We start from the raw sequence: 116,810 nt of genomic DNA on the forward strand, positions 1-116,810 counted from the left end.
CCGCGCTGCCCGCGGCTGGCCCCTTCCCGTCCCTGCCCCCTCGGAGGGTTCGTCGCCTGCCTGTCCCCCGGGGAGCGGGGCTGCCGCGGGCGGGACGGCGGCGCTCGGGGGACGGCAGGCCCGCTCCGTGAGGGGAAGGGCGGCCAGAGCCGGCCCGCCCGCCCGGTGGCTGCGCTGGGAGTACCGGAGGGGCTGGGCAGCTGGAGGCAACTCCTGCTGTGTGCCCTGACCTCGGGGCCGGGCTCCCGGTGCCCTCACGGATGCCTCGGCTGCCACCTCCGTGAGTTGGCTTCAGGCTCGGGGTCAGGGCAGCGGCCCGCCCAGAGGCCAAGGTGTTTCGACAGCGCTGCTGTAGCGCTGCTTCCAGAAATGCTCCCATCAATCGCTCAGTGATCTATCGGCTCCAGCAAGCACGAGCTGTGGTTCTGCAAAACTCCTGAGGTAGCAGAACGTGGCGTTCCCAAAAAGTGGCATTCTCGGAAAGCAGCAGTCCTGCCCTGAGATTCCCCGCGGCCCCCTGGGGCCTGTGGAAGTGCTGGCAGGGCGGACTGGGATGGGGACACGCCAAGGATGAGCTGTCCCTGCCATTGCTGAGCCCCTTTCACACGGGGCTGTTCCCTCTGCAGCCGCCACAGGCGATGGGGGCCATGAGCAGCTGAGGAGGGATGGCGCGAGGGGCGATGAGGGAAGGTAAAAAAGTTGGTACAGCCACGCATCTTGCAGTGCAGGCATTCTTTCGCTGTGCTCTTCCACTGTGCTTTCCCACTTTCTCAGTGGTGACTAAGCCAAGCAAACATCTCCCATCAGGGAGATCTTCATCCCCAGGCAAGGCGCAGGGCCGACAGGAGGGACGTGGGCTGCACAGAGCTGTACCTGAGAGAGTGGTGAGTGGGGCTGCAGGGAGAGTGCAGAGACTGCCTGAGCAAAGTTAATCTATGGCTGAGTACAAGGGGAAAAAAAATAAAATTATTACTTAAAAGCAAACCATTTTAAGTGGCTTAAAGCAGGATAGGCACCTACGTGGCAGGAGGCAACATAACCGTGTCCTGTGCATTACAGCCCTAGCAATCTGGAGTCACAAGCCACAGAGGGTTTTTCCCTCCACCAATGCCCATTTTAACAGTCAAATCATGCTGGCAGTCACCTCCTGTATTTAAGAGCTGTGTGTAATCCACTTACCCTGCCTAGCTCCCCCCATCCCCACCCAGGTATTTTAACCCTTGCTGGCACCTCCACCAACCGCTTTAATTTCCAGAGAAACTTCCAATGGCTTTTTTCTTCACCACACATGTTCCTGAACAATACAGCAAGACGCAGACATACTCCAAGGGCAGAGTTAAGGTTGCACAATTATCACATGTAGGAAGTGTCATTTTCCCATTGCATCTGCTGTTTTCCAAACATTTTTGCTCTTTTAGATTATAGCTGTAACGTTTGCTTTGGGAATGTGTGTGGGAACAGGAGCTCAGCAATGCTTGTGGGGTCTGGTAAGCAGAGACCTGATGTGCAATCGCTACCAGACCTTCGTGGCAATGGAGAGTGTGGGGACAAGAACAGCACCATTCTCGGGGACAAGATCAGTGGAGAACCTGAGAAGCACAGAAAGGCAGAAAGCACTGAAATTTTGAATTGCGAGAGACTTAGGCATGGCCTGACTCCCATTTTCTGCCACAGGTGTTTCCCTTAGCTTCATGTTGTGTTAAGCAGTGACAGCCACCACAGGCATACAGTAATTTTTTGTGGAAACAGCAGGGAGCTGTGGCCCATTTTTAGAAAGCAGTTTATCTCCAAAAAAAAGTTTCAGGGTTGCTGTTTTCACAGCAAAAGTTGTTTTCTCTCCAAAAACCTACTACATCCTTCGTTATCAATTCCCCTGGAAACCTTCCTTCCTCTACAAATAATGCTTTCAATGTCACGTGTTAAAAACTTGGCAAGCCAAGCACAGCATGACTTCATTCCATCCCATACATCCATGAGGAGGTGATCATTCCCAGTTTGTTAAACACCCTTCAGACCACAGTTTGGGGTCTCTTCCTTCATGGAGTGTTCTGGAGGAGTGCCATGGCCACTGGTGGGCTGGTCCAGCCAGAGCTTTTGGGATACTGTGTCCTGCAATTCCCTGTTGACCTCTCCAGACACCAACACACGAACCACTGGCAGAAGTCAGGGCTGAAAATACAGTCAAACTAAAGGGCAGGTGCCTTGGTGTGGGTATTCCTTTCACACCGTGGTATTAGCACAAAGAGTTATCCTGCCAGCCTCAAAATTCACTGAGGTGGCACAGGTAGTGCACACCCCTCTGAGCATTTGAGGATTTTTTTATGGAGTTTGGGCTCTCATGTCTTCACAAGGCAGCCTTGGGCAAGTTATTTAACACTTCTCCTTAACGCCAGTATTCTGGATTTCAAAACTGTAAGGAGTAAATTTTCTAGGCTCCCACATGGCAAAAGTTTTCAAAACAAATTCATTCCAGCTAAATGGTTTGAACTTCACAGTGATGCTCAGCAACTGCTAAATCCACTGGAAGGAATTCCCACCCTTGCCTCCAGAAGATGCCACTTTCTCATTGATGCCAAATGTGTGCTTGTTCGAGTACTCTCCTGTGCGAGAGGGTCCTGCTAACCCACATCTTCCTACCCTTCCTTCACCCCATGGATTTTTAACGACAAAAACCTTGTAAAAAGACACTGGCTGCGGGTATTTCCAGGGCACGAGAGACACGGCAGTGGGGAAGGCAAGTTCACAGCACAGGCCACAAACCTCTTGGGCCAACCTGGCAGCCACAGCCTGTGCTGGGAGGTCCAGAGCAAATTACTTCAGTACATCCTTGTATCAGTACAGAGATACTGGGATGAGACAGAAGGAGCATCATTCCCCCTCTGCAACTCGGCATCCCCCTCACCCCAATGGCATTGCAACCACTCCCGCTTCTCTGCTTCAGCCCTGAAAACAGGCGACAGTCCAAACCCACAGTGTGACAGTCCCCACCCTCCTGGAGCAGCTGTCCAGGGATGCTCCGGGATGCACTCCCAAGATAAACACCCTGTTAGCAGCTTCTTCAACACAGTGAGACCTCCAAAACCTGGGGTGCCAAGATCACAGGGGTAATTCCCTGCACCTGGACCATTGGTATAAAAGGATTTAAAAATAAACGTGGACGTTGCACACAGCCAAAGTCATTATTTGTGCATAGGGTTCAATGCCAAATATAAATATTAACTTGAGCTTCTCAGCCCCCTTGGTCACTGTGGTAAACACACATTTTTGTAATTTTGCATCAGACATGCGTAACTTCTCAGAAGTGACTGCTGCCCTGAACAGCCCAAAGTCTAACCACTAGTAAATGACTTTTCTGTGGATTTAATAAGGAATTTGTTATATAGGAGTTGGAATCAGGCTCAGGACACAGATCTCTCTATTAGTTTAGCCAGACCTAAATGGATCAGAAGTGATGCTGCCGCTCTCCGGGGCAGGGAAGTTGCGTATCACCACACAATTAACACCTTTTAGTGGAAGTGGGTAGAAAGGGAAATTTGTAATTGAGGGTAGAAATAGTGAACCAGCTACACAAGAGCACCTTAACAGCCAGAATTCGTTTAGCTGTGTCATCCTGAAGAGGGTTAAATGTGTTTAGCCTCCACAGGTTTCCAGGCTGAGGAGAAACTGTCCAGGGGTGGAAGAAAGAGGCTGTGTGAAAGCCAGCAGACTTCACACAAAGCAGCATAATGTTTGCTGTACATAAGAGCATCCTTGGCAAGGCAGGCAGGAGCCTGTGCTCAGAATCCTGGAAGTCTTCACCACAAAATAAAATATCAAACCAGAAAACAAGCATTGCCCAGAGGCACTGGTGGCCAACAAACTGCACCCTCTCTTGCTTTCTCAGCGCAGCGTTAACTGCCATCGGCTTGGGGTGCCAATGCCAGAGAGAAGGCAGGAGGAAACTACTCTTGGAAATCTCACTTAACACTTGACCACATCTTTGAATATGTGTCCCAGACTGAGTTCATAAGCTTCTAGGGAAAAGCTAGGGATTGTATAAACACTGAGCTGGCTGATGGATGGCCCTGGTGCAACACAGAGAAGTATGCACACTCCAGCAAAAACTTACTGAATTAACAACCATTTGGATTAATACAGGGACACTCAGACTTTACTGATAATTGGGAGGGGGGGAAATGATAAGCAGAAGTTACCACACAGTGTTCCATTTTCCAGACTTCAGGAATGAGTTGGATGCAAGGTCAGATGGGGTATTTTTAGTTGTGCTGGAGTATGAGCATAGCAAAGTGGGCAAGGGATGAAGCAAGGGGGAGCTGGAGAGGTAATTGGTAGAGGTCCTCATGAAACTGCCTGGGGACGAACATTACTTGATATTTCCTTTAATGACTCCATTAGGAAAAGGAAGGATTGTGCTTATACCCTGAGAATAAGAATCAGAATGTCACACTGGAAGAAGAGAGCAACTTTGAGAGGGCAAAATGGAAATGGGGTGAATTAGGCTGTTACTGACTTTGACAGCTGGCTGCTTGTAATCAGCCTTTCTCACCCAGAGCAGAAGCTCACTGGCATGGCACGCAGGAGGGAGAAGACCTGTCTCAGGTATTTGAGTGCCACTGGTGTGACTTAGCTCCTGGAAAGGCCAATGTGAAGCAGGAGTGTCAGAAATACCAATGAATAGAGACAGGGAAGCATTTAATGCCACTGAACAGTGCACAGGCAAGATCTTTTTGGAATTCTTCAGACAATTCTCCAGCATAAAACAAAAATGCATTGAAGTAGGGAGAAGCATGGAGAAGAGTTTCTAGGATGGTCAGGAGAATGGAAAACCTATTTTATGAAAGGAGTCTCTACAAACTCAACTTGCACAGCCTGGGGAAACAAAGGAGTTACGACCTCTGTGAAATACGCTGGGGAAGGAGGCAGCGCATTGCGGCAATGAAAGAGCTCCTAGACAAGAATGAAGAGCACATCTGATCCATGCTGGACATGTGGGATGGAAACAAGACATCTGTTTCTAACCTTCAGAGGAACACAGAACAGAAACAGCTTTGCAGTAGGAGGAGCAGAGGCAGTCAATGCAAAGATGGACCTTGATCACTTGCAGAAGGAATCACCCGGTGGAGCAGCTCCCAATCCCTCTGCCCCTGTGATCCCACTGAGGTCAGACCCCAATGCTGTCACTGGAGTCCTGTCTCTCCCTTCTCACCCACCCACACCAAAGAATCTCATCCGGCTTGTTCCCAGCCAACAGATTTCAGTAGATATTCTCTCAAGGGAAGGGACGACATACAGGGAGAAGAAAACTTCATCCAGCTTTTGTGCCTAGAAATGGATTTCTCAAATATCCTGGGATCTCTGATTTGCTTCTAAATTTGGTATGTGGGTTTTTTTCCACCCAGAAAACTTAAAACTTCCTGTATTCAGCAAAATAAGGGTATTTTTAAAGTATTCTTTTTCTATTTTTAAATCTATTTTTAGACAGTCTTTCATAGTTTCTTTGGAAAAAAGTTGTAGAACTGAATTAGCAAGTGATCAAATGCCGACTATCAGGAACTTCAAACAGCAAGCCAAAAACTTTCTATCAGAAACAGCCTGCCGAAGAGGAACATAGTAGAAAAAGGATCTGAAAGATGAGGAGCAATATGCAAGCAACAGCCAGTGCCAGGAATCTCCAGGGTCTGTAAACCCTTAAAATGCCAGACAGACTGGAGTGGAAAACAGCCTGAAAGGTAGAGAGACATAAAACACTCTGCATGCAACAGCGTTAAATATAAAACTCAGCTGAGTAGTAAAGAAACCAAACAAAAACTAGAGGCTCTAGCTAAGCATCCTGCATGCTGTACTCTACAGATAGCAAAGGCTGTGCAATTTAAATCTGTAATCCCTTCCCAAGCAAAGAGGCTTTTGCAATAGCGCAATCTGGATGTCACCAGCATATGAATAGGCATCTTGGGACTGATCTGGAGAGCAGAGGTCAAAGTTTAGTGATGTATGTACTTGTCTCTCTAATGGGTCTTATTGATTATTATCCATAGAAACAAGCAACATCTCCAAATCTGCCTCTCCCTTTGGGCTAGATGGTGGAAACCAGGAAAAAGCACCTTGATCTCCTAGGTCCAGGTTGTTTGTAGAACACTGAAGCCTGTGATAAGGAAACAGACAAAGTTGCTGGACAGACTGGTGAAACCCAGCAAGTGGAAAATGGTCAATAGATCTGTGTAACATCTGCATAGCAATGATATGTGGGAGCACAGTGTCAAAAAATAACTCCTAATAAAATATATTAAAAAATATTAGGATAACATAAGTGAGTGAAGAGGAAGTCAGCATTGCAATTCAATTACCTAAGTGAATTATGTGTTGTGGAAGGAGCTGAAAAGCCTCAGTACAGACAAAGTCAAATTCACACTCTTCCAAACACAGGTATTCCAGCCAGGCCTCTTAAATACCACAGTGAAATTGTCTATCTGTGACACAACGTGGTGGCAGTCCATCGCTATCTCCACAACACAAACACCATTTTGTTGAAGCATCTTCAACAGGAGAGCAAAAATGGGAAAAGCACAGGAGGATGGGACCAAGAGTACCAATGCTGTGTGTCCCTCCCACAGTGAGCACTGCAGTGGCAGCCAGCCAGCACGGTGGTGTGAGCAAAGCCAGCTCAGGTAGGGCACTGGGAACGCCCTCGGGTGGAGACTAAGCTGATAAATAAGCAAGGTAAGGGTGATTATCAGACCTCCTCAAACTTCCTGAGTTTGCAAGGTAGAGCCAGAGAAATCAGGCTCACTCTGGAGACTTTGGTACTCCTGCTTCTAGCTGCTGCCAGAAACTGGAAGTGGGGAAAAACCCCAATCAGCTTTGTCTACAGTATTTCAGAATTTCAGAAGCCATCCCATTTGGGTTCAAATTCAGGAACCAGCTCAGGCAGCAGAGAGGTCCTGGCTCTCTGTGGAGATGTTTGTCCACCTTCATTAGCAAATACAAGGTCACTAAGGCTGGTCCTGCTGATGTGCAGCCTGAGATCTGGCTACCTGCTCTAGCCATCCTTATCCTCCCCCATCTCCCAGCTTGCAGGCTGAAAAGGGGCAGAGGAGTTTGGCTGGGCTCCCCAGACAGCAACAGACATTTCCCACCAGTGACCCCTGCTCCTGGCTCTGTGGGATGTGCAATTTGCAAGCAGGAGTTGCATAAACCTGGCTATCTACCTGCACACTTTGGAAACAGTGGGTCTGCACACCTGAAAAAGCAGAGAAGCTTGAGAGTATAAAGCAAAGCATGGACTGTCATCAATATAGATGCCATAGTGCAAACCAGAGCCGCAGTAACTGTGTTACTCCAGTGGAAGTGTAACAACAGGATCCCAGCCCCTGTCAGGAATGTTGTTGTTCAATACACATCTAAGTCACACAACAGCAACAAGCCTGCTGCACGCTCAGTTTTCTCCCAGGTATAGCAGATCTGGCTTGCTCTGGGGCGTGTGAAGGCACCAGCTCCAGGCAGGCAGAGATGCTGTGCTCTGCGCAGCTGGCATTGGGATCACCAGCATCTGGGGGAGTGCAGCTACTCAGGACTCACCAAAACAACAAAAAACCCTCTTTTCTCATAGAGTACAGCTGATTTCCCTTCCTCCCATTCTCTTAACAGATGTCAGAAAAAAGCATGAATGGCTGCAGCTCTGTGCTCAACTCACAGCTTTCACACTTGCTGCAGAGCTGGCCTTCTGCTTCTCAACCCAGTTCTGGTAGGTGTTGCTTTTTCAAAAGAAAAATAGAGAGAAAGGGAAAAAAAAACCCTTAAACACTCAATAGTAAACTCCTTCAAAAGAAAATTTGCTTCAAGCCAAAAAACATTTGCCAAGTTTCAACTACATGTGGATTTTCATGACTCTGTAATAAACACCTCAATATGGGGGTTTCAAAATGAGAATGATGAGACAACTTTGCTCCAAGCAGCTCAAATATATACATATATATATATATATAATACATAACTTGTTTTTTTTTAAAAGAAAAATCCAACTACCCCAAGGAAACATTTTATGGTGTTTCAGTTACATATACGTATAGAAAAAGATCCCAAACCAAACACAGAAAAAAACAAAATGAAAAGCTGTGGATCTGTAAGTTGCCCATCATTCCAGTCAGGCGGGAGCAGGACTCTCCTCAGAACCAGACCACAGATGTGGAAGCTATTGCAGCAGGTTAACCTGAGAGTACTACGGGAAAAGAAGCATTTCCAGGTGAGAGAAGGGGTTCACTGCAGAAATGCTCTTGCAGAACCTACCTGGCCCTTTTACCTCATCCAGACTCCAGCCAGGGTTCCTGTGGTCTCTGTGACTCTGAGCCCAACCAGAGCGATGCTCCAAGTTGTACCCACTGAGCCTGTAGGTGTCAGAGGGGATCCAGCAGTGCTCTCCAGAGACAGGTAGGGATGGAATGAACCATTAAATATTCCTGGGGCTGCAAGAGTCTCAATTCCTGAGCACTCAAAGGTTGAACGGCTTTTCCTGGTGCATAAGGTAGGATCCCAGGGAAGCAGAGCTCTGGGTGTGAGGGGTGAGCACATCCATCTCTTCTCAGGGCCAAGTCTGCCTGCTTTGCAGACAGATGTGGATTTGTTTTGGAATGTACAAAAATGCTCTTAAATCCAATTTAGGCATTAAAGGGAAAAAGGCCCACGAGTGCCGTATGGCAGCTTTGCAGCCACAAAAGCACCTACAGCTCATGAAGGGACAGAGGTGCTGATCCAAAGCAAGCATGGTGGTGCTGCCAACCACAGCATCCCTGCAGAGAGGAGCAGTGGGACTCTGCTGCCAGGGGACCAATGGCCTTAGGCTGGTTTTTATTCTTGCCAGCTTCCCCGTGCTGTCACACAGAGGACAGATTGGGAAAGCTGCAGCGGGAGCACAATCCACATTTCCGCAGGGAAGATACTGTAGTTAGGACTGCAGCCATGAGTTAGCTAAACTTGTCCAAATAAAGGGGGGGAAAATGCTACTTATGTTGTTTCCCCAGCCTCAGAGAAATATACTTCCCTAGGATCAATTCATAACAGGTTGTTGTGTTCAGAGCTAAAATTAATCTTACACCAGGAGAATGAATTAAAACAATAAAAAGCTTCCTGCATTCATTGCTAAAAAAATTAATCTTCTGAGAGCTTCCTTTTCTACTTTCCAACTGGCCACCTTGCTTTCATTCAAGGAAAGCCTGAGTAAAAAATGTAAAACTGCTTCCAGGTGGTTTTGGTTAAAGCAAACAAAGAGCTGTGAATTGTGTCAGAGCCTGGTTTCAAGGCATGGCAGAAGGTGGAGGGTTAGCCAGAAAGAGAGAACCACCACTGCTGAGATACAGCCACTGGCCTAATTAGGTGGAATAGCTATTAGTGATTCCACCTAATTAGATAATTAGATTAATTATCTAATTAACTGAGATTGTTGTTAGACAAAGGCAGGTAGAGCTTCAGAGGTGATAAGGAAGACATCAGGGCAAGGTTACTCTGATTTATATTGATTTCTTTAACAGTTCAAGAACTCCCCTGGTTCCCACATTTATTTACCCAAGTCTTGCTCCTCTAGGGTTGTTTTAAAGTGATTAAAACAAGGAAGGGGGAGGATGTTCTTTTTAAAACAGAGAGAAAGAAAAAAAGGATATTTCACTGCAACTTTCCCCCATACAACTGAAAATCTGGGATTTGGCAGAGCAGGGAAATGAAGTCGGGCACGGGAATGAGAACTGCCTGTGCTCCCCCTACTTCTTGTGCTTGGATCTTGCTGTGCATCCTCCCCACAGACCTTTTTGGCTGCACAGTGTGTTTGTCTTCGGGGAGAGAGACAACATGTGAGATAATGATGCACCAACACCGAGCAGGAGCTGTGGCTGGCAGCTTTTCCTCCATCGCTGGCTCTGTGCTGGCAGTGCTGGTGGGAACCACAAGCCAATTAAGGAGGCCTCGTTGCAGTAGACGTGGCATAAAAGGAGCATTAGAACATCCTGCCCCAGAGACCCGGCAGTCCTGGATACCCAAGGGCGAGCGCAAGGCAGGTTTGCAAGTTTAATAAGCCAAGTCCTCCTCGCTCAGGCGTGAAGATAATATTATGCCAGGCAGGCCCGGGTGGAGGAGGCAGAGCCGGAGCCTCTGGCTTCCACAATTTCAGCCACCTGCTTTGAATTTCATCACCACGGGCTCAGGCCCACGGTGCAGCCCAAATTTTAGGAGGCACAGGAGGGCACGCAACTGAATCCACCCTGTCCTTCCCATCCTACATCTATTGTTAGATGCGTCAAGGAATTTGACCCACTTTGGGAGTTTCTGGTGGTTTTTCACATTCCATTTGTCCTTTCTGACTAACGTTTTGCACGCGTGTGTCACAGCCCTGGCTCTGCTCCCTGTGGTGGATGCTCAGATTGCTGGAAAAAGATCCAGCTGCTGTATCCCACTGTGTTTAGAGCTTCTAAGCTCTGAGTGGATCCAGGACACAACCCACACTGGGTTTTGAGGCATCTTCCCTTCTCACTGAGCTTCTCTGCTCCAGCTGGCTGCTTGAATTGAGACCTTACAGGCTTTGCACCCTTGCTCACACCAAAAACACAAGCTTTGCACGTTATTACATAATCCTTGCAGAGGCCCATAACAAATGCAATCCCGTGTGGGCTTTCCCCTGGGTTTTGGAGCTTGGCTGGTCCCTGCTCATGCTGCAGAGCACAACAGCATTTAGTGACCTGGTAAGTAGGACGTCCTCAGCACAAGGGCTCTTTGGCTCAGCTCCCTGCAGGACTCCTCACAAATCAGCCATATGGCAGAAGAAAATGGTTTACACACCTTGTCAAGAGCTCAGAGGTGACTTATGGTTTATCTTCTCTGGCTCTGGTTGATCCCACAGACACACCAGCCCCTTCACACAACAAATACCTCCTCATCTCTTTCCCTGACTTCTGCTGCATACTTCTGAGGTTTTTGTTTTGTATGCCCTCCTATCACTTAACTTCTTCATTCAGCCTTAATACCTGCGTATAATAATAGCTTAATAACTTTATAATAGCTTCAGCCTGTCTCCTGGGAGGTTCAGAAATAAGCCTGTCTTTCCTAGTTGCACACACCACGTTAACAGATCCATCATTGGTCACACCAGGACCATTGGAAGTCTCAGCACCCATTGTCCCTGCTCCAGTGCACGTGCCTTGGTATCCTTCTTGGCAAGATGCTCTTCCAGGCCACAACAGCATCCCATGGAAAAGCTGCAGGGTGTCACTGCCACAGCAGTGCCTCAGGTATCTCATGGGGCTGCACAGGCTCTGCCCTGCCAGGTGTGGGATTTGGGATTCCCACTCTCTCTTCCTGCACCCCAAAAAAAGCTGCAGAGGCAACAGCCACGATCTCAGGCAGAACTTGCTATTTCCTGACAAAACAGCCACATCTCCACAGGAGCTAAAGGGTTTCAAGCACAGACCAGCCACATCCCTGTGAGCCGGCGGCCATCTGGTAAGAGTATTGGAGCAAGGGACTTTCAAAGCCAACAGACACTTATTTTGCAGAGTTTTTCCACTGTAGAGAAAAATCACAAAAATTTCTATTTTGTTGTGTCATAATCCTGGTAGCTAAGAGAGATTTTTATCAGTTTCAACAAACTCTGAAACCCATTGCAGACTTTGGGGAAGGAACACTCTTCAGCCAGCTGTGGGATGTGCTGCTCAGGGAAAACACAGGTCCCCAGGAATCCCAGAGAGTCATTTCCCCTCTGGAAAAACTTTCCCCAATGGTTTGGGTCCTCTTGGAAATCTGTCACCAGTGTGCCAAGGCTGTCCCCCATTATCCAGCAGGACAGGGGGAGACCACAGACTGAGAGAAATTAATTTAAAGCAGATTTTCAATCCCTATCACAAAATCTGGCTGTTCTGCTACTGTTTTCATCCAGTTCAACAAGATGCAGGAACCAGGCTGCAAGAAGTCAGGCAATAAAGCTGGAGGCTGATCATCCACAGAATCCAGCAGCATTAATGTGCTGATCATATTTGGTGCTGAAAGGCCCAGGTGGGTAGTTATTTCATTTTTTGGGGGCTTGGACATGGACCAGTATATCTCACTGTCATCCCCAGAGCTCACACCCCCAGAGGACAGTAAATCAGGGAACAGTGCACAGGCAGTGCATTGACACTCCTCAGCATAAATATCAATTTTCACACTGTGGCCAGGTTCTGTAAGTGTGGGGAATTGGTGTGGCAACGGGATTTTAACGAGGTCTGGCTGCGATTCATCCCTTTCTAGGCAGTTCCGCTAAAGACTCGATTCCTTGCTCGGGAATTACGAGACTAAAGTGAACTGTAAGGGAACACACAGATGAAACCATCCAAGGATGAAAAACAAAGGTTCTCGCTGGAAATTATTAAAACAGCACAAAAACATGGAACTTACCCAAAATGGAAGGTACATTGGAATGAGTAAGAAATATGATATTGCAATTAATATGGTACAGGACATGAGAGCAAGACAGAGCCTACCTATGAAAGAGCTTTCCAGGACTGGAGCAAAACCTGTGGCCAAGCCTGGCAAGTGTGCTGGGGACACCCATCCTGGGCTGGGACAGATAGGAAGCAGCAGCAACCCCGACAGACTGAGATAAAGCAGTACTCTGCAAATAAACTGAAATCAGTCACTCAGGTTCCGGCTCTTACATCATCCACTCTCCTGCTTTTACCCCTGCGGCACAGAAGATTCCCTGCCCAGAAGGCAGCCTGGCTGCTGCCAGAGTACGCTGGGAAAAGGGAGAGCGAGTTTGCTTTGCAGGAGAAGCAAGCGCCTTCCTCCAGCCGATCTCCATCGCTCTTTATGTGCCCGCAGCTGCTCGCAATCTGTCCCCGCAGATAAGGAAGGCAGCGCTCCCCATCCTTCCCGTTCCTCCAGCCGGTGAGGTCTGGCAGCTCCGCGTTCTCTGGAGCTGGGGACGGCAGCGCCACGCGGCAGGGAGAGCGTGGCCAAGCGCCTCGGCTTTGGCTGGAAGGTGCCGCGGTGTGGCAGCTGTCCATGGGCATGGCACAGCGGGCATGCGGGCTCCACGCACATCTGCTCCGGCACACAGCTCTCCTGTGATTCAGGAGGGTGCTGAGGGCAGGGGCTGCTCTGGATCCCTGCCAGATCCATCCCTCCTCTCCATCCTTTTTGCCATCCCTCTTCCCAGCTGCAGCAGGAACTCTGTACCCTTCTTTCTTCCAGCTCTGTCAAGTGCATCCACTGTAAAAGGGCCAAATTCATCCCAGGTGTCCACACAGAGACTTAACTGGAGGGACACTTGGGATGGATTTAGCCCATTACACAGCGTGTTAATCATATTACTGCAGAAATCTGACGCAGTTCCCAAAGCACAAGCTGATGAATCCTCCTGGAGCCCAACAGGCCTCAGAGCCTCGTTCCAGCATGCCAGAGGTTCTTTTATTCATTAATCATATTTGCTTAATAACCTTGTATCTCTCCAGCGGAGGGAACTGCCAGGCTCACATAAGGTAATTGTGGGATGGCTCTTCTGGAGAGCTGGAAGTACTGGCATTTTCAGTTGTTGTGTGTGGCACAGCCCTGGAGTAATTTCCCTCCTCATCCTCAACCACAAGGGTACGGGGAGGGATGTGAAGCCCTGCAGATGCTTCATACCCTTCTGTCAGTGCTTCTCCCTCAGTACGGCAGCAAAGTTTATGACAGCAAATTTATGATGTTCTGGGTCTGAGCTGCCTCTTGATTGACAAGCCCCCGCCAAGCAGCAGCAGCACGTTTAGTGCAGGTAATTACTGATGATGTCAAGGAAAAAATTGCAGAGAAGATCCTGTTCGCAGCCTGTTAATTGTAACTGTTCCTCTCGCTAAAAGTTTTGATAGGTGTAATCCATCAAATATGCTTTATGCAACTTTGCAGTGCTTGACTAAAGGCCAATTTTATTGCTTTAGCAATCAGTGGGGGCCGCACTGCTGGAAGCAGAAGATCCCATTGGTGTTTCCACATCTCCTGTATCAGCACCCGGTGGAAGAGAGTAAGGTGCTGATTCCAGAGCCTGTTTCTCTCTACTGCTCACTGCTCCATGAGGTGTCTGCTGCTGTCGTCCCAGGAGCATTTTTTAGCTCTTGTAGTCTATTAAAGCCTGAGATTAGTGCTCATGTTGTTCCAGCATGTGGTCTCGCTTTGTAGCTGAGGTTCAGGAACTGCCCTTTTATTAGGCTTGCTGAGAATCAAGCTTTTTAAATATCCTGTGATTATATCACTGGAAATCTTTAACTGGCACATTTGCCAAAGTGTGTGCTGTTTGTATGTGGTTTGTTTATCAACCATCCCAGGGTTCTCCATCCCTCAACACACTTATTTCTATACAACATTTCCTGGGTGTCAGTCCCAGAGCAAGATAAGAGTGACACCCCATTACAATCCCCAGTCCCCAATGCATTTTTTTCCCTACTGTTGTTCAGGGAAAGGATTCCCAGCTGGCAAATTCTGGGGCTGGAGCATGGAAGGAGTGCTATATCCGATTGCTCATTCCAGTTCAGTGTTGTTCACCTCACCCACAACTCAGTTGCACCCCAGCAGCTGATGCACCATCCCTCAAAAGGCCAGGGGCTTGTAGGGGACAGGCAGTGCCCATCTGGCAGCTGCTGCTTCCTCCTCTTCCCAGATGAGGAGCAGTTTCACATCACCAGTCTCACGGATGCTGTTAAGTTACAGCCTGGGCCAGTTTTAAATCAAGCCCAGATGAGCCCTCTCCTTCTTCCAAGGGGTGGTAAATCCCCTTCAAATCCCACTGGCCTCGGAGGTGTTGGGGAAGGCCCTCAGCCTGCAGATGCAGCTTTTACCTGGCGCTCCCTGTGCTGCCAGCTCTGCCAGCTGCTGCTTAACCCCTCCCGCCATGGACTGCCTTCATTCCCAGTTTGCAGCAGGAAAAACACGGGAGGACAGACACCCAGGGACACCCGGGCAGCACACGTGAGGGGTGCTGCTCGGGCCACAGCAAAACATTCCTCTGCTCCTCCTCCTCCTTGGCTCATCCCAGCGGAGCAACACGTCCCGCTCCAACGCAAAGCAGAAGTGACGCTGACGGAGTACGACGGGAATGTCAATGCTCTTCCCATCAACAGCACGGGGAAAACAGGGAAAGCATATGTGTGTGGCACTGTGTCACTCTTCTTCCTGAAATGCACCACCCAAGTCCCCATTCTGGAAATAGAAAATCAGGGACCTGCTGGCACATACGTATGGTGGGAAAGAACTTGGAAAATTCAATTTAAATGCTTTTAAAAAGCAAAGGGAAAGCCAACACCCTCCCAAGACAAGGAGACTAAAAAGCGTTTCAGCTACTGGGAACAGCCACAAATACAGGCTGGCTCTGGCAGTCATTTTATTGTTTAATAACATTGCTGGAAAGCTGATTGCATCATTTAAAGCAACCTTAATAAGAAGTAACTACAAAAATGTTAGTTTTGAAGTTACAGGATTAGGAGAAAGCAGACTATTCTATGCTGTATGTTAATGGCTGAATCAATGTATTAGAGCAGGAATCTGCACTTGGTCTCACAGTATAAACCTGCTCAATATTTCAGCAGCGAGATATTTTTGCCTTGGTTCTCACAGAGAAAAATACACTCATTTATTTCCCCGAAATACCATATTATGATGGATGCAACTGCCAAGTTATAGCTAATGGATGTTACATGATGGAAAACATCATTATTTAGGTGTGGGAAATTGTTCTTTAGGAATCTGGTGTCTGTAGCAAACCTGTACTCCTTGAACCTCAATTCCACAATGCATTTCAGATGTGGATTTTAAGTGACTGTTTCTAATTAGTGTATCACAGAGCCCTGTCAAAATACCTCTTGGTGAATGGCAATAACGTGTGCACAGGATTTTAAATCACATCTAGAGAGCGGCTGGAACTCGATGCTTGGCTGAGCAGCAAGAGCACAGATGTGGTGACCATCTCCAGCACTCGTGGGTGATGCTGCTCCTGTGGCACTCGTCCCCCCACGTCCTCTTACAGGGAAGGTGCCTGGGGACATGACAGCTGGCAGTGCAGATCAGGCTGGTATCGTGACATCTGCAAGATGCTTCTTCCAAGAGCCCTGAAGCTCCCAGGGGCCCTGCAGCTCCTGTCTCCCACAGCACGGGTACCCAAGGGCCACGCTGTGGGGGTGAGATGCCTGGCACTGCTAAGAGACGTTCCCAGCTGCACAGGGAAATTGGGAACTCCCCAGTGGCACATGGCACAGGAGGAAGGCGTTTTCTACAATTTCCCACAGGAAAATGAAAAGGAGCGATAAAGGAATGTGAGTGCAAGCATTCCAGCTGCTGCGGTGAAAATTCTTCCCTGGGTTGGGATTTCCCCTTGCTGCCAGGGGTGATGGAGTCAGCCTGGTGTAACACCTGAGGAGAGCTGCTCTCTGCCCTGTGGGGCTCCAGAACCAGCCTGCACTCAGCTTTCTTTGCCCATTTGTTCAGTCCAGCACTGACTCTCTGTAACATCCCATCACACTGCCCAGCCCAAGAGCCACAGATCACAGATCAGTGAGCCCAGCAGCCCCAGCCCAAACACACTCACTCGCAGTTTTGACACCATTTCCTTGCAGCAGAAGAGAAACCCCTCGTTGCTCCCTGGCAAGGGCACACATAGAAACATTTGCAGCTGGCTCACATCAGCCACACAGAGGCGAATGCTTCAGGTGTTTGATAAATGCTCCTTGCTTCCTATTAATGCTTCTGCTGTGTATCACAAGAGGCATTAAACCTGCCTCTGCAGCCCTAGCAGGGGCACTCCTGATGGTTTCTGCTCTGCTGGAATAACACGCTTTGCTACTTCAGTGCTTGTTTGTGCTCCCGGAGCTGCGCGGGCAACTCCCACTGAATCCAGGCTGTTCAAGGGATGGGTTTCTGAGCACTCTTGTGGGTGCCTTAGCCAGTTTGAGAGGTGCCAGCATCCAAAGGCTAGGCGCTTTGAGATGCTGCCAGGTCATCCCTGTGCTCATACAAGAGGGAGACTCCAGCTGCAGTTAATGTGGGCTGAGCCTTTCTGGTCACTCAGGCTTGGCTGGCACCAGAGGAACCACCAGACCTGGTTCTTACCAGCTCTGCTAGCATCCAAAAGGCACTGGCAACATTGTCTCTTGTCAGCTGATTGAGAAATTAATGCTAATCACCTTGCACCAAACCTCCATCTCCAGCAGTTTTGTCGCTGTCTCTATAGAGTTCTCTTCTGCTTCTCCAAATTGCTCCAAAAAGCCTGGTCCACGTGGACCCTCAATGACCTCGGCACAGAAGAATGAAGCAGCAGTAACTATTTTTTGGGAATCCCATTCTTAGATCATTACTAGCACCCACTCTATAGTTTTAAGCAGTTGTCAAAGTCCTGACTATCAGAGGAAATTCACCGTGCTGGATCCAACAGCCCGAGAGGGGAGGCTGCTGCTGCTCTGTGCCCTCAGCACACACAGAGTGTAGAGCACATATATGGAGAGATGTACTGATGTACATGGCTGGCCACACACATCACAGACAGCGCTGACACTGATGAGGCCAGCCCCGATGGACAGGCTGGAATCCCACTGCTGGCAGGGTGGCCCATGGACCCCTTCAGCTGCACAAACCTTGCCAGGGAAGCTGTCATGCTGGGAGCCAGCAGAACCACAGACTCACAGGATGGTTTGGATTGGAGGGACCTTAAAAGTGCTTCAGTTCCAGCCCCGTGCCATGGGCAGGGACCTTCCAGTAGCCCAGCAATGAGAAGGCTCAGTCTGCTCACGAGCCAGCACACAGCCCCTCGAGTTATCCTCATTAGAGCTGGTACCTGTTGCTCAGCCAGGCTGGAGGGAATTGCATTAGGCTGTTTATGGATGAGAGCAGAGCTGCAGGGAGGAGGAGGAGAAGAAGGAGGAGGAGAAGGAGGGGGAGGAGGGGGAGAGCTGTGCCGCAGCCACCGCTGCTTGTCGAGCAGGGAAAGCCATCCCGGGGGGCAGCTGTGGAGCCACAGCCAGGAGCCACAGCCAGCTCCCAGGGCTGCAGCAGCCACACGGAGCCAGCCCTGCCAGGAGCCCTAATGGACAGAGTCCCTGTCCCGAAGGAATGGGGACACCCTCTGCAGCAGGCCCAGCACATGGGTCAGGGCATTGTTCCGGCCACGCTTTTCTCCAGCCGGCACAGAGGGCTTGCAGCTGCTGAGGGTTTTGTTTGGCTTTTTATTCTTTCTCTTTCATGGCTGCGAGCTTATTGTGCATTTCCAACAGCAACCGAGTGACCCAGGTGATAATTCAGCTGCCACTCGGCCTGGCACCTGCACAGCTTGGACATGTTTCAGACACCTGGCATCACGCAAGGAGAGAGGGAGACAAAGGGATCGATACCCTCTGCCCCCAAGGCAAACAAATGGCATCGATTAACTCCAGCGGCCATGGAGACTTGCAGGAATTATCTGGGATTCAGCAGGTCTCACGGAGACAGACTCCTCCACGTGTTTCTCTCCGTAGGGAAGTGGTTTCATCCCCCTGTGCCTCCCCCGAGCAGTGCTGTGGGGTGCTTCCCCATCTGCTCCCTCTCTCAGACGTCCCAAAACTTCCAGGAGCACAGGGGCAAGAGGCCCCAGAAACCCACCAGCCTCCTTGGGATCACTCCTCAGAGACAAACATGAAGTAGAAAACAGGAGGTTTTTGCTGCAAATAACAAGGCAGTTAGAGGGTTTGGAGACAGATGTGCAGAGAGAGAAGCAATCCATGCCTGTGGCTGCCAACGCCTCGTTTCAGCTCCAAGGCATCTCTGTGTGAAGCAGCTGAGTGGCTCTTGGGATACACACACAGCTCCCAGCAGCATGGTCCAGGACCACAGGCTGGGTTCTCCTTCCCTGGAAAAGGTTCCTGGCCCAGGGTCTTTACACCACATTCTCCTCCTGGGGTTCAGTTCAGCTTCAGGCTCCCCGCTCAGCCCTCCCTTTCCCCATGGTCCCTCCCAGCATTTCCTGCAATTCATGATTACAGGCTTGATGGAGGTCAGGAGTTAACACTTTTCTCTGAACTAGTCCCTCTGAAATCAATTCCCCTCTTAATTTTGGAGGTGCTGATGTTCCCCTGGCAGGGCATGGTGGGACCTCCGAGCCAGGCAATGAGCAAAACTCCCCAAATCCTGTCTCTGTGCCAGTCTGTAAACAGGTCACAGCCCCCTGAGAGGGGGACACTGCTTTGTGGCACAAAACCCCATCCTCACCAGTGCACTGGCAGCCTGCTGCTGCTCCTGGTTTGTCCCAGGGGTTTTCCCCCAGAGCTGCTGTGCTCCTGCTGCCTTTTCCTCTCCTCTCCCTTCACCCTTGCACTGCTCTTCTCACTGCCCAGCTTGATACTCAGCCAGCGAGGACATAAGCCACTGATAAAAGGCTTTTATTTATTATTCAGCCTTCTCCAGGGTTTCAGTGCCACAATGCATTACCCTACTTCCCATATCCATTATTTATTTCCTGGTTCAACACAGGTAAAGCTAAAGTGAATATGAAAGATGTTTGAAGCCTATACACAAAAGATTAATCCAGCCCAGCTTCCCCAAGCTGAAATCCCTTCTCTGCTCAAAACTCGGACTAAAGATGAAATCCTGCTCCTGCTGAAGTCAAAGAGAGTTTTTAATAATGGATTTCAAGGGCTCAAAGCCTTCACAAATATCTGAGGGAGGAGTGGTCCTGGATGCAGGCTTTTCCTCCCAGTCAGCTCAAAGTGGGTCTGCCCCACCACCCCTGTTTTGGGGCAGGGCTGCCCTCACCATCTCCCACATAAATGATTCTGAGCTCCCAGTGCTGTGAGACCAAAACATCTTGGGATCTTGCTACTTCTTTCTTTTTTTTTTTTACTTTTCCTTTTTTTTTTTCTTTTTTGGCATTGAGAATTCAAGGGGAAGCAAATTCAGGAACCGGAGATGTTCCCGAGCCCTTGGGTCACAGCCTTACTGCCATCTGCAAAGGAAGCAATCAAATTTCACCTCAACCCTCGTGAAGCCCAGGCTGGCGCCGGGGCCATCCCTGCAGGATGCTGCCCTGCTCCCACCTCCCTGGGCTGGCCAGGGCTGGCTCCTGCTCTGGGCACCAGTGCTGAGCTCTCCTGGACAGCATTTCTTCAGAGAACAACAGGATTTCTTTGGATAAACTGTGTCTCCAGGAAGGAGGGGGAGGAATTTTATCTTCCACACCTCAGTCCCAAGAGGAGAGTGAAGAAAGATCAGCTGAGATTATTCAGGCATTTATATTCTGAAGAAAGCTAGCATTCCAAGAAAAGAAAAAAAAATCCTAAAAAAGGCAGGGAAAAATCCAGAAAAGGAAATGTTCCTTTTTTATTGTCAACCCTCCTGCAAAGGATTGAGGAAGTCAGAACAGGTAGGCTCACAACACAACCTTCAGAAATGTGCTTTGCCTGCACACTGGGACATGGAAAGGGAGCCCCTCTGCACAGGGAGATGCTGGCTTCCCTCCCTGCCTTCTCCCACCCCTTCCCAGCTGCTGTCCCAGCAGGCCCGTGCAATGTCCCTGCCAGGCTGGGCTCCAGGGACCCCACATCTCCGTGCCTCACCCTGTCCCTGCCACCCTACTCCAGAACTGGCTTTAGAATTCGGACTTCAGCTTTTGAGCCCAGGTTTCAGCTGTGCCCAGAGGCAGGAGGATCTGAGAGATGTCCCACCGCTGCTTGTACTGGGCATGAGCATCCCAGGACCCTCCAGTCCCCTCCTGCTGGCACCAGCTCGGAGGAGCAATGCCCCTCAGAGGGCAGGGACACGGGCTCAGTGTCAGGAATCCCAAACCAGTGTCCCCTTCTGTGCCCCTGCCCTGCTCACCCAGGGCGTGCTGGAGAAGCGTGGTGGAGGATGGAAACCTGCTGGGCACCTCTGTTCCCCACCTCTCCTTGCTCTGCAAGAGCAGGACCAGGAGAGGATGCTCCCCCTGCCACCCCCTTCACTGTGACAAAGCCAGCTCCAGGGGACTGCAACCCTCCTCAGATATGCAAGATCTCCCAGCCAGGAGTGTTGATACAATGATTAGCGTGTTTGTTATGTTAAATACCACTAGTTAAACACGCGGTGCCCTTCAGCCAGCCCGTGTCAATATTGGCTTGGGAGCAGCAGATAAGCAGGAGAGGTGAGGAGTCCTCTCCCATGTGCCATGTGCCACAAACAATGCCTTCGCCATAGCTTTCAAACCTTCTTTGATCACTCCCCACAATTGTCTTGTCACCAGAAGAAGACTGTAGCTCTTTATAAATAACAAGAGCTTTGATGTAATATCGCTACATTTTCTCGTAATAAAATGGCCTCGATTCAGCCCAGCCCTGAGTAAAGCCCATAAATATTGCTCTTCCCTTCTTAAGAGCACACTTAAGTCCCTCGGAGGGCACGGGAAGGTGCACACATCCCCGCTGTGGGGAGGATTCATCACAAGCTGCAATTTAACCGTGCACTTAAGTGATTTGCTGAACTGGAGCATTAAATGGGAAGCAGTGATTTCTTTTAACTGCCAATAAATACCATAAGTTCTTCTCATAGCTGGAGCTACTTTTAACAACTGGTGCTTAGCTGCATCGAAGTTTTAAACCCCATGGAGAAAAAAAACACCAAAGAAAAGAAAGCCCTACTTCAGCACATGGCTAGCACAAAAGCAACATTTCTTGTCCATATGGAGAACATATTGGCTGAACTCAGCTACGAGTTCAGCTCCGACCTTTATCTTCACTTGTGAGATGAGACCAATTAAGCCGGTGGTGGCAGGGCTGCCGGTGAGTTATCACTCTCCTTCCTCAGGCAGATAAAGGTCAGGCGTGAGGCGATGGGATGCTCCTCCACCACACTGCCTCTGCTACCTGTTGCCCTGAGACAGCTGAGGATGCCCACAGGCTGCTGCTCCCTGCTTGGCCTGGTGGCTAATTTCCAGCTAATTGGGAGATATTCGACCCCCAACCCGAGGAGAGGGTCTTTAGATGTATGTGTACACATAAATACATAAAAATGCATATTACAGCGCGTGGCATGGTGCACAGCAGAGCTCTAGCCTGAACCAAACCCTTCCTGCAGTCCCAGGGGTTTCTTCCCCCCCTGCCAGCCCCTTCCCACCCCGGGGCACAGCTGGGGACCGCGGGGCACACGGTGGCCTTCGAGCCATCCATCAGCACAGCCGGGTATCACGGCCAGGGCGCAGGGCAGCCACCTCCCCCCGGGGATGAATTACAGAGCAATAAACCACGCTCGTCTCAGCGGCAGCGTTTTATGCCTGCCATCAATCAGGAGACACAAACAGCTCTGTTCCCAGCAGGACTGGCAGAAAGCGAGGCAGAAGTGGGTGCACAGAGATCCTGGGGATTTATGGGGGGTCCCGGTCAAGGTGGGAGTGCTGGACACCTTTGTACCTGTCTGCCCAAAGCTGCCCAGTTGAAAAATTCAAATCACAAAGTAAAACCCCAAATCTGTCAGGAGGAGCTGGGGAGGTTTGGGAGCTGGGTCCAGGGGAGGCTTTGGCAGAGGTGTTGCAGGTGCAGGTTTGCCATCTGTTCATTCATTTGATCTCAAATCGATGAAAGAGCGTCGTGTTAAATAAAACCCCAACATTTTGGGATTTGAGGTTTTGGAGAAGGGAGTGGAATATGTGTGTTTGGGGCTCACAAACCCTTCAGTGGCCATTAGATACCTCAGTGCCTTGTTGAATATGGCCCTAAACATCTGCTTTCCCTTTACTTACAATTAGGAGAAAGAGCAAAATCCAAGCTGGCACATCCAAATGCCTGTATCCTAAGCACAAACACCTGGGCAGGGAGAATATCTCCACTTGATACCTGCTCTCTGGTGCATTTGCATTTTCCTATTAGGCTTGTTTCTCCAATGGAGTGGAGCTGCTTTCTGAAGCATCCCAAGCATCCCAATTCCAGCGCTCTGGGGCAGCCAGCCTCTTGTGCAGCCTTAACTAAAAGGAAAAGGCAATAAAAATACGGACCCCAGCTCATTCTTCAAGAGGAAAGCTCAGATCCCCGAGCAGCACAAAGTCTGCAAACCAGTTTCAATGGGGTGTAAAGGGTAAAACAAGACACAGCAGCACAGCCACAGCTTAACCTTGAAGCCCCTCGGGTCATGGCCCCTGCACTCCTTGGGCAGAGCAATGCCTGGCTGTCCCAGGGCAGCAGCAGAGCAGGTCCTCCCCTCCCGTTCCAGGCAGATTCTTCCCTGGCACCAGTCTCACACATCTCCAGGGGATCCCAACGTGCACCTTGTTTCCTGCAGGAGACACTTCAAGGACATGGATAACAAGGGATAACGACACAACAAAATGCCATTCAAGTATTTATGAACGGGCTTTTCCCTGGCTCCAGGTAGCTTCTATAAAGCCATCAGTTTTAATGAGTGGTTTGTTGTTACCTAATGTTTCAGGATCTTATTTTTTTCCTTGCTCTGCTAGGAAAGTTTTCCTTGCTGTTGTATAGATGTTTTTCCAAGCTAAAAATAGGACTATCTTTTTACCAATCAAGTCTGTCTGGGATTATGTATTCAAAGAGCGTGACACAGAGATGTGGAATAAAGGTTTTATGAATCACAAAATTGAATTCTTTAGGGGTTGGCAGCATTTTTCTGAATAAAACAACAACTTAATGTCCTACGTGTTGTACTTTATGAACTGGGACCTAAACTTATCTTGTACAAAGGAAATTACAGAGGCAATCATGGGAGGTCTTTTATTAGTATTTCTTCTTTCCCCGGCACAGAGGAGAATATGAATTGATTGTCAAAGATTTTTTAAGTGCCTTTGATTGAAGAGATGATCTCTGATAAGCTGCTGGAGGAAAATAGAAGCCAACAGCTGCTCCATTTACCATCTCTTAGCCTCCAGTTCTGGAGGTTTGCTAAATAACTCTTTTACATTCACAAACACATCTGTGTGTCACGGCCATGCCACACACACCTCCCTGTCCTGGAAGTGTGGTGGGTGCCAGATATTCCATGGGGCTGCAGGAGAAGTTACATTGTGATGCTGGGAACACACCCAGGTCCTTCTCTATCTCCCCAGCCTGCATACTGGCTTTTTCCAACAGTGCTCCATCCCTTCTTAAGCTGGGGGATAGAGAATCATTCCTGGTTTAGAGCCCAGGAGAGAAAATAAGCCACTGGTTGTCCAGGGCATTGTGTCTAGAAGATAATTAAAACATCAAGACTGAATCTTTGCTGTTAATGAATTTTGAAGGGGTTACTGATCCCTGCATAACTCTGCCACATGTTCCCCTGTGTCTTCCCCTTGCAGATTGTTACACCAAGCCATTGTCAGGCCAATTTCATAACTCTGGTAGCTGCTTATTGTCATAAATTACCTTTGCCCATGCCACAGAATTTGTTTTTATTTTCACACCATCACTGCCCATGTACTTCCTGGGCTATACATGGATCACAGCCTGCAAATGCCCAGCAGGAGGGCACTGTCAGCTCCCCTCCCTGCCCAGCCTTTGCCTCCCCAGGCTGCCAAAGCAGGCCAGATGTGGGCATGAGCTGCCCAACCCGTGCCAGGGTGCTGGGCAAGAGGCAGCACCAGACTCTGCTGCTGAGGCTGCTGGTTTTAGGGAGCCACAGTCGAGATCTGCTCCCTCCAGGGAATATCTACCAGGGAGAGCCCTTCCTGCTCCATCTCATTTATAAAATTAATCTAAATGACCTCCAGCTCATCAAACAGTGCCAAATGCAGGGTGCACATCTGCAACACCCACCTCTGCATATGGAGCAGAACTGGGGGAGAAGAAGCTTCTCAGGCTGCTGGTGACTCCTTCGCCTGGTCCATGACCAACAACAGCCCTGGGCACAACACCCCACAGATGTGGGAGCAGGGCTGGAGCTGGGACCAGGGCAGCAGCCCCACACTCCCTCCTTGCCTGCCTGCAAAGCCTGACCCAACAGAAAAATTTACATCCCACACCTCTCCTGCAAAGAGGCGCCTCGAGGCACCAAAAATCAATCCCTCGGTACAGTTTTATTACTCAGTTCAAAGTGCAGTCAGAAGATGTCCAACACATTTCCTCCTCCTCCCTCCCTCCATATAAAGGAGAGGAGGAAAATTAAGTTGCTGGCTGCTGTTGGCCCCATCCCTGCCCCGGGCACTCCCGAGCTGGCTCAGCAGCACTTCCACACGTGTTGCAGCCTGGTTTCTTGGCAGCCTGCATTTGATGTTATCCTGGAAAAAAGGCTGTGAGAAGCTCACAGGCTCTGCATTTAGCACAAGCAGCTCCTTTTCCAAAGGAAACACTTAAAGGGTTATGCAAGAATAAAGCTAAAAGGGCTTGTAATTAGTCAGAGTTGGGCAGGGGCTAAATTAGCCAAGCAAAGTCATTACCCGCCTGAGATCTTCACTGTAAGGCAGCAGAGGATGCACACACATCTCCTCGAGCTACACAGGAGTCTGCCAGGAGGCTTTATCTATCCCAGGAAGCCCCCAGTGCCCCAACTGAAGCACAGCTGCAAACCACTGGCCCTGCAGAGCGGCCACCTCGTCCTGCTGCAGCCCTGCAGGAGCTGATGGGAGCAGACAAACCTTGTTCCAAACCCCACTGACCCGGCCTGGCCACATTCTGCTGAGGGTTTCTTGCCCTCTGACCTCCCTCACAGCCCACTGACAGCTCTGGGGCAGATGGGAATAAAGCAAGGAATACACTTTGGGGGACAGCAGCCCTGGGGGGGCTTTGCCTGCTGCCTCCATCATGCCCCAGTTCTGCAGCTTCAAGAATGAGTGGGAAGAAATGGTGGTGGATTTTGGCCTTCACTCTTGATGGGGAATTTTCCAAGGCAGAACTGACTTTTTCCTTCCGCCACAAGGTTCTTTCTGCTGGAAAACATCCCTTGGACGATGCCTGGGATTGAGGGATTGGAGCAGGATACACAAGAGATACAAGTTTGGGCCAGAGCATCGTGATCAGACTGTGCTGGGAGCGTGGCTTTCAGGGAAACCCCTCCAGCCTGGGGGGGACGGGACTCTGACCCACTGCCGAGATTCCTGAGCAGGAGCAGCCACGGCAGGGGCAGGCAGGGCTCTCCAGGATGTTTGGGGGCTGTGGGAATGGAGGAGCAAGGACAGCACTGTCTGCACAGGTCAGAGTGGCCCTTACCACATTCTCCTGACAGACGGGGGCAGGAGCTGTGTTTGTACTGGGGGTAGCTGTGGGATTACTGGAGAGATGGAGGGAAACTGAGGCAGCCCTCTCTGCAACACAAACAGCTCCCCAGGTGCTGGAGGAGCATCGCTCCAGTGCCCTTACCCAGACAAACATCTCTCCTGCTGGATGAACCTGCCTGTTGCTGGAGGCCAGCCCTGCAGCTCAGGCAGGCACTGTACCTGCACCAGAGCTGCCAACACTGTGACACAGTGGCTGTGGGACACCCCCAGCTGTGCCAGCCAGCAGCCAAGCACTGCAGATCCAATCTCCTCCTGGGGTCTTTGAAGCACAGATACAAATCTGTTAGAATTTGATTTCAGGATGCAATCCCACCATAACTGATAGCACAAACATGGAATGAAACAAGCCCTCCTGCTCCCTCCACACTGGGAGTGCTGCTGGCCAGGCAGGATCCTGAGCACTGTAGTTATAGCAACAGGCACTGTCCTGATGGCAGCAGTTACACAACTCCCAGCTGCTCCTCAGAGTGCGACTCGCTGCACAAACCTCTGAGGAGCAGCCGCCACCAAAACCCCCCAGGGAGGGCTTGGGCATCCCTGGAAGTGGCCAAGGCCAGGCTGGGCAGGGCTGGGAGCAGCCTGGTCCAGTGGAAAGTGTCCCTGCTTGTGGCAGGGGGTTGGAATGAGGTGGTCCCTTCCAACCCAAACCATTCTGTGATTCTGGCTGGCATGAGCTCCCTTCCTGCAGCTCACCTGCCTCAGGAGCCTTCAGAGCTCCCCAGCCACTTTCACACTGTCACCTCTGGGCACAACCCCCCAAAAAAGCAAACACCATGTGCCTGCACAGGCCTCAGAGCGTTCAATCCACATGATAGAGAACAACTCCAATGCCTGCTGCCGCCCCTGGGAGGTGTCTTCGGCACCCAGAGTGTGTGGGGTCAGCAAGGCACACTGGAGTCTCTAAGCGACACTTTGCTGATTTTCTCTTCTTCACCACACGCAGCCAGGCTAAAGAGCAGCTCTCTTGCTTACAGCTCAGACGCCCTGCTAGAAAATCAATAGTCATTTGGTGATACTCTGGCACTTGGCTGGCTGCATTGCAATGCCTTGGGAGGAGCAGCTCCCATTCGCCAGTCTCCCAAGCCAGCAGAAACCAGCAAGGGTCAGAGCGGCCTTGGGAAGATACTCTGGGGCCATTTGAGCAGCACAGCCTGATAAATCCATCCAAATCTCATTTTGTGCCTGTCCAAGGGACTGCCCCAGCCTGCAAAGCAGAGAGCAGCTTGGAAACATCCCCTGGGCTCTCCACATCCTCCCCATCAGGGCAGAGCACATCCCACTGCTCCCAAAACACTCATCCTGAAAGTCCTGGAAAACAGGGAGCACAGCTAGCCTCCCTCACTAGAGCCCAGAGGGGTTTATATGGCAGGTTGAAAAGAAACACATCCCAGCCTAAACCAGCAACAGGTGGCCCTGGTGTGGAGCTTGGGTACCTGGAACCTCTGGGGCAGGAGAGCAGGCAGGGAGCATCCCAGGAGCAGGACCAGCTCATGGATCAGCCACAGGCTGACCCAGAAAGACTACAGGGCACAAAGCACAGGTACCAGCTTATTTACCTCACCTTGGTTTATTTACCTCCAGAAACAGAACAGGAATTACAGAATTCAGTGCTAGAAACAGGATCCCTGTTTCAGGGCTGGGAAGTGTCCCTGGATTCCTGGGGCAGCATGGGAGCAGGCTAAAGCAATGTGATTCTGTTCGCTGGCTTGACCAGGGAGCCAGGAGCAAAGAAAAGTGGGCATCAGCCACGGTTTAAAAAAAATCAGGAACCAAAAATAGCTTTGAGCTGCTTGGAACCAAACCCAAAAGCTGATGGAGCGGATGGCATCTTTGTTTAATGAAGAACAGAAATTGCTCTTTTCTGCAAATCCAGGACAGCACCAGCAGGGCTGGATTTCAGCAGGTTTCAAAGGGCAGAAGACACGGTATTTTTAAAAGATAAATAAAATGTAATGGCCTGACCTCAGGAATACAATTGTCTGTTTTCAATGCTCCCCTGTTCCTTTAATTCTTCTCCATCAGTGCAGATATATGAACTGCCACCAATCCCTGCCGCCTCCCCATCTGTGTGGCACAGCCGGCAGCACAGGAGCTGCTCCGGGTTGCAGGCGGATCGGGAAGCAAAGCTCTCCCCGAGAGCAGCAGGGGAAGGACACGACTCCTTCCCCTGGGCGCTGTCTGTGATAAGAGGAGAATTAAGACCGCCAATCTATTTCTAATGGAGAGGTTACAACAGGGCATTTTGGAAGCAATTGAAAGGTTGGTAAAGGGGCTCAGCCAGGAAATGTATGGAGTCTCATTACCTTTTATCTTCCGAGCACATAAAGTTTGCAGAATCTCTGTTTAGGTTAGCAGGAAAGCTCTGTAAGAATTATATATGCTGCCCACACGCTTATCAAGGAGAGCGAGCCGTGCTCTATCAGCCAGCTGTGGGGCTCGGCAGAGATAAAGATATTCCCCTGCCCAGCAGTGACTCGGGATAAATCATCCTGTCCTCACACTGCCATTAGGCCTAACCCCTGCCTGGCCCCTTCCAGCCCTCACACCGCTGAGCTGCCACAGCCAGGGCCACGGAGCGTGGCTGGGGCTGTTTCCATCACCCTGGGGCTCTCCCTGCAGTGAGGGAAAGCAGGGAGTGCTCAATTTACAGCGCAGCTGGGAATGCCTTGTTCTACAGAGCCCTGGGGACTGCAGCTGAAATATGTGCACCAGGAAAACCAGTGTTTGGATCAGCTGGTTTTCAGGCTGGATCCCCAGGCTGGAGTCTGAGGGGCAGCTGGGGACCAGGGGCTGGCTGGGCAATATCAGTTTTTCTGCAGACAGCCATCACCAGCTCCATGGGTGTCACTGTCCCCTTTTGCCTTCAACCTGGCTGCCCATCAGGCCCCACAGATCCCACATCCATCAGCTCCCCTAGCACCTGCTGCTGCTCCACTGTGCCACTGGACACCGTGGAAACATTCAGCTCCACCACACACATCTCCCCTTAGGACCTCTGACAGCCCCAGACCCACCGTGAGATGCAGAAAACCACGTGGGCCAAATGATTGTATTGGGGAGGTTTAGGTTGGATATTTGGGAAAATTTCTTCAGAGGGGCTGGGCACTAGAACAGACTCCCCAGGGAGGGGGTGGATTCTTCATCTCTGGAAGTGTTCAAAAGATGTGTGCACGAGCACTTGGGGACACTGGTTAGTGGTGAACACGGTGGTGGCTGAGCTGACAGCTGGGCTCAGTGATCTCAGAGAGCTTTTCCAACCAAAACAATTCTGTGATTCTGTGATCCTCCCCTATTGCTGTGGCAAAGAGGGCTTGCTCCAGCCCAAAGCACTGCTGGCAGGGTTGGCACTGTGGTCAGTGTGGAGGGTGGACAGCAGTGACCATCTGGGCTGGGGGACAGCAGTGACCAATTGGGTTAGGGGACAGTGGTGGCCATCTGGGCTGGGGGACAGCAGTGACAATTTGTGCTGGGGGACAGCAGTGCCCATCTGGGCTGTCAGAGCAGCCCAGGCCCCACGTGTACCTGCACTTGGGTCACCGCCAGCACTTGGGGAATGTCAGAGCCGTGAAGGCAGCAGAGAGATGTCCTCAGGTGCCAGAACCTGCTGCAAATCTCAGGATGTGCACACAGAGAGAGACAGCCGCTGCCTGCAGCGCCTGTAACTCCAGAGTGTGGGCACAGACCGTGCTGAGGGCACTCAGGGCTGCCACGGCCAGCCAGGGAAAGAAATCTGTCCCTTCCAATGTGTCCCGCAGTGGTAACGAGGCACGTGCTGTTCAGGAGGCTCCAACAGAGCTGGCTGGCCACAGACACGCTGGGCTGCCGTGTTTGCCATCAGCCAGTGCCACCAAGGCACGGAAAGCAGTGATGCACATAACCCACGTCCCAAAAGACTCGTTGGGTTTGTTTAAGCACCATATTTACACCCAGAGAAGAAAACTGCCCGCGTGAAGGAGAACAAATTAAAATTCAATTTCGTCTATACCAAATAAACGCTCTCATCAGTGGGAGGATGGTAGAGATATATTGGTACTCACATAATTCCTTGGTGGATTTTATGGGCCAATTGATAAAAAATATTCTCATGAGAGCAATGCACATTATTTCTAGAGCTCCAGTATTTTACTAGCGAGGCAATGTAGAGATGTGTGATTTACACACTGTGTGCAGGGGGCTACCCCAGCATGGGCAACACAAGCACAAGAGCTCCGTGGGGAATTCTCCCCTGGAATCAAGGCACAACGCCTCTCTTTGGCCTGTGGAAAAATGACAACCTAAGCCAGGACTTTTGTGGGTGTCTCTTGTGGGCCAAGGTGGCACATGGAGCACACGAGTGGTGTAGTCACACCTCCAGTGCACTTTCTGTGTGCACAAAGCCCTCCCTTACCCGTGGTCTCAAGGGCACAAACAGTTAAATAAAAGCAAACAAACATGATTTTTCTGAGCTCTGAGTTTCTGGTTTCTTTCAGTCCACAAGTCCTTTCTGTGAGGAACAGAGCTCATTTAGTTAATTAGTGTCATCTGCATGGAAATCAGCATTCTGAAGCTCAAACTCTGGTGCACAAACTTGAAACTCACAGGACATCTACCCTGAAACTTGGAAATCAGGTTCTTGACTGATAAGAGCATTTTTGTATTTCACTACAGCCCTGTTGTCTGCCCCTGTCTGCTGCTTCTGGCAGATCAGCAAAGCCCAGGACTCCAAGGAAGCTTTTCCGTGGGATTCTCCTCACCCAGCTCAAACTCTTCACCCCAGGCACAACCTCTCACCTCTGGAACTGGGAAAGAGACACAGCTGTGACAGAGGGCTGTGCCAGGAAATATTTACTGGGGCTCAGCATCTACCTGTTGGGTATTTATTTATCTATGTAACTTTGCATTAGTATATATCATAGGTCAGACAATGCTTTTTGGCATAAATTTATAATAAAATAATCCAAGATGGTTAAAACCAAAACTGGCTTAATTACTTCTGACTGTACCAGTCACTGTAATCAACTTTGCCATGTTTTAGGCCACTCAGCAGTTTTGTCTCTGCTCATCTGTACTGACACATGTAGCTATTTTATTAAAATCTAATCCAACTACAGAATAAATAAAAAGTCCAACAGTAATACTGAGGTCTAATTAAAGATAAAAATCTGTTGCCATCTTTCTAGATTGAACTGTCTTTGTTTTACTTCACAAATTTGTACTCATGTCAATCAGCTCATCAGGCTTTCCTAGACAATTCCAGGGGAGGGATGGGGGCCCTGGGAAGACATCCTGGTGATGGTGACATAACCTGAGCACTGCTCGGGCAGGTTCAGGTAAAAATGCAGAATTTGAATAAAATCTTTTGTGATCTTGTGACAATCTTTTACTTTCCAAAAGGCATTTCTGTGGCTTCAGGGTGTTCACCATGAAACAGTGACTTTTGGTATTTCTTGGGTATTTTCAACAGCAGGAATGGCTGCTGCATCCCTCAGCCAGAGGTACCAAATTTAGAATCTTGTGGGAGGCAGCTGGTCACAGTTTGCAGGGCTGCCTTGGGGGCTGCAGCCTCTGTGTCTGTCACGAGAGAGCTGAGTGTTTGTGAGCTGGGAACATTTGGGTCTGTCAGATCTCAACAAACTGTGCAGGTCCATGTGCAAAGCAGACCCAGCAGATCAGACACTGAGGATTTCCAGGCTGACCACTCGGTTTGAAGTCAGAGTTTGCAGCTGTGTCAGTTTGGGTCCACACCTTGTATTCTCCCTCTGGCCACCCATTTCTTTCTTTAAACTGCAGGAGTAGCTTCTCAGAGCACCCAAACTGACCCAGACTGTGAGAAGACACAAGGATGTGACCAGATATTTGCAAATTGCTGCAGTGAGCAGTGACTGGAGCCTCCAATATCAGCCCCACATGGATTTGCATCAGTTCCCTCCAACACGATGTGCCTGTGCTGCCTGTGGGACTGGGGGGCTTCTCTGGCTCCCCAAACTACAACAAACACACATAAAAACACATCCTAATCAATAATTTATTACACTGAGGTGGCAGCATGATTAAGTAACTGGAGGGCTTTGGGCAAATATCTGGTAGCATAAGGTGCGACGGGCTTTTGGCATGAGTTTTATTTAAACACGTTGGATCAATTTGAATCAATCTGACATGTACACACTTCAGGGCATGGCTAGTTTCAAATCAATTAAACTCCTTATTACTTTATGATTAGAAACCTGAGGTTAAAAACATTAATATAAAATCGCAGTTTATAAAGTGAAAAGTAAAATCCCAGCGTAACGTTTCATGAAGATCACAGGAATCATTATATAAGCTTCATTAAACAAACAAGGTAAGAGTAATTAGGCTGTAAATTGAGCACAGTAGTTAAAAAAAGAGGAAACTATAATTAGGAGGTGATGGCCACTTAGCTAAAGATAAGGAAATATGGAGAACTGTGCAATTTCAAGCAAAAACACAATTGATTTCCTTGTGGAATGGTGCTTCCAAACAAAACCTTCCATGGCAGAAGCTGGTTGGAACAAACAAATGCAGGACATGCAAGCAAAGAAACTAGTCTGAAATTGGCCTGGAAAGAGATAAAAACCCCACATTAGGCAGCAAGATACAGATAGGGCTGGTATAAAATAGTGAATAAAATCCTAATTTGTATCATGGCTTCAAGTTGTGCTCTGAAGCTGTGATTCTGCAGAGCACTGAGCAGCTGCTTGGGTCTTCCCTGTGGGGAGAATGTACATGTCACTTACAAACACACAGGACTAAAGTGTGACCATAATCAAACACTAACTTACGCATACAGGACTAAAATGTGACCATAATCACCTGGACTGATGAGGAATGGGTTCAAGGTGAGTGTTTGGGAGCATTTCTAGAGGAAGGCCTGCCTGTAGGTTTTGCCTTCTTGTGTATTTAGTGTAGGAATTGCCAAATTCAAACATGCCACCCCCTACTAAGGCAATTAACAGAAGTCTCACAAGAGCAAAATCCTTCTAATGAGCATTCAGAGCATGATGCTTTTGCTGTTTCTCTGGCTTGGCACAGATGATCCAAACAGATCCAAGCCATCCCCAGCACAAGTGCATCCTGAAGCAGATTCAGGCCAGCACATCCCTCCATACGCTGTGAGAGAGCCTGTAAGTGATTCTCCTGCAGAAACACAGATAATGATGTTGCACAAGTTTTATCTGCCCTACCCAAAACACATCTTTTAATACAAAAACCCTCTGTGGATGAGAAAATGGAACAGGCTCCCCAGCAGCTCCCTGTCTTGCCCACAGGGCATAAATCCCTTCTGAGTGCACTCAGGCACAAGTGCCAAAGGGCAGGGTCCAAAGTCCTCAAAGTTATCAGGAAAACTCATCAGCCTCAGTGAGCTTTGCACAGGGCCTGGTGCCAGCAGATCTCCTTCACTCTTTGTTTTAATGGGCTTGAACACGGGTGGCCCATGCATGGCTGTGGGAACTTAACCTTTGCTCACACCCAAATGGATGTTTCTGTAGAGACATGGAGGATCTGAAGAACAAAAATGCAAAATGTAGAATCAAAGAATCATTAGAAGGCTTAGAAGGCACCCTAGAGATCATCTAGGACAATTCTAGCTTATTCCAGGCAGAGGAAAGGCTTCCAGTAGACCCAGGCAGCCCAGGTCAGGTATTGTGCTCTGTGGTGGTGTCACAGGAACCCAGTGTGCCCAGTGTGCCCAGTCCCACAGCCAGGTGAATAGCAATCTTCTCACATTGCAGCCCAGGGGTTTTCAGGCAGCCCAGCTCCATGTCCTCCTCTCCCCATCCTTCTCCTTGGAGAGCCCCTGCCACCCACCCAGGCCCACACAGCCCAGTGTGGGATGTCTGTCTGTCTGTCTGTCTGTGTGTCTGTCTGTGGCCAGACGGGTTCACTTCACACATAAAGGCATCTGGTCTCCTCCTCTCTCCTCCAGGCTTGCTGGGGGCTGCAGCATCAGGTCCAGCATCATCCCCTGCCCAGAGGGGTCTGCAGCAAACACGGGACCTGTTTCCCAGCCACACACCCAGCCAGGCCACCAGAGCCTCCCAAACCCCACCACAGCACCCCAACAAGCTCAGAAAATAAGGTATCAAGACTCGAAACAAACCCCAAATCTGCCACTTTGAACTTCTTGGCAACCGGTTCAGAGCCTTTGAAGCTGCATCCCGCTCCCACCTCCCTCCCGGTTCAAAGGCCTCCCTCAGCTGGCCAGCACATAGGGACAACACATGGATGGGCGGCTGCAGCGCCCTGGCAGACCACCAGCACCACAACAGACCCTAAAAACCCCACCAGCACTTCAGGAGACCCAGCAACACCCCAGCAGATGCACCAGCACCCCAAGAGACCCCCGAGCGCTCGGCAGCATGAGCAAGGAGCTGTGCCTCGAGAGAGAAAGTTGTGGGGAAGGCAGCAGCTGGAGGCCATTGCAGGGAATTAATAAACAGAAAGAAGGGATGGGTCACTGTGGTGAGGCATAAGGCCCCTGGGACCGGACCCTAAAGGTTGAGGTATGTGAGCCAGGCCCCACAGCCGTGACCTTGGGTTAGAGCACGGGGAGGTTTGACTCGCTGCCCGAGGCTCGGCTGGTTCCCTGGCGGGTTTTGGCTTGGTTTTCAGGGGCGGAATGAATCACTTCTCTGCTCTCTTCCTCCTGCCCGGGAAAGGTGAGAAACTGCTAAAACCCAGAGAAACCCCTGAAGTCGGTGATATTTCCTGTGGCTTTGCTGCAGGCGCCAGAAACCATCTGACCCCTGGGGAAAGGCTCAGTGTGTGCAAACGGGAGGAGAAAAGTGGGTTCTGTCACACAAGCTGGGGCCATGGTGGCCGGGTGACACTGTCCTGCAGAGGACAGGCCAGTGAGCCTTACCTAGGACTTGGGGGGCTGACAGAGACCCCCCAGCCTGGCTGTGCCACCACAGGGATCTGGTGTGGGGAGTGGGACGGGAAGGGGAGCCAGCAAGGGAGGATTTTACGAGCTGGCACAGGGCAAGTGGCCAGGGACGCCTGAGCGCTGGCCGGGAGCCAGCACGACGCTCCTGCATTTATTAGGGGACCCGCTGGCTTGCCAGGAAATTACACAACAGTTAAATACTTTATATGCTGAACTAGTTTATTAAGGAACTGCTTGAGATTTTTTCATAGAGAGACCGTTCTGGAAATGATGATGCTGCGAGCAGGAGCTGGCCCCACGATGTGGCACAGGCTGTGACACGGTGAGGCTCGGTGACACAGTGCTGCTGTGCTGCTGCTGCTGCCTGGGAACAGGAGCACAGTGTGCAGCAAAAAGATCCACAAAACGGGAGATCTCTCCCAGGAGCCTGCAAACAAATCCAGAAAAGCAAATCCCAGCAGGCAGCTACAGTTACACATCGGCAAAGCCATGGCTGCAGCACAGGCTGGCAAACCCACGTGGGTTTAGAATCTGTGAGTGTGGGCATTGGTGGGCAAAAACCACAGTAGGATAATTCCCACAGGAAATAAATGCTTGTTCTGTGCCTGGAATGGAGACATTCCCACCAGGGCTCCCTGTGCCAGCACCCCTGCCCTGCTGCGCTCTCTGGAGATGGGATCAGACCCCACTGTGCCTTCTCAGAGCTGCACTAATTTTCCATGGATGCAAACCCAGCTGTGACTCAGCCTGGCCTCACGCACCGGGCAGGCTCTAGAGGCTGCCAGGATGGTAAATGCCAGCACAGCAGCTAATGAGGAATCATCCCTGCAGGTGAGGAGTGACTCAGGTGCAGACCCCGGGCTCGCAGGTGCCAAAGCCAACACAGCTAAATGACAAACAGTAAAGCTTGAGACTAGAAACGAAACAATGGACTGAGTGAGAAGGTCACCGTATGGGCTGATCAAAAGTCATCAAGGATGTTGCAGGTAAAGAAAGGAGAAAAAAAATGCCCACATTTTCTTATGGCACTGAAGGAGCGCTGGGCTCCTGTCTGACACGATGTGCTGGTGGCAGAGGGATTTTGCAGAGGGACATGGCCATGGCAGGGGGTTTCACACTCATCCCTATGGCCCCCCAGCCCCAGGGAGCACCCAGGTTTTGGTCAGTGGCTTCAAGCACAGCAGCAATGGTCTGCAGGGACACGGAGGGGAGGGCAACCTTTCCTGATTAGGCAGGAAAAGCAGGGAGCCTGTAACTGCCAGGGAGGCTCCGACAGGGAGCTCCTCAAAGGAAGGCGTGAAAATCAATCTTAGATTGGATATTATACAGGAAATTATCTGAGATTGGCTATTAGGGAAATGTTCTTCACTTGAAGGGTTGTCAAGCCCTGGAAAAGGCTACTCAGGGCAGTGGTGGAGTCGTCATCCCTGGAGGGATTTAAAAGCCGTGGATGTGGCAATTGGAGACATGGGATTTAAGACATGTGGATGTGGCACTTGGAGACTGGCACTGGCAGTGGTGGGTTAACTGTTGGACTTGATGGTCTTAGAGGTCTTTTCCAACCTAAATGATTCTGTGATTCCATGAAAATTGTCTGTGCCAACACAAACCAGAAAACGGCGCATAGCAGGAGGGGACAGCCGCTATCGAGGAAACGGCAGCCATCCTGCACCTCCCAGTGAGGAGCAGCAGAAAATGAGTTTTCCATGGCCACAACAACTGTCAGCACAGTGTTTGCATCCCATCGATCAGCTCTGGAGAAAACAGGGACGGCGAGCGTGCTGACCTTTCCAGGGAAGCACAGCACATCTGCAGGCCGGACGCTGCCGAGCTGGAACGCACGCCTTGGCTGTTACCCTGAGAAAAGGATTTGTCTGGCTCCCCCTGGCCCCGAGGGTACAGGAATCATGTCCCTCCAGTTCTGGAAGAATGCATTTCCCCTTGGCTTTGCCCAGAATTCACTCCCTTGCTGCACAAGCACCCGCTCCCCTGTGCTCCCACTCCTTTCCCTTCTGACTTTGAGGACAAGGTTGTGGGTTGAGGTTGAGCTCAAGAGTGCTCTGTCCCCAGCCCCCTCGGCTCCTGGACAATCCAGGCACACACAGCCCAGCGGGCACTAGATCATGTACAACTGCTAGAGTGTCACCAGCAAGGATGTGGCAAGCAGCAGCTATGGCCACTCACCCATGAAATGTAAATTTAATGTTACTATTTGCAATGTAAAGTGCTTTGCACTTTGAAAAATACGCTATTATTTGTGCCTTTTATTGGAGAAAGGGGGAAAAATATATTCAGAAACAGTCTCTTGTGCGTGTTCAGTTCTTTCTGCCTCCAGAGTTACAGAGTTTATATTGAAATTTAGCAGCTGTGGGATCTGTGGACCAACAGTGCCATCACCACTAAATCATCTCTTATTTAGCTAATGCCCTTCATCGCTCGCACGCGCCTGCAAAAGCTACATCCAGAATAGAAAATTACCTGCCAGGCTCCCAGCACACTGGTCAGGAGAATTCCTCCTTCCTTCAGTTCCTCCAAAATGCATCATCCAAATAATACCAACAATGTATTTATAAATATTTCAGGACTAGTGGGTTTATTTTTAGGCAGTTATAATATTTTTCTAAGAGTCTTTTGTTTTTTTTCTGTTTTTCATTCCCCTTACAAAAAATGTCTACCTCCAAACAGTGAAATCCACTGTGGAGGAATAAATGCATTAAAGACTGTTTAATCCACCACAGTCATGATATTTTATTCTATTTAATATTATGACAAAGACTTAACTTCCTAGTTAATATCATATTAAGGAGCTATTTTTTTAACTGTGCACTCTGTAGTTATTAAAACAAGAAAAAAGTGTTCACAAACAGAAATATTTCAATTAATTCAAAATATCACCGGTTGGTTTTGCCATTTCCTGACTTTCAAATTCATAGAATCATAAAATTAGAGAATGGTTTGGATTAGTGGGTACCTTAAAGGCCATCTAGATCCAGCTCTGGTGGCAGGTGGCTGCAAGGGACATTCATCAGAGCAGAGCCACCCCCAGCCCAGGTGAGCTGCAGGAGTTCCCTGCATCAGCCTGGTGGCACAGAAAATTGAAGATTGATGATGGTGAAGGAGATTCTCATCATTTAGAGAGGTAAGAGGCAGAGATAAGCACTCCTGGGGGTTGCAAGGCCAGGGTGGAGTGGTCTTACACCTTGTTAAGTTTCCAGAAAGCTCCATCTGCTGTCACTGAGGGTTACACAAAGGGACGTGGTGCTTTTCCAAAGACGTGGCTCCAGAAGACAGGAGAACTTAACCCAAGCACTCTCTAAGCCACAGCCTAAGTGAGGACTAATAGGAAAAATAAATTAAAGGATAGAGGAGCAAAATGTGGGTCAGTAAAACTGTACAGGTGGTTCTCCTCAATTTGCTGCACCATAAAGGACAGTGGGAAGGAAGGAGCAGAGAAATCCCAAAAACTTATTGCCAGATCTGCAATGCTTCTGGCATAGGAACAGAGTGCTGCAGGTCAGCAGAGAGTTATTACAAAAGACCATCATTTTCTGGTGAAAATCAGTGAAAATTGGGAATTACCAAGGTAAAGCCTTAGTAATTCCCAACTAAGTAACAGAAATATCCATCCCAGAGAGCCAGATTGTGCAGAACTGACCCCAAACATGAGGATTTTGGTCCAGGTTCCCTCCCTGGGTGCAGAGGTGACACATTTGCACCTGCAGGGGTTTTGGGCAGGGCAGGCTGGCCTTGGGGAGCTGCTCATGGACCCACTTCACATCCCAAACACTGGTCCCAGTGCCTCCCTGCAGAGCTGGTGCTGCAGGGACTGGAGGATTCAGACATCCAGTGCTCATGCAGGACCTTGCAGGTGTCCAGGGCAGCTGTCCCAAAGAATGACCATGGGCACTGAACTGGGTCAGGCTTGGCCTCAGCTCCCCTCACCCCACAGACCCCAGAGACCTGAGGCCATGGGTTCCCAGCACATCCATCATCTCCTTCCCAAGCTTCTGACACTTTTCTGCCCGGCTTTCCTTCTCATTCAGCACTCACAGGGATGGGTTAAAACCTAAAGCCATTTATAGTAATTATGCTGAAGGTTGTCGACAGATAATGCAGCAAATAACACTAGATTTGGAAAAAAAAAAATCTCCACTCTTAGCTTTAATAAAAGCATTTCAAAGCCCTGGAAGGGTATTTATAGGGTGTGTAAATGTAACGGGAGGGGAGGCAGAGTAAAGGGAGTTCAAAGGGTGTCTGTGAAAAGAAAAAAACCCACTGTGTTATTGACACTGCTTCCTGCTTTCTCACACTCAACAACCTTCTTAAAACAAACTAGAGGAAACAACAACAGCAACAAAAAGCTACTGAGAGCTATTTGAGATTAAATAATACTTTTTGACAGCTGGTAGGAAAGGGACTGATTCTGCATTCATGCTTACAATAGCATGCTGCTCCCAAGCCTTGCTGGCATTGTAGAAGCATCTGAAAGCCCAGAGGGAGCTGCGGGTCAGGGCTGGCAGGGACACAGGAATGGCAGGGACACAGGGATGGCAGGGAGATGGGCACAGGGATGACAAGGACACAGGGATGGCAGGGAGATGGGCATAGGGATGGCAGGGACACAGGGATGGCAGAAAGATGGACACAGGGATGGCAGGAGGATGGGCACAGGGATGGCAGGGACACAGGGATGGCAGGAAGATGGGCACAGGGATGGCAGGGACACAGGGATGACAAGGACACAGGGATGGCAGGGACACAGGGATGGCAGGAGGATGGTGGCTGTGGGGAGAGTTGAGCTCTTTCCTGCAGCATCAGTGGGCTGAGGCGCTCCCACAAGGTTCTCCCTCAGACCATCATCCCCCAGCATCACCCACAGCTCCAGGGACATCTTTGTAGGGTAAGTGGCTTTCATTCCTCCAGGCTGAGCTCACTGCTCTCCATCTTGTGAGGACCCCAATTATTTTGGGATGCAGCTCTGGCCTCCCTGCCACACTTGCTGCCACTGGGCTCTGGTGGGAGACGGCACCAGCTGCTGGGGGCTGCCCACGCAGGCTCAGCTCAGGATACGTGGGAGAAATTTTCCTGGCAGAAACTTGGCTTTAGGCAAAAATAAAATCATGTAGTGCCATAATTTCCTCATGGCTTTGGAGCATCTGTAGGCTGAACAGGGTTAAGATGAAGGCTGAGGTCTGCCCTGCAGCTCCCAACTTCTCCAAGCAGCACCTTCCCACTCCTGATCCCTGGCCCTCAGGAAAAGCCCCCCCCTGCACCTACAGAAAACCCTTGGATTTCTCCTTCAGCAGGCTCACCTGCAAATTCATCCACAGCATTTTCAGCGCAGGGTTTCCAAACCCAGTGGCTCACCCCTTTTCTTCAGGTCTGTTTGGGGAATGGCCTGAAGATCTTTGGCTGGCAAGAAGTTTACCTCGAGTTGTAACAAATGTTCTCCATTGTAGCAGGATAGAAAGAAAAAAAAAAAAAAAAAAAGAAAAAAAAGGATGGAGAAGGAAGAGAGTAAAATTCCTTGCAAGAACTAGGGTGGGGAGGGAGGCACACTTGGATAAGGACATGGATTTTATCCCTTCAGTTCATCCAGCCCCAAGAGGAAAATGGAGGCAGGTGCCCTGCTGTGTCCTGGAGTCCCAGCTGGAAACCTGCCCCAGACTCCAGAGCTGACCTTCCCACTTCCACACATTTTTGCAGTGAGTGCTAATGAAACCGAGAGGATTGGAATCACGGGACATGAAAGCTGCACAATAGATCCTGTAAAGTCTCTTCTTCACCTTTTTCTGTTCCCTTAAAATACAAAGCAATCAAGCCACATTTCACAGGGAATTGCTGAATGAGCAGAGAGCCCTGGGGCACGGAGCCCGTATTCCAAATGAGGAGATGGCTGTGGCCAGCCAGGACCAGGCTGTGAACCCCTGAGGAGCACTGCCCACACAGCCAGGCTGCAGGAGCAGCTCAGCTGGGGGGTTCATCCCAGCCCTCCTCCTGCCTGGATCAGGGCAGGGGCATCCTTGAGCAGAGGGCAGGAGGGTTTGGATGTGCTTGGCTGAGCAGAGCAGCTCAGAGAGGAGCGATGCTGGGTGAAAACATCAGCATCTGAGGCACTTTCCTCTTTGCAAAACCAGCGTGGTGCAGGAGGGCCACAGGCTCTGCTGGCAGCTCCCCTCCTGCACCAGAGAGACAGCCAGTGTGTCGGATGTTCATTCATTTTGGGTTAACTATCTTTTCCATTTCTGAACAGCTTCAATTTTCCTGATGTCTCGGGGAATGGTTTATGAGGAAATAGAGCCTTGAGGGTGGACAGATGGAGAAAAATCTCCCTTCTCACCAAATTGATCACTATAATCTTTCATCTGCTCAGCGCAGGCCTGGGCTGCTGGCACGTGGAGGTGCCACAGCTTTCCCTGTGGATCAGCATGTCCAGAGGAGAGGAGCCCCCGGAGTCAGACTGGGAGGAGGATGCACAGCACAAACCCAGACTGTTCCACCTGACAGAAGGAAGAGGAAAGGAAATGGGGGGGGGGGGGGTTCAGATCCAGAGTCCTGAGCAGCCTCAGGGTTTGCCCATGGAGAGCACTGACACAGTTTTAGTTGCTGCCCTTGCCCCCCTCCCTCTGCTATTGCTGTTCTGGGGCATGAAGGAGCTTTCACATCACTGCTGCTGATAGGGAGAGAAGAGAAACCCTCTGTCCTTGTTATGAAGCCCTTGTGTAACAACACATCCACGCCACAGGCTGTAACCAGAACTCTAACTGTGCTGACAGGGAATGCTGTGGGACCTCCAGTGCTGGCAAAACTCAGGAAGGGGTTAACTAACCAGTTTCTGGGAATGATTTTGACACAGACCAACCTGCCTGAGGGCAGGAAAATATACCTTGCAAGGTCTGTTCCCTTCTGGCATTCCCTGATGCAATGACATCACAGATAAGTTTTTCCTACCTGGTCCTGCAAAGTTCTGGGGTTGCTAAAAATGTGACCAGCTCAAGCTAGTGCCAGTGGAATAAATATCTTCCCTCAATGGGAAACACTGGTTAGCTGGCACTGAACAAAATAAATAAAGAAGGAACCATCCTGATACCCCAAATTCATGCAGGTCTATAGGGAAGAAGCTGAGCCTACACCAGCCTACACATGGTGTAATTCAAGTGCCCACACCCAGACCAGCTGACTCATTAGACCATCACCCTTGTGGTCCCCTGACAGTTTCTCAATCCTTCTCCTCCCCCCTCAGGGCTCACTTTTCACTTCCAGGCTGCCCAAGTAGCTCAGGAGAGCAGCCCCAGCCTGCCCAGCTGACCCCAGCCTGCTCGGCGGTGGCAGCCAGGATGGCAGGATGATGGCCCAGCCACGGTCTCCTGCCAGGATCTGCAGCAGCAGAAGTGAATCCAGGGCTGGGATGAACACATTGGTCAAGCCATGGGGTGAGGCAGCCTCTGAGCCTCACCCAGGGAGATCCCCACATCCTTCTCTCCTTTGGTTCCAGCCGCTCCCACGACTCTCAATTAACATTTAAGATTTCACTGAATAGCTGGCTGATTTATTTCATTTCTAGGGCCAGTAATTTATGGAAATATATTCTTAAAAATCAAACAGAATGCACTTTACTAATAGCTGGGCCATTCTCTGACATTTCTCAGAGTAAATGAGCATTTGTGCCCAGTGGCGTGTTGTCCCATGACTGAACCCCTATAAAGGGCTTCAAAAATATCTATTAGCCAAGCTCATTAGCTTAAATATCATTAAAATAAATTATATTTCTCTACACATAGGCCCCAAAGTGAACACTACTCTCAGAGGTTACAGGTCAAATGCTCACTTACTCTGAGGACTCTGAGCTGAAAATAGAAAGGGTGTTAAAATTAGTTTACACATCTGCAGTGGTTCAGAAATTATGTGCCCGTGCCTCACTGATCACTTTAAAAGCGTTAACATTGCATATGCAGAACTTTCCATAAAAATCGACTTAAAGATTTCCTGCTGGTTCTGTGAACACTTTAAAGATCTTTACCTTTATTGTTAATCTTTTTAGATTTATTCATGTATCCATTTCTCCTGTTCGGAGACCCAGCTTAAGGGAATAATTCCAAGTGGGTTTATTTCGGTGTAGGTCAGTTTCTCCCATTTCTGGTTTCAGTTCGGGGGGGAGTGGTTTGTTTATTTTCCCATTAACCAGGCATAAAATAAACAAAAGTAGCACCAGCTCCACTGAGACCACAGCAGCTCAATTAGGCTGATTTAAACCACTCCCCATCAGTGGGGCTGATTTACGGCCCCTGCCCGGCGCCGCTCCTGCGTCCCGCTGGGCTCGACGCTCCTGTGCCTCCAGCAGCTGCCACCAAGGGAATTGTCTTGTCTTGAATTGTGCTTGTCCCAGCCCTTGTGCCCAGCCAGGCTGTGGCAACGGGCTCCTGGTGGCCCACAAAGCTCCATCCTCACACAGCCAGCCAGGTGGGTGTGTGCAGGGATGCCTGGAGATGATGCAGCAGCAGCAATAGACCTTCCATCCATAAAGCAGGTGATTTTGAAGAGCAGAGATGATGATTTCAGTTGTGGCAGCTTTGCTGAGCCCAGGCTGCCAAAAGGGAGCTTGTCCTTGTCTTTCTTGCTATGCCTCAACACCGAGGACTCAAAATAGTCACATTTGTGTGATTGTAGGGGCTTAAAAGGCTGAAGAGGGAGTTTTCACAAGGATTGTAGTGACAACCTGAAGGAAGGAAGGTTTAGATTAAACACTAAGAAGAAATTCTTCCCTGTGAAGGTGGGGAGGCCCTGGCACAGGGTGCCCAGAGAAGCTGTGGCTGCCCCTGGATCCCTGGAAGTGCTCAAGGCCAGGTTGGATGGGGCTTGGAGCAGCCTGGGATAGTGAGAGGTGTCCCTGCCATGGCAGCAGAGATAGAACAGGATGGTCTTTAGGATCCTTTCCAACCCATTCCGTGATTCCACGATTTTTGTTAGAATATGGAAGTTGATAGGATGCAGTGCCATCACCAAGGACGCAACTGGGGGGTGTTATTGCAGACAGGTCACACAACCCTTGCTGTGCTCTACTCGACCCCATGCTATGGGCAAAGAGATCCGGGGTGGCTCCAACGGCCCTGGGCTGAATTTGCAGAAGTTGAAGCTACTGATGAATAATCTCGTCACGGCACAGCGAACATGACAACCCACAGAGTGATTTTCACAGCCAGCTCCTGCCAGGCTGAAGCGACAAGACCTTTTGACCTCGAAAGAAGACCCTCCCAAAACGCTGCTCGGGCAGGTACCTGCACCCCAACCCCGCAGCTGCTCTAACTGCAAACCAGGGCTGCATCTCAGTCATCTCAGGAGAGAAAAGCACATTATTACCGAAGCAAATTTGAGTGTTGCTGCTCTCAAAGCATCCCATGAGTTGTATTTTCCTTGTTAGCAGCACCTCTAGGACACTGCTGGCAGTGTAAGAGAAACCCAGCGCTGAGGTCCGGGCTGTGACAGATTGCTCGGAGAAACAACGCTGTGATTGAGGACCTGGACTAATCACAGCAATTGATATAAATTACCGTGTCAGCTACACCGATGCAGCAGTCTGCAGGTTCACACCTCATTAAGCTTCCAAGTGCCAAATGAATCAACAGGGTTCAGCAGAACCATTCTTAATTAATTGTTGTAGCAATAGGGGAAAAGTAACGGGAAAAGAGAATCAGAACTCCCGGCGCAGGCGGGCGGGCTTGCACAGGCTGCAACTCTGCTCCGACTCAGCATTTGAGATTAAAGACGCCCACGGATTAATCTCAGCCAGCAAAGAATTGCCAGGGGCTGGTTTTGGACTAGGGTGGAGTGAAAATTCAGGCTGGCGACGTTTTTCCTTGATTTGTGCAGTGTGTTTTGCATGGAGCTCCTCTGTGGCCTGTGAAATCTCCGGGTTTCGATTTCCCACCCCACCCGCAGCGGGCAGAGGCCACTGATGGGCACCTCGCTCTTGGAGCTGACAGAAATTGCAATTCAGCAGCTTATTTTTATGCCAGATGTGTCCATTTTTTCCTGCCTATGTTCCCCAAAGCAAGATGCAAACGTACCAGTGAGGGAAGAGGCCGGGAAAGCTGTGGTCTCACCTCTGGCCCGGCTCCCAGCCTTTCTCCATGGACTCCGCCGTGCCAGGCTGCTGGAAGGACACAAAGTCAAGCCTGGGACAGGAGAGCAGCAGCCACAACATGGAAAAGCAAAGGACTCTCCAGTCATGATGTCCTTGTCCTTGCAGGGGGTTTCCCTCCAGCAGGTGAGAGTTCCCAGAGGTCTGGAACCATCCAGACCTGCGATTCCATCACAGCCTGGAAGTCCTGGAGCTCAGGGAATGCTGAGGAAAGGCCAGCACGGCCTGTGGGCTCATGGCATCTCCTGAGCACAGAGCCAGCCTCTACAGGCACTTCTCGTGGCATCTTTAGGATGGATTCAACTCAGCAGCAGCATCCAGCTCCCCAGAGTGGAGTTACACCAGCACGCCCGTGGAGCGGATCCAGCCGGGACCGCGGCGCGCGCGGCTCGCGCTCTCCAGGGGAGGTTTGGATATCTTCTCCTGCCTTCCCTCACGCACGTTCCGCCAGCTTAAAGCCTCCCTGGAGCTCCCATCTGCTCACCACACAGCTTGTAATTGTGTGTGTAATGCGAGGGGCAGTTCAGCACTCAAACCACATTCCCAGCGTTGCATGTCTCCAGGTATTTGCACTTTCCCCACCGCTGCCACTCATCCAGCCTGTTTTCCCTAATCTATAAAACATCCATCTAATATTGATATCCCAGCAGGGCCCTGACAGCTTGAGCTGCTTCTGCTTTGCTGCAGCGTTCAGGCCCACTTACACCAGATCACCCAGTTTCTCTGCACCATTGATTCACCTGTAATCTCAGTAACTTGCCAGCAAAATGTAAATTGAAGAGAAAAATAGAATATGAACACAGATTTCACCTCTTTCCTGCTTGTGGCTGGGGAGCACCACTGCCTGGCAAGGGAACTTTACTGCTGGAGTCCTAAGGGATGTGAGGGGCCAGGAGTGTAAGGGAGGTGCCCACGGACACTCAAGAAAACAGAGCAATGAGTCAAAATTACCCCTCCTCGCCCCTCATTGTGCCTGGGGTGGGATCCAGTGGAAATACCCAGCCAAATTCAAGGAACTCGGGGCTGTTTGAAGCAGCATTAACAGCCAGGAAAAGCTGATACTGCAGCTCCAGGCCTTTCTGCAGGGCCTGGTTGGGTCGGAGCCCATGGGGAAGGAGGATGTGGGTCCCTGAGCAGCCACACGCTCAGGGCTGGGCATTCCCAGCACGAAGCCTCCTGCATTCCCACAGACACGTGCACCAGGGTCTGCTTCACATTATCAATGAAAACATCTTCCCATGACTTGCCAAAATCCAGCAGATTCTCTTAATAGACTGGTCTGTGACTTTCCTTGCATTGAATCACTTCTCCTACTGAGGTAATACATCACTATTTTCTTTAATTTCTCCTTTCCCTGTATAAATCTCTACTTAATTAACAAAGCAAAAGATTCTTTAAGAAAAACATATCTAAACCATATTTCTAACCCTCAGAATTACTGCTCTAGCAACCAGCAGTATTAAAAAAAATATATTAATTGCAGTTTGAGAAAGAGGTTTTGATAAAGTTGGGTCCAGAAATATTATAAATATTTATATTATAAATATTTTGGTTTTTTACACTTATTACTGTAAATCAGTGCGATAACTTTTCTGCCCTTGTTTTATTTTAAGGGATTTAAGGTGCAAATTGGAGGATTAGCAATCCAAACAGAATAGCAGGAATACAAACACTCTTCCAAGCTCATGTGTAGAAGCCAACTTCCAAAGAGTCTCTGTTCTCAAGCGAGGAGCCCAACTCGGGAAGGCAGGTTCTTGTGTGGAAAGTCTCTTCACACCTTAATTACAGCTCCTGCCAACCACTTCAGCTCTGGAGTGGGATGTTTTCTCTGGTGAGAGGATACCATTAGAGCAAGGAGCAGCATCCAGGGAAATCACCTCGCAGGGGAACTCCTCAGGCTTCTGTTTTTAGCCACTTAGAAAAGCAAATTGATTAACACACACACACACACACACACACACACACACACACACACACACACTCCCTTCCCCACCTCTACTGGCTCTGCACTGACACCCAACAGCTTTGCAGTTCATAATTAAAGTGGAATTTAGGGTCATTAAGAGCAGGGTATTAAGGTTCCACGAGCTGTTTCAGCTCTCAGAATCCTGGAATATCCTGAGTTGGAAGGGACCTGTACAGATCATCCAAACCCAGCAGCTGGCCCTGCACAGGACACCCCAAGAGTCCCAGCCCGTGCCTGAGAGCACTGGCCAAACCTGCTGTGTAATAGACTCAGGAAAGGCACATCACTGCAATTATTCATAGCCCAAACCTTCAGGATTTCAGAGCATCATCGAGTTAGCACCAGGTATCTTCTTGGAACAGAGACTTGTCCCAGTTTTTAGGCAGTGCTATTCCCCCTACTCCACACCCTCCACTACCGAGACCGATGGGGTTTGCTGTCAGACATCCGAAGGTAAAAGGCAACTTTCCACCGGTGCCCCATGCCAAATCCTTGTCTAATCCTTCACACCATGGATAAAGGACTGGAGCAGTGCCAGGCACCTCGGTTCAGTTCACAGCTGTAGTGACACCTCTTTGATGCTGGGATCCTCTCACAGCATCACCTGGACACACAATTGCACAGATTGTGTGTAACTCCTCACAGCACTGCCCCACCATGCAGAAGCCCACAGAAAAGTGCTAAGGCAGTTTAAAACACCACAGGACACACACCATGACTTTTACTCCGGTAGTGCTCCCCCATCCAGGTGTGTTATTCCCAGGATGTTACAGCCCCTGTGTGCTGTTTGTTAGAAGGCACACAGCAGGTTCTGGGCAGTTTTTATCCCTCAGATATTTTCCAGTTGGACTAACAGACTGATTTGCTGAGTTACTTGCTGGCAGCAGCAGGAGCACATTACCCTATTGCCACCCTGATCCATCAGCGATCCGGGAGCGTGACAGGGAGAAGCAGCTGGGCAGGAATAGAGCTCCTTGTCCAGGACAGCCACTGCTGACAGCCCATCCCATGTTCTCCTGGTGCTCCCACAGTCCTGAGCAACTTCTTCCAAAATGCACAGCACAAAGCAGCTTGCTTTTTTGTAAAGCCATCACCCAGAACCCAAATTCACAGCTCGGATGCTCTGACCTTGTCTGCTGCACTCCTACCTTCAGATTTTAAAATTAATCATCTAATTCCAGGTAAGGGCTTTAAAATTCGGCCGAATGGGGCATGAATCTTGCTGGGTGGGAAATGCAGGTCTCTGCAGTGAGATGGATGGAGCCCTGCTACGCTCCCCGTCTTGTTTCAAGGCTTCAGTAGCAAGTACCTGCACTAATTCGAGATGGGAAGACTCGCTGTTGGGTAATTAAGCACGTGGGGAGCTCAGGAGAGCCGCCTGCCAGCACCTGGCAGTGGGATTCCCCTTCCAGAGGCACCTGCACTAAATGGTAATTCCTTCCCTCCATTTCCCACTTCACTCCCGACGCTTCTCCGGCAGCTCGGAGGAACAGATGGAGCAATCACCCTCCTCCTCTCCCCAGCACGGACCCCTGCTGCTACCCAGCGCCTCCTGCACTTGTAATACACATAATTAGGCAAATCAATGGACAATGCAGCATATTAGAGGAGGTGGAGTTACATCAAGGCAAAACACGGATCCCTCTTTATTTGCTGCAGGAAATGGGACTTTTCTACATAATTGCCAAGAATTGCGGGCAGGAGATGAAATGTAATCACAGCCCTGGCAGGTAGGGTGCAGCCAGCAGGTCACTTACCTGGATTGTTTGGAGCATAGCTGAGGGCAACTCGGTCTCATCTTGATATTCTGTTGATTTATGCTTTAAATATCTCATTACCATTTGTGAGCTACGCTCCCAAATCTCTCACACATCCATAATTGGAGAGAGGGATGTTTGCAGCCATTCAGCCCACCGCTGAGTGCAGAAAGCACAAACTGAAGGTTGCAGAAGGCAAGCAGCAGCCATCCCTGTAAAAGCTGCCCTCCCTGGGATGCCAAGGGCTGCAGGGCCAGGCACACACAGCTGCTGGCTCCTGACTGAAGTGGCTGCTGAGCCCTCTCCTCCTGTCGCTCCCCAGGCACAGCTTTGTTTAAGGTCAGCGCCGGCTCGGTGCTCCCTGCTCGGCAGCTCCCACCCCGTGGAAAGCAGGACATGGTGAGGTCTCGCTGTGTCCCAGTGGCAGAATGAGAAAATAAAAAATAATAAAAAATAAAATATATTGACAGAAAGAGTGGCTGTGCTGTGGATGAGCATCCTGTGAGCGGTGATGGGACCTGGTGGAGCAGGATAACCTCAGGAAGGGGGTTCTGTGAGGAGAAGAGGGGTACAAGCCAAATCAGTGATGAGTGAGAGAGGCTTTTCCACTGCTGGGCTCTTGAAGGAAGGTGATCTCCTGCCAGGAGGGAACGTCAGGGATCTGTTTCCAGGTCTTGCACACAGCCAGTGGGTTTTATCCTGGGCTATGGACTCAAAGTCAGCCGTGCCCCATGACTGCCTGAGGAAAGGACCTGATCCAGAAGAGCCACCAGAGTCTTGTTCAGGTGGTGCTGAGGCCTCACAGCTGCCCTGGACAGAGGGCTCAGAGGTGTTCCATGGAGGTACTGATACACAGGGAGCAGAGGCCAAGCCTCCAGACACATTGCATTTTCTGAGAGGTTTCTGGGATCTAATTTTGGCCTGCTTTGTCAAATTTCCAGGGATTTAGAGGAGCAGTGACTGCAGCTGGTGTGGGTGAACGCCACAGCTGCCAAGGCACTGGTGGCCTTGAGTCACTTGGATACTGATACACAGAAAGGTATTTAAGAATACACCAGAAATTGCAGATTTTAGCTTCTCGCCCTTGCTCTGCAGAAATCAGTAGCAGACAGAGAAATCTCCACTATCAGATGTGGGTTTTACTCCTTTTTAATCTATTTCTGTGCTCTCCTTCCAGTCTGGACCTTCCTGAGTTAGGCCTGGTACCTTTGTGAAACCTGAGAAAATTATTTCCAAAGTCACTCAGCAGAGTGACATTAAAGAGAGGGACAGACCACAGTAACACCATCACCTTGCTGCTTTTTAGACCTGAAACTTTTTGTCCTTTTCCATGCTTATCCCTTCTCCCACGGGAATGAGATGCTCTGGGGTCAGAGCTGTCCTTCACGGAGCTCTGCCAACATCTCAGTCCTCACCTAAGGGACACAAATCTTGTTTTCGTCTCCAAGCATCCTCACAGTGCCACCAACTGTGCTAAGTTGCTGCTGTATGGTGGCTTATGATATGAGAAAACATTTAAAGAAATGCAAACCAGCATTACCAAGAGCATTTTGGATATCTGAGTCAGGTCACAAATTCAGCATTTGTCAAAGCAGGACTGTTACTTCTCCAAAACATAAAGATATAAAAATAGCCTGATTTATGGGTACCACAATACTACAAACGCAGAGTTGTGTCAGTGCAAAATCATGTCTCACATGTGCCCAAGTACCATGACAAAGGGGAGGAACAGGTCCTCAACAGGCTCAGGAAACACTTGGGTGACTCAGACAACCGGCAGCGTTTGTTTGCTGTGAAGGTATAAATATCACCCACTGCTGAAATGCCTGGGAAGGGTCTGCAAGCTTCCTTGGACACTTCCCTGGTGCTCCCCATGCTCCCTGCAGCTCCCCCCGGCCTGGGGGACCCTCTCTGCTCCCACCCAAGCGCCACCACAGCGGCTCCACATTCATTTTCTTCTCCCAGCTTATCTCCCCCCGGCTTTGGAGTGCATTCTTCCTTATCTTGGAGACAAATGGCCTCCACGGAGAGCTCTAAACAGCAGAGCAATTTATCTGCCTGACATGTGTTTCCCTGTTTGTTTTCTGCAGCCTTGAGCCATCGGCTGGGCTGTGACAACACTCAGCTGTGGCACTGGTGGAGGGTCACCCGGCCCCTTCACTCGGGGCTGAGAATCAATGCCTTTGCCGTATTTATCATTTATTGCAGTAAATCGAGACTAATCGATGCTTTCTTGTTTTGACGTGCAGCAAAGCCTTTACAAGCTTTTCACAAATCTGTTTGGAATTAAGAAAAGCCAGGGGAAAAAAAAAAAAAAAAAGATGTTTAATCAATTCAGCTTTAATTTTTTGATTTGGGGAAAGAGGAAAATGTGGCGCTGTTCCCATGAGAAAAAGGAATAAAAATCAAAATGCGCTTCTGATGCTTTCCAGTATTTCACTTGTTGCTTTTAACTCCTTAGTTTTAAAGTACTACATGAACAAGCACGTCCCTAAGACATCTCCATCCTTTTCCAGCCAATTCCTGGATGCAAAGACCTCCCTCCCTCCCCTCTAATAAATGTGACTTCTTAGGAGTTTCTTTTTTTGTGTTTGAAGGGTTGTTGTGGTTTTTTGTTTTGTTTTCTCAAGTGTTGATATTTCATGACCGCAGCAAGCCTCAATTTTGGCTAAAGGGTATTGAAGTTCTGTTTTTCTTTTAGAAGTGTCTCTGTGCATTCTTTCTGGAGAAGCAAGGCTTCCTTTTCACACAGACTGGGCTCATCCTGAGCACTCCACGTGTGCTGGGTAGTTCGGCCTCAGGTGAAATTCCAATCACCCCACATGCAAAAACTTCACACCGCTCCCCTACAGAGGTCACATCAAATTGCCATCAATCAACCCACAACAATCAGCATCCCTTATCAGCTCCACAATCAGAAAACACAGAATTTTACACAGCTTTCTCCAGCCCCTGGGCAGCTGCAGGAGTTCCTGAGTTCACCCCTGGAATGTGGGGAGAGCAGGACCATTGCTCTTTTCTCCTAAAGTGCATTTCCCCTGCTCTCTCAGACTTTGGCAGCTCCAGTGTGGATTTTATTGCTGGCATTTAGAAGAAAAAGTGCTCCCTGCCACACAGGATGGGAAAGGTTTCTCCCCCAGGGAACAGAACACAGAGACTGATTAAGCAACCAGCAGGTATTTAAGAACATAAAAAATATTGGCAGGTGAGAGCTGCAGCTCTCACTGAGCAGGAGCTGGTACAGGAACAGAGCTCACCTGCTGATTTCCAGCAGGGAACAGCACTGGTGAAGAGTAAGTCCTTTAGCTTAGGAATTTTATACCCTTTTAAATAGAAAAAAGGTTGAGAAGTAATCAAAACTTGCTTCTCCAGAGGAGTGAATCAGATGCTCTTGTTGGCTCTGTGCTCCTGCTGAGCCAAACGTGGTGGCCCACGTTCCATCTTCCCAAATCCCTCTGCAGATATCAGCTGAAAAAACCACAGATGAGTGAGAGCAGGCACCTGATTTCAATAAGAAAAACTGGCTAACAAACTGTATTAACCTGACTGGATTATTTGAATATCTTAAAGGCAAAAAAAGGATAAATGTGTTGGCCAAAGCTGTGAGCCAGTCTAACAAAACCAGGACTACCCAGGCCAGGATTGCTCTCAGTTCTGTTCCAGGATCCACAAATGTGTTGTTCCATCACTCTGGTTAATACTACTGTGGTGGAACTGAGAGCATCTGCAGAAAAACATTAAATAATTGGGATTTCTGTTCTTTAAACAGCAACAGAAGTGTCCACACGTAGAAACACTTAAAAAACAGCACAAAAGAATGAGTATGTGACAAAACTGCTGAAAGAACTTATGGAAGAACTGCAGAAATATAATCTTCTATCTCTTAGACATAAAAGACACAACCATTGGATCTTGTATTGATGGCATAGGAATTTCCTTTATTTTATACAAAAAGCAAAGAATTTATATAATTTCAAATAATTTGTCATCACTATTTAAACCTTTAAACTTTTAACCATTATTTGAAGTGATTTGCTATGAAGCATTTTAAAATAACAGTACAATGTCATAAACAAGTTTATACAAACATAATGAGGATATTTTTCAAGTAAATCCCAACAGCTAAAGAAAATTAAAATGAGTCATTTCAGTTGTATTTGATTAGGACATCATTCTACCACTGAATAAGCTTAATGAAAACTGTTTCTACGAGTTTATTGAAATTATACATTCTCACATAAAAAATGAGACTGCTGAATTGGAGAAAAATAAAAATTAACTTTGAAAGTACCACACAGTCCTATCAATTCTTTTCAAAGCAGTCTTGTCCTCCAGCAAAAAAGAAAAATATCTTTGTGCAGCACAGGACAGCCTTGGGACAGCTCATTATAGAACAAGCTGTGAGCTTGTGGGTCACACTGTGCTCCTGCACGGTCCTTTAGTCTTCATCTTCATTTGTGCTGCAGAGAAAAAGCAACGGGTTTGGCTTGGGAGACACCTCCAAGAAATTTCCCTTCCCAGCAGCATCTTCTGAAAATCTGTCAGGCTCGGGTACAGGGTTTTCTTCTTGTTCCTGTGAAATGCAGCCTGCAGTAGCCAATCCTTCAGGCTGCTCTGAAAGTCTCATTGCAGAGTGGATTTGCATTTCTAATTCTTCTACCAGTTTTCCAGGAGGAGTCGTAGATTGGAAGGAAACCTTTGATTTTCCATCACTGACCTCCATCGCCGAAGTGTTTGTGCCCTGCCTTAATCCATTACAGTCAATAAGTGGAGCTGTCCTCTCATCCTGGAGCGTGCCTTGGAAAGAATTTATTTCCCCATCTTCGCTGGTCGAGGACTCCTGCTCATCTGAATCAGAGCCTTCTGTCTCAGATGATGAAGTGCTGCTGGATTCTTCAGAGTCACTTGTCTCCGACTCGGAGCAAAGCAGCTGTTGCTTGGAAACTGTGCCAGCAGCTTTTAACGCCTTCTCTTCCTCCTGTACCAGCACTGCTGCTGCTTCCAGCTCTTCCAGCTCCAGCCCCAAGTGGGACTTGCTGAGCGTGGCTTTCTGCAAGGACTCACAGAGTGCAGCCAACTTTTTTGACCTTTAACAAAGAACAAGATATGTTACTGAACCTGACAAACAGAACTTTCCCATTTGATAATGGGAACACAAATCTTAAACATTTCTTCCATTTGCTTGGTATGCAAACAACTTTCTTCTTCGACCCTGACTGTAAAAGTGGATGTTACAGGAGGAAAAAAAATCAAAAGGTTTTGTAATTACAGCGATTTAGGGTAACTTTTCCCACAAGGTTAGACAATATCCCACTGAAAGGCTTTGAGGATACCTTCCCGAAAGACCCTGCTGCTGGATGCTTCAGCAGTGCACACTAAGGGAGAAGAGATTTCACAACAAACCTTTTCAGGTTTGCAATCTTTAGCAGCACACTCTGAAGCACAGGGATGGCTGGCTGAACTTTATGAGCAGAAAGAATCATTTTGGTTTCCTACCCTCCTAGATACATCTGTGAAATGCATATGAAACAAGAGAATAGGGCTGATTCGTGATCCATGCTCCTCCTCTCCCACCCAGCCTGGTGCACCCACCATCACAGGAGATGTTCAATAACTCTGGCTGCACTTCACCCTTCACTTGGAATTCAGCTGAAATATAATTCAGCAGGAGTAACAGGACCATTTAGATAAATGCCCCTAATAAAGCAGACACACCACATTGGCTTCAAACCTCTGGTCCAGCCCCATCCATTTCCTCGAGTGTTGGAAGCCAGCACGTGCTTTACCAGAAAAGGGCACCATGAATTTATAAACAGAGACTAAAAAGTAAGAGAGTGTCTTGAAATGGAGAGGGGCGTGAGGGCAGAGGGGAAAATGGGTATAAAAACCCAAACATACATCCTGTTTCTTGTTGTGGAGTTTTGCCTCAGACTATCAATCAGCCTTTCACCACTTCCTGCAGCAGCAGGTCTGCAATAAATCCTGCACTAACTGACTGGGTTTCATTTCCTCTGCCAGGGCTGTGAACCTGCAAGGCACAACACACTGACACTGGAGCAAGGAGCTGGGGATGTAATACACGGCTCCTGTGAGGCAGAAGTTAAAGTGCTTGGTCTCTCACTTGAATGATTTTAAAGATCTTTATATTCTGTTTCCCAGGGGGCATAATTACTCAGTATAACATAGATGCTTCCACTTTTTCCTTTGCTCCTAAAGGAATTGTATTTTTAAGTGGGGGAAGGGAAATTCAGTGCAGCTTCTTACACATATTACAGACATTTAAATGCTTTAAAAACTTTGACTAAAACACACTAGGCTTCCTTAATTCAATCCACAGAAAAGGAAACTGAGAAATAACTTTCCCAGAAGTAGTGCAACAGAAAACAATTTATATTTCTAGAATTTTAAAACTTAAAGCTAAGAATTAAATGCAGCATGATCCTTCCAGCTTCTGATAAAAAAATGGGTACCAAATTTTATAAACATGTTAAAATAATGTTTTCTTTCTGGCAATTTATTTCCATATTTTGTCAAGGACTTGCATTTTTCTTAAAAGTTATGGGGGATTTCAGAAATTGCCAACTTAATTGGGAACAAAGCAAGCATTCTCCCTGCTCCATCAGTAAAGAGAAAGGAAAAGAAGCCAAGTGATACATTGAGAGGTTCATGGAGCCTTGCAGGTAGGTGGGAACAGAACAAGTGGCTGCAGGGAAATCTGCTCCCTGAGCACACTGGGGAGAAGCTGATTTATACCCCGAGTCACAAGAGTTTATATCCCTTTCAGAAACCATTTTACTCTGCTTTTCAAACAGCCTCTTTCCTTCTAACTCTGTGCACGTGCCCCCTTCCCCCGCGAGAGCTGCTCAGAACACGAAGGTTCAATTCCTTTTGCTCTCCCGTTCCCTGACTGAGCACAGCCACAGGAGCTCCAGAGGCTGCCTGTGCCCTGCCACAGAACCCTGCTCTGGCCCATTTGATGTGCTTCCCTTCAATTTCACTGACACCACCAGCAGCTCACCACACACCCTCTGGCACAACAATTTCCCCCTGTTCCTACTGCCTGTCTCACCCCCCTGTTTTACTGCTGCCACTAGGACAGAAAAGCAATTTTCTAAGTCCTTTTTCTCCTCACATTGCCATCGTGCCTGTCAATTTGTTTCCTAATTCTATATGCATATTTTTTTCCTTTTTTCTATTTTTTCTACCTTCTCCTGTCTATTTTCCCTGCTCCAGACTCTCAGTCCTCAAAACCCTCTCCCCCCTCCTTCATTATTCTCTTATAATGCATTTTATATCTTAAGATACAGAAACACATCACAGAACTGCATCAAGTGTTAAGGAGATGTATGACCTAATGTGCTTTTTTGGCATTAATTCTTTGCTGTGTCCAGGCTACCTAATGCCAAATGTTAAGGAAGAAAATACACAGTGATAAACTGGTTCAACTCACACATTATGCTACTCAATTCAAAGTGGTCCTGCTGACAGATTCAAGAATGATTTCCCTAAACCAATTAAGTTGTTTTATCTCTTGGCCATGTCAGATATTTGATGTCCCTGCTCATTGCAGGGGGGTTGGACTAGATGGCCTTTAAAGGCCCTTTCCAACCCCAAATATTCTGACTACAAAAAAGTCTCATTTCAGTTTTCTCAGTGGGTCAAATGCTTCTTCCTGACTTTCACTCTGCTCATCCAGTCTCTAGCAGAATCTAAAGAGCTCCACTTTTCAACATGAGACGAACTCAAAACTGTCACCTCTTGACAATTTTACACATAAACCCAAAAAACTCCACTCTCCAGCTCTGCAATTTTGTATTTAAAAAAAAATAACAAAGAACACTCAAAGAACAGGGTTGTTTCTTTTCTGGCCCTGTGCAAGGGACTAAGAGAATTACAATTAGCCATCACTTCATCTCCTTTAAGGCAATTATCTAATTTGAAGTTTCAGGAGTGCATTTCACATCAGCCTTAAGAAAAGGTGGCAGCACTCCCTGGACAAAAAACAAGGCAGACAGCCTAAAAATCAGCATGGAAATGCTTTCAAGGGAGACTGTGGGTCACTGAACTGATGGTTTCCCAAGGTGAAAGATAAGCAACAATGCAGGAAACCAAGAATGAGACACCAGAAATGAGATCAATTTGTATGAGAGACCTGCAGTAAACAGGCCCTGCTGTTTCCAAAATCTTTCGAGTAGTGTTTGAGAGATTAGACAGCAAATACTTTAATTTTTCAAGTATGATTAATGGAATCCATGATTACTTTAAGACATGCTCATTCAGTATGCACATTTGTGGTAATGATATCTTATTATTATGGTAATAGTGTTCTTACATAAACATGCATAATAGGTTTTAAAGGTGCTACACATGATAATTATTAGTTATCACGATGTCAGTTGCTTAAGGAAAATGTTTAATTACAGGTTAAACTGATCAGATGCATGTTTTGTTTAATGCATAGCTCTGAGGAACAGATAAGAGAAGCATCTCGGGGCTTGTCCATGTAGCCTGGAATTAAAATTCCAAGACAGAACTACAGTAATCCTTGTCTGGGCACAGGAGAGTTTCTTCAGGTGCTAGAAGAAGAAAAAAAATCTTGTTCTACAGATCTTAGATTATAAAGAAGTGAAACTGGGCTGAAAAGAACAAAGAATCAAAGGAGATTTAGCAAATAAAGGGAGATGGATAGAACTCAGAGAAGAATAAAAAGAGGATTATGGCAACGGGAAAGGGAAATCATTAGAGGTTTACAGCAAAGGCCACCTGTGGCAGCATGAAGAGGAGAGATTGATGGGACTGACTGCAGGACTGGGACACAAGCGACAATCAGGGTGGGAGCAGAGCAGGACACGATTCCAAGTAATGCCGAACTCCTCCAAGCTCCAGTTCTGCTTCCTGCTCCAGGCAGGGCACATCAAGCTGCTCCTGTCCCAGCACAGCAGGGAAGGAACCAAGCACAGGACCCTGAGTATCACAAACACTGACAGCAGCTCTGCTGGCCAGCCAGGTGTTTGAATGGGACCTAACTGATCTCAGAATTAACTAAAGATTACATTGCTCACATGTGGTTAGGGCCCACTCAGTGTTCCAGTGGGAATCAGTTCTCCATGCTGGCTGGACTCTGCTCCACAGGGCTGACAAGCCCTGTTTAAGAGTGTGAAGCACTTTGCATTAATATCTTGAAGCCTTGCAGGCAAGGGAAGCAGTCTCAGAGGCGGCGGAGACGCCAAGCGCAGCCGTGCCTCTGGAACGGCTCAGGTACGAAGGCGGGGCTGTGCCCCTGCCAGCAGCCCTGCAGCTCCTCGGGATGCATTCAAACACAAACCAGCAGCGTGCTGTGCCACTCAGCAGGGCTGACACATACAGAAAGAGCGGTTATTTAACTTATCTCCACTCAGCAGGAGCTCTGGACACACAGAATCTATCTCATAGTAAAGCTGCTGCATTAAGCAAAAGGCTTCCTCTGTCTGCTGCATCACAGGAGCCTTAATTTTGTATCTTTAACATACAAGAAATTACCAAGTTTAAAGAGAAAGCATCAGGCTAAATTTACACTACCTTTCTCCACAAGACCCTGCAAAACTCAGACTTAGGAGAGAAAGTTTCACAGACAGCCTCTTTCTTTGATAAATCAGATAAGATAAGAAGTGATACAACCAGACCAGTATTCCCACTTTAAATGTGTTCCAAATTACATACCTGGCAGCACTGCTTACAATTTCCCACAATTATTCATTTAGCCAGAGGCACTGCAAGTATTAAGACAATTCTAGAGTTAATATTATCTCAGCCATCACCAGATATTATCCCGGAGTCTCAGCAGTTCAGATACAGAGAGTGTGCAAATTTACTATCTGCGAGACATTGAAATGTCAGTTAAACTACACAGAATAATGAAATTTTCTGCCTTGCCAGCAGGACTGGCTGAGGACAGGCTGCAATAGGAAAAGCAGTGGTGCTTCTGCAGGGTCTGGCACTAGTGAACAAAACCTGCAAAGGGACAGGCTCTCCACACCCTTCAGATGGTGTCATTTCCCTTCTGCCCACGGTGGCTCTTGATGGATTTCACCCATCACCTTCTTCCAGCCCAAGCCTTATCTGCCCAGACATCAGGGGTATGGAAGAGACATTGTTCAATGTCCAGTCTCCAGATAATGCCAAATGAACTTCCCACAGGAACTCTGTCGCAATCCTGATGGAAATTAATATCCCTATAGCACAAGTCTATAGCCCAAGTTCTCTCTAAACAGAAGGACCAACAAGTTACAGCCAAACACAAAAGCAGAAGAAAGTGAACTCATACAAGAATGACACAGCTGGCAAAGCATCCAAATAGTCCATCAAGAAGGAAATAAATTGTTCTTTGCTCTAAAATTTGGATGCAGCTTGTATCTAGTCCTGATCAGCTATTGGGGCAACCAAACTGGTGATCTTTGGGGACAGCTTAAAGCTGAATACTGAGATCACCCTGGTCACTGATCAGAATATTCTGAGAGCCAGGGATGGAGGATAAAGCAGAGGAAAGGCACATTCTCAATTGGCTGAACAGAACTTAAACTTCAGGGGTTTAGTCCAAAAGTAGCACAATTCCTTCAGGAAGGCAACTAACAATGAGAAACATCCCTGCACACCTGATAAACACTTTCAGGCAGCTTGAAAGAAAGAAAAAAAGAATTGAATTCTTATGATACAGAATTGACAGACAATTTGATTTTAATAAAATATTCAAGACATGAAAGAGTCTAGGTTTGATCAGCCCTGACTGGTAAGACACAGGAGCAATAACGATGATGGCGTTGAATACTAAAGCAGAATTCATTAATGCAGAAACAGCTCCAGTCAACAGGCACAAAATTGCATAAATGGTCCAACCATGGGGTTAGATCACAAAACCCCTCCACTTCAGGAAAAGAATCCTTATAAATGGACATTTAGGTGCAATAATAAGAAACTCATCACACTAAAGGCACCATCCATTTGCCCAAACCACTCTTTAAAAAGTCATGGGTTACAAAAGAATTTGAGCCTCAGAATCTGCCTGGAGACAAGAGAGTAAGGCTCAATTACATGTTTTAGAGTGTGTTTTATAGCATCTCACATATTTCACCATTTATTATTTCACTTTCAAGGTTATTTATAATGAGTGCTTCAATTATACACTAGTCAGTGACCTTCAATCATAGTGAAAATACCTTTGAAAAAGTTCAGGATCAGGGAACAAAAATACTCCAAAGGAAGTTCTGAAGGAAATTCAGAGTAGAAAGTAATCTTGGGAAGTGTTAATAGTGCCAGCCACTTTGCCTGTCATGCACACTGCTCTATTACAGACCATGACAACAACTAACTTTAGACTGTTTTTATTGCTAAAATAGCTTACTAGACACTTTTACCCCAATTCCCCACAAGTTTGGGCAATCTGTGCATGGATTTTATTTCATCCAGATCTGGGAACATAACTATTCCTTTCAGGCCAAAACTTAAATCATAATAGTACCATGAAGTTTAAGGCAGGAACTGAAAAATACACACAGCACCTGAACCCTTTCATGGCAGCAAAAGGTTCTCACTGAGAAGAGCACAGAAAATATTTTATAATAATCAGAAAGATGATTAAGTAACACCTACTAAACTTCTTCCTAGCCTTTATTATTAGCTGGTTAGCTCATCATACCCTACCTGGCTTAGGAGATCTGAATAAATCACAGAAGAGGTCTTAGAATTAACAGAGATAAAAACAAACAGCACCATCCAACAGTTTCATGTGCTCAGTTTATTATACACTTTTATAGTAGGAGGGAGAAGCCATAAATAACTCCATTAAAATCTCATTAGCTCTGATCAATGAGTACAGAAGACAATGGAAGAATGTTAGGAAAGGAAAAACAGGACCATTTTTTTCAGGACTTAGGTAAAAATTGACCTAAACTTGAACTAATCTTCTCCCTTATCTGCAACAAAAGACAGATGAGTGTAAACACAACAGCAGAAACACAACATTTGTTCACAGGAATTAGTCCTGGATTAATCACCGTTTTCACAGGAAAGAAACAAACACATCAAAGACTACTTAATTTATAAACTTTGAGTCAGTACTCAAAAAAAGAAGTGCTCGGTCTGTCCAAGAGCTTTTATGCAACTCCAGGTAGAAATCCATGCTTTCTGTCTCTCAAGATGACTCTGATTTTTAGCCTAAATAACCTGGCTTTACACAGTTACACTGTCCATGCCCTTAGTGACCGTTAATCATTTCCTTTCTAACAACTCCTGGAAACAGCAGGCGACTTCATCAAATTTAAGAGAAATTAGGATTGAAAGATCTTTGAATTTCTACATATTTCATGAAAATAAGCAGATGATGAATAATGAGTCTCCTGGGACAGGGCTGGCAGGACACAGCTATTGTGTCCTGGTAGGAGGCCAGGGCAGGCACCGACCTGCCAGCTGATCCATGCTAATTCAGCTGTGGATTCGCCTTGGTGGAGGTGTCAAAGGATGTGGGGAAGGGATAAGAGCACGAGGCTTGGTTTGGGAAGTTTATAAAGTCTTTTTTTCTCCTTTCCTCATAGAGAGCAGGCAAAGCAGAGACTGGAAAAGCATTCCCTGCACAGCAAATCTTCATTGCAAACAGGAAAATCACAGTGAAAATGCTGGGTTAAAAGAAGTCTGGAAAATGCATCTCCCTGTGAGCAAGATGCCCCCACTTCAAACAGAGAGGAGCAGAAAAGCAGAAATGGAGCACCAAGAGACTACTCTGGACAGGAGACACCCCCTGCTCTGTGCAGGTGACAAAACACAGCCCTGGCCCATAAACAACGGCTGATGGGGAGAATCCAGAGGGCTTAAGGGGAACATAAAATGCTTTAATCTTGGAATTCTGGCTTTCAAAAGGCATTACATGGATTCTGAAACCAAGAGAGTGATGTGCTTACACTGCGATCCAACTGGCAGTCTTGTAAACATGAACTGATATCTACATAGCTTAAAGTATTACAGTTTGTTAACAATAAATCAAATATAAAACATAGCACCATCGTTTCAATGTAAGTGACTTCTTTTATGTTAATAAGTCTGAATGTTTCAAGTGACTTTCCCCCCATATTTATTCTGAAATTCCACAGTGCTTCTTTCATAATGGATCTAAATACTGCATGAGCTGAACTTCACATTTATAAATATTTAAAAAAAAAAAGATGAAGCTTTCCAAAAGAACATCTTACTTTCATTACTTGGTCTTTTTGATAAGTTGAAACCAAACAGATCATGGAATATAAAAGAAATCAAGTACAGCTTACTTATGTAGATGATATTATGAAAATACTCGTAAGAGAAAACAGACTTGGAATTAATATTGGACTATAAAAAGAAACTGAAAAGTATTTATATGTTTTAAGAATAGTTTAATGGAGCTCAGTTGCCAAAATAGCTCCAGTAAGTTGCAGCCAGTCCAAGCATCTAATAATGGCACAGCTTCCAAAGTCATATATGATAAACACAAATAATGAAAGATGAACAGATAACTCACCACAAAACAGATGCAGAGAGATTTTATAAAAGAATAGTAATACTGGCTGCGTTACAGAAATGGAACACTGACAACTGCTCTGTATTAGCCCCATCTCCCTTCAGTTTCTTTGCTGCCATTACCTAAAATTTGGTCTTCACCATCACTGCTGGTGATCTAGGAGAAAGCTCTTCTTATGCTGCAAATCAGACAATTTGTGTTACAGTATGGGAATGAAAGGTACTCACACAGCAGGGCAGAAAATGTGAAATTTAGTGTCAGGATAATGCTAGCAAAGTCCTGTATTACAAAAATAACAACAATAGCAGGGAACAGGCTTAAAGGCACAATTACAAACATTACTCCAACATGATCCTACCCCTTCACAATGGAATTTATCCACCAAACAACTGAGAGGGGTTGATCAGAGTTTAACTCTTTCACTGCTCCATTGTTTCCAACTGACACTCGGAATACTTGAGGGGAAAACATCACCTGTAGCCTTCTGGCTCTCAGTCCATTCTCAACTCACACAGAACAGGAAAAGACACCAAACCCAGCATCTTGCAAACTCCTGGCAGGAAAGCAGATTTCTGTGAGGGCCTGAAGTGAACAGCCTACTCCCAGCTCCTTCCACAGCCCCTGCTGTGTTTGGGCACCTGCTCCCAGCAGCTCTGGGACTGAGCAAGGGGGGATGGTTTGAAACTGCAGCAGGGTCCACTTAGATTAGATAGAAGAACAGTTTTTACCAATGAGGGTGATAAAAACAATGGAAAAGTTTGCCCAGATAAGCTGTGGCTGGAAATACTCAAAGCCAGGTTGGACAGGGCTTGGAGCAAACTGAGTCAAAGATGCCCCAGCTCACGGCAGGAGGGTTGGACTGGATGCCTGTAAAGGTCCCTCTCAACCCCAAACTGCTCCATGATTCCATGATCATGCCTCAGAAATTATTATTATTATTTTTATTAATCCAGCTGCTGAGCAGGTTGGAAACAAAGCAGGAAGATGTTCCCAGCATGGAGCTCAGCTTTCCCCTTGGACCAGAGCTGCACATTCCACCTGATCAGAAAGGCAACGACTGCACAAGCTCATCCTCCCCCTCATCAAACCAGAAATCCACTCAGCTGAGCTGTGCTGCCTGAAAAGACACGACACAGGTCACTGACCCTTCTGCAGGCACACAGGAACTGCCTCCCAACAACTTTGGAAAATCAAAGCAGTAGCCTGAGGGGGGAAAAAAAAAATGGCTTTCTTCTTTGCCTTCTCTGCCCACAGCAAGGTGCATTCAGACACAGCCTGAAGGAATATGAGCTACAGAAAAGTGATGGAATAAATAGAAAAAAACAACAGAGGGCAGGAGAGCAAAAACATCAAAGGAAACTGCAGCTAGCAGCTGGAAGGAGAGATTAAATCCCTTGTTAAAAATCCATGTTTTACAGGGCTTGCTAAAACATACATGAGGGGGAATTTCTGGTATTATACACACCTGTCTATCACCTTTCTGAGCCCTCAGGGCAGTGTTTTGCCTTAAGGTTCTTAAATCAGCGTACTGTATTAGCTGGGTATTGTTATTTACAAGTGCTCTGTGTGCACCTCCTGCTTTACAGACACCCAAAATGACAGCTCAGGCCTTAAACAAGATGCAAGACCTAAGGAGAGGCACTGGCAGCAAACAAACAGAAATCGTATTAAAAACATACATCAAAACACTGAAAAGAGGAGACACATAGAATGCACCTGCAAATTATCAGTTACTATGTTTAAATCCAAGAACTGTGATCTAAGGTGTAAGAGCAGATGACTTGGGATGGAAATAAATGAACTTGGGGGTTCCAGCAACAGCCAACGTAGCCTTTGATAAACTGGTAAAGTCCTACTTAAGTTTTAAGGAAAATGATAGCATTTCCTGTTTTAGTAGCATAATAAAGTGCTCAGAATCTCCAATACTTTCTGCACCAGACCCAGAGCTCTGGTTTGAACCAAGAGCTGTTTATCTGAGCTGCACAGTTTTGATAAAAACAAGTAAGACTGTACAGAATTACCCAACAACACAGGGAGAATGAGTCAACTCAGTTACTTTTCACTACGAAAATGTGACAATTTATCACTGTCTGAATTTTTCCTGTTCAAATTGACTGTATGATTTATTTTATTTTTTTATACATCTCAATTGCTAAAACCTGAAAACTTTGTCCCATCATAGTTGTAGACAAGTCCTAATCAACCTTTAATTTTCTTACCAGTGCAGTCCTGAATTTATTTGATGTCTTGGCTTAACACAGGTCACTCAGACATTTACATTCATGAAGTATTTTCACCCCTAATCCTCTCCACTTTACAAAATCTTTTTGAACAAGCACTAGAATCAGTGTTTTAACACAGTCTTACAAATGATGCATTTTAAGGTCATGCCACTTCCTTCTTCTAAATGATACTACTCTGCTTCTTCAGCTGAAGTGCACTCACCCTGTCACCTGCTCAGGTTCAAACTGCTCTCAAGCATCACCCTACCTATTTTTCTGAAGCTGTTGCCCTCGACTGTCTTTCATTCTCCAATCCATAGCTGTGCTCTACAAGCTTTGACTGAGTGTGTCATTTTAGACTTGCTTGTATTAAAATGCACATTGTTCAAATAAGCACTTATGGCCAGTCTAGGGCAGCCTGTACAATTCATTTCATACCTTTAAATAAATAACATTTAATGCCACAAAAAAAAATAAATCTAACAGGACACTTTATGTATTTTCTTACAGATTTTAAAATATGCATTAAATTAATCTCAAAGACCATCTGAAGTAGCCAATCTCATTATTAGTAAGAGCAGCTGGGACAGCTCAAAGTTAATTCAGCACTCCAGGCCACCAAGGAAGTGAATGGGAAGCAAACCCAGCACAGCACGAGTACTCTAAGCAGGCAGCAAACAGTGCTGCACACTGAACTGCCTGCCAGCAGCAGTAATGCCAGCTTGTAAAACCTGCTAAGAAGGAATTACAATAATTGGGGATTGTAGTCATGAGCTACAATAATTAGGGATTGTAGTCCTGAGCTACTGCAGCCTCACAGGACAGTCAGGGTGCAGCCTGAGAACCCCCAGCTGCCTCACCGTGTTCCAGGTGTGACCACGAGCAGCACCGAGGTTTTGGGGTTTGTCCTTGTATCTGCGTGGCTCTTACCAAAGCAGAACAGCAAAAGAAAGAATAGCCTTAAATAAAAACTCCTCAATGTAGGAGGTTTTTCATTTTGCAAGGAGTGGGGGCAGAGAATTATGTGGCTTCAGTGCATCCAAAATATTATCATTAAAATGCTATCGTCAAAAATATAATCCTCTCACTACAGAACAGATCAAAACAGACCAAGTTAAGGGGTTTTGTGATGGGGCTGTTACATTACCTGATAAGTGAACACAACTGGCTACAGCAGAACATAAGCTAAAAACACTTGCTAATGGCAAAGCTGCTTTCAAAGCAGCACCATGAAAGCAATTTGGCTTTTCTCTGCACCACACTGAAAGCTGGAGTTTTTATCAAACCTGAAACTACTGCAGCCTCCACTAAACCAAGGCTGCCATGGGCAGCAATGAAGGTAAAGTCAAGCCCCAACCCAGCCAGAGCAGGGAACAGCTGCCCAGGACCCCGTAACACACGTGGAACAACACCACGAGGGGCATTTTCCCTCACGCCTCAACTGGATGAAGTGCTTTCAACATGCTGCACAAATCAGATTAATCCCACAGAGCCATGAGGCAGGATTCTCATCCAGAATATATTACTGCTTATGCTTTTGTTCTTTGGAATCATGGCTGCTGGATCCAGGAGGTTAACAGCTGAAAATTAGCATATTCCTCTAACATTTGAGAATGCTTTAAAGCACCAATTTATTTTTATTATGTGTTAACACATTCCCTCTTCCCCCCATCACAAATCAGAAATTTAATGAACATTAGCAGTGCACCATTTGAAAATCTTTTAGGACAGTTTTGTTCCTGAATGCTCCTATCTGAACTCAGTATTTTCACAGTAGAGGTACTGAGGCTACAAGAGTAACTCCAGTCATTCCTCATTTAGTAGGACAGTCATGACTTTCAAAGGTTACAATTAAACCCTTCCTAGGAACATGAAAATGCCATGAAGGTGAAATAGGACTTCATCAGTGTGGGCAGGTTTAGATACAATATGGGGAAGGAATTCCTCCCTGTGAGGGTGGGCAGGCCCTGGCACAGGTGCCCAGAGAAGTTGTGGCTGCCCCTGGATCCCTGTGAGTGCCCAAGGCCAGGCTGGAACAACCTGGGACAGTGGGAGGTGTCCCTGCCCATGGCAGGGGGTGGAATGGGACAACCTTTAAGATCCTTTCCAGCCCAGACCATTCTATCAATCTACGAATATCAGCCCTACAAGCAGCAAAAAAGCAAATACTAAAAGACTTTTTAAAGCCTGGCTTGTGTCTTTCCAAGTATTTTGAGCTTTTCAAAACCACAAAACACTAAAGAAAACAAAAAGAAGAAACAGCTGCAAAAGTGGCACAATGAAGAGCTGTTCTACATACTTTGAAACATTTCTCAAAGTTTCCCAGATTTTAGCAAATAATAACCAAATCAAATTTCTTCAGTTTGCAGATAAATGATCCATTTCACAAATTATTTTAACACACCATCAGAATGGATGTTAAAATTCTATTTACATTCACTGATACATCATATTTGACTACAGAAGCTCAAAGATGTTTATATGTTACAAAACATTTTCCCAAATCTAACAAAAGCCTGAGGTAAAACCAATGCAATGGACTGAAACTACAATAACTGAAGTTCAGTTCTTTACTCCTTTGTGCGCTTTTGGATCTGATGTGACACAAGGCAGTAAAAATCCTCTGTATCTCACAAATCTTTTTCTTCCTCAAAGTCCTGGATTCCTTCGTGCCTTTGCAGCATCAGGCCTTAACACTTCAGGGCAGCATTGCACTGTATTGATTAAACAAGAGATTCAGAAAACCTGGGGAAAAGAAAAGGGGGCCTGAACAATCACAGGCGATCTCATCACCTCCGTGACATGCTGTGAATGTAATTAATCCTACATTTATTTAGGAGAAACTCACATCCTACACATCAAGCAGCAACTCCCTGCTGGCTTCAGACTGGGTAATTAGAGTGTAACAAGGACAAGGCTTCAATTGTAAGGAAGAGATGAAAAGGAAAACAGACCTATGAGGCCAACCCACCTTTCAGGGGCTGTCTCACCTGCAAACCAGGAGAAGCAAATATGACACACTCAAATACCTGATTTTAATTTAGTTAGTTCCAACAAAGACAGCATCTTCTACAGAGACTGTAAAAATGACACCAGGAATCCTGGTTTTTACTTTAAATCAAGGAGTCCATGCTCAAACTGGCATGTTACACCTACAGTCACCAAAATTAGCAACATCACATTTGTCTCAGGGTGCAGAGCACGTATTTGTGATGGGTAACAAAGCAAGTTGCAGATACAGTTCCACAGAACACAGCAAGGCAATTTAACAGCTCAGCTGTCCTAGCTCACAGCTCTCCTTCACTGCACGTGTTGAAGCTACTACAAAATACAACACAAACAATGATCTTTAGAATCTTGTGCTAAGTTAAAAAGTAGAAAACCATAGATGGGATCAAACATTCTCCTGCACACCTCATACCCATAAAACTGTGAGAAGACAACAACTGCACAACAGGCAGCTGGATGGATGAGTAACCTGCTCTTGTGGAAGTGTCCCTGCCCATGGCAAAGGGTTGGAACTGGATGATCTTTACAGTCCCTTCCAATCCAAACCATTCTGTGATTCTGAGAGCACTGAATCCTGGAAAACTGCCAGGAACACTCACAGCTTCAGCACCAATTCAGGAACACAGATAATGCACATTTACAAATATTAAAGCGGTACACACTTAAAGCTAAATGTGCATGTAAGTATTAGCTGAAAATACTTGAAATTGCCACGGGCTGGAGCTGTTCCCTTAATCAGGGGTGCAGAACTGCTTGTCCTGCCTGCCTGGCCAAGGACTCGAGGAAGCTGTTCAGCCTCCCACCCATGTCATGGCCAGCAGGCACGTATGTACAACAGCAGCCAAAAACCACCATGTGAATAGAGCCTGGCACAAAGGGGAACACAAAACACTGGAGAAAGACATCAGGCCACACAAAGGAACCTCAGCACAGCAAGAGACAGTGGGTAAACTATTCTGACTTCTCTAAAGGACACAGCTCCTGTGGGGTCACAGACTCCTGACAGAAGGGAGAAAACCCTCCTGCAGTAAATGCACACCTGGATTGCCCTGGTCTCAGCTGCCCAACAACCGACCAGAGGTTTCCCCAAAAATCCTCCTCCTCTCCCTTATGCCCTTCTGCTTAAAGGAAGGTGTGAAACATGGGAGAAAACCCCAGACTTAGAACACAATTCCATTCTAATTTCACCTCAGAGAGGCTGCCATATGTATCAGAGTGCCTTGTAAAAGCTCGGACCTAAAGAACAAAAGCATGCAAACCAGGCAAATTAAATTTAATTTTATTATGGAAATGAAAGCAATAACAGAAGTGACAGCAGGGTGGATGATAAGCTCACTTAGCAGGGGGATCAAATGAAGTGATGACATGTCATCATGACCTCAGGGGTTAAAGATGCAATTTTCCATCTGGCTGCATCTGGCTTTTCAACAGAAATGTTGACACCACCTGCTGAGATTTACCACAAGCTGCCTCCATAGGTCTTTGTCAAGCTTTTGTTATCCAGGTTAACATTTACTTTTCCCTCTTTTCTGATAAGTTTGGCTGAGCAACATGCTCCCTTTCTTCAAAACCTAACAACACTTAAAGGGATTTACATGCCACTTTACACAATGGATGGAATTATTAATAGTCACTTCACAAGCAGCTTGAAGGGAAGTACTAGGAACCTAGAAAGCAGGTGAAACTGATTTAAGATAGCAAGCAGGAAGATGGAATTTTAGCTACACTTGCTATTATCTTCTATTGTCTAGCACATTTGGGAATCTACTTTTCTCTTAGTAACAGGCACCTGAATAAATAAAATTTTCTGGAAAAAAAACTGAAAACCAGAAACACCCAACTAAACACAAAAATCCCTAGAATTCCAGACCTAGCTTGTACTCCCCATTCCCAATTGACTATTAGCCACCTGTGTGTGTTTTGTTCAGCATCTTCATCATTTCCAATTCTGTATACACTGTGCTTAAAATAAATCAGCTTTTGCCAAACCAGTGACACATTCACTTATTCATCTAATTTACCCACAGCCAAACTATGATCTCAAACTAAATTTGTAATCAGCTACTGACATACTGCTGGCTTTAAGGATTTTGTTTCCACACGGAATATTTAAAAGCTAGTACCTATCAGGGGTGTTTCTCTTCATTTGGAATAGGACTGTGTGCTCTCTTTCACAGGATATGTCCATTATGGTTTTGCCTGTGCAAAACTTCCTTCCTAAACCCAGAGACCTGTGCAGAACAGGTGAGCTGAAGAGCTTATTTCCAGCTGGTTTTAAAGTGCCCAGATTCTTCACTAAAAGGAACCTGCAGTCTGTTTTAACCATTTAAACAAAGGCCCCAACCTCCACCAGGAGTTTGTTGCTTACAGGGAAAGAGGAGAAGAAAAGGAAAATCCTCCATGGATCTTGAGAGTATCCTCAGCCACAAAAAGGCAGGAGGAAATGGAGACAAAGGAAATTAATGAAGCAAATAATAGTTAAGAAACAAAACAGGGGAAGTATCCAGACTGACTGGTGATGGAAATAACTACAACACTGAAAGACCATCACAATAACATCTATAAATACCTTCCCCTCCCAAAACTCTTCCACCACAACAACAATTATAGAATCTCAGAATGGTTTGAGTGGGAAGGGACCTTGAAGTTCATCTCCCATCCCCTGCCATGAGCAAGAACACCTTCCACTATCCAGGGTGCTCCAACCTGCCCTTGGACACTTCCAGGGAACCAGGGACAGCCACAGCTTCTCTGGGCACCCTGTGCCAGGGCTTCAGAGGAAATTACCAGAGGGATGTCACAACCTTCTTCCCCTGGAAGGGAAGATGCACCATCCTCCTCTCCAGGTACCTCACCCTGGGGAGCTGGGTGGGACCCCTTGCCTCAAACAGACAAACCACCAACCTGTCAAGCAATGTCCTGAATGACAAGTGATCTTAGCTGTTCCCTTCAACATAAAGGAACAAAACCAAGTGTTCCCATTCCCTTTGCACTTGCTGAACTTCAAACACTGCTGAACTGCACAGCAATGACTGCAGCATATGCTTAAATGCTGTCCTGATTCAGGCCTAAAAATAGGACTGGGTTCTGCAGCTCCTCTCTCTCTTGCTCTCCTAATGACAGACAGCCATTGTGCCATGTCACTCTGACAATAAGATAGCTTAATTGCCCTCTTTCCAGCAGCTGTCAGTTCTGCTTAACTGGGACATAATGTGAGAGTCTGGGAGGAAATGTGTTAATCTATTAGTCACTTATAGCTACTGTGCATTTTCCTGGGCTGGATTTAAAGAAAACTGGGTTTTATGACTGACTTGCCAGACATTATATTCAATGATATGGGCAGCAGAGGTATTGCTGCTTAATGACTCATTTCTTTGTGAAAGACCCATGAAATAACTTTCTCCTTTATTTACTGCGCTTTTTCTACTCAACTTCAACCTGAATTTCCCCACACTTGGTCAATTTCCCACACATTTAAGGTGTGGTTGATAAAGGCCTCCTCAAAGATGAGGGTGTAAAATGAACTGGCTGTTTCAGGAATTAAGCAAGACTGATGAATCAAAACGTTTGGAAACTCCTGTAATTGATTTAAAGTACTTTATATATTGTTACCTATAGGGACAGAGTCACTGAAAGCACACAGAGAGTAAGAATCAACATCTACAAACCATCATGAACAGCTATGAACTGAGGGTCTTTAATTCTCCAAGAAGTACTGCTAAGGTCACACCTAAACACAACAGCCTGTGCAGGCTGCCTCAATTTTCTGTCTCATTCCCCCTCCTGATCACAAATACTACCAAACTCTCTCTATATCCCCTTCACTGTCTTGTGCACCTCAGATATTTTATCCTCCACAGTCTCTTATTAAATACAAAGACTATTTTAGCCACTGGTTTAGGAGTCTGCACTGCTGTATTAACAAATAAAACAATGACATTTTTTGTGTGTATATTAGTCATGCCTGCTCCAACTCACACCTTTTGTGGGCTTTCAGAGAAGGCTGTGAAGATATGAAAGGGAAGGAAAAATAGTACAAAAGGTATACAAAAAACAGAATAAATCTGACAAGAACAATATAAAGCTTAGTAAGATTTGAACATGCAGCTTGCTTTAATCATTTAATCCACTTCCCACTGTTTTCCTACAGACAATTTTGGTTTTAAGCCATTAAAACATGCTGGTATTCCAACCAATCTGGCTGCAAACTACCCAAAACTCTGGAAATAAGCCATGCTGACTCCATTAAAAGAGCACAGGTGAGACACAGAAGTGCAGGGGTTTTGTCTGGAGGTGGCAGAGTCTTTCCTCTCAAGTAGTGGAAGCCAAAGCTTCCCACAGTGCCAGGGAGAGCTGCAGGAGCACAGAGCACATGGGGATTTGTGACACTTGTTCTGGTGTTAATAATCAATTGGTGCAACTGCTACAGCCCATAAATCAGTGTTCCATGCAGCTGGGAATGCTTTGCATGTGCTGTCAGTTTTGAACTGGAAGCTCCTTCCAGCCTTTAGCCTGAAGTTACATAAGTGCTATGTAAACATTTCTCTTCCTAAGAAAGATCACAATAGAATCAGAATTCCCCAGAAGCCGTTTTTTCCCCCCAAACACCTATTAATATATTAATGAAAACCCACATTTTTATTTAAAATCCAGTTCTTCCCTCCCTTCTCCAATGGTGTCACGTATTTTAATACAGTCTTGCTGAATGTCTTTCCTTCTGTATCAAGAATTGCTGGACACAGTTGCTAAATGAAAAAACTGATCATATTCCCACATACAGGAGACAGAATTTATTTCACTGATATTTGTTCACAGATGAAACATCTTCCACATCACTATCTACTGAAGAACTTACTTGACTTTCTGGATCCAGATGCAATAGTCTGTAATGAAGAGATCATTAAGGATGTAAGCAGGGTCACTCTCCATAAAAATCTTGTGAATGTCCAGCAGACACTTCAAAACTGCAGCTTTCCCTGGAAACAGATTTTTGTTTCTGTGATTCACAAGAAATCCTAACAGATCATCTTTATTATCTCACACCTGAGGGTTTAATAACCACAGTATCTACGACCACCCTGGAAACTGGGGTTGATTCCCAGGCTGGGAACAGCAGCACTGTGTCCTTCAGCATCCACTTCCCTGGGGATGGGGAGCCTCTGGATTCAGCAGGAATCCCTGCAAGACCAAAGCCTGCAGGCCCAGCCATGCGTGTAATTCTCCACAGCTGAAGCAGCCCCTTCCCCTTCCCCCAGCTTCTCCAGTGCTCTGAGCTCTGCTGGCCCAATCTTTGGCACAGACAAGCAGGGCACTGTATTTAAAAAGAAACAAACTAAGCTGAAAAGTAGCTCACAAATAACAAGAAGCTATGCCCCATCATCTCTCCTAAGAGAAGCATTTTTCCCTTTATGCCTACACAAATACCAGTGCTGGGAAATAATAAGGTTGGGAACGCACAGCTCACAGCAGGGCCAAGCACATGGAATTGTGTGAGGCAATGTAATGATTACCTAACAGCAGACCAGGGCCTGGAATTAGGGAGAACTTTCCCTATTTCTGCTAGTCACAGAATAGCCTGGCAAAATGGAAGAAAAAAACCTCACTTCAGGATCAGCAAGGAGCCATTTGACACACAGTCAATAAACACAGTAAAAGATTAAAAATGTGCTCTCACTCCATAACCAGAAAACTTCCTGTTGTCAGTTTGACTTTTCCTTCATATGCAGCATTCCAATTAGCTGGAATCTCCCCCCTTAGTTTTCTGATGACAATTGCTAAAGGGTTAAGTGCTGGAACACTTAAAAAAAATTATTTTCACCGTTTAATGGTGGGGAAAAAAACCCACATTCAAATGAAAACAGCCACCACTGCAAATGGAATCTAATAACCCTCTCCCAAGAGGCTGGCTCCTCCTAGGCTATGAAACCTGAACAGGGATGAAATTACATTTTACAGATTTAGAGGAGAAGGAAAAAAAAAAAAAAAAAAAAAAGATCAGAACTCCCCCTGCTGTTCAAGCACAAAATTTGTTTGCATATTTGTAAGTAATTCCATGCTGAAAAAACACAGCCAGAGAATGAAATTTAAGGGTGAGGAAGATGGCAATAAGGAGGAGGAGTGGGGAGAGCAAAAAGCCATAGCAAACAGAATAAAAAATCCCCACTGGTTTTGGAAACCAAGTCAGCAAAGAAAACCTAAAACCCCAATATAACTAATAACTTTTAAATTGCATCCCCATCAATTCTTGTCAAACATCACTATTTTGACTAAAAAGAAGTGTGCTCTTTTACAAAGAAATGATGTGTGGAATTAAAATTTTGCTGATTTTTTTCAGGTTTCAGCTGTCAAGCTGTCAGCCCAAACCACTTCCAACATGCACTCCTGTTACTCATCTGCCAAGTAACAATGTATATCAGTAAATGTTACACTAATTCGAAACTAAAAATGTCTTTCTTCATAAATTAAAAGTTTTGGATTATAGTAGCTTAGTGGGTCTCTAATGAGAGGCAGCAAGTCTTGCCAGACTTGAAACAGGGAATCCTGCATCATGCAAACTATCAAATGTCTGCTTTTAGAACATGGGCCCATGGGATTTTACATTTTTGCACAGCTACAGCTCTGCATTATACTGATCAATAAATAAACTGGTTTTTATGTGCAGATGCTACTTCCTGCATATTCAAAAAAGCCCACTAGTTGTGTTTAAAAGTACAAATAAAAAAGCTTCCAATGTGTGTAACAGGAAAGTCAGAGGATGTGTCCTGCAGATCACTGGATCCTTCTGGAGTGCCTTGCTGAGAGGTGCCAGACAACAGCCTGAAACCTGAATTCTGCAGATTCAGAAATCCACTCCTCTTTCCACTACAGTCCACAGACTACTCCAAAATGAGGATAAAATTTGACCCCAGCTCTGTATGTGCTGTTTGATATGATAATCTGATTTTACACCATCATGAAATTCTACCAACTTTGATCCTGTGTATTTGGAAGGAAAGTTTAAGTCATATCTCTATTTTATATTCTTTTTCCCCTGCAGACTTCTATGCTTTTCCACATTTTCAAGGAGGAGCATTCACCTGAAGATAAACTGAACTTGGCTGTTACTCTCTCTTTTGGAATAGTAGGCTGAGACACAAGAAAAGCATGATATAAACTTTTAAACTAAAACATCCTGGTAATAACTTACCCACTCAGGCAGTATCTCACTGGATCACAATGTTCACTGCAACACCATTTTCCATGGTGACATTAAAAGAAAAGCAAATTTCTTACCTCATGTACTGTCCTCAGAAAAAACTCCATAGGCTGTCAGCACTGCATCACTGCAGTTTTGTTATCAGAATTTTCTTTTTCACACTTATGAACAGCAACATAAGGCAGTGGAGATAACTGAGGAGGGACAGCATCCATCTCCCCCTTAAAACTTCACTCCCTGACTGTTATAATGTCAATGGGATTTTCAATCAGCAACGGTTTTTGGCAGTAGTAAAGATTAATATTGCCATTTGTGTGGGTTTTTAATCCTGCAACTCACAAGCATTTAAAATAAACCACTGAAGCACTGCTTCTCACTGATCCTTCTGTCCAAATAATAAATCTAATGCTTTTCTTAGGGAGGTAACTCATGCTAAATAGGAAAGCTGCAGGTAACTTTAGCAAGCCAAGGTATAAAGATGGTTGTGTACAACTTCCAGTCCCTAAACACTCACCCAGCTGCAGAATCATGACTGTGTCATTGAAGGCATGTGTCACCAGCTCAAAATGCCTGTACAGGGGATAGCACAGCACTCTTCTTCCAAAAGATACCAGGACATCATGGATGCTGGAGAAACTCTGTGTGTATCAGTGGAAAATCTGCATTAGTCTGTGTGCATCAGTGAAAAATCTGCATTAGTCTGTGTGCTTATTTGTTTTCCTTTAAGGAAAAAAGCCATAGAATGGGAGGACAAAAAAAAAGTGCACATTTTAATTTATTATGCCTCTAAAATCTGTATTTAAATAGATATGGAAATGTACATGTTAAATAGAAACAAGACACTGCACATTTAGTTTGCATGGCAAGGTAACAGCAGTCCTGTGCATTTTAGTGGATTAAAAAAAGAATGTAGAGAACATGGGAATAAAACATCTCACTCGAGACTTTGCCATCCTTTAGATTAAAACAATAAATTACATCTGTCCCACATTATTATATATATTAAGGAGAAGCTATAAAAAGCCTTTTAAGAATAAAGAAAAATTAAATCCATATGATACTAACCAAATACATGTGTACATATAAGATCTTTAAAAATGACACATGACTCTGCTTTTCATGAAAATTCTAGATATTCAAGACAAGGATAAATATACCTGCCTGGGGAGAACAGTTCATTGTCCTCCTTCATGAGTGAGGAACACCGCTAATTTACCCAGGCCAGAGGCATTAAAGAGTTATTGAAGACTTTAAGAGTGATTTCCCTTCTGGCTTTCACTTTTCAAGACAAAATGCTCCATTTATTAATTAATAAATAAAAAAAATACCCATTTCATCTTGAACTCTCAATCTATTAAAATTAATAAAAGCACTTTGCTGACAGCCAACACTTCTTTGCATGCTGTGCAAAGACTACTTCAACCCATTGTTCATTTTAATGGATCACCAGTGAGCATTTAAATCATTTATGGTTTGTGATTTAATATTTAGAGGCTAAGGTGTGTACATGTCATGGCCAGCAAAATGGCAGTCAGCTCCAACAAACCACAGCTGAGGCAATATTTTTATTTTACAGAATGATGAAAATTCCCAGGCCTAATGATTTATCTAACAGAGATAGTTATTAACAGCTTGGTGCCAGGATTGTGAGTTTTCCAGGTGTGAAATACACTGCCCCAAGAACTCTATCATAGGGTAAGCATTTGCAGAAAACTCCTTCACTATGATAGATCATGGACCTGGAAAAAAAATACATTGTGAATTAAGGCAATCAGGGCATTTTTACTTGCCCTTTGTAACCTGCTACTGCAGAACTCAAAAGAAAACCTCTTGTCACAGGACAAGTTATAACTGAATGCAACATTCTCCACTACTGGAAAAGTTTGAAGGACTGGACCCAAAAATCCTGTCCAGTTTCAGTTTTGATCTTGCAAAGTGAGACTTGGCTCAATCATTTCAGGACTGAGCTGGGACAGGCCTTTCCACCTTCCTGCATTTTAAGAATTAATGGATTTCAGGCCAGGTCAAGTCCTTCCCACCTCCAGCTCTGTAACAATTTCCCTGCAAAGGCCTGGGTGCTTTCAGTGAACAATCTGAATGTGGAGAGAACAGAATTCAGGGTTTCCTCTGGGCTCAGTTGGTTCAAAGAGTGAGGAGCAACTAAAACAGGGACATGGCACATGGATGTGGATTAATGGTGAACATGGTGATTCTGCTGGTAATGGTTGGACCTGAGGATCTTAACAGTCTTTTCCAGCCTTTATTATTCCAAGAGTGAGACTGAAAAGAAGGGGGCAGGTAAAGCAACATGTGCTCACTAACTTCTGGAGCCCCAAATCAATTTCTGGTACCACTAAAAACAGAAAATACAATTAATTGATCTTCAATACTGAAAGAGCAAATGTGGCACAGAAACGAAGCACCAAACCTCCCCCCCCAAGTAATTCAGCAAAAACATAACACAAAACTTTATTTTTACTTTACCTCCAGCCAGCACAACGTTGCACTCAGCTTCCTGATGTTCCAAGATGATTCAACCTGATTTTAAGAGAAGACAGTAAAACAAGTATTATCTAATCCAACACTGCTGGTTAAGATAACATTCTGGCAGCAATTTAAGAACCTTTGTGAATAAGAAGCAGTAATTACATTATGTGCATCGAAATGGCCACAGGACAGCATTAAAAATTATATTGCAATGCAGATGTTGAATTTCTGAGTTGGTTTCCATAGTAGGATGATCCAGCCCATGCACAAAATCTTTAAAATGTAACAACAATACACAGAGAAATGGTGTTTTAGTGGAATTCTGTCCCTTTGCACAAAGCAGCAGAGACTTGAATCAACAAAAGCCAAGCTCAAATGCCTTGTTTTATAAAATCAGCTCAAGACTTTTGGCTTGCAGAGAGGGTCCTGAAGCCAGCAGTATATGTAAAATATCATTATTCTTAATATGTGACAGATTCATAGTATTTGAGTGGAAGTGAGGTCCAGCAGGATGATTGGGGCAAAAAGCCAGAAAGCCTTGATCTGTAATCCTGGCTCTGGTAAAGATTTGTGTGGCCTGAATGTCTTGGTTTCCCTATTAAATAGGAATAAAAAAAAGGTCATGGGGGAAAAGGAGAAAAAGTCCAGTGTGTTTTCCACACACATCATACAGTTACTGCAAAACCAATAAAGAATTGTACAACTGAGGTCCTGGCAGATTTGCAGTTCTGTGCAGCTCCAACATGCGACACAACAACAATCCCAGATTATTCTGGTGAATCAGCAGGTCTGGATGTCTTGCTCGTCCTTCTACAGTCCATGCCCTGTGTGTCAGATTAAGCCAGAATGGTTTTGATTACATGTGCCAATATTTTGGTTAAAAGCATTGAAAAAACATCATATCAGCACAGGAGATGCAAGGCACAAAGTTGTACCTGGGAAGCAATTCTGAGAGGGCAAGGTACCCACATAGAACACAAAAGAACAATTATTTTGTTAAGTTTGCATAAACAAAGACACACAAATCAGAATTACACGGAATTGTCTGGGATCTCCTGCTCCTCCATGTCTCTCCTATTACAATGCTGCTGCAGAAGAACACAAGTATTTAAAAATCCTACTAATCCCCATGTACACCAAATTTTGTGATACAAAGTCTTTCATTTTAACTTCATCATATATGTTTTAATGCCTGGGAGTAAGTTCACTTTAAAAGGTAAGTTCCCTAAATGGCAGTACAGGGTCCAGCACTAGGTTCCTAAAACATGTTCTATTTTTGACTTTTTTCAACTTACATTCTTGTCCCCTTCATTGACACAGATCTCGTAGCAATACGCCAGAAGAATATCAATTAATCCAAGATACACGTGGCAGCGACTCCTTTTATCCAGAAGGTAAGATTTATTTGTGAACTTTCTCATCTGCTCTCTCTCCTCCTCAGAGAAGACAACTATAAAAAGTAAAAGGATAATTGATTATGAGTTTAAAGCTGGCACATTCATTTTAATAGGTGGTAATACTACTCCAACAGTGTCTTTAAAAAGGAGCGTGTAACTAATCACAAGTCAGCCATCACCCAAAAAAAAGCCTAAATCACTCTTACTCTCCTTTTTAACTTTCATTAAGCTCTGGTATATTAATTTCAATGTCAAGCTCCAGCACAGCACTGCATGTACACACTGATGATTCTGAACCTCTCCACGTGCCAAGAATTTCTGTGGATGCCTGGATATTTTATACAGGGATAAATGCACAACCAGGATCTGAGTAAAATTAGGATTCTTAAGACCAAAATGTATGGGACAAAAATCCAGAGGCAAGTGACAAGTTAGAAAAGACTATGGCAGTTCTAACTCTGTTTTTTCTCTTCATGCAAAGCAGGTCAGTATCACTCCTTGAATCACAACTATAGATGAGAATCTCTATCAGTAAATTTCTTTATAAGTTGACTCTTCAACATAAACATGAATCACACTTCACTTTTAAACAAAGGAACTCTCAGTGAAATTCATGAAATATAGCAGCGAAGTTTTCTTCTTTTAAAATTCAACCTCTGAAGCATCATAACGTCTTCAACTGGACCATAAACACAGAAATTCCTAGGTCTAGGTTTAACAGAAGGTCTATTAAACAACAGCAAACAAGATGTAGACTAGACAATTCCCGAAGGTAAATGTTATGAGATGTTCATTAAGTTGCTGCAAAGTGTCAGGTGCTGCAAATAAAATATCGTTCTCTGAGAAAATACTTTAATGCTAAAAAAACTATCCATTGCCTGAAGTTTTTGAACAATTAATTATTCAGGCCTGAAACTCATTATTAGTATTTCCAAACCACCACTTATTTTGTTTTCCCCGTTCAAAACTTCCAAGTACATGGTGTGAAATTATCAGAACAATTAAAATTGTAATTACATTTCTGCTGTATGAAGCCTGTACACTTTTGTACAGTTACACTGCCAAAATTTAGCTAACAATCTGTACCACAATCAGTATTAATCTAATGCAAAGCAGCACTTGCTGCTACTTATCAAGTAAGCTAAATAGGCAAGTTTTTTGTAACTTTGATTTAGAACTGTTTTGTGTATTTGCCAGTAGCAAAACCATGCCAGAGGAAAAATGTGTTAATACATCCACATCTAAAGAAGTCAGGCATTCATCTCACAAAATTTCTAACATATGAGACTGCAGACATTACCTTTACATTTTAATCACCTCTTTTACTTTTTTTAAACTGGCTATTCCTCATGTTAGAAAAGAAGATACTTCAAATTGTCCTCCAGCAGCAGAATGTCAGTGAAGCAGAGTTTAATTTCTGAGGGGAGGATGAGGTCTGACAGCCAGAGGGTGTTTTGTTACAGCCCTACTGCTATTTTACACTGTGATAACACCACTTAAATCACTGGGAGATCTGTATCTCGAGACTACTATGACACTTGCAGCTCTAAATGTGTTAGGGCACTTAGATAAAATGTGCTGGACCCACACAGAGAGCTGACTCAGTGGTCAGTCAGGAAAGTATAGGTTAGGAAGCACCTCTGATAATGTGCTGGTGAGAGCAGAATCTCAGTTTATGATCCTGTCAAACCAAGTCTTGAACCCCACCACTCTGCCAAAAGGAAAGAGCTGAGCAGAACTGACCCCTCCTTCTCTTTTTTTTTTTTTATCCTTTAAACTGAAGTATTATGCTACAATTTAAAGGTTTTTAAATGTGTGCTTCTATCCCTGTAGGTTAAGGAATCATCAACATCAGATGAAGGAGAACAGCCAGTAGAGAGCAGATTAGTCAGAATAAAGTTAGTTATCGATATCAATCAGTAGCAAACAAGTTTCTTTTCAAGCTCTTCCTAAGCCTTTACAAGGTGAAAGGCAGCACTACTTTGACCGGAGGCACCCAACGCCTTTGTGCAGTGTCAGCATCTTCCCCAGTGCTGGATACTGCCTTAAAAATACTCAGTAATAATGTAAATTTAAACAAATAACTGAAATAATAAAGCTGATTTTGTGTTAAATTGCTTGGATTTGTTGCAACCTGTCAAGGTATGAGAGGTTAGTGGAAATTCCCACTTCTTTCCTGTACAGACTCTGCCCCTCAAAAGTTGTCACTGAAGCCTCAGCAAAAACTCTGCCCCTTGTACCTGGGGCCATTTTGGTAAAATTGCAGATTCTGGCCATCTTTGACTCCCTAAAGCTCTGTCAGGTAGACTGTGATCAGAAGAGCCTCAGTGTTTCAGGAAATGAGCCAAAAGTGCCAAACCCACAGATCTATCCCCCATGCACACCCATACTCACACTAACTATGGCCACTCAAGTCTGGGTTGCTCATTCCTCTCCTGTCTCTGCCATTCTTCCATTCAATTGTTATCTCCCTCACTCATCTTTCCTTTCCTCCCAAGCTTCCATCTCCACCTCTCAAATCAACATTTCCAGCACATTTTCTTCCACATCACTTCTGACCTCCTTCCTCCAGGCATTCTCCACAGAACCACTGGACTTGGACAGCCTTTCCTGGATCTCACTATTTCCTTTATACCCATTTTTCTTACTATTCCTTAAGAAACCCACATTTCCACAAACATATCAACACCATACATCATTCTTTCTTTCTACTGCTCTTGCCTTTTAAAGCCTGAGACATTTTACAGTGGAGTCTGATCATTAAGAGTTTTGCATGAATAAAAAGCAGAATTTCCTCACGTAACAAAAACCTGCTCAGCAGCAGAGCAGTGCCAGGAAGGAACATATGATGCAAAGCCCTGAAAACTGAGCAAAGCAGGTAGACAGCACAATTGCAGAAATTTGATAAAAAAAGAAAAGTAATCCATCTTAAACTTATGAATTCACCAGTAATGGCACATATCTGAGCCAAGCCTTACTGAAAGGTGGACTCTGAAAGGAAATTGCTTCTCTTTCTATAAAGAAATAAGAAAGAACAGTCACTGTAAGCATGAGAGGTTACCCTGAACAAAATAAGATATCCTTGGAGCATATAAATGCTAGATTAAATACATATGTCAGCCTGAGCCTTTGAAGATTATTGTGTTGCCTAAAGAGGAGTTTTTTACAGTTGTGCAATTGGAAGTAGAATAAAAATGAACTTTTAACCAAGCTGAATGTGACTGTTAGAAAATACAACCCCTTTCATCTGGAATCTGTAGAAGGAAGACACTAATGTAAACGTCAGCAGCAGCAGAAAGCAAGCTTTCCAAAAATGTTATCCCCTCTTGGGAAAGGCTGTGTAATTAATAAGGCTTTATGGAGTATTACTTGACTTGAATGAGACATTGTAAGTGTGAACAAAAAGGGCTGGAAAAGAATACACAGTAAGATGCACAAAAAAGACAAAAGAAAAAAAAGACACTCAGGATGAAAAAAAAAAATTTAAAAAGGCAAAATACATAAACCACGCACACAAGCTGGAGAAAAAGTAAAAAGGTCAAATAAAAATAGATTCAAAGTAAGGACAGAAGAGAGATGAAAACTTTAAATGTTAATGAGAAGAGATGAACCAAAAAGAGAAAAAAAATCTGGTAACGAGACATTAGAAGAACCTGACGATATAAAAACAAAGAGAAAATAACGAGGGATAAATATAAGAGCAGTAATCAACCAAAGAAAATCTTCAGTTAATTGCAATGTCATGCAAAAAATAAAAAAGGCCATTTGTACTTCTAATTACTTGCAGCCAAAGACGTTATAAGGACAAAAGTAATCAAATTTTTGGTTCCAAGAAACCAATCAAGATAACAACTGAAAAGACATCAATGTAAGTCAGCAAAAGGAAGGAAAAAAGTAATTCTCCTTATTTAGTGTTTCTGGATAAGAAAATAAACTTTTAAAGAATCTGCTAATTTTTATGTCTTTTTCCCACCCTAAACTCACTTTTATGTTTAACTTGAGTAGCAACACGTCTTTATTCTAACACAAATCATTCCTTCACAGAGGACAGACAGGAATTCCTGATTAACTGCAGCGTTCCTTTGGCTGGGTAAAGCAATATAAAGCCACAGGGGACACATCCTGCTGCTGGTCAGATCCCAGGTGGAACAGCCTGGAGCCACCTCCTGCCCTTCTGTATTGTTGCTCACAGGAGACCTTCAAGTAGAACCTGCACTCCCTCTCATGGTGGTTTCCTTCACCACAGCTCACTCAGGTTTAGGAACCTCCACTGATTTCAGTCACTTATTCAAACAGCACAAATGTTACCAAAAATTCAGGTCCTTCCAAGGAAAAGGGTGGGTTTGTTGTTGTTAACATTACCCAAACTCCAGATTACCTCTTATGTTACTTAAATTTCCTCAAGATTCACAAAACTGCATCAGCCTCTCCACTCAGCCCCATGAAGGTAAGATTTTTTTTGATCACTCTTATTTAATAGGTATCTGTTAGAACAAATGGTTTGGAGCAAATGGACTTTATAATGTTCATTTTCTGTGTAATTTCCATTAGCAGGCTTGCCAGGCTTTTGAGGAGTTTGTTGCTGCCCCTAAAACCCAACAACAGACATATTTTTCCTCAGTACCTCAATTTGGAGGAAAAACATCCCTTATCAATAAAATCATCCAGCAGCTCTTCATTTTAATTATATTCCTTAAACCAAGCAAGCAGGAGTAGTATTTCATTTACTAAGGAGTGAATGGATAAAAACAAACAAAGGAACCCCTCATTATTGTGTTTTCAAGCCTCTTGTACCTTTGTCCAATGCTTTTTAAATCAAGTTGTTATGATGGACATAATTAACAGTTTCTGGCTTCAGAGGCTGAAAAGAGACCAGATCAGATTACAGAAGATCAGATTACATTCACAGTAAAATACACAACATCTACTCAAATTCTATTGTTCTCCCAGAGAAAATGTGGAGGTTCAGGTATTATCAGTGCACTGAAAACCTCTGGTAAAGGGATTACCATCATCTACTTTAGGAATATGAGATTTTCATACTACATAGGAAATGAACAAAGAAGAACAGAAGAAAATGCACAACAGTAACTCTTAGTGCTCTCTGTAATCACTGTGTGCAGGGAGGCAGCCTCAGTTATCTGTTACCAGTGTTTCCACAAGGTCACCTACTCACCCTGGAGACATCCCTTTAGGTTTCTAAATGGACACAAAGAGTTGTCTATGAAAAAAGGTCTCCAAAACCCATAAAGTAATGCAATAAAGTAATAAATATTAAATGTAATAGAGTAATAAATTTCCTTTAAGAACAATAACCTATAAAATGGCACCACAGCAATTATCATTCAAGCAACAGATGTGTGCATATATATATACATATCTATACTTATATATATGTATATTCTCACCAAATGCAGGACTGTCATGTTCCTGATGACTTTCTCCCTGCAAGGCTGTCATCTTTTTATGAGCATCAATCCACCAGGGTTTGTACTTTAAAAGATGCTTAATAGCTTCATCTTCAAAAAAATCAGCTCTAGGGAAAATAGAAAGAACTTTCACATGCTATTTATTTCAATTCATATTATATGTGGGTACATACTAACACATCCATAGAATACGTCTCACTTGTCTCCAGGTTATTTTCCTGTTAGAAATATGTTCACTTTAAAGCAGAAAATTATTTTAAAACCCCCAGTATTCTCCTATCTTTCAGTAAGTATTCCTTCCTTACTTCCTCCACCTTTCCTGAGCCACCCAGAAGTCCAGGGATTTCACGAGCTTTCAGCATCACGTGAAGCTGAACCAACCTGATGCAGCTAAAGGAAAACACTCCAAAGGCTTCTCAGACAAATCACTTGATTTTATTGGTACCTTCCCCACTTAAGACCCAGGGCATTTGCAGGGAAGGAGTCATGCAACTGAAGGATAGAGGTGAAACAGGGATGGGGATGGACTTTAAGCAAGGACATGCAGCAGCATGGAAAAAGAAGAGCTGTACATGAGTTCTGGAAGAGAGATCACCTCCATCTCAGCTGTGGTAAAAACCTCAATCTAGTAATCCTAAAGGATTCAAGGTCTAAGCCTCCTCTTAGCATTTGAGTGTTTTCTTAAAGCCAAACAATGGTATTAATACTGAGAATTGAAAAAAAAACAAAAAAACCCTAAACCACAGGAAATTTCTCAATACCTTCTTAATCACCACACATAACCTGAACACAGAACGTAATCTGCTTCCCTCTCTCACACTGACAGATTTTTTTTGTTGCCCCCTTCAATGTCAAAGCAACTTAGAGCTATCAGGGTACATTTTCCTCAAGGCCACCAGAACAGTTGTTTGCCCCCATTTCTACCAGAGCTTCTGTTCTCCTCAGGAAAACAATTTTTGTCGAAGGCAGGCTGGTTCTGAAACAACCAAGACACAGCCATTAAACTGAATGGTATAGCTCTACCAGGCCAGAACACAGAGTCTAAAATTGAAACTTGAAATTACTGCAATTTGCATCCCATTAGAGGTTAGGAACGACTTCAGTTCTAGTGAAATGCAGTTCAAGAAAGCTCTTCTATTTTTCTGTGTGTTACAGAAAGACATGAGGCTGCCTCTGAAAACAGTCAATTGTGGAAAAATTCCAGCTTCGCAAACTTATCTTCTGAAACAACTCAAAATAAGTTAAGCCTTCCTGTCCTCACAAAACACACCACAGTACTAATCCTCCCCACTGGGGACCATCCTTTTCTCCCACCAGATCCATCATGCAGGAATCAATCTATATTAATAAATCTCATGGCTTTCATTTATTTTACTTATCTGAACCTAACTTGACCTGAAATTCTCCAACCTGAAAGGCACAAAGAATCATTTCACCTCACGACATGGAAAGAGGCATGAAAGAAACAAAAAGTTTTGGTTTGGACATTTTCCTCATTCTGCTGTTAAAACAAGTTTCACGTGATGAAGGCAAAAAACAAAGCGGCCAAGACAAAATTTCCTAACTTCAAAACTCAAATTCCCCCCTCCTGGACAAGTGTGTTTTATTAATCCTTTTTTCACAAGGCAAAAACAAAATTTTGACATTGTCAACACAAAATCCCAAGCAGGGAGTGGCTGCTCAGCTGCTGAAGAGATGAAGTATGAAACAACATTCTGCAACAGCTGATAGCAGCCCCCTTTAAACAAGACTAAAGCAATAATGAAGCAGTTGAGTAACCCCAAACCAGATGAGCAATGTTTTGTGTCAGTATCCTACTAAGAATACCCACCAGGGCCTGCTCTGATGAGACAAAACCAGACCAAAAGTAAAGCTGCTCTCTCCAAAAGTGACCTTAAATCCAATCAGTTGTGTTTCAGAGGTACTTGGCCAGGTAAAGTCTATCAGTACTCACAGGTAATGATCAGGCTCAAACTTGGCAGCCTCAGCTGCCAAACGTTTCCTCCTACGTTCCTCTGCAGGAGTTTGGTCTGGATCCTTAATGTCAATAACATCACTGAGCTCATCCTGCCAATGGGAACAAAATTATAGGACCAAGCCAACAGTATACGGCACACAAGATTCATTCAGGAAGAATTTAAGAAGGATGCTTATCAGCATTGCACTGAAGTCCCTAGATAAGCTTCAACCTCCCTTTCAAGTCTTCCAAATTCAGGCTTCACTGTGCAAATAAAACAACAAAATTCCAAGGAAATGGAATTACTTGAAGCTCCTTAGCATACATGGTATTATTAAGTCTATTCAGGTCATTTTATCATAAGCCAGGGAGGCTATTTTGCATTATGATAAATTTGCAATGTTAAGCAAAAGCACGCAAGCCCAATAAAGACAAGATAAGACTCACATACCATTCTTCTGACTTCTGAAAATATTCTCCCCCTGAAGTGGTTGTACATTAATTAATAGGCAATTACAGTGCTCTTTTAAACATCATTAATTAGTTATTTCCCATCCCATTAATGCTGATGGGAAACGTATTCCTTCACAAATCTCATGGTACTAAAGCAGCATACATGTTCTAAAAGAATGTAAATACTTTCTCCATGAACAGCAATCCTGCTCCAAGACCTGTGAAAACTACAAGTCATACAATAGTTAGAGTTACATAACTGAGTTGCACTTTTCAAAATCTGTTGTCTTGTAAGCCAAGAAACCTATACAGCAAGTTACCCAGAACCTCCAAGGCAGCAGAAGATAAAATGCATCTACCTGCAGCCTCTGGAACACCCCTGAGCGCAAGTTCCCAAATCCATAGGGGTGCTGCAGTAGTGGAGTGCTTTCTTCGTAAGGAATTTGTTCCATTTCCCAGTCAAAATCTTCCTCATTCTCTTCAGACAGCTCAGCAGAAGCAGCTGTATTTATGGCATGGTCAGAAATAGAAAAAATACATATTACTTCTTTGAAAGGTTTATTGTGCTACTGGTGTCTACTTCCCTCATTTTACTGCATCTTTTAAGAAATCACACTCAACACTGGGTCGTACAGATCAGTAACTCACAGGTCCTGCTTCAAACTCCCCAGCTTCCAGAAATGAACATCAGGAACACTACATTTTAACTGTACTCCCTCAGACTGAAATACCTGTTCCACTGAATTCAACAAGATCAGCATTTGATGCTAGGAGAACTCTGACAGAACCTAAGTGATGTTATCAATAATTTAAGGCAGGATTTAAAAAAATCAAACAGAGACAGACAAACATTTTTATCTGTTAAATACTGATGTTAAGCAAGACATGCACTAATGATTTTAATTAGCTTCTCACTTGAGCTAATAGTCCAGTTGTAGTTCACACAGAAGACTCAACTGTGTGTGTGTTCTACAGCCACTAGAGGGGTACAAAGACCTACAGAGCATTAGCATATTTTTAAAGCACATTTTAAGCACATTTTGGAAAAAAAATTAAACATAACTAAACCTCTGAAGCTGACATGTGTATCATCTGCAACATATTTATTTCTACTCTTATCCACATTTTGATTTATTCATATCCTTCTCACACCTTGGACTAGTCAATAGTAAAAATGCTGTACTTTTCTATAAGTATCTACAGATCTGTAATTGCTTCATTACACACATGTATCATCTTGTATAAACAAGACTGATTTTGTCATACCTATTTCCTCTACCAAAGGTTTTGCTGATCTTGATTTCTTTGGTGCTAAAAGAGATGTCAGCATGTCCAGTCCCTCAAAATATTGGCCAGGAACCTCCTTGGGCAACTGAATTGTAAAGGTACCTTAAAAGAAAGTAGGAATACAATTATTCCATTAAAATAGCTGTGACAGACAAACACGCATTTTTCCTCTATGAGAAAGGCTCAGAGGAAGTAGGACACATGCAGGTAGCATTTTATTTTGCACTGATCCCTGTGCATGTTTTTAACCTTATTTCATAACAATTAAGGATTTTAATGATAAAACATGAAAGAGAATATTTAACTATTTGGAGTCTCCCGACTTACATTGTATAAACACAAACCAACAGAAGAAAGCAAGCTTTATTTAGTTTTTAATCCTTCCATCAAACAATCCACAGAGGCTACATTCACCAACCTGATTATTGTCTTAAGTCATGTAATAAAAGGTTCTGCAAGTAGCAAATTTATTGGTTTATTGCCCTTTTCTTTTTAAAAGTATAAATTATTGGAAATAGCAACGTTTTTTATGACACAGATACCAATACCTTCATCTGTATTGTAAGATGCTTTTTCTCTGCCATCCTCTACAATTCTTCCAGGAAGTGTCAATCTGCAGGCAAAAAATGAGATGCCTCACTGAAAGCCTGACTAATTATGCAAGTTAATGTCTCAGCCTATAAAAATGTAAGGCACATTCCAAAAGCAGCACAAAGGACTTAACTACATGACTCCTCTTCACAGTAATGGAATCCATGCAGTTCAATCCCTCTGGATTCCTCCCAGGAAAAGACACACTCACAAAATACACCCAGAGAGCTGTCTGGCCATTTACAATTAAAAAGCCATTGTACAGTAAATTTAGAAAAGTATTTATTTTAAGTCCCTTTAACATGATTTAATGCCCAGGAACAAAGAGGCCAGACCCAAAAACCAAATCTTTGCATGAAATAAGCTGTCTGTAGTCAACAGAATAAAAGCTGTAGATGAAGAACATTCTGAAGGGACCAAAATTTACTTTATTTCCTACTATGAAGATTAATTTTTGAAAACTTTTTCCACTACTTGCCTGAGAAAGTATGGCTTAGCATAAAATTTGAAATCTTCCCCTTCAAAATAAAGATCAAACTCTGAAGCTCTGGCATAAGGCACTCTGATTTTTACTGTAAGAAAATCCGGATCCTGGGTCAGTTCAAAAGCTGGAGTTATCATGATGAATCCAGCAGGAAAAGCAAACACTGGTTATGTGGCCCTACAGAAATAGGGGAAAAAAAAAAGTAATTAAAAAAAATTGCAGCTTCCAATTTATGAGAGTATGAGAGCAAGTGGTGTCTCTTCAAAATTCTATAAGAACATTCCAGATTCTCACATAATTATCCTCCATGTGCTCAAGAAGAAAACACTGATGCCAACAGCAACAACATCAAAGTGCTATCAAAAACAAAAATACCACCCCTCTGGACCTTAATGAAACAACTGAATGTAGAGTTGGAGTACAGGAAAGCACCTGTTACATTCCACGTGAAAAACACACTAAAATTCAGTCCTAAAATTTTTCAGCTTTTCGTAACAGTTATTTATAGTTTCACACATAGCTGACTTTAGACCTTTGCAGTTCTCTAGTGAACTGAACACAAACCACTATTAAAAAAACAAAAATGTGTAATATTTCCAAAAATAGAGCTGTGTTTTATAATTCACACATATATCAGCCAGAATATGAGCAGGATATTCAAGGACAGTTTAGATAACATCCCTCAGAACCATATGTAGTTATAAACTCTGGTAAGTGTACATATCTAGCACAAGAAAAGGTATTTATGTAGTACTATTCACATATATATACAACTGTCTGACCTTTTAATAGCTTTTCATCTCAGGTTTAATTTGGAACCCAGTTATGAATCGTTTGAGTTTTTTGTGTTTACAAAAGGTCACACTTTTGAAAATTAGCTTTCTAAACCAAAAATATTTTAACAAGTAAAACCAGAATAGAACTATTATTTGGGAAAGAACTACTTTTCACTGACTTTCACTTATTTTTACTAAACATATCCCCATTCTGACCATTTTGTGAACAGTCATAAATCATTAACCATTAACAAGGCTAAATTAACAGATCACCCTTTTCTCATATAGGTAATCAGCCTTGTTTAGCATGTATGAAAAATAACAAAACTTCTCATTTCACCCTATCACATGATTCCAGGAGCAACATCCCCCCCATTCTAGGCTGAGAAGCTGCCAGATGTTTTTTGGAATTGTATCTAAACAGGAAAACACCTGGCTTCTTGAACACCTGCACCTGTACACCTGATGCACTTTCCTGTGGATTTTATTTTTCTCTCAACACCACAAGCATAGCTAAGAGCTCCCAAAATCCCAACAGCTTATTTGGACTCTTCAGGGATGACCTGCCAGTGTGCATTTTTATTTTCCCAGTCAGAGGTTCATAAATAAACACCAGCCGCACAACCAGGCCCAGCTCTCCCTGCCCTGAACTCAGAGCATCCCTAATCCAAATTAATCACCCCAAACCCCTCTTTTGGGTGTGTGGGTAGGGAATCCTACACAAACCCCTGATATCTCACAGCTGAGGAACCACTGGGTCACAACACTCGAACCCCAGGTATCCCAAATAATCACATCCCAGCCTCTCCTGTGCATCAGGACAAGGCAGAGGGAGCAGGGCAGGGAGGGATTAAGCAGGGACAGGGTTGATGCATAAGAGGCTCGGTCTTTAAACACAGAAACCCTGGGGCTGGGGGGCCTGGGGAACCCTCCAAGGCAGGGTCACCTGGAGCAGGTGGCACAGGAACCCCCGGTGGGCTCGGAATGTCCTCAGAGAAGGAGACTCCACACTCCCCGGGCAGCCTGCTCAGTGTTCTGCCACTCGCCGTGGAAAAAAAGCTCCTCCTCGTGTTGAGGCGAGCTTTTTGTGCTTCATTTTACGGCCACGGCTCCTCGTCCTGTCGCTAGGCACCCCTGAACAGCGTCTGGTCCCGGCCTCTGACACCTCTTAGCGATATTTATGCGCATTAATGAGAGCCCCTCTCAGTTTTCTCTTCTCCAGCTTAACCAGGCCTAGCTCCCGGGGTTTCTCCTCATCAGAGCGATGCTCCAGACCCCTCATCACCTTCGTTCCCTCCGCTGGACTCTCTCCTGTACTTTCCTGCACTGAGGAGCCCAGAACTGGACACAGCCTCCCACCGCTGCCGTCACACCGGGCCACGCGCCGACCTGCGGCCTTATACCCTCCCATAGCCACCCAGCAGCGGGTCCTGCAAGGGGACTGAGCCCTCTGGGAACGCGACTGCCAGCGGGAGAATTCCGAGAAGAGCGCCGGGAAGAGCCCCAGCCGTGCCCGCCCGCGTCACTCACTGAGCCCCACGCCGCTCCCGCCGCCGCTTCCCGCGCCCGCCCGCGCCGGGGAGGAGCCGCGCATGCGCACTCGGGCCGGGCCCGCTCCCCCTCATGGCCGCCCCTCAGGGGCGCCCGCCCCGCCCCGCGGGCTCTTCCCCTACGCTCGCTGTTTACAGCTCTGCCCCTTTGCGGGAAACGTGCGGCATTTAAAGATCGGCTGTAAACTCTTGCTGCCCGTAAATTTGGGGAGGTTTCCTGGTGTTTGCAAGAGTTGTTGGAAAGGGAGTGAGTAACGGGCAGTATGGATGAGCGCAGTGTAGCTGTGTAATGCTGGGTCGTTTAGGGTGAAAATCACAATTCGTCATCTGGATTTTAAATTAAAAGAATGAATTCTTATCTGCAATTGCATGAAACGTCTTGCACAGACTGAACATATTTTATTTTAGCAGCTGCTTTTCATAAAGAACTGTGGAAAATGAACTTAAGTGTGTTGGGGAGGCGGTTTCTTTTTTTTTTTTTCTGTGAAGCCACTGGTTAATCCAGTACTAATTCCTGTGAACAAATGTGCTATTCCTGTCATGTTTACACTCACCTGTATTTTCCTTTGCTGCAGATAAGGTAGAAGATGAGTAAAAGAAGAGTGACCCCTTGAGCACTGTCAGAGTAGGAATTCCCAATTACATAAAGCTCTTCCGAGGTACTGGATTAATGCAAACATGGACAGGTGACAGAACCTCATGGATCAAAACAAATACAGCATGAGAGCACATACAGGAGAGCAGGAAGATCCAAGAGCATACAAGTTGGTTTAAAAAGCTGTCATCTATTAAATATATCACCTAATGTAGAATTATTCTAATTATTCTGCCTTTGGACTATGAGAGGTATTCTGGTTCTAGGTAAGTCTCTACATTTTATAATGCTGCTGACTGTCTTCCTCTTATTGCCCCCTCTGAAATGCATTCAAATATTTTCCTGGAGGGAAAAAGCATAGTTATATAACCTTTCATAATGAAGTTCTGTTAAAAAAAAAAAAAGTAGATAAACAATCCTCCAGCCTGGTAATCCAATGAATATGACATCTCCTTTTAAGAAAACATCTTTACTCTTGCACTGAACTGAACCAGCAGTTCAGGTACTGCACAAAAATTAGATAATTTGCTTCAAAATAGAAAGTTCTCCCCAGTGATTTAAAATTGATGGATGGTTTTAATATTCAGCCTAAACTTCCTTGTGTCCCAGTTTTCCAGTGCAGAAATTGACGATGCATGGCGCATAAAAAACTTTCTTCCATTTTAAGAAGTTAATGATATCTAATTTCAGATGCTGATTTGTTTAGCACTAAGGCCTCAGTCATGTCCTCAGAAACTTCTGATACATTTCCACAGAACTTCAGCACTAATTAACTTTTGGACCTTACAAAGTAATCTGTAATAAGTATATTAGACAGGAAGCTGATTTATGAACCAGTAGGCACCATCTTCTCTGGATAAGTTCAAATTTGCAGGACAAGCCTGTGAAAGATAAAGAAGTTTTATCTGAGAATTTGTTCTTGTCTAACTGACACTTTCCAAGACTGGCTCAGAATTATTTTTTTTAGAGCCTAAATACTCCCAGCCTTTTTTTTTTTTTTCTTTTTGTGCTAATACTTTCCTTGTAAAGAACTATTTTTATATTGATTTTAGTGAAGAAAGTGGTGCATCAGCCATTCTGCTTTTCCATCCAAGTAAAGGATGAACTAGCATCTCTAAGGAATATGTTCTGCTTTCTTCTGTAAAATACATACTGAATTTTTTTAGAACTGTAATGTAAAAGTTTTATTTGGAAATGCACAAAGACTTCATCTTTTAGTGCATCTTTCTGATGAAGGGAGCTTGGCTGTTATATATTTAATGGAGCACAGAATTAAAATGCATTATCTACAACATTTTGGGCAAGTAATTAGGACAACTTGCTGTTTTTGCTGGAGAAGTAGAAGCATGAAGCTTTGCAATTGATGAGCACAATTGGCTCTACATTGCTAATAATAACCAGTAAATCTGGCAATTTTGGAAATGGTAGTCCAAAACAAAATTACTAAGAGGGCTTAACTGACACATATAGAGAAGGAAGCGATTGTATTGATGATACAAAAATCACACATTTGAACAGCTCGAGGATCTCAGCAGGTTGCCACTGGTACTCTTTTTCATTAAGTATAAAATTTGGTAGGGTTTTATTATAGTGCATGTATTCTTAGGAAAGAGCATATGTTTATGCACTGTGGCTTTTCTGTAGTTTCTCATTTGGTGTTGCTATTTTCTCTTAGCATGAAGTAATTTACATTTTCATATCTGGCCACAATCTGAGTTGGATGAAACTCTTGAAACAATAGCTGTTCATTGCATTTGGACTGATGCTAAGGCAGGGTACATTTTGGGGTACCACTGGTGAAGGCATGTGGTCTGAGCACTGTAAAAGGCTGCACAGTTCCACTGCCAAGTGAATGCCAGTGTCACTTCCAGTGGCTCCATGAGGGACACACGAGGCTCCTCCAGTACTGAACTTGCGAGGCTCCACTTTCCCTTGCCTCCCTTTTCCAACGTTGGTGTCTCCATTCTTTGCACAGCCGTGTACTCCAGCTCCATGGGGCAGTAAGAATCCTTGTATTTGTATTTCTGTCATTCTGTACATTTCAAGGTGGTAAATCAGACCATCCCAAGCAGGATTTACTTCTGTGAAATTCAGTATTGTGATTCCTGCTGATGTTCCACAACAGATCGGCTAGGATGGGTCACACGGGGACAAAACCACCCACAAGTGAATGAGCGCCCTATTGCTTCACAGTTCTACAAGTATTTCACTTGCTCGTGCGCTTTGCCTGCCTTCGGTGCAGATGGAGTGAGGAGCGCGTACTGTCTGCAGGTGATAAACGGGCTGCTAGGCGGAGAGAGGCTCGCTTTCCCTGTTGGCCCAGGCAGAGGAAACGCGCTGTCGAGAGGAGTTTCCCCTTTTTCTCCTGATCACCTCGCTGCACACACTCACGCTCTCCCAGCACTGCCCACCCGTGAAACCAAATGTCCCGCTGAGCATCCGCGCTCCGTGCCTGGCACTCCTCGCTGTGCCGCCTTAGCGATCAGCCGTCCCGTGCCACAGCCCGGTGTTCCTGCGAGGCCGGGCGGCCCCGGGGCCGGGCCCTGCTCCGGGCGGTACGGTAGGCGCGGCCCGGCCCGCCCCGCCCCGCTCGGGCCGGGCTGTGCGGCCACGTCCCCGCTCGGGCCGGGCTGCGGCGATGCGGCCGGCGGGACGCGGCCGTGCGGCGCTGCTGGCCCGGCCGTGCTGCGGTGCTCACCCGGCCATGCGGCCGTGCTGACCCGGCCATGCGGCGGCCCTGCAAGGTGGCGGCGGCCCTGCTGTGCCTGGCCGTGCTGCTGCTGCTCTATCTGCTGGCGGGCAGCGCGGCCCCGCCGCCCGCGCCCTCCGCGCCCGCCCGCCGCCCGCCGCGCCTCGGCCGGAGCCCCCCGAGGAGGAGCCCCGCGGGCGGCGGCAGCGCCAGCGCCAGGTAACGGGGGCGGCTCCGTCCTCCGGCCCCTGCCCTCGGGAATCCCCTGCCCGCTGTGCCCGTGACCAGCCCCCCGCCTGACCCGCCCGCCCCGCGGTCCCCTCGGCCGTGTCGCTTTGGTGCCGGTGCGTCGGACACTTCTCTCTGCTAGATGTTCTTCCCCTTCTAGTGATCGGTGATGAAAGACCCTTGTGCAAACTGCTGAGGTCGCAAGTATCAACTTTTCCCTGCGTGTTTCCCCTGGCAGCGTAGTTGCCAGAGATGCCACGAAGGGTTTTCCCTGTGCCCGAGCGGGGGGGTTCCCTCCTCTGCGGGAGCAGCTTGTGGAGTAGCGGCTTTTCCATTTATCCTGGCCTTGTTTCGGAGCTGACGTGGGCAGTGTGGTTGGTACTCGCTGTATGGAATGAGGGGCTGCTGTCACCTCGGGAGCTGCGCTTTGCGGGTTTTCCAGAGAAAAGGGAAGGCGGCTCGTCTTTGCAATGTGGTGCCACTGGGCTCCAAGCTGCGGAGGCATTGGCAGATTTTAAGCTTTCGAGCTTTTTGTGTTGAAGGTTTTTTTAATATGTAAATTAATTTAGCAGAACTTTAAAGGTGTTTAAACCGTGGTGTGGTGTGTTTCCTCTCCCAGCACCTTACAGGCAGGGTATTTTTAAAAAAACTAATCAGTTGAGAAAGGACAGCTTTCAGTGGGTGGAGGACTTGTTTTCCCCTTTGCATTCCAATTATATTATGGTCAGTGTGACCTCATATATCTAATTAACTTGGTATGTCTTTGTGTCTCTGATTCATGATTTCACAGTGATGTTCTGAATGAAAGACTATTCCTGTTTCTTGAGCTCTTACTCGTTAACTTATTAAAGCAGTTGGTTTCTCCCTAGCATTGTTACCCCACTGAATGCAGGAGATGTTTTCTGGGGCTGAGAGTGGGCCACGGACAGAATTCAAATGCCGGTATTAAAGCCGGATTATTTCCACTAGCAACTGTACCTCCTGAAGTCATTTTTCTTTAAGGCATATCTCTGTGATTATCATGGAAATCAAGAAGAACACTGAAGGAGGGAGCCCAGAAAGTATGGAACTGCCAGAGAGTGTAAACAACCATTCCACTTCAATGCACTTTTCAGTGGCATCTTCATATTTCACAATTTGACGTTATCTAACTTTTTGATTATTTGTTGACTTTGCAAGTCCTTTTTGCAAGGTCTGCAACACAACAGCAAAAAGAAAAAGGAGGAATTTAGTATTCAAAGTGAGCATTTTCTTCAGAATTTTGTTTGTAGGGTTTGGTGGTGGTTTTTTACCCTTGTCATCCTGCCCCAGCAGGAGTTTGTATAACTGAGAAACAATTAATTCTGTGGGTCCTGTTCAGCCATTTGCTGAAAGATTCTGTGTTACATTAGTTACTACTAAAATTTATTCAGGTGAGGATATCCATAAAAAAAGAATTTGTGGGGAGGGTGTGACATAAATGGAGGTGATGCTTGCCTGGTTGGAAAGGCATCAGGTGGTGGGATCTGCTGGGCTTAAAAAGCCTGATCCAAGCTAAACTGAAAGCAATGTGGGGGGCTTGAATTTGGGTTGTAAGAAACAGGCCATGATTACAATTTTAATTCCTCCTTACGAGCGAAGGAACATTATTTTTTTATTTGATGTGAGAGATCCCACCTTATCTAAGTGATTCATTCAGGATAATAACAAATCTGATTAGGACTGTATGAGATCTTGTGAGGTGATCACAGTGTACATACTTGTATGAGACTGCAGAACTGATTAACAGAACTTTAGTGAAGTTCTGTCTGTGTGAGTGTAAAGCATTTAAATCCAGTTTTGTCAAGTTGGTTTGTCAGAAGATGAAAGCTTTGGGCTTGGCTCAGAAACAAGGGTGTTACTTAGGATTTGTGTTTGCTTCATGAGAAACATCATCTTGCAGGGAAGATAAATTGTATTTTGACTGGGATTTGTAGTATTGCTTTCTGTTGTCACATAATACCAGAAGATACCAGGTTTTAAGAAGGGCATAATTCTCTTAACATTAGAAGCTATATATAAAGCTTAATGTAAGCACATCATTAGCTGACTGGTGCTTCACCAATGTTAGCAATGACATTCATGTGTCTATCTTTGGTCATTAGATAATTTTGACAAATCTAGGTAAGTTTCTGATTAGCTTTGAAAACTTGATTTTTCGTGGTGGCTTTACTGCTCATTCCTCTTGGAAGTATCAAGTCCTATGCCTTCAATAAAACTTCGTTATATAAAGAATTTTATATATGTGCTAAATGCATGTGTGCAAAGTATCAAAAAGAAGGAGGATTGTTTTACATTTGAAGGGCAGATGTGCCCATGCTCTCTCTTAAACCAGCGTGGCAGGGCTGGGGAAATGAACCTTTGCCAGCACATTTAGTTCCCTGAAAGTAACTTTTTCTGTGCAAAACATCTCTTGCATGGCAACCTGTCAAGATTCTTTCTGTGCAGCCTGTGTGCACACACATGCAAGTTTGGCTTGAGTTTGATAATAACATGCTGAAACCCCAAGTATTTCATACTTGTTTCATAAAGAAACCACTTCATACAAGGAAGGAGAAATACCCATTCTGGTTTTGAGTGGCTTTTTTCCCTTTAGGAGAAAGTTAAAACTTCAACCATTTTTGGATTGGCAGCGGCTACACTTGGTTTTGTGCAACGGCTGCAAAGTGAGAAAGGTTAAAAACATTTGTATTTCAAAGCATGCAAGAAAATGTGTTTCACATCATGGAGCTGTTGTTGGGATGTTGACTCAGGGGTGGCTGTCAGGGAAGGAGCCTGTTCAGTGAATCACCAGTTTTGATACGCCTAAATCTACCCTTGTTTGTGCTGCAAAAGTAAATGAGATCATAATGGGAAGAAGGTTTCAAAAATTAACAACTATATTGCATTTTGGAAGCGTCTGCACACATTATCTTTCAGGAATAAATTTGAAGGTTTGAATAGATTAGCAGGCTCTGTAATGAGGTGGGAATGCATTATTTTGAATGGATTTGGATTGATTTAGACAGGTTTTAGGTTAATTATGTTTGAGACACTTTGGCTGTGACTAATAAGAAAATTACATGTAATCTTACCTTTAAGACCTAGGAATGCACAGTGTTGTGCTTGAGCACTCAGGCTGCTCCTGCTGTGTCAGTGCCTTTCTGAAAAAATTTTTCAGTAAATAAAATATGAGTGAGCAACTGGATGGGAGTTGCTTTATATTGTTGGAAGGTCTTTGCTGTAAACATTTTATTGTGTTCCATCTTAGCAAGTTCAGCCTTCAGTGACTCCACAGGGATGTGTTCTGCAAGTATTTTGTGATGCTTTCTGGAGTGCTTAATCTTAGTTTGTGTATTTGTTCTTGTCAAACACATTAAACTTTAGGGCCCTGGTCTCTGCATTGCTTTCAATGTGTTTAAACATTTAATTTAGGTTATAAAATCCAACTACAGACTGTTCATAACAGACAAGTTAAACTGTAAAGGAATGAATGTAAATGTTAGGAAGAATTGGCTAATGATAATAATTGCATTACTCTGTGGATCTATGGGCTTTTCAATGTATCTTTTTGGGAGTCTCTTGAGGTAGGAAATTCTTAGAGCTGTAACAACTGTTCCCATTTTCCAAGTAGGATGAATTGGCTGTGCCCTGCACATCTTTAAGGGATGTCCTTTCATCCGTCTGTTCCTCCCTGTCCCTTCCATTCTCCTTGCCCTGTATGAGGTGCATGCGTGAGCAGGGCAGGGAAGGGGAGCTGGGGTGTTCTTTGCCATGATCTGATTGTTTGCCCTCCAGACAGTTTGACTTTGCCTCTTCTACACCTGTCCCTTCTCAGGCTTCTGGATAAATGTTATTTTTTAAAGGCTAAGTTAAAATTACAGTCAAAAGCATCCTGCTGTGGCACCGTTTTAACTCCCATTGCAGCTCGCCTTTGTTTTCAATGTCCTCTAAGTTTCTTGATGTACTTAAAAAGAAGATGCAAAATATTGTGTCCCAAAATTCTTCTGTTCCTCATTGCTACTTCTCTCACTGGTTATTGCCCTCAGATGTAGTTCAAATAGCTCCCTTTTCTGGGATTTTTATTCTAATTCAGGCCTCTCCAGGCTCTTGAACCCCCTGCACTGTTGGTAATTCTTCACCTCCAAGGCTTAGCTTTCTCCTCCATGGTGTCTATGTTGGATATCTGTTGTTTTCCTTACTCCCATGGGCTTTCCAGGCATTCTGCTTTCACCAAGGATTGCTTCTGCTGAGTCTGTGCTCTGGAAGTGTTGTCTACACATACTGGATTTTTCACTGCAAAACAGCTGCAGAATGCAGAGCTCACTGTGGCTAAAATTGCCCAGGAAAGCTCAGTGCTTTGGTGTGGGGTTTTGAAATGTTGCAATAAAAGTGCAGGGTTTAGTCCCTCTCCCAGTGAGTTCCATTGCCAGAAACTACATCAAAGCAGCTCCCAGCCTGTGCATGGCTTGATTTAGAGACTCAATTAAGGGGAAACATTACACAGATAGGGAGAAGGGGGAAAAGGTGATCTGTGTGAGCAGCTAATTATTCACGTCAATAATTCAGCGACTTTTACACTAATAGGTTGGAAAGTAAATACCACTTCACATAGATGTGATATTCCATTATTTATACACTGATGACATTGGGGGTTAATTAAGACTAAAGCAGAAGGTTTTAAACCCTTAAGGAAACCTGTTGCTTTCTATAGTCAGTGAAGTGCCAGTGCTTGGTGTTCCTTTACACAGAGGTAGGTTACTCTGAAGGGTAGAATGCTGCTGTTACACAGAGCAGCACTTCAATGTCTGGAAAAAATAATAACATCTTAAAACTGTCATTTTTCTCTTTATTTAGAGCTTCTGTTTGTAGCATTAACTTCAGTGATTAATTCTGTGTGTGTGTGTGTAACTGTGTGTGCTGAGCAGGGCTGGGGTTGATGTCCTCTGCTCAGAGATATGTCCAGAGCAGGCAGTGATCTATGAGTTGCCTTTTGAACTCTTCAGGAATGATTACTGTGTCTGGGAATTAGTTGCTTGGTCAGCTCCATCCCCTGTGGTGGAGGCTCAGTGCCATCTGTCTTGGAATGTGGATACACCATGGTACAAGCGTTCCTGGAGGATGCAATTTTTACCTCCATGCTAAACAACAGAATCAAAAGACTATTTTCAGAAGGTCTTCAACTCCCCAGGAGAACCTGATTTTTCTGGCTAGCAGGAAGCTTCATTGTGCCTCTGACTGTGTTCCCTATATCTGGATGAAATGTATTTAAAGCCCACACAGGTGGGTGCTAAGTGAAAATCCCACAGTTTGGCCCTTGGAATATAATATGATTCATCTGGGATATGTGACTATATTTGTTTTCAGAAATCTCTATTTAGCAAAATCTCATGAATTCAATGGGGTGAAATGGAGAGCAGTCCTTTGAAACTCTGCCAGTACCTTCAGGCCAGGATTAAGGCATGCATCTATAATAGCAAAATTAATTAACTGTTAGAACAATTTTCATATGGATGGAGGGTTTTTTTTTAAAAGTATGGATGTCTTCTTCCAGTCTAGCCGTTATGGGCTTGGAAACGAAGTTGCTGGATGCAGTTGTGTGATCTACATTTTGTTAGAAAGTTGGCTGGGTAGTCGTGACTCTCTTCTGGCTTCCTGACCTCTGGGCTGGGTAAAGAGCTGTCGTTTGCACAGAGCAAGGTGGTGTCTGGTTTGAGGTGCTGTGAAATGGCCTTCATCTGTGTTTGTAGTCCAGTGATTTTTGCAAACCCAGAAATGTAGGAATAACAGAAAACAGCCTTTTTCTTTATGCTGTAATTGTAACACTATTGATCTGTACCATGGACAGAAATTACCATGCTATCTGCTTGTTCTGTAAATATCTCGCCAGAAAAAAACTCCTGATCTCTTGCAAAATGACGAAGAAAAAAACAACACTGATGCCTGTTAAGGAGGAATTCTCTTCATGTCTACCTCAGTAATTTTTATGTGCCTATGCCTAAATTTTCAGGAAGCCTGGAGAGCAGAAACATCCAAAGGAGCCCTCATCCTTGCAGTGCATGCATCTGGCAGTGGTGGCATGTGGGGACCGGCTGGAGGAAACGCTGATCATGCTGAAATCCGCAGTTCTCTTCAGCAACAGGAGGCTCTGCTTCCACATCTTTGCTGAGGATTCCCTTAAGCCTGAATTTGAGAAGAAGGTGAGTTTCTTTGTCATTTGGAAAATAAATAAATGAGTTAGTTATAAGTTGCAAACCTCTGAGGAAAATTATGTTGACATCAACAAGTAGCAGCTGAGCATGTTGTTTACTGTACGCAGTTATAAATTCCTTATGCATGCTTTTTTTATACAAAAGCTCTATAACATTTAGTGTCTGATTTCTTCCCACCATGTCTTTCAGTTAAAGGAGTGGCCTTCCTCATATACAAAGAAGTTTGAGTCCAACTTTTACCCAATAACCTTCTCAGTAGGAAATGCTCAGGAATGGAAAAAGTTATTCAAACCATGTGCTGCCCAGCGCCTGTTTCTTCCGGTAAGGCACCTGGATTTCTGAGTAGGTTGCTTCAGGAAAAGGTTAATTCCACAGAAAGGAAGCTTTGCTGGTGTAATATTAAACCCTTTTTCAGGCTGAAACATCTGCTTAAAGATAATTTTAGTCTGTGCTTTAAGACACTGTAAAAAAACAACACAGAAATCCAGCCTGGCTTTTTCCTGGCTAACAAAGGATGTGTGTTTCTGATTTGTCTCCGGTTCCATGAGCCTCTTGGGCTCTCCACACTCTCCAGGCTCCAGAGAGAGTGTGAGAGCTCTCTCGGGGCAGATTTTTTGATTTAGATGCTGTGTGCCTTTTGTAAATAACATTCTTTACAACATGCCCTCTTTACCCACCATCCTCCTTTCCATATGTTAGCCCTTAAACTGATGCTCCCAGCACTGCGTTTTCCTTGAGTTTTGCTTCTTTTCTTCAAGACTGTCAGAATTGCCCTTAAGGTAATAACTCCAGTGTATTTGAAGTTGGATTTCATGCAAGAGCTCGGTGTATCTTGGACTCTTCAAGTTCACTGAAAAGTTGTATTATACTCAGTGTCGTAAACTTGGAGAGAAGGGAAGTGTTGATCCCAATTTTGCATATCAGAAGTTGAAAGAACGTTTGCATAAAGCAATTTCTGTAGAACTGAGAACATCTATCAAAAATATCTTGTGGGTTGCTATTGATTGGGGTGACTCCAGTGAAGTGACAAGCTGTTCACATGATCCAGATTTCTTCATTGCTGTCTTAGGAGAAGTGTGGGGGGTGAACACAAAGAAATCGTTCCCCTCTCAGATGGAAGCAATCAGGAGACAGCTGCATGTCCAGATATGTAGCCTGTGAATACATATGTGAGAAAATATGTGCTGTCAGCAGTTCTGCTGATCTGCCATTTAGGGGTGGACTATCAACAGCACAAAGGCCAGATGGGCTGGAAGTAACTCCAACTGCAGCAGGGATCCTCTCTCCCCTGAGTAAATATTTTGTATCACCTGGAAAATAATCCCTAAGCGTTCACTCATTCCATACAGTGTCAGGGTGTCCTGGGTAAACAGAAATCTCTGTTCTTCTGTGATACTTTCTGTCATTTTGGGAGACTAATCACAGGAATGACTTAACTTTTATTTCTCTTCACTGTTCTGATGACAGGAAGGGGTTATGCATTCATGCTGATTGCTTCAGGCTGGGCAGTGCTTTCACTGATTCCTTTTTGTCACTCACGTGTTGCTGATGTTCTCTAGTAACTTCTTTTAAGGAATATTAGACTGTTGCATGTTGTGTTAGCAGAATGAGGGGACAGCTTGGACTGTAAATGTTTGTTTCTCTGGGGGCAGTTGCAAAATACTGTGTGTGGTCAGGCTGAGGTTTATGGCTTTGTGTAGGAGGGGCTGTCCAAGAGGAGTTGCAGCTGACACGGAGTTGGTGTGGGTATAATAAACAAGCTGTAGTCATAGCTGAGGTGGCAGATGTCCTGTAGGACCCTCGAGCTTTCGTGCTCAAGTTCACAGGCTGACACAACCTTGGGCTGTTTCTGGGTAATTCCAGCTATTATTTTGGTTTTTTGGTGTTTGATAGCTGGGTTCTGATATCCCACTTGAACTGTCTGCACACAGTGGGAATCGAAGGTTCAAAGTGTTACTGTTTAGAGAGCTAGTTTGACTTTTATTTTTAATAAATACCACCAGAATATCAGTATTTTTTTTAATCCTTCCCCATACACTGAGCGTTTTTCCCTGCAGCAGCATGAAATGTGCCTGGATTTAGGGAGGACCCCAGGAGAGCAGTAGTTATCAGCTGTTTAGCTCTCAGTTGTGCAAATTGTCTTGCTCCTGATAATGCTAAGCCCGAGTGGAATGTGAGTCTTTGATTCACAAGTGCCTCTCCTGGCAAAGAAATCTCCTCTGCAGCACCAGCAGGCATGTGAAAGTGGACAGGAGGGTCTGAGGAATGTGTTCAGGGAAAAAATTGGATAAGAACCTTTCAGTGGTTTTACTCAGTGATGAAAGTAGAGCTGTGGGACGTGACCCTGCAGTTTGCAGTATTGAACTGTTCTGTCCTGGGCAACAGGTTGAGGTGCACATTCCCAGCTTGTTGACTGTACCCAGGATGCTAAAATATTAAGGAAGACTCAACAGCATCCTGTATTTTTCAGAGGCATGCTGAGACATCTGATCACATTTGCCACTTACATGCAGGGGATGTAGATGGAGCCTCTGTGTAATCTCACAAGTCAATCTCTTGCTGCACTCTGCTGCAATAAAACCATCCAGGGCATTTGCAGAGACACAGGGAGGAAGATGGAGATCTTTTGGTAAGCACAGAATGAAACTTTAACATTAGGAGAGCAGTGCTCTCAGCAGCCACTGGGAGCTGGTTTGTACTCCTGACATGGGTGTTAAGACAGCAGGTGAGGAACATTCTCTGGTCCCAGGGATGTTGGTCCCTCAGGGCTGGCTGCAGCTGTCTCCATGCTGCTCTTCTGGAGCTATGAAAACAATCAGCTAAAGTATCCTGAAATGCTTAAGGGATTTTTGGATGATTTTTGGATGAACATTTAGAGCCCTTCTCAAAACACTTAATCTGCTTAAGAGCTTTTAAGATAGATTAGCAATATCCCTGTGTTACAGCTTTCCTCTTGAGGGATGCTCAGGTATCCAGTCCAGTGGGAATAGATGCCAAGGCCTTATCTAGACAAAAGTCTCTGCTGTAACTTGAGTTAATCTCTTACTACAATGAGGTTTAGTAACTCCACTTTGTGGCACTGTTACTCTAGCATCAAGCTTAGTGATTTGTCCCTAATTTTGGATAAAGCTGTGCTAAGCTGCCACATGAGCCCTCACAAACCCTAAGGTAGTCCAGCTTCACAGTACACCAGTGTGTGTTTACTCAGGAGTGTGTTATTCCTTGCCAACCTTGCTAACACAGGGAGAATCTATGGAGACAGAATTTGTGAAATCAAATTACAGATAATTGAGTATTTAAGAGAAGTTCCAGGCTAAATATAGCCAGTTCTGTGCAGAACTTTTTGACAGATTTACTAAGAATACTCTATATAGCTGTGAAAAAAAGAGAAAAAATCACACTTTTAAGCTGTAAGAGCCTGCAGAGCAAGGGGAAGACAAGCAGGGCAAACCATATTTCTGGCCATCCCTTTCCAAAATCCCAGGCTGTCAGGTGTGTCTGCATGGTTTGTGTGAGTTCAGACCTCCAGACACAGCCTGGCAGAGCTCCTGCTCCAGGTCACAGCATGCCACTTTTAACCTGCACTGCAGGTTCCTGCTCTGTGAGGAACTCCTACAGCTGCAGTTGGTGAAATTAAATCCCCCCCTACCCAAGGCACAGCCAGGAGAGATGTGAGCAATTCAAACTGACATCTGCAGGTTTTAAAGGAGACTTAACACTCAATATGTGAAAGTGGGAAGGGCTTAAAGGAGGTAGCACAGTTTTTTTTAGCCAGCTGGGTGTCACTGCAGGGCAACACCTTGGACACAGGAGAAAGAATTTTTTAACCAGCAGAAAGAGCATGTGAATCCTGAGAGGAGGAGTACAAGGTGGGGTCAGGTGCTGGTAAGCACTGCACAAAAAACTGAAATACCTGCTTGAATCTGTAGGAAAGTTATTACAGTCTGTGGACTTCCACAGATTTAAATTTTTCTGTGTATTGAAAGCTGCTGAAAGAATGTTTTTCTGCTGGAAGAAGCAGTGTCCAGGCTGTTGCTTATGCTTGGGAAGGATGAGGAGGGTCTGTAGGCCCCTGTTAAACTTCCCCCTGAACTGGGTTTTTTCCTGCTGAAAAATGCCTCAATTTGCCTTTTTATCAGGGCCTCCTTAGACAAAAATCTTATATGGTCTGCAGTGTGCTGTGAATTCCCAGGCAAAGTCTAATAGCTTCTGCTCTGCTTGTATTCCAGTGTTACCTCCTGTCTCAGACTAAATTTGGGGGTGATTTTTTTTTTTTTAATGTATTTTGATTTAATGTGCCTTCATATAGCAGGTCCCTATGAATCAGGGCTCCTGGGTGCTGCAGAATAATTAATACACAATAAAAAGAAAACTTTTCTTCCTTTCAGACTGTCTTTCTTCTATTGATTTACTGTTACAGCAGCTGGTTTTTTTATTGGTTTAGTTTTTTAGTACTGGATTTGAGGATACTTAACATCTGCAAATGTTTACTCTGAGCTCTTAGTGTATTACTGAACTATTTTTGTCACTTACTTACTGATACCTCCACATGCTGGTTTGGGTGGGAAAATGCTGTATTGCTATAATCTTCCATCCAGCAGAGAGATCTGGATTGTGTTGGATGTGTTTACTTAGAGTTTGTTGTGAGCATAAATTTTGTTTAAAATGCAGAGACAGTTCCTTCTCCTGCATGCCCTGTTCTGTAGGACGAACATGTAGTTATCCTGTCAGAAATACAGGTCAGGGATTTGTTAAACTTGACTAAATGTCAGTCTGAATGCCAAAGTGTTCAGTCAGGTGAAAAATCTCATTTAAGTCTTTACTCATGGATTTGGCATCTTAGTGGATTCCTGTTGAGCACGCTTAGAGGTGATATTTTTCACCCACTTGTTGAAAATCCTAATGTTGTTCACTCTATTTCACAGGTAATCCTCAGTCACAATACATTAGCATTTATGTAAAGCCTAATTTCTTTGGTAGAATTTCTTGTAACCTGCACAAATAGGAGAGCTTGTCATTAATGTCATTGCAGTTGGATGATAATGATTATTGTGTTACACATGATGAAAATCCAAAGCCTTTTGGGTTTGCTTTTCAAAGACAGAGAAGTAAATAGGGTTTTTGGCTAGACCAAAATAAAAAGATTTCAGTCCTTCAGGAAATTTTGGACAGATTTAGCAAATAATGAAGAAGAGCAGTAAAAATGTGGTTGGAACTGGTGGCCAGCTGTAGGTAGGGATGTTTATTACTTTACAAAGACTTGGAGCACCAGGTGATTTGTCACAGGATGGATATTAATGAAGGAGTGTGTAAGGATTTGGGCAGCCACAAGGGGGAACATGGTCAGCAGGAACCACTGAAATATCCTGGCTTTAAGCTGCAGTTTCACCCTTCTGACCTGACCAACTTTACTGTGGTTATTCCTGATACAGAATCTGGTAACAGCTCAGAATACGACCTGGTATGCTTTAATGTGATATTTCTGTTTAACAACCAAATTTTGTTCTTCAGTGGGATGCACATATATTGGTGATCAATGGGGTTGTCTTAATTCATGTGAAACAGTGGTATATATTAGTTATATATCAAGGTAAGTCTAAATATTCTGATCTCCTGGGTTATCCTTTCTGCCAGTGGAGAACACTGTATGCTTCACCAGTTATAGATGTTGGAAATAGCTCTGCAAATATATTTTATTTACATGTTATTTCTGAGCAGGGACTAAGCAGTCCTTGCAGGTATTTCTGGGAGCTCTGTGAATTGATGCTTCATAAGAAGGTTAATCCAACCTCAGTGTTCTGCTAGCTGTTTTATTGTGCAGTTCAAAAAAACCCCAGCAAACAACAAGCCAATAATCTGATAACTGTTGTTCCTCTGTGTAATTACATCGCTGATAAGTCAATAACCTCCAAATGATCAGTTTAAAGTAAAAGTGCCTTTTGCCAATAATCTTTGTGTTTGTTGTCTCTCTGATTTGTTTTTCATCCCGCTGCTCAAACCCCAAAGGTGATTTTAAAGGACGTGGATTCCCTGCTTTACGTGGACACTGATGTGCTGTTCCTGAGGCCCATCGATGACATCTGGCACCTCCTGAGAGAATTCAACTCCACCCAGCTGGCTGCCATGGCCCCTGAGCATGAGATCCCCAAGATTGGCTGGTACAGCCGCTTCGCCCGTCACCCCTATTATGGCACCACCGGCATCAACTCTGGGGTGATGCTGATGAATTTGACACGGATCCGCAGCACTCAGTTCAAGGTGAGAACAAATGCAGCTGTTGCAGAAACTCAGGGTTGGTGTATTTTTCACATCTTGGAAAGCTCAGTGTAAAATTACATAAAGTTCGTAACACAAAGAATCAGAGAAATATAGAATATATATAATGGGATACTAAAAGCTATTGTGAACGTGATTATTAAAATAAATTAAACTTCCTCAAGGCTGGAGCAGTGAGAACTTGCAGCTGAAGCAGTCTGGTAGCAGTGTTAAAAATGGCTTCCCCAACTTCTTACATTTCCCTGAAAAGATGCATGAAAGAACAAACTCAAGGATCTTCAGTGAAGTAGCTGTGTTGTTTTTAAAATTGGAAGGCTTTATGTGAATACCCAGAGAAATTGGTGATTTTTGCATCTGTTGTGAATAGACTTTGGCATCCTACTGCAGATTAGTGACTCTGTGAGCTGGTGTGAGAAGGGAACATTTTCACGACAGGCCCATGTCATTGAGCACATGTTCTGTAATCACTAAAATTTTGTTTACCCTAAGTGGTTCCTCAGGCAATGCCAGGGGTTTCCCGCATTGTTACAGGAACAGGTAGAGGAAAAAAACCCCAAACGTTGATCTTACTACTGTAAGTGTGTAATTTTCCTTGCTTTTATACCTTGGTTTTCACCTTGTCCCTGCATTTTTCCACTTTTTCCCCCTCCTCTTACTTGGAATAGGAAGATTTTGAATAGCAGGAGCTGACATCAGAGCTGGGCCCAGGAGACCTTGTTTTCCTGTTTAGATAAACACTGAATTCTGCTGTTACAGCCCTGTCCACGTCTAACATTTCCTGGCACTTTTTCATTTTTCACCTGGGTGTCCAACATGGCTTAGCAGAACTTAGAGATTTGTGTGTGCTGACTCTGGGTCAGATACCACAGCACTGATCATGATATTAACCCCTTGCTTCTGTTTGCCTGCCCTGCAGAACAGCTTGATACCAGGTGGCTTGACTTGGGAGGAAATGTTATATCCATTGTACCAAAAGTACAAAAATTACATCACGTGGGGAGACCAGGATTTGCTAAATATCATTTTTTCCTTTAACCCAGGTAAGGAGTGATTCTCAGAGTCATCATTATCTGTCTGTGTTAAGAAAATATCTGGAGCTTGATATTTTTTTAAACTGCTATTTGTTAGTTACAATATGCATAAATACTCTGGTATTTATTAGTTGAATTTATTTATTATTGTGTGACTGCATCCTCAAAGGATTTATAACCTATGAAAATATTTCTGACATTGCTGCAGGTAATGGGGCTTGGACTTGGTTCTCTTGGATATGTAAATCTGTTTTCTGGGGATTTGAGAAAATAATGAGGTATAAAATTAATGATGAAGTGAAGGGATGAAGTTCGTGTTGTGTGTGTGCTTCAGGGTGTCACTGGACCAGAGTGTAGCTGAAAAAATGTTTTTGTTTCAGATATTTATCTGAATGTGAAAGTGCCAAACTTTCTGCAAAGCTAAACCCTGTTTTTCTGAAATTCAGCTGATTTGTGATACTTATGCAAATAAGTAACGAAGTTAATATAGACAGAAAGTGGACACAGCCATTGGAAAATCTCATCTAAAGCAGCTTCCAGCCTCTGAGCCAAGTGACCCAGTCTCAGCAGGCAGCAGATGATGTCATCGATGTCCTGCTGGTGAGAAATGCAGGGATTTAAACATTGGAGCATAGCACACGCTTCCCAGAGAAGCTGAGAACCCTATTTCATGCTTCTAAATGGATGCTGAGTATCCGTCCCTACTGCTTCTCCTGGTTTCTTATGTGACCTTGTCACCTTAAGTTAAACCAAGTTTGGAATTATCTTTATTTATTCTCCTCCCTTTTCTTTTTCTCTGAGGAGTCACAGGGTAGGTAATTGGATATACCCAAATCCAGGCAAACTGCTGGAGTGAGGAGAAGCAAAGCAAAAAGGCAAGCATCTGTTTGCTGCAGGCAGATGTCAAACATCAGTGTCCTGGTACACCATAGATTATCCCCAGTCCTAGGGAAAAATACAGTGGGAATTAATTTCCAAAAAGAAATTAGTGTTATGGGAGTATGGTCTCCGGGAGAAAGAAAAAGATGGAGCCAGATTAATTGTGAAGTCAGATTCAAGCTGTTCACTGAAGTGTGCAGAAAAAAAACAAAGGCTGCAAAAATACTTCAATATTGTGACGAGTGTTCTCTATCAAAGCTACACGTGGAGACTCCTCTGTGCCACAGTCTGTCCTTTCCTCAGAACTGGTAAAGAATATTTTTATGAATTGCATATCAGACTGCTCAAGAAAAGAAAACAAAAGAACTGGATAAGATTAACAAAGAAAACTGGACTTTCTGGGGTCTTAGGCTCTGGGTTGTTGAGACTGGCCAGGGAGGGAATTGGCCAAGACTGCTGCAGGTGCTTTTTTATAGATGTGAGAGACCACAGAGAGCTCTGCTACCCAGGCATGAGGAACTGCTCCCTTTGCCCATCTCCAAAGACTGCTCTCCCTTTCTGGAGAACTCTGCTGGAGAGGCCTTAAGGGAAGAAAAGTTCAGAAAGTTTTTCTACTGCTTTTCAAGAACCACACAGGACCAACTGCAGGCTTCCTGGGAAGCTGTAAAAGGCCAAGGGAAGAATTCAATCTTCAGTGCTTCTGCCATGCCCAGCTGGCACCGGCCATGATTCATTGTTCCCCAGAGCCGAGGCAGAAAGGTTGCAGGGACTAAAGTGATTTATGACAAGCAGATTGCAAGCACTGTGTGCACAGAGTTTAAAAAAAAATCACTAGGAGAAAGCAAGTTATGAGGCCTTTTGAGAAATTAGGCTCGTCTCTAAATAACCTAGACCTGTGAAATTAATGGATGATGACTCTTTGGAGTGCTGTGGATAAAATACACCACCCCTTATGCTCTGCTGTGTAACAAATTGTCATGACCTCTGTGACAGCTTCAGCAGCAAACACTGGAGACACTTTGCAGGTTTTCCCATGCTGGCTCCAGGAGGAGTCCGGATCTTTCATGACCCTCACTGCAGTGTGTGCTTCCCCAGTTGTTCCTGTTGCTCCAGAAACTCCTTCCCATGGCAGAGGGTGCTGGACAATGTCACCTGCTGTGTCCTCTGCTTTTTATTGTTCCACTCCAGCTTCCTAAGGGGCTCCCTTGGGCAGTGTTTGGTCCCAGATTTTGTGCTGTCCCATCTGTTCAGGACCAGCAGGTGGGGAGTGGAGTTACGCACGAGGGAAGGAAGTGGGGGTACTTGCAAAAGATACAGCTGAGTGTTCCCTGATCATCAGTCCCAGGCTGGTTTAATTTGTTGTAACTCTTGTCTGACGTGTCTCTCCTCCTTCCCTGTGCCCTGCTGTCGAGGGCAGAGTGTCTGTATGTGTTCCCCTGCCAGTGGAACTACCGGCCCGACCACTGCATGTACGGCAGCAACTGCAGGGGGGCGGAGGAGGAGGGGGTCTCCATCCTGCACGGCAACAGAGGCGTGTACCACGATGACAAGCAGCCCACCTTCAAGGCCCTCTACGAGGTGATCCGGGATGTAAGTGTTGCCTCCACACAGCCACTCCTTGTGTCGTCCCAGTGGGGATTCCTGCTTCGCTCGGATTGCTCTGCCAGCGAGCAGCCTGGCTGGTTGTGTTTGTGTAAAACCCACCAGACACAAATGAACGTGGTTGCTTTGGTCTCTTATGCATTTGAGATGGTTTAAACATTTCTCTTTTGTATTATAGTAATAAAAAATTGCTTTTTTATAATACTAAAGGTAGAAAAAAGATGCTGGAGTAGAGTTTCTCATGCTGGGGCTGCAGCTCTGGTCCATAAATTCCCAGGGAAAGCTTTTCCTTCCTGAGCACCTCAAGCCTCCAGGCACATGCAGGGCAGAAGCTTGTCCACAGACAAGTGCCCAGTGTCCATTTGGGATGTTGTGTGTGTACAGCTCTGCTTGCCAAAATTCCTGTTTTCTTACAGTATCCTTATATTAATAAAATTCCTGTCAATTCACACCCTCAGGCAGGGTGTGAAGTGATGGGGTTGGTGACACTCAGCAGGTGAGGGACAAGACATTCGCTACCTATGGAAAGTTTTCTTTTACAGAAACTTATAAAATGCCCTTTCACAAGTAGTAAAAACAATTTTTTTTTTCTTTTCCTCAGTTTCCATTTGAAGACAATCTCTTCCAGTCCTTGTACTACCCTCTGCAGTCGAAGTTTCTGGATACAGTGCACACTTTATGTGGGAGAATTCCACAAGTATTTTTGAAGCAAATTGAGAAAACTATGAAGAAGGTGTATGAAAATCGTGTCATTGTGTACTTGGGGGCCAATCACAGATACTAACTGTAGCTCTCTTCTTACACAGAAGTTTTAAGTCCTATACTCTATTTCATGAAGGATATAAATGAAGAATATGAGCTCTTTTACTGAAACTCAGAATTAAAATATTTTTTTTTCCAATTTTCTAATAACCCTTGAAATTAAAAAATGCAGGAAATCCTAGAAGCCTACTGAGATTGTTGCTGAGAACAGCAGGGGAATCCTTTATTTGTGGAGTACAGTTGTGGCCTGCCTCCCCAGTCCTTTACAGTTAAGAATGTATTCTCTGGCTTGGTAATGTGAATTGCATTAGGCACAGTCCAGGACTGTTGTCAATGAAGAGTACAAACCCAGGTACTATTGATCCATTTTCCTCTTCAAGTGCTATTCCCTGCACAGTAACGGTGGTATTTTACTGCCAGACAGTTTTCCATCCCTGCCTTGGGAGATGGCCAGTGCTGCCCCTTGACTCCCCTCTTCTGCATGGAAATGTGTTTCTGCCTTGTGCTTCCATTTCTGGGATCACAGAAACAGAGAATTCTGGAATGGTTTGGGCTGTAAGGGACCATTATGGGTATCTTGTTCCACCCTCTGCCTTGGGCAGGGACACCTTCCACTAGACCAGGTTACTCCAGCCCCATCCAACCTGACCTTGAACACTTCCAGGGATGGGGAAGTTGGGGTCTTTATGCTGGGATCATAATGAATAGCCTTAAACTGGAAGAGGATACAAGATGGTTTTGATGTTTATTTAAAATACTTAATTTAGCTTCAACTTCCAAAGTATGATCATCATCTTGTGATATGCACAAAGAGCTTGTTTAAATTGCAGTAGCTGAAAGGTGCTTGGGACCAGTCCCTGGGGAACTGGAAGTGAGGACACTCCTACAGAGCAGATCCAAGAGCAAACTCACTCCTGAAGAGCAACAATCCAAGAGCAGACTCCCAGAGGGCATTTTCTAGGTGTAAGCCCCAAAGGTGTGTGTAGGAGTGCTTCAAGGAAGCAGGAGAGAAAATGATGTTACTCTTCAAGTCTGTTCAGCAGAAAACTGAAACATGAAAACATCAGCCATGACTTGGAACTGCTCATTTTTTTTTTTTAACAGGCAAAGTAGGAGTGGGGTGAGCAGGGTGAGATAATGAAGCCTTCCCCTAATGAAAGGAAAACTGGCACAGATGGGATATCCTGTGCATGTATCATGCATTTGTTAGAGAGAAATGCCTGGGGACTGTTTATGAGAGAAAGGATACATTCACAAAGTTAAAATAAGATTTCTGAGGAATTGCAGTTTTGGGCATTCTCCCCTATCCAGTCAGGACTAATGCAGGGTTTCATAAGAAAACAGACTCCAGGAGTCTCCCTTTTAGCTCGCACATTTCTCTCTCCTCGTCTGGCAGTTCCAGAGAGGAGGGAAAACACGACCTTGGTGCCATCCCAGGCTGACAGATAAGAGCCTGCACATAGGATGGAGTTCCAGCAGTCTTTTCCCAAACCCTGGCGTGTGAGTGTGACACCGCCTGGCAGAGAGCAGGGCTGCGGGCAGCTGAGTGGGGGAGTGGTGGGACAGGGGCTTTGGAGTGAGGGACAGCAGAGCTGCCGCACCTCACAGCATGACAGGAACAGAAACCTTGTTTGCACCTCTGCTGCAAATCGTAATCACACTTTGATTAAACAATGTGTTCTGACTCCAGCCCTTATCTCACAGTGTTTGCCACCTGAGTGTAAATTGACATGTGAAGGACACAGAGGCAGCTGGACTGTTGTGATTGAAAGCCTGGGACACAGAAAGTCATTTAAACTTGAGCAGAGGTGCCTTTCCAACTTGTCGTAGGATTTTCTATTTCAGCTGAAATTTCAGTTGCCAATTTAAACGAGTACACTTTTGCCTACTGAGAGGAGTTTGAAATGTAACCCAAAAGGGCATTGAAGATTTCAGAACCAGAAGGCAGAGAAAAGAAGGTAACGCTGCTGATTTAAAAAATTTAAAAAAATGTATGACAGGTAAACCTTCAGGCCAGCAATTCTGAGAGCTTGTATAAAGTATTAACTTGCTTTTGGTCTTTATTTTCAAGTATCAGGGTAAAGCTGATGCAGGTCTAACGAGGCTGGTGGAGCTGCATGCTGGGCAGAATTCCTGATTTCCATGGTGTCTCCAAGCCACAGAAAGCTGCAGAGCAAAGTCTTGCTGCCCAGACAGTTGCAGCCCCAGTGCTGAGGCTCTGGAGTTTTGGAGGCTGTGGTTGTGTAAGCTGTGATTCAGCGGAACCCTGCAACTGCGGGCACATTCAAATCCAGGAGAGGAATTCATTACAAAACAAAGGCATTATTGCATATGAACTGATTAGAGATTAAAGCAGTGCTTTTTATGTTCACAGGAGGTGCTACATTTTGTTTAGGAAGAACTGAGTTATGTTTTCAACAGCTATTAAATATATGAAGTACTTGCTTTAACATGAAGACTCTTGTTAATGTAATGTCAGCGGGCAGGAAGAATGGGGGAGGTTCCCCCCTGCTGGGCTTTTTCTGAGGAAAAAAGCAATAATTTGAGCTCTCCAAAGTGTTTTAAAACAATTATGTAAGTTTGTTTTTTGTTGTTGTTAGAATTATTAATTTATATTTCACTACAGCTTCCAAAACTATGTTATATTTTAGCTTTAACAGTAGCTGATTGTAATATTCATCTTACTTAGAAACCAGTTTTAATTCATTTTGTATTTCGTACTTGTGGCTAATTCCATGTTAATTAGCCTTCATTTATCTTAATAATAGGATGTGTAAATACTTACAAAGACTTTATGTCCTCATTTCCCCTTCCTCCCCTGTGTTTTAGTTATTTCCAATGGTATAATGGATAGTGCTCACCAGCATTTTGCTTACAGGGGAAACTGGAAACTGCTCAGTGTGTGTGTGTGTGTGTGTGTGCACAGCACGAGCATGTATGTGAAAAATGTCCCTTTTCTCTGCCACTGAATTGCTTGTGGATTTTTCTTTGACAAGTGCACTGATTGTTACAGCTCCCAAGGAGGCTGAGCAGTGCATTTCTGGGTTGGGGATGGTCCTTTGGCTTACAATACAAATAAATGAAATTTTAAGCAAGCTCTGTAATTTGTTAGGTTTCTTTTAAATGCAAGCTTTTGTGTTGGTCTGGTTGGGATAGAGTTTTGTAGGTGTGCTGTTATAGTGTGCATATACAGGGTTTGACAGCAGGGAACACAATAAATGTTCCTCTTTTGCAGTTTTACTGTAGTGAAAGAGTCTGATATTGGATATAAAGAGACAAATACATTTAACTTCCCCCAAAGTGCTCGTGTGTCATGCTGCAGCTCCAGTTGTGTTACGGTGAGCATAGATCAAAACCTTCTCTCAAAGGAAACTGGAGTTTTATCTTTTACTCTTTACTGTTTCTCCATTATGTTTCACTCCTTGGAGGTAATTTAGCAGCATTTCCCCTCCCTCCTTCTTGTATGCATTTTTTGACATTCTTGGATGGTCACTGCTGTGCTGTCCTTGCTTGTGCCATCTCTGTGTGACAGAATCTCCTGGGCTGCCTGTTCAGCACAACCCTGGTGGTGCTGACACTGTTTCCAGCTGGGTGTTGGGCTCAGCCTCAGCTCTCTGAAGTCAAAATAGGGATAAAACTGTCATTGACCTTGATGGGCAGAGGTGGGCCAGCTTAGAACACCAGCCTGTGGGTGAGTTCTAGAAAGGCTGTGGGTGTGTGGGGTGTGTTACACACTCACAGTGTAATCACTGCTTGGTGATCCAAGGTTTTTCACTTGCAAATGTGGCTCCAGCCAGTGTTGGTGTGGGGAGAAGAGAGATTTCCCGAGTTGGGAATAAAGTACAAGCAACTGGAAAAAAAAAACAAAACAACTTGACACTTTATCAACTGCCAGAGAATCCTTTTTTCCTCTCCATCAGATACAATAAATAGTGATGGTAAGAAATTGTGAGCACCCCTCCAGAGGTGAGATAGGATGAGACAGTCACCAGGATACCAGGAGCCCTGCAGAGGCTGGAAACATTCCCCCACTGCTCTTGGGACAAGTGCTTGTGTGTGCTGGGATCAGCCTGCACCTCCCGCTGGCAAGAGGTAAGGAATTGCTATTTGAGCTTCAGAAGACGGAGCAGTGTTGGGAAATTTTGCTTTCATTCTGGATGAGAATACAAACCAAACTGTCAACACTTCCTTTGAAATGAAAATCCAGACAAAACACCAAATTGAGGCTCAGCATTGAAGATGAACAAAGCGCTTTGTTAATGTTTTCTTTTGAGGTAAAATATTTTAGTTTGACTCTCACATTTCTGTAAATGTACCTTAATTGCTGCTGCTGTTACTTTGTGAAAACTATCTTATAGCCCAAAAGTGTGTATGTATAGTTTTGGTAACTAATACTGAACTAACACTGAAATAATGATACAGAAGTTACATTTTAAAGACCTGTTTTTTAAATCTTTTCCTGAATCCTCGTGAAAATGTTAATTCCCTCCTGCGAGGGTTGAACTGTGCACAACAGGTGCCTTCTCAGGTTTCACACCTTCAAGGAAAGATCTTCCCATTCTGCTCAACACTTCCAAAGGGCACCAGGGTTCCTCACACCTGAGCTCCAGGTGAGAAAAGAAGGCTGGTTTTAGTCTGACTGGTTCTGTAGTTTGTGATGTCAGGAAGCTCCTGTCCCGGGGAGATACTGTGAGGAAGGTGTTAAATACAGCTTGGAAAGAAAACTGCCGGCCAGTTTGCCTTGGGCGCTTGGCTTAACAGGAGACAATCCATGGGGATTTGTTGGGGTCAGTGGCTGAGCCAGGTAAAGCCTGGAATGTTTGTCACATCTGGCTATTCCTTGTTTTTTTTTGTATCTCCTGTGGGTAATCTTTCGCAAGAAACACCAGCTCCCACAAATACCATTTTTCTGTTTTCAGCCTCTTTTTTTAAGGCACTGTGTGTGAGCTGTTCTTGTCTTTCGATACTCCCAAGTCTTCCAGATTTTTTAAAAGCACAATAAAGATTTTTTAGTCATTTTCACAGAGGAGAAACATAATTTGTCTCGAGGCAGCTGTGATATACTTCAAAGAAAAAAAACAAACACTTTCCTACTCTGGATGGTTCAGAGAGCCATGATTTTTAGTGTCAAATTATTGTACCCATACTCAGGTTTCTGCAGCTATAAATTTAAACAAACCAAACAAAATCTCTATGCTCCTTTTGTAAATCCTTTGATGTGTATCGATCTACAATATTTTCTGAAGACCCAAGTGGGTCTTGAAA

At 45.2% G+C, this 116,810-nt stretch overlaps 2 protein-coding genes across 5 annotated transcripts; one reads left to right on the forward strand and one right to left on the reverse strand.

The window, feature by feature from the left end:
- Nucleotides 1-52,820: 52,820 nt before the first annotated feature.
- Nucleotides 52,821-91,383, reverse strand: SHQ1 (SHQ1, H/ACA ribonucleoprotein assembly factor). Of its 3 annotated transcripts, none has more exons than XM_005521976.3 (12): nucleotides 91,255-91,383; nucleotides 88,943-89,125; nucleotides 88,422-88,486; nucleotides 87,853-87,975; nucleotides 86,946-87,088; nucleotides 86,131-86,243; nucleotides 84,156-84,283; nucleotides 78,646-78,800; nucleotides 77,348-77,401; nucleotides 75,378-75,501; nucleotides 72,524-72,644; nucleotides 52,821-54,002 (listed from the first exon to the last, which is right to left on the reverse strand). In XM_005521976.3, the coding sequence occupies exons 2-12, from the start codon at nucleotides 89,083-89,085 to the stop codon at nucleotides 53,354-53,356; spliced, it is 1,818 nt and encodes a 605-aa protein (XP_005522033.1). In that variant the 5' UTR covers nucleotides 89,086-89,125; nucleotides 91,255-91,383; the 3' UTR covers nucleotides 52,821-53,353. The 3 variants fall into 3 exon arrangements, with proteins under 3 accessions (XP_005522033.1, XP_087917962.1, XP_087917963.1); XM_088061836.1 differs by lacking the exon at nucleotides 91,255-91,383 and adding an exon at nucleotides 91,010-91,219; XM_088061837.1 differs by lacking the exon at nucleotides 91,255-91,383 and adding an exon at nucleotides 90,671-91,001.
- A 22-nt stretch (nucleotides 91,384-91,405) lies between these two features.
- Nucleotides 91,406-114,640, forward strand: GXYLT2 (glucoside xylosyltransferase 2). 2 transcript variants are annotated; one of them, XM_088061906.1, is made up of 8 exons: nucleotides 91,406-91,521; nucleotides 91,850-92,135; nucleotides 100,794-100,983; nucleotides 101,185-101,316; nucleotides 107,002-107,253; nucleotides 108,188-108,311; nucleotides 110,599-110,771; nucleotides 111,385-114,640. In XM_088061906.1, exons 3-8 carry the CDS (start codon nucleotides 100,843-100,845, stop codon nucleotides 111,565-111,567), a joined length of 1,005 nt encoding a protein of 334 aa, XP_087918032.1. In that variant the 5' UTR covers nucleotides 91,406-91,521; nucleotides 91,850-92,135; nucleotides 100,794-100,842; the 3' UTR covers nucleotides 111,568-114,640. The 2 variants fall into 2 exon arrangements, with proteins under 2 accessions (XP_087918032.1, XP_014107278.2); XM_014251803.2 differs by lacking the exons at nucleotides 91,406-91,521; nucleotides 91,850-92,135 and adding an exon at nucleotides 94,596-94,777.
- Nucleotides 114,641-116,810: the final 2,170 nt, after the last annotated feature.

The sequence above is a fragment of the Pseudopodoces humilis genome, chromosome 13, assembly GCF_049639895.1.
Source record: "Pseudopodoces humilis isolate 2021_Gansu_Grassland_sample_001 chromosome 13, ASM4963989v1, whole genome shotgun sequence".
NCBI lineage: Eukaryota > Metazoa > Chordata > Aves > Passeriformes > Paridae > Pseudopodoces > Pseudopodoces humilis.

What these genes read in the sequence shown, in the direction of transcription:
- SHQ1 (XM_005521976.3), bottom strand. Translation starts at nt 89,085, where the DNA reads ATGATAACTCCAGCTTTTGAACTGACCCAGGATCCGGATTTTCTTACA. An exon ending in GGGTGTTCCAGAGGCTGCAG is followed by an intron (nt 86,244 to 86,945) that starts GTAGATGCATTT and finishes TCCCATTGGCAG; the next exon opens with GATGAGCTCAGTGATGTTAT. An exon ending in TCAATGAAGGGGACAAGAAT is followed by an intron (nt 77,402 to 78,645) that starts GTAAGTTGAAAA and finishes TCTTAAAATCAG; the next exon opens with GTTGAATCATCTTGGAACAT.
- GXYLT2 (XM_014251803.2), top strand. Translation starts at nt 94,596, where the DNA reads ATGCGGCGGCCCTGCAAGGTGGCGGCGGCCCTGCTGTGCCTGGCCGTG. An exon ending in GGCGGCAGCGCCAGCGCCAG is followed by an intron (nt 94,778 to 100,793) that starts GTAACGGGGGCG and finishes CTAAATTTTCAG; the next exon opens with GAAGCCTGGAGAGCAGAAAC. An exon ending in AGCCTGAATTTGAGAAGAAG is followed by an intron (nt 100,984 to 101,184) that starts GTGAGTTTCTTT and finishes CATGTCTTTCAG; the next exon opens with TTAAAGGAGTGGCCTTCCTC.